Below are 124,322 nucleotides of genomic sequence, written 5' to 3'. Positions count from 1 at the left end.
GCAGCCTCACAGGCTAAAAAAAGAAACAGGGCTCCCCTCAACTCCCCTCAAGTGAAAAAAACTTGCTCTGCTCTCTGTCTTTTTAAATGAAACATCTGCCCTTCAGAGCTCTCTTCCCTCCTCTCCTTTGCCTTGAACAGGACCTTGAGCGTGCTTGTGGTATTTTCCATCTTTGTTTTTTTTTAAAAAGGGAAAGAGTGAAATTGCGTTACGAATGGATTCCATAAGGAATACGCAGCCAACGAGCCTGCCTTGTATTCTTTAGTCCTATATATAGTATAGTGTGCTACGGAAGAAACATATCTGGAAGCCACCTGCAGTGGATACTGGGTATTTGACTGGGTGTTTAATGTACAGTAGATCTGGGGTCGGGCAACATCTGGGAGGGTCTAAATCTCAGAATGATACACATGATCACTGCTACTGTTTGTTGTTTAAGAATATAATGTATTGAATCTGAGCTTAAAGTAGAATCAACTAAATTGAGTAATGGCTAAAAAAAGTGCTTTTAAAGGGATCACAGGGCCTCAAAGAGATGATGTATTAAAACAAATCATATAAAGGGTCACTCATAAGGAAAATGTAGCAGATAGCAAACAGGAAAAAAACAGGAAGCTGTGTTTTTTTGTAAATGAGTGTGAGTAATGTGTCCGGTAATTGTTTCTAAGGAAGCGGTGTGAATCAATCTTAAAATTCATCTTATAATAAATCTTATAATTCATTTCTGCCTTTGATTATGATCACAGGAATCAATTTTCCATCCAAGGAGGTTTTTCTTCCATGCAGAATTTGAAGGGATGTGGTTCGGTTGATGGTTGGCATACTCACATTCAGGTCATGTCAGCTTATAACTACAACAAACTCTTCCCTTGAGGCCTTTATTAAAGGTTAGGGTTAGAGTATATTTCTCATAAAGGTGTCACACAAGTGTCCAAGCATCACTTAATAGATTAAATATTCTTATGAATGTGTGGGGAAATAAATGAAAGGTACCATCCTATTTGTTAAATATTATCTATCCTGGGAAAAGCATTAGTGAGTGGCATGTTTGTGCTATTGCAGGCTCAGTGGTGAGAGATAGCACAGCCTGTCACCTGGGCGCATGCCAGCGATATGAAACCTTCAAACACTCCCTGAAATCCTCTGCACCTCAGGAAATCAAACAAATTGTTTAAACCACCATGACCACTTACAGCATTCTTTTTTTCCAAGTGGCGTGTCAGTGTCATAACTTTCATTCACATTCAAGAGCGCAAACATTTGTAGGGCTCAGCAATGGGCCACACCCTTCCCTAAACCAATAAGGTGGCACATCATTTACATACACAACTTTACAGAAAAACCACAACCACACACTGATACATCTTCACACACTCTTACCTGGTAGATCATGACTTTGAAGTTGCGTCTCTTGAGCAGCTCGGACTCGTTGTTCTCCAGCTTCTTGATCTGGCCTCCTTGCTTCTCCAGGGTGGCGTGCACGGTCTTGACGTTGACGCTGACCTTGCGCACTTTCTCCATCATCTTGTTCACGGAGTTGGACGTAGTGCTGTGGCTCTTCGACAGTTTGGTCAGCTCGCCCTGAATGCTGTTCACCGAGCGCTCCATATCCTGCTGCCTGGCCTCCAGCCCGCTCTGGGTCTGCTGGATCTGGTCCACCGCCCCGATGATCTTGTCGAGCAAAGTCAGAACCATCACCCCGTTCACCTGGGTGTCTTGCTTTCCAGCTTCGTCCTTGTCTTCGGCGGAATCCCCCTCTGTACCCATGATGGACAGCTCTTTCTTGACTGCGGCGAGGGCATCGTCTTCGTCATCTGAGGGGGGGGCGTTGACCTCATCGTCTGAGATCTCAGTCAGGGTTTGAGGCTCCATCAGGGCACTCGTGAATTCCAGTGCTTCCATAGTAGCCATGTCGGTGGATTTGAAGTGTACAGACAGCTAAGCTACCTTTCTGCTTCTTCTAGATGCCTTTTTCCACTTTCTCACCTGCTTCTCCCTTTCTTCTCTTGATCTCTACTCTTTTCTCCTCCTACTTCGTAACTGACTTATCTCTCTCCAGCATATAAGCACTCTGTTTCTCTGTCTGTCTGTCCTGTCCACTTCAAATCCCTGGAGTCAGTCCAGTGTGCAGGGGCAGCCAAGAGATACTGGATGTTACCACATGAGCGTTGGGATGTGAATGCCACACCAGGCAGAGAAACCCTCCAGTCAAGCTACAGCTGGCTGGGTTTCACTCCACCCCCCTTATTTTCCATTGGACTCTCCCCCTCTCTTCAAACTCCTCCCCACCCTAAATACACACACACACACACACACACACACACACACACACACACACACACACACACACACACACACACACACACACACACACACACACACACACACACACACACACACACACACACACACACACATTGGTTAGACTCTACCTCTAGCTGTAGGTCCAGCCCGTCAGTGATTCAACAACACACCCCTTTGGTGTAGCCTCGTCCCATCAGCATGGTTGGAATAGTTAGAGCGGAGTTGCACTGATCCGCATGTATACAAGCTCAGGCATAGCAGAAGGAGGAATGTCTGCATGATCTCTTCCTGTTTCCACTCCTTTCAACATTTCTATGCAGAGCATATTCAGTTGATGGAAGGTGGGATGGATTTATGATGGATGAAAGTAAACAGGAAGGAAAAGGTCATAAAGAAGTTAATTGGCAACACGATCATCTTGTGATGCCTTCTGGAAGAATTGCTGTTGAAGCTAACATTTCATGTGCTCCTTTCTCCAACACACAAAAGTATTTATGAACTTTGCTGCTAAAAGATTACTACTACCATTTCACACACAAATAATCACTTTTTCTCTCTGCCTTAAGCAGCAAATATGTTGGTCATGAGGCTGGCGCCATGACAACGCCATTCACTGATGAAGGCTGTGGCATGTGGTTGGTAGTTCCGAAAAAGTTTTTCAGTAGACCTTGAGTTAAAATTGTTTTGTCAAACTAATATTTCCAATGTAAAAATGTAAATAACTTGAATCTTAAGTTCTTCATTTAGCACTGTTTTGTCATTAATAAAATACTCCTATTTTTATCACAAGTCAATTGCATAAAATGTAATTGTATCCACACAAATCTGTTATGGTTGCAGTATCATCTACATTTCACATTAGGCATTAGTCGTTTTCCAAAGAGCAACTTCCATTCAGAACCCAGATTTGTACTCCATATAAGTCTATGTGGCATGCTCTGCTCTCTTCTACACACAAGCAAACATTTGGAAAAAACATTCTACTGCATACACAGGGCACCCTGGAACAAGTCAGCAAGCTATACAAGCTGTTTAGCTCTGCCCCAGTCATTTATGTACATTATGGGAGTTGCATGTTTCCAAAACTGCCTGCTGGCAGCCAGCCAGTGTCCTGGTTTAAACCCTGCTCCATGTGTAATGAAAGGGGGTAAAACGCTGCTGTGGCTGTTTGTAAGGGGAACATTCTACAGGATGTTGTTAGTACTGACTCAACGCTTGGCCAGTTGTGCAGTATTCCACCACATCTGGTAGACTTTATTCTCAGGAGCCCGAGGAGTGGTTTTGGTAGCACTTTATTCAAGGTAATACAAATTGAAGTATCATAAGCATCTTAGAGACACAAGTTGGAACAAGGATGATCATCTAATCAGAGTTTGATATAGTACAGACTATAAAAAAATGAAGGGGGCAATACATCTCTATAGCATGACTGATTATGGTGGAAAATAAAGGCTGATCAATATTCTTTTAATAGCACAAGCTCCAATGAGGATGTGTGATGTGAAAGGTGTTAATATTAGTAATGGACCCACAGAGGATACGCCCTATAGGCCCCCTCATGTCCTTTGAGCCTAGTTTTTTTTTGGTTTAGTGGCCCACATGATCCTTGTTTTTGATCAGTTTCTTGTAAACTCTAATATCATCGTTTTTGCCAATGTTCAGAGTAAGATTCAATAATTCCGTCCACCTCATTCATTTGTATGAAACCACCTTTATGACAGAGCTGAGGTCTTATAGCAGAAGGTTCTGGTAAAAAAGGCAGGGTCAACAATCAAAAAATCATCTCAACTTATGCCGGAACGCAATACATTAACATCCATCAAGGCACTGCTGTGGCCAGTCGACAAAACAAAACGTGCAAAACAACCATTCCTTATACATTACATGTCAAATGCAGACCGTATTTATATCAATCATAAAGAAGGCCCAGCAGAAGGATTTACTTTCAATATTTTCTGTGAATCAACCACTTTCTTGGATTAATCACGAGTCTAGCTTTTGAGATTTACCCAGATGGCTACTAAAGTGAGAAGAAAAGTCTAGCTTTGTGTTATTTGATTTTACATGTACAGTACATGTACATTTACAGAGTCAAATACCTTGTATGTGTACCTTTACACAGTCCATGCAAACATACCAGGCGAATAAAGCTTGATATTTCTACTGTTTTATAGCGAGATCTCAGGAGTAGGTGCAGGTCAAACCAACACTAAACAGAGAGGGAATATTGATTTACTCTGTTCCCATTATTGGATTAACAGCCAGAACTTCACCAAAGTGCATTTACCTCAACAAATATAGAAACAGAGGGTGGTGAAAACTGCACAGCACATCACCAGGCAGGGGCGGACTGGGACTACAAATCAGCCCGGGCATCTCGACCGGCACACTTCGGTACCAGTAGTAAATGGTCAATGGGGGGTGGGGGGGGTAGTTATCCGACCGGCCCACTTCGGTAACGTCCTGATGGCCAGTCCGCCACTGTCACCAGCTGCCATCCATGGAGGATCTTTACTCCCAGCGGCTCAGGAAGAAAGCCCTCAGGATTACAAAAGACCCCCATCACCCCAGCCACAAACTGTTCTGTCTGCTGCCGTCTGACAGGCGGTACGCAGCATCCGGACTAAAACCACCAGACTCAGGGACAGTTTCATCCCACAGGCCATAAGACTGTTAAACACCTGAACTAAGAACATTCATAACATTCATCTGGTTGTAACTTATACTTATATAGATCAATATTCCAGTTACTTGTATATAGACTATTCTGCACAATTTCTATTATATTATATTCTATTTCATTTACTTGCACTATTATCTGTTGTATTGTGTTGCACTGTTGGAGGAGGCGGTGACCTAAGAATGTAATTGTCATAACTACACTATGTAGCCTGCATATGACAATAAAAGCCTTGAATCTTGAAGTATGAGGGATCATCTAGATCAGGGGTTCCCAACCTTTTTTCCCAAGAGCCCCCTCCAACTGACTCCTGTTGGAAGTTGTGGCCACACACACACACACACACACACACACACACACACACACACACACACACACACACACACACACACACACACACACACACACAAACACACACACACACACACACACACACACACACACACACACACACACACACACACACACACACACACACACACACACACACACACACACCACACACACACACACACACACACACACACACACACACACACACACACACACACACACACACACACACACACACACACACACACACACACACACACTTGTGGTGGGCGCAACAGCGGTAATTCAAGTTTAAAAGTCTAAAAAATGCTACAACTACTGTCACAAACTGTATGAATGTGAAGTATTTTGTTAAAGGAGGATGAAAGCGTAATTAAGGAGCACTATTGGAGTGACTTTGATGGTTATTGGACTCAGGATTAATTCCTTTGGATTCCCGCTGTATGAAGAAATTAAAGGACGGCGCAAGTGGAAACAATTAACAAAGGGATTAAACTGTTTAAAACACATGCTCAAAGTAAGCCGGATTTTGCCGATGTGTTTATGTGGATTCAAAAGTCGTAAATAATCTACAAAATGGAGGAGACCGATCTGATCGGAGCAACTGTGACGAATAATCCAACTGAAACCGGCATGGTCAATGACTATGTTTTAAAAATGTGCTTATCCAGACAAGCCTGGTTTGGACACTTTACAGGCAGAAGAAACATTTATATTACATTACATTGCATTTAGCTGAGGCTCTTATCCAAAGCGACTTACAATAAGTGCATTCGACCAACAAGATACAAACTTGAAGAAAACAGAATCATATACGTACATCAGGTTTCATAGAGCTAACACATTTCAAGTGCTACTCAACTGGCTTTAGATAAGCCAGTCCTTTGTTAGTATATAAGTGCTTTGTTAGTAATTATATCGCTCGAAGTGGAGTCGAAAGAGATGAGTTTTCAGTCTGCGCCGGAAGATGTGCAAGCTATCTGCTGTCCTGATGTCAATGGGGAGCTCATTCCACCATTTTGGAGCCAGGATAGCAAACCCACATGTTTTTGCTGATGGGAACTTGGGTCCCCCTCGCAGTGCGGGTGCAGCGAGCCATTTGGCTGATGCAGAGCGGAGTGCAAGTGCTGGGTTGTACAGTTTTAAAGAGTCACTACCGGAGGCCCAATGAGTCGAGGAGTCGAGGAGGGGAAACTTGAGTATTGAGAAACCATGTGTACAGTGTGAATGAGTCATTAGAGGTTTCTCAATAGCCTACTCTAATCTCCCCTCCTCGACTCCTCGGTCCTCCGGTAGTGACCCGAAAATGGATTTCAGCGCGCCATGTTGAAGGACATCTCATTTCTCTAAATGCACATCGAGGACCGAGCATCGAGGAGGCTCTCTGGAGGAGCTCTCTGGAGGAGCTCTAACCGAGGCTCCTCCGCGGACGCATTTCCAGGAACGGTGGATGCGTTACGCACGGCCGGACTTATCTCAGCCAATGACAGCTCTGCATGCATCCCCTGGATATTATTTTAGAAACTGTGAGAACAGCTGTGAGGTCCGTGCAGAAAGCAGAGCAGTGTGTATAATATATATCACTCAGTATAACAGGCCTATAGAGAACCGCAGTGACGCGTCGTAAAACCCGGAAGTAAGTTAGCATTTGTACCACTTCCGGTTCCTTCGTCAAAAAGCAATGCATTTTCTCCATAGGGTTTTGGAAAATAGCTCGAAATAAGGTCTGTGGTTGACACAAATTTAAGAGATAAATCACGTTTTGTTCTACGACATTAAATACATCAGCAGTGACCCCACTGGTGATTTTTGAAGAGTTTACGTGTCTGAAAAACGATGGTTGTTACCGAGTGGCTGAACAGGACTACAGAAATTGTCGAGGCCGTTGTACGTCATTACGCCTAACACGTAAACACTCCCGCTAAATTTGTTTTCCCCTGTGTTCTGCTTGAAAGCAAGTACCTGCCTATCTTTAGTATCTGTATATCTATATCTGACCATTAGAATCTGTATTTTAGAAATTGTCGTTTTTAACACCGTAGTTTTACAAATTATAGAATAATTAATTACCCGTGTTTTCCAATTTTACTCGGCAGTTCGTTTCGTTAGCTAACGTTAGCTAAAGCTAGCGCTACGAGTTAGCTACGCAATGGTTTGTTGCTTTGCTCCGGGTTGCAGCCACAGGTCTTTGCATGAAACGTGCTCGTTCTATCGTTTCACGGCCAATGTTTTCTAAAGGAGAGTCTGGATTCGTGCCATGAGGTAAGCTGACGTTTTGTCCATGTCACGGTGAAATGTAAATGATGGGTAGTGAGTGTATCGCCGTTTTAGAGATGGCGCTGCTGAAAAGACCGCAACATAAGTAAAGATAATGAATACATCCTATTAAAACCTGTGTGGCTTATATGATAAGTCTAATTAATACAAGCAGCATAACGTTTCACCATGTAACTAAAGATTGTAGTCAGGGAAATCAGTTTGACATATTGAACTAATAACAAATCACCTCTGGCTGGCAGAGAACTCTCTGCTCCATAGCTTCTCTTGGACGTAAAATCACATGTACATTTTACATTTCAGGGCTCGACATTATAAATGGCCCGCTGGCCCGGAAGCACTATTTAGACACCCCGGGCCAGCATAACGTACTTTCCACTTGCCCGTTCGGGCCACTAAAAATATTGTTTAAAAATGTTTTTTCCTGTGGTATTGGTATTTTGACTAGCAATTTTGTTAAATTGTTTCGTTTATTAACGCTACAATATAGTGTTTCGTGAGTCGCTTGTAGTTGTTGGGTGAAAAGCAAACACCTGTTTGCTGTGGAGCGCAGCGCGAGCAGGCTCCCGTGAGCGGGAGCGCGCTCCTTCACTACAGACTATCGTGCCACCTAACCATTCGCCAAAAAAAAAATAATACCAGCGGTAACCGGCCAAGCGCCGGGCAAAAAACAATCTTCAAATAAAAGAAAGTCTCCGGAGGAGTTAAAGGAGAGTGACAGGGAGCATGAGAAGAAGAGGGAGAGAACGTTTCAGCCAGCTTGATCGATGGAGTTGGCTTCTATAGAGTGGTGCAGTGACGCATCCTAAAACCCTTTTATAATCTATCGACTAGATTTATGATTCGAAAATTATAAAAGTAGGGTAGACATGTGGAGATTATCCGGCTGAACAAAACGTGCATTTATCAAACAGGTTTGTTTTCCACAGACCTTATTTCCAGCTATTTTCCAAAACCCTGTGGAGAAATCCCATTGCTTTTCGTCGAGGGAACCAGCAGCTTACTTCCTGGTTTTAGGATGCGTCACTGGCTGCACCTCTCAATATGATGCCAATACAAACAAGGTCTTCTGTCGGCTCTGTACATCAATGCCGACCTATGCTGACACATAAGTGAAGAGTAGACAATATAAAGGTATTGGCGAAATGTCCCAGCAGTTTAGGATAATGAAGGATCTAATCTAATCTATAGCCATTACATTTCTAACTCCTAATGACAGGAAGGCAGAAAATGCATTATACAAATAATAATACTCATAATAATAGCAGACATTTTTTAACAATGATCACAATATCATTATTTTAATAAACCAAATATGAACAATTGAGGAAAATGAGGAAGAACTGATGATTCAAATGTTGTAGTACAAGTAGTAATGTAGTTAGTGCATACATTACTATTGCAACAAATGTGTTAATTTTCTTCATTATTAGTCGATTGTTTTTGGACGAATGCTCCGGCCAGTGGTTACAATGGTGGGGCCAGTGACAATACAATTCCACCGGCCCGGAGGGCCAGTGGCTTTTTACTCTTAATGTCTACCCCTGCATTTATATTCAATTTAATATTCCATCCCTCACATACTTTTGTATATATAATAACTTATATTTTGTTTTTCTTGTTATGCTGCTGCAACACAAACATTTCCCAAATTGGGATCAATACAGTAATATCTTATCTTAATTAATTAAGAAATATAACTATTATAATTAGTGTAGCAGCTGACACCTATTTTCAATATGGATTAATCTACCTTTATTTCTTTAGTTACATTTTCATCTATAAAAATGTCAAAATAGTGAAAATGTTCAAGAGACAAAGTGCAAGGTTATATCTTTAGATGTTTTGTTTTAGCCTATGTACTGTATGTCTTAATGCTCTTATATGTGACGGTGTGACTTCCATGAAACTAATATTTTATATCTTCCCAACAGACGAGCAGACAGGAAGCCTAACACTCTAACAACCACAACATTGCAAAGGCGAGTAAATGTAAATTAAAAACCATTCACAATTTTTTAATTTCTTCTCTCTTGCAGTGAGGTGAAGCTGACCTTGCACTTGGTGCCAGTAAGGATGTTCCTCACGCAGGCTGAATATTTCTCCCTCCTTACTGACACAGAAGCCCTTGATTTTCAATGCTTCACTAATTGTCATTTCCCTGGCTCTGTAGGGACACTTTACCTCCAGCACAGCGGAAGACCCTACCAGACCATCTGGAGATGCCCCCAACACTCCTGATTGGGAGAGCCACAAACCTGACTCATGGACCTGCATCTGGGTTGCAGTGGTGAATGCCCTGACGCCCTCACATTCATTCATAGTCCCCCACTGTACAGACAAAACACCATCAAGGGCCTGTTGTTGCCCTAGCACCCTGGCAATAAGGGAAGCAGTCACACGCTTTGACCTCAGGACAGCTCCAAAGTTGCTGGCAGTAAACCTTCCTTTCCTGAACAAATGCCAGTTTGGGTTGGTTCGCTGACCAGTGGTAGCCACCTGAATTGCCCTCTGTTGCTCCTCAGACAATGCCATGCTTGCCACAATTGCCTCAGGTCCCAACAGATTTGAGAATTTCAGGAACAGTAAGTGTTTCCATGCTGTAGGGTTCCTCTTCTGGCTCGGGGGAGAGAAGCCAAGAAATTCCTGAGAACCTGCCCCAGAGTCTGCCCCTCAGCCAGTCACGATCTTCGGAGGTGGGCTCTCTTGTCAGCGGGTTGAATGAGTTATTGGTTGGAGGAAATAGCTCCTCCACTGAATGTGTACGTTTAGCTGCCTTTGGCTTCTTCCACTGACGGGGTGTCAGTGCAGCGGAAATTGTGGATGGCAAAGATGGCTAATGCAGCAGCATGACTGCATTTCCATTCTCCACGTGGGCATTCACATTTTGTGGAGAGAACTCCCTCTTCTCCTGTAGATACCTGTGGTGGTGGGATTGTTTTATTATTTAAAATATATTTACATTTGTAATTAGGGATGCACGATATTAGGAATTATGACGTCATCCCGATAAACCCGATACCAGTATTAATATCCCCGATAATATACAATATATTTTTTGGGTAAAAAAAAAGAAAAAAATACTGCGGTGTGGGTGGATTGGGATAAGGGGCGCTTGTTTTTCACTCGGCTCCTCCCGTTTTGCCAGTACTGTGGTATTAGTGGTTTAGAAAGAGGGGAGTTTTTCACAAATCCAGCGCTCCCTAACTCATGACGTAAATGGTGTGCGGCCGTGAAGCCAGGACAGTAAACAAACATGTCGTCGGTGGTATGGGCGTTGGAGCTATGTGCAACTCAAGGCATATGCTCGAACCGGAGCTGCCTGGACGCTGCAATCATGTTGCGCACTATCCGTGCTGAGTGTGCTGACTGTTCGTACAATGTCCCACTGTCTGGCTTCCTGCATAAAGTCAAGTGCTCGGCGCAGTTGTGGCAAAATGTCGCTCCTCTGTTTTCATTTAAACAGCTCCGTATATCCGTTAGCGCAGCTAGCTAGCACCAGATGCTAACAACAACAATGCACGTAAGGTCTCTCTCTCGCTCGCTCGGGCCACACATACACACACCCTCCCGGTCCTCCAGATGGCCAGTCGGTGCCTGCCGGTGAGCGTGGAAGTGTGGTCTGCCACAAGCGGGCGGCAGGAGCGGGGCTGTCAGCATCAGCTTGTAGATAGGCCCTATTTTAAACTCGATGCGCTCTGAAACTACGGGGCGGCCGAGGACAAAAAATACACATGCGTTAATCGCGTTAAAATAATTAGTGGCGTAAAAAATGTTTTGTTATCGGTATCGGTCTTGAGAAGCAGGAAGTTATCGGTATCGGTATCGGTTTCAAAAAAACAATATCGTGCATCCCTATTTGTAATGCCTTCCCAATTATCCCTTTAATTGTTTATAGCCTACTGTATGTTTATTTCATGGATATTGCTGTGTTTTCTGGTGTGTAATATTTGTAATCTTGGGGCCTCTTCTCTTTAACATTTACAATCAGGGATCACCAACTACATTTGTCCAAGGGCCAAAATGTATCCAATAGACACTATCGCGGGCCAGCGATTTTTATATAGCCCAGAATTTTGAAGTGGGGGGGGGGTGCTAGTGGAGCACGCTCAGGTACTGTGGACCGCATAAAGCTTAGCAGACTCTTCACGCTAACAAAGGATCACTTCTAGGCAGGGTTGGGAGGGTTACTTTGTAAATGTAATCAGTTACTGAATACATGCTCTGAAAGTAATCAGAATACAGTTACAGTTACGTGTCTTAAAAATATATTCAGATTACTTTTAGAATACTTTTGGATTACTTTCTTTTTCCACAACAGATGGGTATGTTTTGGTGAACAGGAGACACTTATTTTTACTGTTTTAATGGCTTATCAAGAACTCAAACACAACATCTTGGTGTCATTCTGGACAGCTCCCTCATCTGCACCCCACATAAAAAACATCACCCAGACTGCATTCTTTGTACTGTCTTAAAACCTTTCCTTGGAATATGTTATGAATTGTAAGGTGTCCTTGGGTGCTTTGAAAGGCGCCCCTAAATAGAATGAATTATCATTATTATGTATTATCTGAAACGATGTAATAACTTTTTTAACTTTTTCCAGTCACTTGCCCCATGCATTCAGCAGCAGCAGGCCATTCACTTTGATTTGATCCCGTTATAAATGTCATCATCTCGACAATAAAGAAATGCTACATAAACGTTATCTTGCACATTTTATCGAACCATCTCCGTTTCTAACTTTCAATATATTTTAAAAGAGATCTCTCTCTCATCTGCGTGCGGGGGCGGGGCCTCACAGACACGCTGCATCTCTCTCTCGCTCACAGACATGCAGCGCTGTGCAGTGTGCACACAGTTCTGCCGGTAATGAATATTACATTTTGTGAGGAAACTTTTCCACCAATAATTCCAAAAAGTATTCCAAAATGTATTCACTTCAGGTTTACGAAAGTAACTGTAATCAGATTACTCGATTTTCAAATGTAACGCCAGCTGAATACAGTTAGCCTACTTGATTTTTGTATTCTGATTACGTAACGCGGTTACATGTATTCCGTTACATGCCAACCCTGCTTCTAGGCTACTGTCCCGCAGCTCCTGCCTCTCTGTTGGACTCTGTCGCAGCGGGGCTACTGCTGTGGTGCGGACCGCATTAACCAGACTCTTCACAACGAAGGGTCAATTCTTGTTCAAGGCAGGGAAGGTTTCGCAGTACGCAGTCTACTGACCCGCAGCTGCTGCCTCTCTGTTGGACTCCGGTACTGCACCTTACTCACGAGACGTTGTAAAACAAAAAAATGGGTGGGAGGCGAACGCAGTAACCACTCCGCCAACGCCACAGTCACCCCCGTCGTGCGGGCCGGATGAGAATGTCTGGTGGGCCGGATGTGGCCCGCGGGCCGCCAGTTGGTGATCACTGATCTACATGCTACCACTGGCTCAGATAATGAAAAACAACAAAATAAGTTACCATAGCTATGCAGATGACACACACATTTACGTAACCATTTCACCAGGAGACTGCTCCAATTCAAACACTGAGTAAGTGCATTGAACAAATCAATGACTGGATGTGTCAGAACTTTCTCCAATTAAACAAAAATACAACTGAGGTAATGGTTTTTGGAGCCAAGGCAGAACGTTTAAAAGTTGAAACTGAGCTTCAGTCTGCAATGCTCAAAACAACAGAGAGCCAGAAATCTAGGTGTAGTCGTGGACTCTGACCTGAGTTTCAACAGTCACATTAAAACAGTTACTAAATCAGCCTACTATCACCTAAAGAACATATCTAGGATTAAAAGACTAATGTCACAGCAGGATTTGGAAAAACTTGTCCATGCTTTTATCTTCAGTAGACTCGACTACTGCAATGGTGTCTTCACAGGTCTCACTAAAAAATCTATTAGGAAGCTGCAGCTGATTCAGAACGCTGCTGCTCGAGTCCTCACTAACACTAAGAAAGTGGATCACATCACTCCTGTTCTGAAGTCTTTACACTGGCTTCCTGTGTGTCAAAGAATAGATTTCAAAAATACTGCTGCTGGTTTATAAAGCTTTGAATGGTTTAGGCCCAAAATACATTTCTGACCTCCTGCTAAATTATGAACCATCCAGATCTCTCAGGTCTTCAGGGACTGGTCAGCTTTCTGTCCCCAGAGTCAGAACTAAACATGGTAAAGCAGCGTTCAGTTATTATGCTCCAAATATCTGGAACAAACTCCCAGAAACCTGCAGGTCCGCTGCAACTCTGACTACTTTTAAATCCAGGCTGAAGACTTTTCTTTTTGTCGCTGCTTTTAATTGAACTATTCATATCTTAAACTGCACTGTAACTTTTATCCATGTATTTTTTCTTTTAATGTTTATTTTATTAGCTTTTCTTTTTAATGACTAATTTTAAATGCCATTTTCTTAATGTCTTTCATTTTTTGTAAAGCACTTTGAATTGCCTTGTGTTGAAAAGTGCTATATAAATAAACTTGCCTTGCCTAATAAAGATGTCATGTGACACATAAAATGGATTTGTTGATGGGAATTAATGTGAATAAATTAACTCTAGGTTAACGGTACTCTTGCTATCACTACTCACCGACACTATAAACCTTGTCCCTCATGCTAGCCGACAACACCGGTAAGCACACCTTCATCTAGGCTGCACTGTTTTACGTGTCCTGACTTGTAGTGGTTCTCTCCTCTATCTACACTCTTCTTGTCATCTTTGTAAAACGATATCAGACTGGTCATTGACAGCTATGACTTCTAGTTAAATTCAGTGTTGCTAAAATGAAAAGCTTTGTTAAAATATGCAAGCACGCGGAAGTCAAAGTCAGCTTTATTGTCAACAATTCTACATGTGTTATACATCCAGAAATATCGTTTCCCACAGTGTGACATGTATACATAAAACAAAACAAAAAGGGCCTAGATAAACGTGGTATACATTAAACAAAACAAAAAGGGCCTAGATAACCGGGGTATACAGTTTAAAATGTTAATATATTTAAAGCGTTCAATGTGCAGTTTCAGTGCAAGTCAGTTGAAACGATCTTAAATTGGCGTGACGTTGAAGTCGTGCGACCCTGCTGCTGTACTGGCTTGTAGTTCGTTTATAGCATAACGTTAGCATTTCGCTTTTGGCGACTAGATTTATGATTCAAAAATTATAAAAGTAGGGTAGACATGTGGAGATTATCCGGCTGAACAAAACGTGATCCCTCTCTTAAATGTGTGTCAACCACAGTCAGTCCTTATTTCGAGCTATTTTCCAAAATCCTATGGAGAATTTGCATTGGTTTTTCACGAAGGAACCGGAAGAAATTTACTTCCGGGTTTTACGACGCGTCACTGCTGTTCTCTATTACTCTCTGTATTTGTATGCTGTAGTTTATCTACAAACACAGAGTCGATATTTTTCTAAGACCATTTAGTGCTTCACATAATAAAATACACAACGGCTGTAGCCTGATTATGCTTTAGGAGCTGTAGGTGCGTGTGGTAGGCTACAGTGTGTAGGTGTGTGTGTGTGTGTGTGTGTGTGTGTGTGTGTGTGTGTGTGTGTGTGTGTGTTGTGTGTGTGTGTGGTGTGTGTGTGTGTGTGTGTGTGAATGTGTTGTACAGTGCGTAGATGCGGCGGACAGACGGGTCTCAGTTGGTTTGGTGTCCTATGCTTACTTTTAATACTTGTAAATACAACTTTTGGCCCGTAATTTCAATTCCCCATTTCAGCCACCAGAGAGAGGGGGGGATATATCCAGTCTCTGATTGTGTTACGTTATTATGAGAGTGCTCTCGTACTTGTTTGATTCTGAGATTGTATATATTTAATATAAATATATGTGTGTATTTGTCCGCATCTGTAGCCTGTTATTGTCTCATTATACCGCACTGTCAATGAATTCAAAGTAAATATATAAGTCGTCATGAACACATCTGTCATCAGACAGAGGGCTGCTGTGCCTCCTGTCATCATTGATGGAAGTCTCTTTAAAATGACCGCTCAGAGGAGAGGAGTTCTCATTTCTCTAACCGCCTGCTGCTTCCCCTCCTCTCTCCTCGGTTCCCCTCCTCAGTCATCCGCTCGCATCTCCTGTGGGCGGGACTAAGTATCGAGGATAGGAGTCGAGGAGGGGAAATTAGAGTATTGAGAAACCTAGAGACATGGTCCATCATGGCTGGTAATCATAAATCACTCATCACTCAATCAAAGTCACGGATTTTAGAATGTGCTTCTGGTTTGGATTTTCAAAATAAAATAACCATGACAATAATTGGACTATCATGATAGATAGAATGGAGCAACAGAATGCCTCACGTTGGGTGATATTTAATATGGCAAAGGTATGATATGCATTTTAAATGCATATCATACTTTTTTTAGAAAGTTCAAAAAGTAGTATAAATATGTCATGATTTTATTATTTAAATCTTCTACATTGGGGTGTATTTCCGGCCGACTGTATCTAGCTTGACATATCGCCCTGGACCTCAGCATCCAGCTGCATCCTACACAGGTGATTCAATTGATATTTAAACGTCTCTAATGTAAAATAAGCTTATGTTGGCGTTTCAGACTTAGTGTCTGTAGGGGAATTATTAATTATAGTTCTAAACATTACATATGTTGACGTTTGGGTTGGCAGGACGGTGATAATATGTCACCGCCAACTGCTTTCTTCCTCTTCGTCGTTTTTTTTCTCGAGCCTAATGCTCACAAATGTTATATTTTTACGTTTACACAAATGTGTGTTTGTTACATTAACCGAGTGGTCCTCGTTCTGAAATATTAGGCTACTACAGATATGTAACGTTATTCTTAACCTGTTAAGAACCTACATCCTATTCTAGCGTTTGGACTATATCGGGTGTGACATGTATGTGTAGTAGAAAAAAGCATAAACGTTAAAATATTGATTATTATATGTTATGAATTGGGTGTTATTTGTGAAAGGAGGGATGAGAGCGGTTGACAGATGCTCTCCGGATGCAGCAGCAGCATCATCATCATCATGGCGTCCTTCAGTGAAGGGCAGAGCACAGCATCATGATGCTGCGACACCACAGAGTCTCTGCATGCTAACTATAGGGCTAACATTAAGCTCCTATTTAAATAAAAAAAGCCAGCGGTATTTATAGTGAAAATACTTGCAATTCGGCTATTCTGTTCATTTGGCTACGTCATTGCATTGTGTGTGAGCTGTTATTATAACGTTATCCATCCTTGGCCTAAGCGCCATTCCCTTTCGTTTGTAGCTTTAGCATCTTCCTGTTTATAGGCTTTCTACTATGAGTTATGCAAAAATACATCAGAATGTTCATGTTGTATAGTAATAACAATGCTTAAACTGTACTACTTAAGTACTTCATTGACCAACATTTATTATTCAATCTTTCAAAATCACAAATTCTAGTTTACAGTTTGCTGAATATCTTTTTGATATTGGTCAAAAGTTGGCCAAAACATGACATTTGAAGACGTGACCTTTGCCTCATTGTTTTGGGATATTTTAATAAATAGAGATCGGAGGAATCAGGAAATGTATGATTATACATACATTATATGCAGCCATATGTTTGCCCACTTTGTCCCGTTGGTAATCATGCCTTGATTACTTCGCAACACAATGTTGTATAGTAAATATAGTATAACAATATATTACTGTATGAGAAAGTTGTTGTTCTGTACAGTACCAATTTGTATTACTATACGATAAAAGTATTGTTTCTTTGTTTTTTGACTCAACCTTTTTCAAAATAATATTAAATATATTTTAATAATCTTTCTTTATTTTACATTACCTCCGACCCCAGGTGCAGTACTTCTTTGTTCTAGTGGTGGTGGAGTGAGCTTACCATCATGGGGGAACTGTTCAGGAGTGAGGAGATGACACTGGCCCAGCTCTTCCTCCAATCAGAGGCAGCCTACTGCTGCGTCAGTGAGCTGGGAGAACTGGGCATGGTCCAGTTCAGAGATGTGAGTATGAATAATCCATGCTATATGCCATCTTTCAGCTCCTCTGGAGGCAGAAATGATCTAATTCAATAATGTATAATGACTTAAAAAATAATAATGCTGTCATTATAAGTCATACATATCCATAACTATTGAGTCATGATATCCTAATTAATATTCCCTTATTTTTGTCCACCCACAGCTGAATCCTGATGTCAACGTGTTCCAGCGCAAGTTTGTGAATGAAGTGAGGAGATGTGAGGAGATGGACAGGAAACTGAGTAAGTCATGAGATTGATTCTGAACACTTTTCACAATTGCAGTTGTGCCAGTGAGGAAAACTAATCTGGAAAAAACATAAAGAACATTGTTTTTCATTGGTAAAATATTGAATCATGGATTCTCTCTGAACAGGGTTTGTGGAGAAAGAGATCAAGAAAGCTGCAATCCCAACTGTGGACACTGGAGAGAATCCAGAGGTGCCCTTTCCCAGGGACATGATCGACCTGGAGGTAAGCAGCCGGCCATCTGCAGTCAATATGAGATGCATTAATACATTCATTTCATCAACGTTCAATAGAAGGGATGAGAAAAACACACTTCATATGGCTTTGATTTTACCCCAAAAAAGCCGTCACATTCCAAAACAAACACAAAGTCGGCATCGCCTCCAATATGAAAAGACACGTTTTCCTCTTGTGGCTCTGTGTTGTAAAGAGTCCTGCTTATATGGCTCTTGACAGAGGTGTTTTCTACAGAACTGCTGATCCAAATAGCTCTATGGACAGCACTGAACTGCCTCTGATCCTCAGCAACACACACCACAAACATGAATGATATCAGTCTAATGGTTGGACACACAGACAGAGACTACAGTCATTAAAGCATGATGAAGTGGTTAGTTATTTAAGGTTACATTTTTATATACAGAATACACAATGTGCAGGATTCCACAGTAATGATGCACATTTGTTAAGAGCACAGTGTTTATGTTGTATTTACGCTGCTCATTGTGACTGGCAGGCCACCTTTGAGAAGCTTGAGAACGAACTGAAGGAAATCAACACCAACCAGGAGGCCCTGAAGAAGAACTTCCTGGAGCTGACGGAGCTCAAACACATCCTCCGCCGAACGCAGCAGTTCTTTGATGAGGTTTGCTTCTTCACCTTCTCAGACGTTCACACCACAACAGATCATTAATGTGTAACTAAGTTCTTCTTCATGTAACTGATAGATGGAGGATCCCAACCTGCTGGAGGAGTCTTCCTCCCTGATGGAGGGCAATGAGGGGGGTCGAGGGGCCCCACTCAGACTTGGGTAAGCATATTGACTGCATCATATTCTCTCATACACATCCACCACTTGTCTTGGCAAATATTGGAATAGTAATATAAACTGATCATAATTACATATTGTTTTTCGGTTACATCTGTGTCCTTTTGCATTATACAAACAAAACCTCCCATTTTTTACGATATCATTTTGTTTTATGATGTATTTTTTTTTATGTTGCTTATTAAAATACCTGGTAGCTTTACAAAAAGCAAACAGCCACACCTGACCAAGGAGGATTTGATTTGGGTTATGAACAGAAACATGGTCCTGCTCAAAAACAAAAGACTGACTAGGTACATTCTGTGGTTTGTTTTCTTTTGTGTTTTCTGCTCTGATTGCTTGTTTGTTGTGTCTGTTCAGGTTTGTGGCCGGAGTGATCAGCAGGGAGAGGATTCCAACCTTTGAGAGGATGCTGTGGAGGGTGTGCCGGGGAAACGTCTTCTTAAGGAAGGCAGAGATTGAGGATCCTCTGGAGGACCCCGCCACGGTCAGCACACTTAACATACATCATAGAGACAAGTAGAAATACATATTAAGAAGAAAAAGTACAAAGAAGCATACAAAAATCAGTCATACGCATTTATAACCGTTTTTATTTACATATACAACGGATCCAATATTTAATTTGTGGATGTTTTTTTAAAACTTGTTTTCTTTCCAACAGGGAGACCAAGTCGTCAAATCAGTGTTCATTATCTTCTTCCAAGGCGACCAGCTGAAGAACAGGGTGAAGAAGATCTGTGAGGGGTGGGTGTTATGAACTAAGAATCATTCACAATATTATACGAGATAGTATTATATAAAAGTAAAAATGACAATAAAAGTCAAGCTCAGAGATAAATGTTGGTACCATAGGTGGACAAATATGGTTAGAACTGTCATGGCCACGATAACAATGGGGTCCATACGAATGCTGTTCATCCAGATAGCAAACAGGTCATCATAGACCAGAGGAAGTAGTGGACAAAGCCTGGTCAACATTTTAAACATTGCCAAATGGTCAGCATTTCCTTGGCTCTAACATCTAGTGGCCATTAAAGGGATTTGCTCTCACTGACTGATTCTTTGGTTTACACTTGATGTCAGAACACCATCCAGGATTTCTGGCCATTAACAGGCACATTCTACACACGGTTATCTTGCCCACATTTACAACTTTTCATAACTACATTTATATTAAAAATTCTTCGGAGTTTGAAAGACATGAGTTTTTACCAGGCAGAGAGGGTTAAACAAACATAATAATTGTTATTGTTTATTGGAATCAAGGTTTTAGAGTCATATTCGGGACTCTGGGATTGATATAAACTGCCTCTTCTGCTTCCATGTTGACCATTATTTTGCATTTGTCACTATCAAGTTCCAAACTTGATTGAAATGCAGTGCTAACCCTCCGGAGTACCTTTTTATAAATATAATCTCCCTGCCGTCTGTTGTCTCCACTGCGCAATAATTGCACGCTTCCATGTTTGTTTCATCAAGTAACGTAAAAAAAGGAGCATGGTGGAAGCAGAAGTACAGCGTGTGTATTTCATATGTTGTGTATTTGTACAGGTTCCGTGCCTCTCTCTATCCGTGTCCAGAGACGTCACAGGAGAGGAAGGAGATGCTGGCCGGAGTCAACAGCCGCATCGACGACCTCCAGATGGTACGTTTGTCACAAGAAAGGATCTACCACTCATCACTACATTACATACACATTCAATAAACCATTATAAATAAAAATAGCGCAAAATGAGGGTCAGTTTATTTAATAATTATTTCAAAGGGTCTTTGTACGCTTTGTTACCCTGCTGCTGACTTAACAACAATAAATGATTCTGAAACTTTGCAAAACAGGATGTCTGTGTTCAGGCTCAGTTTTCCTTTAGAACATTTATTGTCAATCAAATAACAAAAGGCTTCATCATGCAGAGGGGTGTTTTCTTGTGCATTAGTTCTCATCTGTGAAAGAGCTTTGTTCTGCCTCACAGTGTTGTGGTTTCCTAAAGTGTGCCCTTACTGAGTCTGGAAAAAGCCTGGTTCTGCTTGAGAGGTCTGCTCTAGTCTGAGCCTGTCAATCAAATACAATGTATTCAACTCTACAGAATTAGTGCATTTTACTCAGGTTTACATACAAATATAATGATGTGCATTACAAATGACCTGAGCCTAAGAGAGGTATAGTAAAACCAATCTATTTTTACCATTCGTCAATATTTACAATACAAATACTGCACATTTCAGATGTTAAGCCCTCATTATGCTTGCATGACAAGACGCCATGCAACACCGCGATGAAACCCAACAGAGAGAGAAGAAATAACTTTAAATTGAAAAAAGAAAAAGGAAACCAATAATAATTAAATAAATTACATACCAAACTAATGATTCCTGTGCCATGGCAACCACTTACATTATTATAACACCTCAAATGAGTTGAATCTTCTACACTATCAAGCCCACACATCCCAATATCCAGTGTTGACAGGACCAGGATCTACACTCTAAAATAAATGGCTCCACCCTGCGTCTGTAGGTGCTGAACCAAACAGAGGACCACCGTCAGCGAGTGCTGCAGGCCGCCTCCAAGACCATGCGGGTGTGGTTCATCAAGGTGAGGAAGATGAAGGCCATCTACCACACGCTCAACCTGTGCAACATCGACGTCACCCAGAAGTGTCTGATTGCTGAGGTGTGGTGTCCCGTCTCGGACCTGGACTCCATCCAGTTCGCTCTCCGCAGAGGGACGGTGAGTTGGTTGTGTATTTATTTATTCACATCAATTCTTCATAATATTGTTGTATGTGTAGTGTAGGGGTCCCATATTTCTCTCTGCATGTCCTGCACACGTTGCATCATTAAAGCCGTAAGCTACAATCTTAAATGTATTCAGTTGTTATTGCCCATCTTATTCCTTTATTTTATTTTCTCCATGCTCTCTCTGCTTCTTGCTGTTGTGATCTATATTATACTAAGTGCTGCAATCTGGGTCTAAACATTTCGATTGTTCTTCACTTAACCTGTGGCAGGTCACAGAGCATTTATAGCAGCCACTCATGTCATTGTTCATCAAGGATGACTCTGGGCTTAAGGACTACTTTATTGGGCCCCCCATGGTTCACACCTTTACTGTACTCAGGATTTGCTGTTAGGCTGTGGGAACTAAAGTGATTATGAATACAGTTTAGTTCCCTGCCCACTCAAATGCAACAGGATCACACCAATACAGTACCAACATCATTAGTTGGTACAAAAGCTTGCCCATTGGAGAATATTGTGCATGAAAAAAATGTATACGATCTAATTACAAGTGGGAAAGCCACAACCAACCGAAAACAGGATTTGTTTCTGACATGCATTTAGTGAATTTAGTAAATGTAGGGCATGTCATGAGGTTGTATGGACCCCCTTGTCATCTGTTCTTACTGTTACAACATGTACCTGGGCTTTCTTTGATAGGAGAGGAGTGGCTCCACAGTGCCGTCCATTCTCAACAGGATGCAGACCAAGCAAACCCCGCCCACCTTCAACAAGACCAACAAGTTCACGTCAGGCTTCCAGAACATTGTGGACGCCTACGGCATCGGGAACTACCGGGAAATCAATCCAGGTTATACAGAAAATGCAGCCTTTTTTTTCTTGTTATTATATCATTTTCTATGGCAAAAGACTAACCAGCGAGAGAGAGAAGGGAGAATAGAAAAGAGAGAAGAGAGAGAGAGATAAATATATTTGCGAGTTGCATATGAACCTATGATATGAACTCAAGGCCGGCCCGTAACACTGGCGTTATAGATGTTCGCCTAGGGCGCCAGATCTGTGGAGGCGCTGCGCTGGCAGCTCTGGAAGGGAAAATCACATTTTTGACCGTTGTGGCTCATCCTAATTTTCGGCCTTGATGTAACAATATTCATAATTAAGTAAATGTAACACCCTTTTCACCCCGGTTACACGTTTCATTTGCCCTGTACGATGGGCGCTGTAAGTGATGAAAATGGGGGATGTTGGCTTATCTGGCGCCCGCAGCTCACAGCCAAAGTGCGAGTGAGCGAGGGAGAGAGAAGGGCGCACCGCCCGGTTCCGGCGCAGTTGTTATTAGCATCTGGTGCTAGCTGCTTTAACGGATATAAGAAGAAGATGTTTCTACAATGATGTGGAGGGAGAGTCCTCTCCAGTCAGACTGAGAGGCTGATACTACAGCTCAGTGAGGTAAATGACTGTGAGTGTTTAGATAGTTCACTTTAGTCTAAGTTCAAACGGTTTGGTCACAATTTATGTAAACACATATTTCCAAGGCACTCCTTTATAATTATTGGGATAAACAGGTTTGAAATCATTCGAATGCATACTATAGGACAGTAACCCAAAATACCCTTTAAAACTGGAGAGATCAAAACAAATGCATAAATAAATAAATGTTAAGGTAAAATAAGATATGAATGAACAACATAAATAAAATAAGTTACATTCATTTGTAATTGGCTATGGTAGGTTATTGGTTATGTTCACATACTTATTTGATTACATCCACTTGTCTAAGATGACATCAGAGACTTTCGACCCAAACCCAGCTGTTGACTTGTGGATGCAAGCAGCTAATCACAGACTCAACCAGAGAGGAAGTAATAGGCCTACATCATCAGCTACCATGTCTGACAGAGAGGAAGACAGTGAGGAGAACAGTCAGGAGGGTAGTGATGACAGCTTGTAGGATTACTGGTCGTGCTAATGTTGTCTTGTGTTCACCTCTGCATGTGTGTTCTGTGTTCACCTCTGCATCTGTGTTCTGTGTTCACCTCTGCATGTGTGTTCTGTGTTCACCTCTGCATCTGTGTTCTGTGTTCACCTCTGCATGTGTGTTCTGTGTTCACCTCTGCATGTGTGTTCAGTGCCGTGTGTCTGGCAAATAAAGTCAAGACCCCCTCAAAAGTTACGGTTTATTTCATTTTAAGGATGAGCACCAAGCAACATCTCCAGGTGCTCCTTTGAGAACCAGGGCAAACAAGTTATGTGCACCCCTGAATATAACAGTAACTCTCTATCTCTAAACATCTTGCTTTAATGCTGCATTGATTGAATATTAAGATTGCTATGAACTTTTATGTGGAATTAATACCTTTTACCAAGTACAAATCAAATGATACTAATTGATATTTGACTGAATGACCATTTGAGTGCTTTTGATTGAGCCTTGTGTGTGATTGTCGCCTGTCACAGCTCCATACACAATCATCACCTTCCCCTTCCTGTTTGCTGTGATGTTTGGGGACATGGGTCACGGCACACTGATGACCTGTGCTGCCCTCTACCTGGTGATCAGAGAGAGTCGCCTCGTCGCCCAGAAGAGTGACAACGAGGTACGATAACACATGACCTATCCAGTAATGAATAGCTCAGCAGTTCAAACTTACAGTACACATATTAAACGTAAACATATGAGATTTCTAAGTTGTTGTGTGTCTCTGTAGATCTTCAACATGGTGTTTGCTGGTCGCTACATCATCCTGCTGATGGGGCTCTTCTCCATGTACACTGGAATCATTTACAACGACTGCTTCTCCAAGTCACTCAACATGTTTGGCTCTGGATGGAGCGTCAGGCCAATGTTTAGCACTAAAGGAGCCAACTGGACGTAAGTCATACATCCCTGCTGCTTATACTGATTCTGTTTGAGAAGAGCACATCCTTCATTTCAAATTGTTTTCAGTTAATCTAGATTCTAGTATGTCTACAACAAATCAAAGAGGAAATCAACAACAATGGTGTAACATCTTGGCATGAAAATTGCACATCAAATGTTAAAGGAATATTTTTATCATTTTGTGAAATACTCATATTCACTTTCTTGCTGATAATGAGATGAGAAGATGGATATCAATTGAAATGTCTGTGTTTTCAGCACAGTGCTGGAGTCAGGACGTAGTTAGCCTAGCTTAGCATAAAGACAAGAAGAGAGGGCAACAGGTAACTTGTTTCTGTCTAATGTGAAGAAATATACCAACTTACGCCATCTAATGCTTACTCATTAACACATTGTATGATACTTGTAACAACAACTTTTGGAACAACAGCTGCAGGGCTTCTTGCTCGGCATGGTTTTGTTTGCCTGTACAGAAACCTTTACTAATGTCTGTGCTCACTGATCTGCCAACTAACCTGTGCTTAAATTATTCCATAGAAAACTGACCTAAATCAGTGTGAGAAAAAGTTTTTAGAGAGTACTTGTCCATGGACAAGTGAGTTTGGCAATTGACTTGTCCGAATACATTTTTCACTTGGGGCCACTGGAATCTTTTTCTTCGTCATCGTATTTTACATTTTCCCACGGTTTTTACGACACCGCTAACGTAAGTGAGCGGTAAGATTTTACTGCATCACACAAAGGGTTGGGTATCGTTTGGATTTGAACGATTCCGGTTCTGCTTTTCGATTCCGGTTATTTTCGGTTCTCGATTCCGGTTCTTTGAGAGGGTAAAAATAAGTCCCATGACAAACTGGGAGAAAAAAATAAATATATCTGTATTCCTATTTACAAATAACTTCATACTGTTGAATTTCTTACGGTTATTGAATACAATTATATAAAAATAATCTCTGCATTGTTTAGTTAGTTCTAAGTGGTGCAGTTTGAGAATGTACAATTGGCCCAGTCTCCTGATGTTACACTGCAACCTGCCTGTGAGACAGAGTCCAACCACACATGTCCAACACATAGGACATAACCTAATAATAATAATACATTATATTTATAGCCTATAGGCCTAGCGCTTTTCTACAACTCAAAGACGCTTGCACGCTTACACATGTCCTGTAATACACATGCTGCAGCTGCCCAGCTGCTCACTGTTTGTAAAAGTAAATAAATAGTATTTTCATTTCAATAATGTACTTTCTATACCCTGCTTCATAAACAATACTGACATCCCTGTGCTCCTCCGAGTCTGGGGGTCCGGGGATGTGAGGACAGCGCGAGGACACAGACAGGGAGGCTGCTTTACTTCATAAAGGAAATGGTGGTCAATATTAACAACACAGGAGCTAAAACGCTTAATAACCTTCATTACGTGTTAGAGAAAGAACATAAGAAAGTTTGACAAAGATGAGGCTGTTAAACGGGCAGCGGATCTGCTGTGTGTAGAAAGAGAGAGAGAGAGACGCTGAGCTGCACCGTGCAGCGATCAGCTGATACGGAGCATAGAGGGAGAGAGCTGCAGTCCGCGGCTCGGCCTTGCTTCCTGTCCTCACAACTCTTATTAATCCCCGGTACCGGACAATTGTTATTTGTTCCTACTCGGAACCGAGTTTTGCTTCCCAACCCAGCCACTGTGCTACACTTCCCGCCCCGCCCCGTCTAACTGTACAGAAAGCGGCGAGATGCATTTCCTTAGGAATCGACAAGCAGAACCGAAACTAACATTTCTAAACGAACAATGGCGGACACGTACAATTTGCGAATGAGTTCTGCCTTTTGTAAACTGAATGTATCAATAATTTGTCAATAAATCAGGCCGAAAAGACAAGTCAATTGAAAGATCTACTTGTCCGATAATGTAAATAACACGTCCCGGACGGTGGGACGTGTACTTTTTCGCACACTGCTAAATATTCTGATATTTTCATGAAATATAACAAATACTATGTTTTAAACCAGTCCTTCACCCCCCGCTATCTTATAACTTACCATTATATATATTGATTTTATTTAACTTCTATGCTGTTTGTGTTGGTATTCTAAAATGTGTTGCTGGTTCCTTAAAGCCACCAGCAAGTAAACAGTCTAATTTTTGTCAACATTTTTATTTATTTATTTCCTCCTGATCTGTCCTAGGTTTGAGACACTCGATGGAAATCGGGTGCTGCAGTTGGACCCGGCTGTTCCTGGTGTGTTCAACGGGCCTTACCCACTCGGAATCGACCCGGTAAAATCTTTACACTCACTTAAACAACAAAAATAAGTGGCTTGCCGTTTGTTTGTCTTGTTAGAATCACAGTGCAATCGGAGTATTGTGTGTGTATTTAAAGGCTGATACAGTTTCCTCCTCTGTGCCATAGAGCTCCATTGGAGATAAACCTTGAGCCACGCTGTTGCTCTGGCTGACAGTTCCTTCATTATCATGAACACACGCGCGTGCACACACACGTGCACACACACACACACACACACACACACACACACACACACACACACACACACACACACCACACACACACACACACACACACACACACACACACACACACACACACACACACACACACACACACACACACACACACACACACACACTTTCAGCTAGACTTCATTCCAACTTTAAAATGATCACAAGACCTTCAGCTAAGAAAATCTTATTCAGATTTTTTATATATTTTACAGTTTTTGACTTTCAACGTTTAAAGTGCTATTATGCTATATTGGAAAAATATATTGTAGGGCCATACCTATACAAAACATGTCTGTGAAGTTTTTTGCTTAAAATACCAAACAGTTCCTCCATTGTAGCCATGCCTCATACTGCTCAAACCCCTCTTTTGAAGCCCTGTTAGAGAAACGCGGATTTTGGGTCCTTAGCTTGAAAAAAAAAAAAAAGAGGAGGCGGAGCTAATGCCTGATCAGAATTCTACCGGAGATAAAGATAAATTCTCCTGTGATAAAACGCCATCCTGTTCTAAACCACATCAAAGATTATTTCTAAAACAGTATGGAGCTCAAATGCTTTTGCTCTTGCGGGTTTATCACAAGGTGAGTTCCTTTTTTTTTATTTCCTGCTTTTTAAACACATGTGCTCTAGTGTACAGGTTAGCTCTGAGTGTTAGCGAGGCTTGCTAATGTAAACAAAGACGAGATTACGTCCAAAACACGTCGGGCATTGTTTCTGATAGCAACTTTCTGTGGGTCCGCTGCCGATTTGATGTCAGATCGGCAGCAAATCTGTATCCGCTCGTTGTACACCCGTTTTTAAAAGATTTGGGTACGGAGGAAAAGAGAGGGTTTTATTTTCTGACGCTGCGTGAGTTCCCTGACGCACCGGGGAACACATATTTATGTATAAAAGACGTCCCCTTTAAGTTTTGGTACATTTTCAGGCCGTTTTCTTTTTTATAATGGGTGTCTATGGGACGACTCTTCAAATTCTCTTTTACCTACACCGTGTGGAAAATGCTACTCCTTCCACATTCTTTCTGCTAGAGCAGTGGTTCTCAACCTTTTTACACCAAATACCACCTGAGAAAATAGTTGGCTCTCCAAGTACCACCATATGACCAATGTTAAAATACAGTCTATGTACAGTTCATGCAGGACTCGGAGGCAAATGTATTCATAATAACATTATTTATTGTCAGCAATAGCTACTTGTACAAAGGGCAGTCTCTCTCCCCCTCACTCATCACTCACTCACCACAAGTGAGAACATAAAGAACAAAATAATAACTTATTCTCACACAACAAATGACAACTGTACAGTACTTCAATCATACATATACACACACTCAATTAAATGCAATAGCTTTAATAGCATGACCATAGTGACATATATTGCCAAAGCTCTAAGTTGCAACATCTATACACAAATACACACAAATAAACACATAAACAGTTATAAACAAACTGCTTAGAATTTGGTGTGTCAGCTCAGTTTGATTCTCTCAAACTGTGGCAGGCAGAGACAAACTGTCCTGCAACAATGCAGCTCTCTTTATGTTCCCCGAGTAGTATTTTTAGTTTTTCATTTTGAAATATTTGAGGCCACACATACACATCTGCCCCCCACACACATCTGCCACACACACACAGCTGCTGCCACACACACACACACACACACACACACACACACACACACACACACACACACACACACACACACACACACACACACACACACACACACACACACACACACACACACACACACACACACACACACACACACACACACACACACACACACACACACACACACACACACAACAAGTGAGAACAGAACCAAATAATAACAAATGACAACTGTACAGTACTTCATTCATACACACACTCTCACTCTCTCTCTGCCACATGTTGGTGTCCATTGACAAGTCACCTAAATCTAATGAGAAGGTTGCGCCTGTCTCTGTGAACACAGTCCTTTGATGTCTGGGGCAATCGAGGTGAGCTTCGGTCTCAGGTCTGGCTCAGCATTCAGCCTGCTTCTGTATTTGGTTTTAATAACAGCAAGGGAAGAGAAGCCTTTCTCGCACAGATATGTGGTCGCAAAAGGAAGGAGAAAGCGCACAGCTTTGTCAGACAGGGCGGGGTATTCTCTGTGTTGCTTTATCCAAAAGTCCACTAAAGACTGCTTTCTGAAAGCAGGCTTTAGTGTTTCATCACAAGACAACTGTATTAAACTCTCCTGCTCAGCCACAGTTAAGTTATTTGGCAGTCCAGAGGCTTCCATGCTGAACGGGCTTCTCATCCAGCTGTTGTCTTCGGTCATCACTGGGAAATACTGGCGGAACTGTTGTCTGAGCGAGACAAGGTGTGCAACCATGTGTCCCTCACTCCTTCATCAAGGGTCAGCTCGTTCTCAGACAGAAAACTCTCTAAAGCAGGGAAAGCTGAAACATCAACTGCCTTGACTTTGATTTCGAATAACTCCAACTTTTTCAGCATTGTGTTGATTTTGTCCTGCACATCAAACACATTGATGGAGAGTCCCTGTAGTCCCAAATTCAGGTCGTTTAAACGGGAGAAAATGTCTGACAAGTATGCCAACTGGCTGAGCCACACTGTATCATCAAACATATCTGATAAGGGGAAGTTTTTGTCCTGTAAGAAGACTTGGACTTCTCTGTGCAATTCAAAAAGCCTTGAAAGCACTTTCCCTCTTGATAGCCATCTTACTTCTGTATGGAGCAGAAGTTGGACATGCTCGCTGCCCATCTCATCACAGAGCACTTGGAATAGGCGAGACTGCATCGGTCGGGCCTTTATGAAGTTCACACTCTTCACAGCAGAGTCCAGCACAGACTTCAAGCCATCGGGCATCTTCTTCACCGCCAGCACCTCCCGGTGGATGCTGCAGTGTGTCCATCGCATCTCCGGTGCGACCTCTTTGATCCGAGCTGCTACTCCGCTGTGGCGGCCAGTCATAGCCCTCGCGCCGTCTGTGCAGACTCCAACACACTTTTTCCATTCAAGTCCATTCTCTTGCACAAACGCGTCTAGGAGCTGGAATATGTGCTCAGCTGTTGTTCTGGTCTCCAGTGGTTGACAGAACAGAAAGTCTTCCTGAGCTGCACCATCATGTTCATATCTGACATAAACCATCAAATTGGCCAAATCTGCAACATCAGTAGTCTCGTCCAGCTGGATGGAATAATAGCTACTACTTTTAATGCGCTCAATCAATGTATTTTTAACATCATCTGCCATCTCTAATATTCTCCGTGACACAGTGTCATTTGAAAGTGACACCAAATGTAACTGTTTGGCAGCCTTCTCGCCACATATGATTTCTGTCATTTCTTTTGCGAGTGGGAGACAAAGTTTTTTCGCCAATTGTGTGTGGCTTACCGGCTTTTGCAATGCGGAGGCTGGCACGATACGAGGCTTCCTGGGCCTTGGCTATGGGTGTACAGCTGGATTGAATCGTTGACTTGCACTTATTCAGTAGATCACATTTTCTTGTAAAGAATTCCGCTGGCTTGTCTTGCAGGTGGGCGTGTTTAGTTGTAAGGTGCCGTTGGAGGTGCGATGGTTTCATAGAATTATTACTTAACACTTCACCACAAATCACGCACTGTGGTCTGGGCTCATTATCTGTCCCACTGCAGCTGAATCCAAATTTAATGTAACCCTGGTGGTTGTATTTCCGAACTGGTTTGTGTCTCTTTTTTATGGACTCACTTGCGCTGCTGCTGATGGAGTCACTCGCAGCTACGTTAGCAGCGTTAGCAGCGTTAGCACTGGGCGGCGTTGTGGCTGCGCATATCACTGTTGCGTTGCTGGTGGAACCTGCGCTTGCGCTCGCTTGACCTCCTCATTCACTTGTTCCCTTTCGCTGGTTATGTTCTCCTCTGTACCTCTCTTCCGTATACCTCCCGTTTTGAGCCACGTTTTTAACATAATTCAGCTTTCTTCTTTCTTTCATAGCTTGCTTGCAACGTTCTAATCTTTCGCGGGGTAGTATGGTCGTCATAGCAACGCCAAAAATAAATAAAAACTTTTTTTTTCGTTTCTAAATCTAAAAACAACAATAGCCTATTACAGGGGTCGGCAACCTTTTTGATATGAAGTGCCATTTAAAAAAAAATTGTTATCAGCGTGCTCAATAAGATTGAGAATTATCAACGGGGGGGTTGAGGAGCTTGACGCTCGTCAACTATCAGCAGGAGGGCGGGGGAGCCTCGCTGCGGGGAAGTAGTGTGTGTGTGGACCTGTCAGCGCAACTTACATGATGCCGAATTTAACAAGGACATTTAAATAATTGGTTTAAACGGCATAATAATAAGGACGATCGTCCGTTCTGTGAATCTCCAGAGCACACATGTTGTGATATTAGGGTCATGCAGAGTGAGATGAGATCGCTGTCCCTTTAAGAGAGAGAGTGAGAGAGAGAGGGGTGTGGCTTGTGCATGTGGGTTTGTGGATGGTAGAGCGACAGTGAGAGAACGTGTGTATGTTTCTGGAAGTGAAACGAGGAAGCAGAAAAACAGAGGTCTGTGATGTATTTTGTGAAACAGAAGAACAGCCAGTGGCGAGCCGTGACTTTTATACCTAGGCCCTCTGACCCCACCCCCCTTCCCTCGAAAAAAAGAAGAAGAGATATTACGTCACAGCGTATACTTCAGCGGAATATCAAAACAGCGGCCCGGGGTGCAAAACGCATCAATGACAGCGACCCTCTACCACACAAAACAACACCATTTATATAAACACCTATCATGACAGCCAAGTAACAATTACAAATGAATTAAGTCGGCACGGCGGCCCGCATTGAAAATGACTTAGGCCTACCTTTGATGATCAAATCACTTAAACACAAAGTCCATCCTCCTGTCCTTTTGGATGAAGCACTTGCGGGTCATTCAGCTGATCCTTTGCCAATCCAGTTTATCATTGTAACTCAATCTTGAAAATGACTCGGTTACAGTGGCGAGCCGCGACTTTTCTACCTAGGCCCTCTGACCCCACCCCCCTCTTCCCTCGAAAAAAAAAAGAAAAAGTGTTTACGTCACAGCCTATAGTATACTTCAGCGGAATATCAAAACAGCGGCCCGGGGTGCAAAACGCATCAATGACAGCGACCCTCTACCACACAAAACAACACCATTTATATAAACACCTATCATGACAGGGCACCCACAGCCAAGTAACAATTACAAATGACTTAAGTCGGCACGGCGGCCCACATTGAAAATCACTTTGACTTACCTTTGATGATCAAATCACCTAAACACAAAGTCCATCCTCCTGTCTTTTTGGATGAAGAACTTGATGGCGTCGTCATGCAGGTGATCCTTTGCTTTTAAAGCAATCAGCAATTCCTTCTCGATCGAAATTAAGGCCAAGTCTGACAGTCGGACTTGCCCAGTCGTGGACCTCGAGTAGCTTTTTATGCGCTTCAGCGCAGAGAAGGACCTCTCCACAGAGGCAGTGGACACAGGTATTGTCAGGATGATGCATGAGAGGGTGTACACCTGTTTCATGCTTTCACTCAGTCCTTTTTTGAGGAGAAACTGATGAATGTCGGCCGGGCTTTTCCCCAAAATGTCAGACATGCCGTACTTCACGGCGAGTTCCGTGTGCAGTCGAGGCTGGTCGAAATATCCGCCATAGCTCTCCATCAAACTGTTCAAGGCAGCAGTTGGGAAATAGTTACAGTAATGCCCGAACTGTTGCGGGTCCAGAAGGGCCAGGAATTCCAGCTTTTTGTGGTCACTGAAGCGGTTGGAAATCTGGGTTAGCAGGCTGTCAATTACGCTGCAGTGGAGCTCCCTGTACCGTGCACGAACGTCTCCTTGAGCTCCACGGCCGCGCGGAGGACCAACCAAAGCCTGGGTTTCATCGTAGACGCTGTCAAAGTTCCCCTTCTCCTGTTCAATTTGTCGCTGTAGCTGATCCACTCTGGCCAGGCAGAACTGCATATCAAAACCTTTGTTCTGAAGTATTTCAAAAACAACATCCGAGTAGGAGAAGATAGCGTGGAAGGTTTTCAACCAAAAGCTGAAATCGAAGCTGGTAAGGAGGGTGATGTATCCATCAGAGCAATGAACAGTTTCGTCATCAAACTCTGTGTGATGGTCTACGATGTGCTCGAACACCTACGAGAGTAATGCTTAGTTTAGAAAAAACAACTTATAGACCTCCAGTAAACACTAAGATTAGCTTTTCATTTAATGTAATACTAGCATAGTTCTTTACCTTCATGTTTTTATGAGTGGGTAGTTTCCAACACTAAATCATTTATTTATTATTGTTAATATTTCCATTACGTTCATTGTTATTATTATCTTACCTCTCTCAATTCCCTGGTCTTATCTGCCACTGTGCACACCAAGCGAGAATGAAAGCACCAGCGAGTAGGAGCTGCCCGTGGAAGCCTATGCTGGCAAATATCATCCAGTAGCTTGGTGCGCTTTGCTGAGCGGCTGAAAAAGGTGGCCAAGCCAGAGAGGTGGGAGAAGAAGACCTTACACTCTCTTATCTTGGAAGCTCCCTTTGACAAAACGAGATTTAAGATGTGAGCATAGCAGTGAATGAAAAGGGCCTGTGGAATTGTTTCCTTAACTTTCGCTTGCACCCCATTCAATCCAGAGGCCATAACAGCTGCTCCATCGTAGCACTGCGCGACCACTTTGTCAATACAGCCACTCTCCCTCAGGAACTCCAGCAGCCGTATAGCTATGGCCTCTGCTCGTTTGTCCTCTGTCGCATCTTCGTACTTGAAGAAACGCTCTTTTATCCCATCGTCAGTGACATATAGAAGCACATATGACATCTGCGCCACGTTGCTAATGTCTGTCGTTTCATCCAACATGACCGCAACAAAAGGTGCCTTCCTCAGCTCCTCTTTCATGCTATCCGTCATTACACTAGCGACAGCGCTGATCAGGTCATTCTGAATCCTTGAAGATGTGCCGGTAAATACTGTTGATGTGGCGAGGTGTGTGTGCAGGTCGCTGTCATATTCTGCCACTAAATCCAGCAACTCTATGTAATTCCCCTTGTTTGATGAAGTTACACTCTCATCGTGACCTCGGAACGGCAACTCCTGCTTGCCCAAGTACACCACACAATTTATCAGGCGTTTTCAAAATTCCTCGGTTCCTCTTCACCTTTTCATTATGAAGGATGACACCCCGGCGTTGTTGCTCATCCAGCTGGAGCTCTATCCTGGTGTCCCCAAATGTTTTAAGCCGAATAGTAGCTCTGAGGTGACCTGAAGCATTCTGATGGCGATGTGCTGATTTGGATAAACTTCCTAAATCAGAATATCCATCTCTGGCCCATGACCCACTGTCCGCTCCAAAAAGCAAGCAATCCCAGCAGTACAGCTTGTGTTCCCTGGTTGATCCGGTCATCCAGTTGTATCTGGCGTAATTGCCGATATTAAAATGCCTCTCGAACCGTTTGGTTTTTTGAACCAAATTAAGCTGTGGTATTGGTCGCCCTTTGGTAATTAACTCCAATTTATCCGTGTAACTCATTCTTGAAAAAGACTCGGTTAGTAGTTTCGCAACGATGTCATCACTCTCACTAACGTGAGCCATCGTGAATGAACGTATGCTAATTCCGCCTAGCTTGACCCGTTGATATATCACATGCATAAACTTGGCAGCGCAGCGGGCGGAACTTGTCATAAAGTCCGCGATAATAAAGCCCTCCCATTTAGAGGGAAGATATGATTGGTCAATTGTACTGTCACTTGACATTACTCTCTCGTTGTTTTACTATAGCGGGCCCTCTGTGAATCGCATAGAGGGCCAGACGAGCTTTTTTCATGTAACCCTTCACATTCAAACAGAAACTGAACAGGCAGATTCGAAGGATTTATTTCTTTGGAAATTTTATTTTAAATACAATTAAATCAAGTTTTTTCGGTAAAAATATAACAAAAATAATATTTAAAAAATATATATTTAAAAAAAATAATATATTTTTTAAATGTTTTTAAATATTATTTTTTAGAATATCTTAGGCCCTCAGAGAGGGCCTAGAGGGCCCTGACGGCTCGCCACTGCTCGGTTAATCATTTCGCAACGATGTCATCACTATCACTGACATATGTGAGCCATCATGAACGAACTTATGCTAATCATACATCTATCGATCATAAATCTATCGTTTAGATTTATGATTCGAAAATAATAAAAGTAGGGTAGACATGTGGATATTATCCGGCTGAACAAAATGTGCATTTATCTAACAGGTTCGTTTTCCACAGATCTTATTTCGAGCTATTTTCCAAAATCCTATGGAGAAATCCCGTTGCCTTCTGTCGAGGGAATCCGAGCGAAGCTTATTTCCGGGTTTTAGGATGCGTCACTGCACCACTTGCATAGACCTCACAGCGGGCGGAACTTGTCATAAAGTCCACGAAAAATAAAGCCCGCCCATTTAGAGGGAAGATATGATTGGCCAATTGTACTGTCATTTGACATTACTCTCTCGTTGAGTTACTATAGCTGGCCCTCTGTGAATGTAGAGAGGGACCAACAAGCCCTCCCGTCTTCACTAACTCGCAGAGACGGCATTTAACCCTTCACATTCCAACAGAAACTGAACAGGCAGATTCGAAAGATTTATTTCTTTGGAAATATTATTTAAATACAATTAAATGAAGTTATTTTGGTAAAACTAATGAAAAATGTAACAACAAAATATAAAAAAATATATTTTTAAAAACATGTTTGTTTTTTTAATGTTTTCAAATATTATTTTTTAGAATATCTTAGGCCCTCACAGAGGTCCTAGAGGGCCCTGACGGCTCGCCACTGAGAACAGCTAAATAAATGCAACGCCCTCCCAAGAAGAGCTCGCCTCTCTCCAGTCATTTAAGCTAAAGTGGGTTATTGAACCTGAAGCTTGTTGCTTCTGCCCTCCTCGACTACGGTTTGGGAGCCGACAGGAAAGTTCAACACACAGATGGCCAGTCTATGGCCACTTTGTAGCATATTATTTCAATGAGAGATGAGCAGATCGCCACTGGGCTTTCAACTAAAGACACAGCCACGCAAAAACTGCGGCATTTGTACAGATCCTTATGGGTACTGCAATGAGTGAAGTGCTTTCCTCTGTGGTGAACGGGGCTGCGTTGCGTGCATGGCTTCCTTCTGCAGGTAACGGGGAGACGTTACCTGCAGAAGGAATTTTTAAAAAAATTAAAATTCGCGTACCACCAGTGGTACGCGTACCACAGGTTGAGAACCACTGTGCAAGAGACTTCATTCAAACTTTAAAATGATCGCAAGACATTCAACTATTAAAATCGTATTCAGATTTTTGATATCTTTTACACTTTTTGAGATATTTAACTTCGTTTGGAGCTTGGTAAAGAGGCCTTTTCAGATTTTGACATTAGTGTGTATTGCGCAGCTCGTTAAGGCTAGAGTGCGTGATGTCACAGCTAGAGTGGAGGAGAGATTGAAAATCATATTTTTTTAAAAACTTGCCATAATTCCCAAACCCTACACTCCTTGGACATCATTTTTCATGAAAAACGTAGGAAAACCTATCCTACGTTGAAAAAGAAAACAAATTAAACAAAATGCCTCTTGAAGGCATGAAGAGACAAAAACTTGTCAAAAAGTCCACCTAGCTCCCAATAGACTCCCATGTTAAATGTTGTCCGGATCTTTCTTCAGACCAGAAAGAAGTACACTTTAAACAAACTGCTCCCATCTCCACATTTTACACACAAAACCCCCCAAAAAACCATATATCAGTTCATTGGGGTTCCCTGATGCTCACGGTCTGGTCATTTTTTTATAGGAGCCATAGTTTTTGAACAGGTGGCAAAATTGTCAGATATACTCCTCAATGCATTCTTAATCGGACTCAGTGCTGCAGTTGGTAACCATGGTGTTGCTGGGCAGATTGGGGACACACACCTGAGTGACATCATCTAATCAGAGCAGACACGCCCACAGACAGACTGGATGTCTATACTACATATGTTCACACACACAGTCAGACAGACACACACACACACACACACACACACACACACACACTGAACATCTCTACCACACACACACACACACACACACACACACTGTAGTTTATTTATAATCAATATAACCCTCATACCACATTCACCATCCTGCTGCCCCTAATAGTCACTAGAACACTACATTTGGATCAATCCTCCACTATTTCCTTTTTTATTTATTGCCTTTTATATTGAGCTTTTTGATCAAATGAAACTATACCTTTCTGTGAGCTGAATGATTGAACAAAAATAATTACCACAAAGGAGAATAATATAGAGTTTATAAAATTGATTTCGTTTTTTGAAAGTGCACCCTTCTTCATGTAAAGAAAGATCAGAACAGTCTCAGCTTTGTTAGTTCTCAAACATTGTACCTTTTTATGTAATCACTGCAGATCTGGAACCTTGCCACCAACAAGCTGACCTTCCTCAACTCCTTCAAGATGAAGATGTCTGTGATCGTGGGCGTCACCCACATGCTGTTTGGAGTGTCTCTCAGTCTCTTCAACCACCTGTAAGTATTACACTCCACAGCAAGGCTGAAGATTGCCATTTGAACTATTAGTCTTACTCGGTTTTCATAGCAAAATCATTATGAGCTAAAGGGTCTGTACTAGGGCTGGGCGATTTGGCCTAAAATAAAATCGCGATTTTTTTTTCTAACTAATGGACAATTTTCGATTTAAACCTCGATTTTTTTCTGTTTTTTTCTAAACAAACCAGACCAAGGCAAAATGTAAATACATATTTTCTTTGCAAAAAATGCGTAAAAAGGAGGGTTTCTGCCCCATTACTTCTCTTCTTACTTCTATAAGAATAAAACACGGTGAGGTGTAAAATGTGTTTTAATATCATAAATGTTACGCATACCGTCAGTTTAAATGCTGTTTTATACTGAAAAACTAGAAGTTCTTGTGCACAACCAGTTTTATTCTGAAAATCCTTCATCTCCGGACGGTTAGCATTTAGCATGTGGCTAATATACCATTTACTATAGAGGTGAATTTAGTAGCGATATGACACGGAGTGTTGCACACCGAAACCTACTGATTTCAACACTACAACTATAGACGTGGAGATATTATTATTGCTGAATATTAAATGAAGGTACAGTTTATTTGAATACGTTTGTTTACAGACGTGGGTAGTAGTATGAGACAACATCCGGAACTACCGTAAATGAAACCAGCCGTGAAGTATTTCCTGTATTTTTGGAGTATTGATTACAGCATTTAAAATGTATTAAATGAAAAGTCATGAAAGAGATAAGGAGGAGAACAGGCGTGTTTAGTTATATATTTAATGTACAATGTCGGAGTCCTCTGTTATGCTCAACAACGAACATTGGAGACGTGGAGGGCCGGCCCCCAGCAGCGCCAACCGGCCCACAGCGAGCCAGCGGAGGAGATATATCAGCTGGAGAGGTGGAGCTCGCTCTCTTCCCTTCGCTCACGAGAGCTTTTTTAATTAAAGCACCATTTGAACCTTCTCAGAGACTCCATTTAGTCTCCTTTTAAAGCTTCTCTCCTGGACGCGAGAATAACGAACACAGCATAACAACAGCAGATCGGGCAGAGCTGCAGATCGGGTAGTCACAGGCAATGTGGCTGAGTTTTGGGCGCGTTCTGGAAAGTGAGAGAGTAAGCTACTACGGAGTCCCTTAAAGCAAAAACAAATCTGCGGAGTCTAGAAATGTTTTTAAATCGCGATTTTTCGGTTCAGCCATTTCACAAACCGTAGGAAAGTAAAAATGCAAATTAATCGTGAAAACCGAAAAAATCGCCCAGCCCTAGTCTGTACTCGATCTGATTGGCCACACTCAAAGGCGTAACACAAAGCCTATGAAAGGGACGTGATGTAATAATCATACTTGAAGATAATGTTGCACACTTCTGGACAGTGTTTTGCAAATTCAAACCCAGGGAAGTCAAACCGTCAAGCAAATGATAAAGATACATGGATTTTCAGAATTTCATTAATGAAGAAAATGTTTCAATATTTTAAAAAGTTAGTAACTGGTGGTTTCCGGTGGACAATGCCAGTCCTTTCTTATTTCTTCACGTTTACCAGCTGGTTGATTTTTTTTTTTTTCTTAAGACAATGATATCTCGACAGTTACTAAACAGATTTTTCCCATTCAAACTGCTAAAATCGCCTCTCTTGCAATGTTTATATGAAGAACATAGTACTATGGGAACATAGTGATATCCTCAGTTACACTATTCAATAAATGCTACAGCACTTTTTCAATCGCCGACATAGCAGCTCTATTATACCATTAGCTTTGTCTGTGTTGTTAACTGACTCACTGTGCTGCAGGTACTTCAAGAAGCCTCTGAACATCTTACTGGGCTTCATCCCTGAGATCGTCTTCATGGCCAGCCTGTTCGGATACCTCGCCCTGCTGGTGTTCTACAAGTGGACAGCCTACGATGCCTTCACCTCCAAGGACGCGCCCAGCCTGCTCATCCACTTCATCAACATGTGTCTCTTCAACTACAATGACCCCACTAACAAACCCCTCTACAGGGGGCAGGTACTCCCCCCTCATCCTCGCCTCTGCCTTTCCCAGCTTCATGACCCTCCCTAACTAATGTGGTGGAACATTGGTAGAGAGGTGGACATTATATATTTCACCTTTTCTTCTAGTGGTTGGGATGTTGTGTCTTGCAGTAGAATAGTTCTTTAGGAGTTATTATTGCCAACTTGAACTCAGATCATCCAGTTAAAGAGAAGTCATTCATTACAATTGTATCCTTTACTAGCTAAACCTACAGCTACACCTAGTTAAGTAAAGTTGTCTAACTTACTAGGTTTATAGAAAGCTTCATCCTCCAGTGCTTAAAATATGAAGCCAAGGCCAAAGTGCTAAAAACCAGCAGTTTACTGAATGGCTGGCTCCAAAAGCATCCCTTAAGACACCCATGTTAAAATGCCGACTTTACAGCTCAAATCTAAATGTTCAGAGACAGTTTCATAAAACGGTTTTGGTCTCAATAGTTAATGTTTCAGTTTGGGACAACAGTACGGGGTGAATATTTAACGTTTTTTTAACTTTTTAGCTGACTCTCTTTGCTGACACCTTATGTGCTCATCTCTTTTATCAATGTGGCGTTGGATACCAAAACAAAAGCTGACCAACCAAGGCTGTCTGTTCTTGATATAATTGTCTGGAAACAGTTTTGTTTCTGTAAATGTGAACATTCTTGCAGCAGAGTATGCTCTCCTTCCACCAGCTGGAGTTAGTTTAAAGGAGACATGTCATGCTTTTCCAGTTATTACCCGTCCCCTTGTGTGTTATGAAGGTTTTTATGCATGTAAACGGTGTGCAGAGTCAAAACCCTGAAAGTACACCCTGTAGCGAGTAAAACTCTAAAACAGAAAATACCTCCCCAAAACGCCTCGTTGGTGAAACGTCATTGTCCATTTTTTACTTCCTGGGTGCTGTGTCGTAGAAGCACCCAGTAGCCAGGCCCAGAACTATGATGCGATACGGTCATGTGGTACCCCGAACCAAATGGGCCAATCCGTGGAGCCGTTACGTTACGTCCGCGGAGCCGTTACGTTAAGCCCCTGCTGATTGGTCCAAATTGACCAATCCACGGACTTCCTCACACACTCAGTGCAGGCAGCTCTGCTGATTTCTCCTCCCTGGCTGCAGGCTGATAACAGACAGTTGGGATCGCGGCGAAATTCTCTCTGCAGACCCATTCTCACTGCAGACCCATTCTCTCTACAGACCCATTCTCTCCGCAGACCCATTCTCACTGCAGACCCATTCTCTCCGCAGACCCATTCTCACTGCAGACCCATTCTCACTGCAGACCCATTCTCTCTACAGACCCATTCTCTCTGCAGACCCGTTCTCTCTACAGACCCATTCTCACTGCAGACCCATTCTCTCTACAGACCCATTCTCTCTGCAGACCCATTCTCTCTGCAGACCCATTCTCTCTGCAGACCCGTTCTCTCTACAGACCCATTCTCTCTGCAGACCCATTCTCTCTACAGACCCATTCTCTCTGCAGACCCATTCTCTCTACAGACCCATTCTCTCTGCAGACCCATTCTCTCTACAGACCCATTCTCTCTGCAGACCCCATTCTTGGCTCTTACAGACCCGTTCTCTCTGCAGACCCATTCTCTCTGCAGACCCATTCTCTCTGCAGACCCATTCTCTCTACAGACCCATTCTCTCTGCAGACCCATTCTCTCTACAGACCCGTTCTCTCTGCAGACCCATTCTCTCTGCAGACCCATTCTCTCTACAGACCCATTCTCTCTACAGACCCATTCTCTCTGCAGACTCATTCTCTCTACAGACTCATTCTCTCTGCAGACCCATTCTCTCTGCAGACCCATTCTCTCTGCAGACTCATTCTCTCTGCAGACCCATTCTCTCTGCAGACCCATTCTCTCTGCAGACCCATTCTCTCTGCAGACCCATTCTCTCTGCAGACCCATTCTCTCTGCAGACCCATTCTCTCTGCAGGACCCATTCTCTCTGCAGACTCATTCTCTCTGCAGACCCATCTCTCTGCAGACCCATTCTCTCTGCAGACTCATTCTCTCTGCAGACCCATTCTCTCTGCAGACCCATCTCTTGCAGACCCATTCTCTCTGCAGACCCATTCTCTCTGCAGACCCATTCTCTCTGCAGACCCATTCTCTCTGCAGACCCATTCTCTCTGCAGACCCATTCTCTCTGCAGACCCATTCTCTCTGCAGACCCATTCTCTCTGCAGACTCATTCTCTCTGCAGACTCATTCTCTCTGCAGACCCATTCTCTCTGCAGACCCATTCTCTCTGCTGACCCATTCTCTCTGCAGACCCATTCTCTCTGCAGACTCATTCTCTCTGCAGACCCATTCTCTCTGCAGACCCATTCTCTCTGCAGACCCATTCTCTCTGCAGACCCGTTCTCTCTGCAGACCCGTTCTCTCTGCAGACTCATTCTCTCTACAGACCCATTCTCTCTGCAGACCCATTCTCTCTGCAGACCCATTCTCTCTGCAGACCCATTCTCACAGCGTTTATCAACCTTTTTCTTACTCAATATCAAGCCACACTTATTGTTTTTACTTCGGCTGTGACTTTGTGTGTGCTCAGGGTGAGTTTGGCTGTGTGTCGCTAAACAAGGAAATCACACCTCCACGGAGCTCAGCGCGATTCACAACGTCCCGACTGGTCCCGACCAATCGGAGCACACTGGGCTCACAGGGAGGGGGGGGCAAGAGCTGCAGCGAGCCGTTTAGTGGAGAGAGTGAATACACGTAGTTCACAGAGATGCTGTATGCGAAACCAATGTGAGTTTGGAAAATTGCACAATATAAATCTATTTTAGTAGACCTCAACAATGGAATTATGATCAGTGGAAATGGCCATGACACCTCTCCTTTAAGCCTTTAATCTTGGTTTCGCGTAAAATCTGTTATGTCCCCAGATCAGCTTTTTACTATTGTTAGATTAAAGCAACATATAACAAGAGAAAGCTTATATATGGTGGAGAACTAGACAAATAAAGATTGTGGTGTGTGTTTTCTGTCCCAGCAGTGTGAGGGAGTGTGAGGCCTCAGCAGGATCTGTTCAGGGAATCAGCTTCTTCTGATCACTGCTACACATCATCAACTCCCTGTTAACCTCTCTCTGTTTGAATCTGTAGATGATGATCCAGATTTTGTTGGTGCTGATTGCCCTTTCATGTGTACCCGGTATGCTGTTTCTGAAAACTTTGATGCTTCGGCGTCAGCACCTGTGGAAACTGGAACTGGTATGTGGATCTGACCCCACCTATTGCCTTACTGCCACCTTTGAACATTTATGACCTTTGATATAACCTTTTTTTTTTCACTCCTATTACGTCATTCATTTCAATGGACATTGTGTAACGTGGTTGGTGGTGTTGTCGTGAAAAATGCTTAAAGCCTGCCTTGGGAACGCTCATATTTTGGTGTTACATTTTGGTAGAAAGACTCACGGAGCGTCCACACTACAGCTTCAAAAAAAACTTGGCGCTGGGCGTATCTGAAGCTTGGGGATTTTATTCGAGCAACGCGACCAACAACCAATCACATGAATCTCCCGCCCCCGACATACAAAGCAAAAACCCCCGGGGATTTTATGCGAGCAATATATATATATATATAAACTCCCCAAACAGGCGCAAACCTACCAGTTTCACCCACTGTCTCTGCCACCTCCCTCCATGCCTGGTTCCTCCGGTTTGTATCCCGGTAGGTGAAGAGGGTCTGGTCATACAAAACCGGGTGATTTGCTACGGCGATAATTAGTTTCTCCTCCATCTTTTTTTGAAATATAGAAATGAACGGCGGGATATCTCTCCCAGCTTAGACGCGGTTTGATTGGCTACGGCTTGAGCTGTCAGATTTTCAGAAACGGGATTTGATTGGCTGACGCTGGCTACTCCGGCGTCTCCGGCGTCAGAAGTTGAACATTGTTCAACTTCTGACGCCGGAGACGGACCGCTATACTACCCACAATTCAGTTCGGCGAAAAGCGAGGCAACGTGACGTCACCCCATTCAAAGTGAATGGGCAGACGCGTTGGAAACCGTTTTTGAAGCTGTCGAAGCTGTAGTGTGGACGGGTCGTAAGGGCACCCTAACAGCTGATGAACTACCACTGATTTCTACCTGGTTATATGACCAGTTCTATTCCAAACAAATCCATATGCAACAAAAATGAACTTATTGAAATACCTGATATATCAATCTGATGCTCTCATGGCTTTCACTTGTTGTTTTAAACTTCAAAGAAATGTAGTCCCATAAGAACTAAGATTAATACCAATTATAAAACATTCACATTTGTTTTACCATGTTTATGAGAAGATGAAGAGCCCTACATTTAAACGTTTAAAGTTGTGCCAGATATAGTTTTTTAGACAAAGAAATATATTTTATTACATTTTAATACGTTTATTATAGTTTTAGAAGAAGAAAATGAAATGCAGTTAGCATCTAACAAGAAGTGCAAAAGAAGCAGTAAAGTGCATTGTGTAGTATAATATAAGAATATACATATGATAAGTATAGAAAAGCTCAAGTACATACAGTATTAACTGTATATATGGATTATAAAGACTATAAACGCAGCATAAAATGTGTATAGATATGAAATGCACTATAGAGCTGGTGTAAATATAGACAGTACAATATAGACACTATACTGTTTACAGAATATGAATACACTGTAGACAGTTATTGACACTTATCACACTATTCCTCTTCGTACATGCAGAGTATGTAGAGTCGTTTGGAAGCACCAATCTAATAAACCTCATTTACATGCATGCCGACCAATCAGACGATGCCTCATTGCCAGGCTGCTGTATGATTGGCCGGAGAGTTGACAGCATGGTGCCTTTTTAAAGTATTTAAAGTACAAACTCTACTTTAAAACATTCTATCTTAGACTGTGTTTGTTTAGGTTTAACTCCAGTGAAGCCTGTGAGCAGTGTCATGTTTCAAGTGGTGGATGTATTTCATTTTGGAATGAAAGCCTTCTCTCTGTACCGGGTGCCCTGTTTCTTAAATGAATGTGAGTAAATGAAGAAAGCGTTCATCCTAAGGCTTGCTTTAATCTAGACACAGCTCTTGTGGCTTTTGTATCTAGTCCAAGAAGAGGGAAGAAACCCCTGCAGAGAATCTAGAGCAGTCTTTAGAGCAAACAGGCGTTTCTTCATCACGCTCCGGACTCACCCAACAGGGCACGGAGAAGTTCGGAGCGGTGCGGGTGGGCAACGGGCCCACGGAGGACGAGGCTGGCATTATGGACCATGACCACCTCTCCCAGCACTCAGAGGAAGGAGATGAGGTGAGACAATGAAATATCCACACAAATCACTGATTCCAGTTCCATCTTCTTCCCAAGGGGTGATTTTAGGTTTTTAAATGAGATGGCTCAGGGAGCACTAAACCAATAGAGTTTTTTTCAAACTAAAGTGAGCATCATTGGCTTAAAAAAAAGTGCCATGTTTTTCATGCTCTTGAACAGTGCCACTGATCTTGGAATTGCCCCTGTTAGTCTAGCCCAGTGGAGTCTAACAGCCCCCCTTTAGACACGCCCCTGCCTCTTTTAGACTCTTAATTTAACTTACACCCAGGAGACCACTCTTTCTGTCCTGTGTGAAACCAAAAGTCAGTGTTTACTTGTTTTAAATTAGGAACGTAAGTACTTAACATACCTAACTACGTAACTACTGTAATTGACTTGAAACTATTTCCTTTTTCTTAAACTTAACCAAGTTGTTTCCTGTGTACAAAGAAGTATATTTTAAAAAGACATCGTATGTTTTGTAAGGAGAAGAAACTGACACTATGTACATAGCATCATAGTTTGAAGCTGCTGTTTTTGACGAATTGGAAGTGAGATTGATTTTCACGTTATCTTATTTTCTGGTGGTCAAAAAGACCTAAATGCTAGATATTTTCCAATGAATGACTCATATTGGACTCACTTACTAACATGCAGTATGCCTTATATTAAAATATATTAGATTCATTTCTAAAAGTAAGTATCAAGCCTATTATTAAAACATACCCTAAATAGAAATCTTCTGGCTCATTCTCCATCTCTTTGCTTTATTCCCTGTAGTGTTTTCTTATCACCGAGTGGTCTTTCCCCTTGAGTAGTAGGTGAGGGCAGCGTCAGCGTGCAGAGAGAAGGGCAGGGCAGGGATGGACTGGAGCAGATAACACATGGATTTTCCATTTCAGAAACATAAACAGAGAGGTGCTTTTCATGAGAACCAGAGAGTGGAATTTATGAAAATACCTCCCAGAATTTTTTTTCTATCTGTGACTCAGAGCTTTGGTGTCTCCCATGTCTCCAGTGTTTATGTTGCGATAACATATTGCATAACTGTAATGTTATAAGAATGCATTTTGTCATCATTGTTCCAAGCGTATGATATTCCATGTTGCCCTAACTTAAAAACAGGGTTATGGGGTTTATATTGTATGTTGTTTTCGGTCACTAAATACTACAGAAAATGTTAACACTGGTATATGAAAGGTATAGTTTCTTTTGTGTTTTCTCTAGATCTTTGTTTGAGTAACTGACTTGACCTGCTAATCAGTGGCAATGCTGGTTATTTGGGAATTTAAACATATTTTGCTGTTGTTGCACTGGTTCAAATCAGGTGTGGCGTGTGTTCCTAAAACTGACAGCTGAACCCAGTAGTATTCATGTGTTTAAAGTTAGGATTTTTCAATGTGAGTCTACATGTACTCACATGCCATATTTATATAACTTTATTTCATCTATAATTCACTGTTAGCTTACCAGGCAAATGCAATTCATTGGCTTCCATGCCTATCGCAATACTTTACACAATAGATCCAGATTATAGTAACTATCCGAAGGAGAAAGAGAGAAAAGTATTTTTAAATCACATTTTAAATTAAGCAAAAGGACTTGAGTCCAAAGCTTTATCCAACAATATGGCCCAAACCCGACTTTTAGGTCAATTCCTTTATGAAGACCTGTTAGACTTGGATGAGGTTCTCAAACTTGAGAACATGGAATGTAACCTTGTAGTTCGATACAGTTCCTGAATGCTGCCACTAACCTTTGACTTTTTCTTACTTTCAAGCCCTCAGAAGAAGAGCCGGTAAGAATGGTGTTTTGTTTCTTTTTAGCACGTCTGGATGCTGTCCTGCCTGATCTGTTCGTGTCTTTAGAGCCAAGTGGTGTGTTTTTTTGTTTGAACTCTGGTTTGCTGTCTAAACCTCTTCTACTCCTATACTGCATCTCCCGATACCAGGCATCATGTTTACGTGTTTGATTGTGAAGATTTCTATTTGTGTCTGTGTCAGTGCTCATTCTTGGAGTCTTTATTGTCAACATATTTTAAAGGTGTAACTACTGCGATGCAACAAGTCCATATTGTTATCGGTAGGATGATTTCTCTAAATGTCATTTGTTAAAACAAGGCAGAAAAGTGTAATAACTCTGCTCGTATCAAGAAAAGGACAAACGTTTTTAAATCCTCTATGTCCTCTATCGACACATGAGTCTAAAACCAACAAAAGGGTTGCTATTACATATTATTTATTAATAGTGTTGTCTTATGGTGGGATCATGTTTTACAATATTTATACCTTTTCAGATGGTCGGTGTATCTGTTTAGGTGATTATTAAGCGTGTTTACGTCGAAACAAGGACGAGTTTAATCATTCACAAGACAAGTGTTGGTTAAAACAACCTTCAGTCTGACACAAGAACAACAGTATCTCTACGTATATCCACATTTAGGTTTCTGTCTCCAGTAATATGGCCACCTTGTGAAATATTTTCTCATTTAACTTTGCATCTGAGTCTTCTTTTGTTTCTGCATCTGTCTGAATCAGTCTGAAAGTAGTTTGTGGATGCTAAAAAACTGAGTTTTTTTTATCATTCTGACTCAAGTCTAAAGACTAAATGATGGGACTGTTCAGCTGAACTTTCTGTTCACAAAATGTCTGATCGGAGTCCCTTACCCCGGTGCATTTTGCCATTACAGCATGTTAACCCGGGTTGTTTTCATTAGCCACTTATGTCGGAGACCCTTTGAATGGAAACAATGAGGGCTGCTTCCATGAACTTTATTTCACGGCTCCAAGGACAAAAAAGAAGCATGGAAAGAGGAAACCAGACCAGTGCAAAAGCCAAAGCCAACAAGAGCCGCTCAGATCATTAGAGTCCCATGTTCCCCCCCCCTGCCCGCCTCGTACAGGAAAGGCTTGCTCCAGGAAGCAGAGAACGGAGGAACTGTGCTGGCTTTACAACACACAAACAGCTGTGATCTAGCTGGGGGAAAACAGAAGGAACAAACTTAAACAAGCTCCTTTGCTCTTTGTCTTCTGTCCGATCAGAGCTACAGGCCTAGGCAGGGGTCAAAGGTCAAAGCAGAAACTAATTAAGATGATAACGCTCATTTCCATGGTTCATGCCCTGCTGGCAGCTCATTGTTGTCATTGGCAACATGCTGACTGGCACCACTGGGTAATAATCATATATCAGTGTAGTAGAGAGTAAAGTGTTTCTTTTAGACACCCCACAGTTGATAAGCTATGATGACTCATATGTATGATAAGATAACACACTGGAAATTGTTCAGCTATATTCTTTTTATGCAATATTTACTATTGCAGTCAGTACCTTAAAAAAACAACTGTGTTATATTTAAACTGACATGATCTTAAAATGTATCACCATTCTTTAAGTATGTGCAATACTTCATCTCAACAGCAGCCTACCTAATCAAAGCTCCTGTTGTGATCATAGTTCCTTAACGTTGGTTTCAAGTTGAAACTCAGTTGATGCTGTGGTGACCTGAAGGTTATCAGTTCAACCTTCGGGCTGTAAGGAAAAGTAAACAGGCAGTGTTTTCCCTCATTAGCACCAAGGAGATATCCCTGAGCAAGGCTGAAGTGAATACTGTAACAGTTATCAGCTCAATGCCACTGAATGTAGAAAAACAAACACGTGTCTGTTGCTATAACTACGCTGGGTGTGCTCACCATCTTGTCGTTCCACCACAGTTTGACTTTGGTGATGTAGCTGTTCACCAGGCCATCCACACCATTGAGTACTGTCTGGGATGCATCTCCAACACAGCCTCCTACCTGCGCCTCTGGGCCCTCAGCCTGGCTCATGCACGTGAGTAAAACATACACAAGCATGAAACATTTTATTTAAAAAAACGTAATTTAAATTGGCCATAGACATGTTTTCTGCTATAACTTATCACAACAACCTCACAAATCTAACGACAGTAGATGACACCTTCAGTGTTTAGATTGGTTCCCTATAATGGAATTCTGTCTGCCATCAGCTAAGACCCAGGGCCGGCCCTTGGCATAGGCAGTATAGGTGAATGCTAAGGGCGCATCAATCAATGGGTGGCGCTGGAAAAAAAAAGTTAGAAAAAAATATATATATTTGTTTTATTTCATAACAACACAATTTCCCGATTTTGGATCAACAAATACATCTTATTATCTTATACTAACAGAACTACGCCTATATTGCGTACAGTGCCCATAAACTATGGCACACCCCCCCCCCCCCCCCCCAAATCAAGTTGAACCGCCCCAGCCCCAGTAAAAACCAGAGGTTTATGTGAAATAGTTCTTTTTTTGACATAATGGTTTTAGTGTGCAATTATAGGTTTTAATTTTGTATTTGTGTTCATTTAAAATAAATCAAACTCCCAAAAAACGTATACAACTTTTATTAACATTGGAATTTACTGTGTAAGCGGCCGCGGGGGGGGAGAGCTCTAGAGAGCTCTCTCCTGAAAGACTGAGAGGCTCTGATAACCTGAGCTCAGTGAGGTAAAGGCACACCTTTATATGATCATTATAGTTATAAAAAAATAAGAGAATAGATTTTCATCTATTCTCTTACTATAAAATACTATATGACATTCAAAAAATGTTGTTATTAATAAACAACAATACAGTTTAAAAGGGGAGTGATTTGTAAAATATCCATAAATAAATAGAAAATCTGTTTACAGTTCTGTTTCATATGGGTGTTGAGAGATGTATCCATAGATCTCTTAACATTGCTCTCAAAGTGCACCAGACTGATGCTTTTAACTTCAATATTAAGCATGCCCCCGGACCCCCCAAGAGGAGGTTAGGTCCACCCCCCACTCAAAGGTGGGGTAGGTAAGTTTGAACAACCGGCTCGAGATACACTTTTTGTTATATTCCATGGAATGCTCTTAACATCCCGATAGCAATGAATATCTGAAGTGCTTTGACAAAAAATACATTAAAAAATGTCATTAGTGGAAGCCGTGGTACTGTAAAAAGCACGACCAATCATTTTCCCAGGCTAAAATGATTGGATGGCCTGCCTGCCTGTCAGCCTTCCATCTGTGCACAAACTTATCTCGTGCCCTCATTGGTCATGTGCGCGTTCGTGTGTGTTGGAGGAGGGGCTCTGTAAGGAAGTGGCACCTTTGTTCCGGCTGTGTATTTTCAAATTCCAGCGCACTCGAGCTGGTTTCTCCAAAATTACCTACCCCACCTTTAAGGCGAGACACAGCAGGCAAAAACATCGTTTTTCAAGTACTGGTCAATTTTGAGATTTTGTGCTCTTTTGATTCTATAACATGTTTTCTTTCAGGCTTTTTGAAGGAAAACGTACAAAATACACATTTAAGTGTTTATTTTACTATAGTTTGTCTATTTGCGTCTGTAGATTTCTCCTAAATTCACCAAAAGTTAGCATTCTAACGTAACATAAAGTACCGCGACCGCTGTGTGCACCATGTCAACAGAGGTATCGCTGGAAAGCTCCGTCTCTCCTGCACAATCTCATCTGATCCAAATATGGTCATTTCCTTTGTATCAGCAACCAATCGTGAAAGTACAAAGGGGTCTTAAACCAAGAAACGAAATCTCATTGGCTGGTGTCAATTTCTGACAACGTGATTCGTTCAGATGCGTCACGTGGTGTGCTAAAACACTTCCTGGTTAGCTTTCCGCTAGAAATTGAAATCTCAAAATGGCAAAAGAACGGCGAAAAAAACGTTCACAGAGAAGACGACAACAATTGTCACTTGCACGAAGCAAGGTTATACAAAAAACAAATGACCCCGAACATGAAATACCTTCACGGAGTGCGTCGATGCGCAAGCTGTCATCCAAAGAACAGGAAGGTTTAGCTAGCGCCTCACTGCAATCTTTAAAGGTCGTTTTCTCAAAATGAGTTTTTTCTCCTACTCTGAGTTCAAAATGTCAACTTCAATAGCACGTACATACACCAAACCTTCCAGTTATATTCCTATCAATATTATGAAGGCTTTTACAGAAGGGTTTTTTCATATATCATTCATAGCCTGAATTATACAACATTGTATACCTAAAAACATGGCAAAAATTGATATTTTAGGGCTGTTGACAGTATTTTCTGATTTATGGAGTGATACAAAGAGATATCCAATATCCCTTCTGTAAAAGCCTTAGATACTAATATGAATACAAAATGAAACAAGAATTTTGAACCTGGCTTTATCCAAAGTTCAGATTTCGATTCCTGAAATGTGTTAAAATATGCGCATATTTAATGATATAATGGATCATTTGCATATTTAAACATGCTATTTCAGAAAAACTTGTAATACAAAAAACAATTGCCTTATTGTAAGTAATTAACTGGAGAAATTTCTAGCTGATAACTTTAAGTTAAAAAATTACCCTATTCACCTGGGGTGTCTCGCCTTAAATCATGTTCAAATGGATAGGATACTAAATACATTTGAACACATCTTGTGTCCATATCTTTCTGTTTTGGTGGTCATGCCACAACCGTGCATGCATGCGCGAGTCATAGTGAGTGTCTGCATTTGGGGGGGGCGGGGGGGGCAGCTAAAATCTTGCCTAGGGCAGCAAATTGGAAATAAAGGCTCCATTTTCAGCACATAGGAAGTCTGTCAGATATTGTGAGCCAAAACAGGAAGAGGTTTAGCGCTTTTATTTTCCCAAGAAGCTATCAAGTAACTAAAGAGTATCAATGTAACTTATTTCCAGTTACTCTCCTCAGTAACTGAATTGGAAACAGTGGAACAATAAGTGTGGAAAACAAAATTCAGTGTTGCCAACCAGTAGCGTCGCCTGGCCTGGAAGCCCCGAATGTTTTTTCTGTAGCCCCGGACAATTCTCCCTCAATAATATAATACATTAACCGTGCTTTACGTGAACCTCATCATGACACAAGAGAGAACGGCAGAACTGTAATTTCCAGTGTTCAGTGAATGCAACAGAGGCAAGACACCAGACCAATCAGAGAGTTGCTTGCTTGTGTCATTCAAGCTCGGCTCTGTGTGTGTGTGGTAATAGCGCATTTAGTGTGATATAGGGAGAGAGCGAGAGAGAGGAGGGAGAGGGGGACCGGTGCCAGCAGGGACCGTGTTGTTAGCATCTGGTTAGCTAGCTGCACTAACGGACATAAGGAGCTGTTTGTTCCACAACAAGCTGGAGGAGAGTCCTCTCCTCTCAGACTGAGAGACTCAGGTGAGCTAAAGGACTGTTTAGATAGTTAACTTAAGTTATCTCCGTGGGTCTCAAACGATTTGGTCACAAATTATTCAAAAGATTATCTCCGCGGCACACCTTCATATGATCATTTCAGTTACAAAAAAAATAAGAGAATAAAGGAAAAACAGTTGTGAAATCTACTATATGGCAGTAAAACAAGAATAGAGTTTAAAAGGAGAGTGATTTGTAAAATATCCATAAAGAAAAAGGAAATCTGTTTACAGTTCTGTTTCATATGGGTGTTCCCGCCTGGAACACCACCACTAGTGTGCCCTTGAGTAAGGCACTTAGCCCTTAGTTACCCCAGGGAGAATGTCCCTGTAATTGGTAATTGTAAGTCGCTTTGGATAAAAGCGTCAGCTAAAATGAAATGTAATAAAAAATAACACTTTACCCCTGCCCAGAGCCATATAATAGAAGAGTTACGACAACGGAAGTCCAAAAACGGTTATCGTCACGTGGTCCATGTAGACGAGGATCGTTCCCCGGAAGTTCATGGCGGGCAATGTGAATGCATTGATAACAGGAGATAGAACTACGATTTTTGGTAATTATTAGTGAATAAAGGTTTTGATTTGCAATATTTATACAACAAATCGATATGTGTATGTATTTACATCAATATGTTTTAAAAAATAAAATAGAATTTGCTAATATTAAGTGATAATATTAGGATTAGTGTGAACAACTAGTTTACATGTTAGGCTAACAGTGCCTTGGTTAAAGAGCCTGTTGCTGTTTATTTATAGCTTTAAATTCTTTAAAACCAATATTATCTTCTTAAACTTGTATGGTAGTCAGGAGCATCACTTTCTAATGTTTATTGATATATTTAGAGGGAGGGGATCTAAAGTAATGCTTTAAAATTCAGATTAGATTAATGTCTACCATTTTCTTAAATTCATGGTAGTTTCAGTAATCCCATGGTAATTGAGGACACAAGTTATCTAAATGACTAATGTCATCTTTATGGCTTTCAGAAAGGACAGGAGACCGACAGGTGACTATCAAAGGACTAGCAGCAGCAGCATGATGATGATGTTAAATGTGTTGTTTTAGGAACATCCATTGCAAATACATGGAATTCAATAAACATTGAATATCATATCATGCAGTTTGTCTGTGCCTTTTCCTCCGTGTTGTCCTGGTTTGCTGTGCTGCCTCCTAGTCGCCACCATGGTTTGCTGTGCTGCCTGGGGATGCTCAAATCGCTCCGAGAAAGGAGTACGAATGTACGGCTTCCCCACTGACACAGAACGGAGGAAAAAATTGCTGGCTCAAGTCAGCAGGAGCAATTTCACGACCAACAGCAAAAAAATATGTGATGTAATTATATACAAACACTGCATTTGCACTTTTTCACAAAACAAAAACCACACCATTGGGAAAGCTTAATGTTTTGTTTAATACAAAAAAACAGGGAAAGGCTTGAAAAACACTGAGAGTTGAGACTCAGGGTGCAGGGTGAGGGTCTCAGTGCAGGTATTCAGGCTCCATTGAATCCCCCTCTGGTTCTTGTGCTGAAAGAGGGATAAACAGACAGGAGAAAGGGTTATACACACCTATATAGCACACCTATTGGATGGGAAATTGCCTTGGGGAGATAAGGTGTGGTCTTTGTTCCCAACTGAAGTTATGGAACTTTATTATTTGTGAGTTTAACAAAGTATGACAAATGGCATCAGTAACAGATGTGATATGAATTTCTATAAAGTTGTCTCACATTCTTGGTCATATTTTATATACAGTATGTAATGAGTATAACATGTCCAGTAAGTATAAAGTGTTTCCTAATACTGTGTATTCAACCACTATGGAATATGTATGTGGGCAGACAAGATTCAGACACAGTTGTTCTGTGTGTGTGAAGTAACCTCAAGTCACTCCGCAGGCACATTTTGATGCAGACCAGTTTGTCAAGACTAAAAAGGGCAAGACTAGGCTGAGAGCAGAGGCTATACCCACCAGCATCTTCGTGCATCGCCCTGTGGTCAAAAAGAGAAGGGCCCCTGCACCACGATTCACCCCGGGACCTGTATCTACAAAGCCCATAGCTCATGATCACAGCTATAGTGTGAAAGGTGACACAGGTATAATAAGTATGAACTCTTAGTAACAATTAATATTTGTTATTTTTAAGTGGTATAACATTTAAAATGTTCGAAAATGTACAGTGCCATGTCTTCTACTTACATTAGTCTCAAAGATTGAGGGAAGAAGGGATGAGGAGACTGAGAGAAAGGAAAGTGAGGGTGAAGAAAGAGAGGACATGGCTAGTGAGGAGAGACAGGGAGGGCGGACACCACCCACTCAGCCAGCAGCCAGTCAGCATACGAGGGAACCAGCAGCCAGTCAGCATACGAGGGAACCAGCAGCCAGTCAGTATACGAGGGAACCAGCAGCCAGTCAGCATACGAGGGAACCAGCAGCCAGTCAAACAGATCTATTACAACAATTAAAGAGAAAATTAAAGAGCCAAGAAGGAATCACCAAAAAAGCAAAGGCTGCACTAAGAAAAAATCAGGAAGGAAAATGCAGCTCTCAAGAAAACAATGAAAATTAGGGACAAGAAATATAAGAAAACGTTTTCAAAAGACCAACTTAAGGCATTAGGCAGACTCACCACAAAGGGGATGAAATGGAGCAATGAGACAATTAAGAAGGCAAAAACAAAAACAAGCAAGGTGTCCCATCATGTACCTGGAAGTTTGGGTTGGCAAAATGGAGTAAGAGAGGGACTTGAAAAACCTTGGTGGCTCTCTACTCATGTTGTTACAGTTGTCTTGGTTACAGCTCTCAATTTTTTTTGTTGCCATTTCCACATCTTTAGAAAATATGGAATAAAAAATTGAAGTGAAATCAACCTCTTCTCTGGAGAACAAACTTTGATTTCTCTGTCTTGTGAGTTTGCAGTCTTGCAGTTTTGCTCCTCCACCTGTAACATCACTGCCCCTCCACCTGCCATACAGTAGTATACTAACAAGATTACTTATATAATACAGTGATAGAATACATGTTTAGTATGCTTACTTATATAAAACAGTAGTATTAAACTTATCTTGTGTTTTCACTCTCACTTAAGTCCCTCTCTCTTTGCCATCAATCCAAAATCAGCTGAGCTGCAACATTATACACACAGGTAATAATCAACATAATCACAAGGACACAATATGGCTCTGCTAAAAACACTCACTCTTACACGCACCAAAGTTATATCTATCTAATATTTAACTCCCTCCACCCCCGCATACAATCCCGTTTAGAAGCCCCTCTTCTCTAATTCAACAACGTTGGACGAAATGACATTAAGAGAACGGAATTTACAATTAAAAGGCTGTTCAACGTCTGTTGCTAACTTGCTTCGGTATCCTAGCTTAATCTGTTATCTGTAAACGTTCCCTAAATCTACTAATTTAGGGATAATCCACTGACATCCTTTAATACACATGTTAATTTGAATCAGATGTACTGATAATATCCGCAATATAAATCTTTAAACTTCTTCTTACCTTTAAAAGTCCGTCACGAACGGTCTATTATGCTGCAACTCGACAGCTCTGCTAGCCTTGGCGCTAACTTCCGGGGAACGATTGAGAGGCTCCACGATCCGCCATTGCTGTAAAAAAAAGTGGTCCATTGGAGTGAACGGAGATGTCGTAACTCTTCTATTATATGGCTCTGCCCCTGCCTATATGCCGTGAGCTGATTATCGAGCCTTCATTGTAACAGTCGCGGGTGTACTGTGGGTGTGGGGAGTGTTGCAGTAGAACATTCCACTATAGCGCCACTGTGGCCTAAGCCCCGAATGTTTCAGGTCCAGGCGACGCCCCTGTTGCAAACTCTTTTCCAGTGGAAGTAGCTAGGACCAGCTCCAAACGTCACTAAGGCTGGAGCCACACGAGAACGGTAACGCAAACGAAGCAAAATCGTTATCAAAAAAGTATTCCGTCCACACGCAACAGGCACCAGAAACGTGTCCTTCCCATAGGTCCTTCCACACGAGACCGCTCGACCCGCTGGAGACGCTGTAGTACATATGCCGGGCCTGTAAGTGGCACTGTACTTCCGCCACAAAATACACCAAAAGCAGCAAAGATGGTTGCCCTTCTGTTTATTCTCCGCGGTGGATTTAGTGGTTAAAAAAGTTCTAGATAGAAACTCTTTCTATACATAAACTGACTTAGTAGTAGGGCTGTGCGATTATGGCAAAAATCATAATCACGATTATTTGGGTCAATAATTGATATCACGATTATTTTGACGATTATTCATTGACCATTTATTGAACTTTAAAACAAATAATATTTTACCAATAAACAAGATCAACAAATATGTTGGAGCGCACTTCCAAAACCATACTAAACATATATTATTAATATGATAAATAAAAATAAATTAGACCAAAATAAATGAAATCAAACATGTTGCAGTGCACTGTCACAACCTACTGAAAACTCCTTAACATATAGCCAACATTTTGGTAAAACATATTCAACATATTCCACTCAGTTAAACGATGAAGGCTGGCCAACCGTCATGGTCCAGAAGTAACAGGAAATAAATACAATAAATACAATTTAAGACCAAATAAAAATGTTTAGGCCACCATGGCAAATGCTGGTAGGGCTGCTCGTGTCATCTCTTAAACATTGTTCGCAAGAAACACCAGGCTGTTTACATGGTCTGGTTTCAGAGAAGAGCGCAGGCAGGTGACAATATTGCCACCTGTACTGAAGACCCTCAGCCACGCCCCGACACATGGGGTGACGCCGGCCAATCACAAAGCTTTGATGCGTTCAAGTGCATTATTCTGGCACAGGAAGATTATGTTACAGGACATTAACGATAAAACAGAATATTGTTGTTCTATTTTTAGACACATCTCGCGATCGACTGGTTGGGCACCCCTGGGCTAGACCATAGGTCTGTTGTGGTAGCAAAGTAGTCAGCTGAAGCCACATCTCTCTCAACTTCCCCACGGCATTTGTCATATAGCGCAGGCAGAACAGACCTGCTGAAATAATACCGAGACGGCATCGCGTAACGCTTGTCCAACGTGTTGACAAGTTGCTTAAAGCCCTGGTTGCTAACAGTGCTAACTGGGCACATATCTTTAGCGATGTGAAATGTAATGGCACCTGTAATATCTCTGTGTCTCTGCGAGCTCGTCGCGTAGGCCGTTGCTCTGTACAATGCGTCCAGAATCGATGACGGTGATGATGTGGTGGATGAAGTCGAGCGGGCATCTGCTTTTTGTTGTATTACTGCCCGGTCGTATTGCACTTTGTGGTTGTATTTCAGCTGATTAAAGACATTGGTTGTGTTAGCGTGTGGTGCCAACACAACCTGGTAACAAATCCTGCACTATACTTTGTTTTGCTCCACGTCGGACTCCTGAAAGCCAAAGTACTTCCAAATAGTGGAAATAGTTGTACCAGGGTCGGCTCTAGAACAAATCAAATGGGGGGGCAATCATTTACCAAGGGGGGGCACATACTGCCGTCAACAACCAACACACAAACACCAACGCAACTTCAATTTAAAAAAACATGCTGTAAAGTTTATTGTCTTTCACACACATTGCAGGGTGTAGTGCTATTGTATAGCGCACCTATGACTTGTGCATACATGCACGGTTGTGGCACGACCACCAAAACAGAAACATATGGACATAGGCCACCATATAAAAAGTGTGCAAATGTATTTAGTATCCTATCCATGTGAACATGTTTTAGGTGGGGGGTGGACCTAACCTCCTCTAGTGGGGTCCGGGGGCATGCTCCCCCGGGAAGATCTTTTTAAATATTGAAGTTAAAAGCATCAATCTGGTGCACTTTGAAAGCAACATTAAGAGATCTATGGATACATCTCTCAACACCCATATGAAACAGAACTGTACACAGATTTACTTTTTCTTTATGGATATTTTACTAATCACTTCCCTTTCAACTGTATTCTTGTGTTACTGTCCTATAGTATTTCATACCCGTTTTTCATTTATTCTCTTATTCTTTAATAACTATAATGATCATATAAAGGCAGCCTATTCCTCGCAAATACTTGTTTACATAAATGGTGACCAAACCGTTTGAGACCCACTGAGATAACTTACACCAAAGTGAACTATCTAAACACTGAGAGAGTCCTTACCTCACTGAGCTGACGTTATAAGATCCTCTCAGTCTGACAGGAGAGGACTCTCCTCCACCTTGGTGTAGAAACAGCTCTTTATATCCGTTAGCATAGCTAGCTAACCAGATGCTAACAACAATATTCCACGTTACCGCTCGCGCACTGACAAACTGCGCTCGTGCCACACACAGAGAGCCGAGCTTGAATGAAACACAGAGACCCATGTACTTGTACTGTACTGTATATCATATTATTTTCGATGGCTTTACTGTATAATCAGTGTAACAGATGAACAGATCGCCACTGGGCTTTCATCTAAACACACAGCCACGTAATGATTACAAAACAAAAGTCGGGGTCATTGGTCAAGCAACACACCAATCAGAGAGCAGCAGTGAGCACACCTCAGGCTGTGTTTCATATAAAGAATAAATAAAGAATACAAATGTGTATTCTTTATTTCTGATGTATTTCACACAAAAAACGTTTGGTGGAAACGTTTTAACTTATATGATTAAAAAAAAAAAACCGGCAAAGTGGCAATAAGGCTTGCCCACCCTGCGTTGGGGGGGCACAGTGACTCATTTGGGGGGGCATGGCCCGCGAATGACCACCCATGACGCCGACCCTGAGTTGTACCCTTCTTTTTAACGAGTTGCTGCACTTGATCTGACATATTCGCTCGCGCTGAACACTCACAACACATGTCACTCCCACGTGGCCGAGTGGGCATTTAGGGAGGGGCGAAAGCGCACCCAGCAAAATAATCGTATTTTGTCAATTATGCTGTTTTCATAATCGTCGCAAACCATAATCGTAATCGCGATTAAAATACGATTAATTGCACAGCCCTACTTAGTAGGTACATTGGTTCTAATACAGTGAATTCAAGGATGCTTGTTCTGTGTATTTGAGTGTATACCTTGTCGTGTGTGAGTGTGTGTGTGTGTGTGTGTTTGGCTGTAGATAAAAGCGTCAGCTGAATAACATCTAACGTAATGTGTGTGTGTGCAGAGCTGTCGGAGGTGCTGTGGACCATGGTGATGCACCTGGGTCTGTCTTCCCGCAGCGGAGCGGGGTTCTTCGGCCTGTCAATCATCTTTGCGGCCTTTGCCACGCTCACTGTTGCCATCCTGCTCATCATGGAGGGGCTGTCAGCGTTCCTGCACGCCCTGCGTCTGCACTGGTTAGTAACACACACAAATATTACAACATTGACACATTCCAGTATGACTTAACCCCACCACACAGCCTCCATTCATTCCATTAATTGCAAAGTATTCACGTAACATGCACAACTCTCACATGCCGTTAATGAATCCCATATTAAGAGAAACATACACTCAGCAAGCTGTCATTGTTCACCTCCTGATCCAAAGATCTCTGCTAAAGCTGCACTTCTTCACTTTAACATGCACACGAGGTATGTTTGAAAAGAAACATTCCTGACCCACAGTGGTTACAAACTGAGAGAACAGGCCTCCAGATAACCTCTCACTCTTCAGCTCCATCGCCTCCTTGCACCACCTCCACCCTGCTGATCTAGTGTAAACTGTACTGACATGCAGAAGTCATGGACTGCCCTGCAGCAGGGGCACACTTACTGTATGGGATTACTATTGCTTGATTCAGCAATGCAGTAATAAAACATGTGTATCAACAGGTATTACAAGGCATTCATCTTGTTGGAAGGTAGCAGCTGTATACTGTACATGAATCATGTAAATGAGTACTTTTTTAACAGTGTTTCAAGCTATGAGACGTAGTGCTGATAACTCTGAGGAGGAGATGTTTGTAAATGTTCAGTATCCTGAGGGGAACATCCCTTTCTGCACGGAGTACATCATTATCTAAATCCAGTGATTTATCAGCACTCAGTGACTGTTTTATACAAGCACTGAGGTTCTCTGTGAGATGGTTTTATTAAAAAAAAAAGTATTGCTATAGTCTGAGGGAGAAAAAAGATGGATCAAGGGTTACCTCTTGTGGTATGCAGGAAGTGTCTTTTGCCAATCGGACCTTTCGTATTCTCATTGTGATAGTTGTGCAAGTCAAATTTAAGAAATTAACCAGATTAGGATAAAGAATTATTGTATACGATACATATCACCATCATATTTCTTGTGTGTGTGTGTGTGTGTGTGTGTGTGTGTGTGTGTGTGTGTGTGTGTGTGTGTGTGTGTGTGTGTGTGTGTGTGTGTGTGTGTGTGTGTGTGTGTGTGTGTGTGTGTGTGTGTGTGTGTGTGTGTGTGTGTGTGTGTGTGTGTGTGTGTGTGTGTGTGTGTGTGTGTGTGTGTGTGGTGTGTGTGTGTGTGTGTGTGTGTGTGTGTGTGTGTGTGTGTGTGTGTGTGTGTGTGTGTGTGTGTGTGTGTGTGTGTGTGTGTGTGTACTACCTCTGAATCAGTTTTGAGTCATTTGCCAGGTGTTCAAATGTCTATGGACAGGTTTTGGCAATGAGATAGAAGAAGAAGACAGAAGTTGTGTATGTATAGGATATAATAATAATACATATTTGTTTATACAGTTTAGAGTATGCACACATTTAAGAAAATTAAAACAATTAAAAAGAGTTGCTCAGTGGCATATGAAGCCCAAAATGGAGCGATTGTAGATTAAAAAGTCACCTGTAAATGGGCCCATAGAGCGTGCACAGTGCGAGTTTTCCTTTAGCCCCGCCTTCGATCTCCTGCCCTCTGCTCAGTCAAATTAAATAGAAGGAAAACATCTCAGCTTTTAGTGCATTTTAGACCATAATGATTTAAATAAGGGCTATAAAAGTGTTGGAACTGGGTAGTAGATTAAGCTAAAAAATGATGCGCTGAGTTACAGATGTAACTTACAAAAAAATATTTGTTGGGCCCAAATGATGTCACAGAACGTAAGTGTACTATCGCCGTTTGGCCACTATGAACATTTGCTTCAACGGTAGGCTCTCTTCCTGGGGGATTGGTTTTCAGCCTTTATGCTAAGCTAGGTTAACCCAGCTGACATCCAGCTACAGTACATATCAAGTGAATACATGAGATTTTTACAACACAAAATGGTACAAAAATGCAGGTACAGTACTAGTGTATTTAAAAGATGATTAAAAACTGTATGGTTGATCACAGTTAGGGTTGCAAAGGGGCGGAAACTTTCTGGTAAATTTCCGGAAAGTTTCCATGGGAAGTTAAGCTGGGGGATTTTGGAAATATTCGATGCAAAATTAAACAAGAAACATGAAATTTCAACAGAATATTGAGATAATATTCAAAAAAAAAATTTCAAGTAGAACAGAACAAGTTTTAATTGTTTTATTGAACAATTATTTGTTTCATTGAAGAACGAAAACAGGAATGTTGAGTTAAAGGGGACCTATCATGCAAAATGCACTGTTGTACGTCTTTTATACATAATATGTGTCCCCGGTGTGTCAGGGAACTCATCAAGTGTCAGAAAACACAACCCTCTCTCTTTTCCTCTATACCCAAATCTCTAAAAAAGGGGCTGCAACGGATCTGATACAGACTGACCCAGATTTGAATGATTTTCTACGTCACAAAAGTGGTGCTCCGCTTAGTGGTAAATTCTCCACCGATCAGGGGAATGAGAGGTTGGGCCACTGCCGGCCATTGCCGCTCGAAAGCGCTGGAGACGCTGTAGTACATATGCCAGGCCTGTAAGTGGCGCTGTAGTCTGCCACAAAAGCAGCGAAGAAGACTTCCCTTGCATGGTTGCCATGGTTGCCCTTCTGTTTATTCTCCGCTGTGGCTCTTTTTCTCCCTCCCCGAGGCAAGCTTTTGCGCCTCCTGCTTTAAAACAAATGAATAATGACTATATAATCATAAGTAAGGGGTAATGTGCAGCGACGCGGTCATTATGGGGAAAAGAACACCAACAGGCTGATCAGGAGCCCGACGCGAAGCGGAGGGATCTAGATCGGCATGAAGGCACATTATGCAATGTGCACATTATCCCGCTTATTACATGGCCACATTCTCGACAAAGTAACGACATGACTCCCAATATTAATTGAAATGCTTTTATGGATTTAGAAAATGATTTTATTGATTTAAAAAATAGTTGTATTGATTTAAATTGACATGCATCCGCTAAGAAAAATAGTCCGTTGTTACTGTTTGAACTAACGTAGCAACGGCAGGAACTGCTTCGATAGCGTTTTTGAGGAGCTTTTTGATTACAGATTTGAAAACATCGTTGCTTGCTTTAAAAGTAGCACAATTCATTATGTCAAACCTTGGAAAGTATCTAGATATCCCTGCCATAATGCCAAAGGAACTGCACACTGAATATGTGTCGCCGTTTGATGTCTATGTCTGGACCGCTGCGTAAAAAGGAGGGTTTCTGCCCCGTTACTTCTCCTCTTACTTCTATAAGAATAAAACACGGAGGAGGGAGATCTCTTTTTCTCCCCCTCTTCTCCCCGCTGCAGCCTAGCAGCTGATCTCAGAGCACGCTCCCCTCTCCTGCAGGGGGGCGTGGTCAGCTGCAGCTCACAGAATCAGCCCCCTGCAAAAACAGCGCTGGAAAGAGCAAATAGAGCGAAATGAAGCATGGCTAAAATGCAGGATCTGTTTGGTATTTTGAAAAAAAAAACTATATTTATATACTTTATATAGGCATGGCCCTACAATATATTTTTCAAATAAAGCATGATATGTCCCCTTTAAATGTTACTCATCCCCCCCCAACCCCACTCATTAAAAAATGAACAAAAATGCACCCCCCATCCAAAAATCCCTTTCAAAATGTTAAATGTAAAGAGCCCTCCTCCCTCCAAAAAGTCCCATTAAACATGCAAATCTTCCTTTAAGCGATCCTCTACATTTTTGCTAAACCCTTTCAGTCAACGGGCTCTTCCTGGGCCTCATCAACATCACACTCTTCCTCTTCCTCTTCAGTGTCACTGTCCAGCCTTGTTGAGGATGGCTCTGTGTCCGGCTCAAAGAGCCTTAGGTTTGCCCGAATGTCAACCAGTTTTTCCACTCTCACATTGGTGAGCCTGTTGCGAACCTTTGTGTGGTCTCAATAGCCATGCAGTAAGCAGTGTGCTATGGCGTGGATATTCAAGTGTACTTGAATGGCATCTGTTTGTTTTAGTCAAGATTATGCTAAAATATAGTTTCCCCAACTATATTTAAGTTCCCTATGAAGAGCCAACCTTCAATTTAGAAAATTCCCAGTTTATTCCCGTTAATTCCCATGGAAAGTTTCCATCTTTGAAAATTCCCGGAATTTTGCAACCCTAATCACAGTACACAAGTTGATATTTTGGGACTGAATTAAAGGACTGATATTATCCAGTCCATTGAACATGTCAGGCATGTGGCAAAATAGCATTGAGATCAGGTGCACCCTGCTGCATTTCAGTTTGACAGATCCGTCTTATTAAAGCTATTAAGTGGAAGCAACAAATGTGTTTGCTGAACTTTGCTCTAATCCTCCTGGTCTGGTTCCTGCTCGCAGCACAGAGCCTCACGTCATGACTCTGAGACAGATAAACAAGGAGAGGGAAAGATATCCTGTGTGTTTTTGTTCGATGGTGTTAATGCTGTCAGTAGGGTTAAGTAGAACCTGTCCTCTGTCTGTCTGTCGTTCCTGTAAACGAGCGTTTACAGGAATATGAGCTCAGATTTCTTTTATCCACACTGTGTTGATCTCCCGAGAATTCTACAGTGTGTTGTATAATCCACCCTCTCTGCCTCACACATGGCTCGAGGCCATGTTGTACAAAGCTTTCTTGCAGGAAAGTGTTGAAGTAGCTGAGTGTAACCAGAAACAGTATAAATGCAGAATGTCTTAGACTAAAAAGCTAAGGCTGACTGGAGGCCAAACAGCACACCCCTGTCTGATTATCAGCAGCTGCTAATGTGGGAGGCAACAACAAGAACTCTCATAAAAAAATATATAGATATGTTTAGAAACCCTCAGCTCTATGGCAACATATGTCATGAGTTGGTGGATGCTAGCACACCACCAGAAAAAAATATATGGTTTCTATGACAATGTTCTCCAAAACTTTTGTACACTGTTTACCCTTCCTCTATTTGTATCCTCAGCACTCGTACGTTATGCTAGGATTTGGTCACAAATCGCTGTGCAGGGAAAAACTAAGAAAATATCAAAAATGTTTCCTTATTTCTTTACTACACAGCAACAACAGTATTTTCATGATCTCAAATATGTTAGCCCAGGTTGAAACCATGGAGAAGTGAAAAGATTGTGAGGGGTGTGGATCAAAGCATTGTTGGCTCTGGTCTGTCAATGGAATGTACTAGTAGAACATAGAAAGAACCTCATTCTTTGATACGGTGGCTGACCGTGCTACAAAACACAAGAAACGAGTTTTAAAACAATGCAATTCAAAAAACACATATCCCAAAACACATGCAAATGAAGAAACATCAACATTTACCAACTAGAGGAAACATGCACAGAGTTGATGAGATGGCTGCACAAAACGCTGCAAATTACTGTAAGTGTTTTGGCCCCTGTACTAAAATACTTAAAAATGTAATAATAGTTGTGTGTAGTGCTTATACTCAGGTAACATATTAACTGTATGTACAGCTGCACAATGAAAGCAGAATTTAAAGTTCAAAGCACATGAACAGAATGGACCTCAGTGCTTCGGCCAACACAACATGATTATATCTGATCTTTTCTCCCAGAAGTGAATGCGTTACTCTTCAGTGGCCCACATGAAGAGGCTGTGGTAACACCGGGCAGCTCTCAGTGTGTCTCTGTGTGAAAGTGGGGCCCTTTGTTAATAAAGCAGCAGTGTGTCGGCTCCACAGCTCTGCGCTAAGGTTAAAAACAGTAGTGGAGCATTTTTCACAGAGGTGAGTGAATGGAAATAGTCATGTTCAAAGTAAACAGCAGGCTGCTCTTCACACACCCACGCTGATGAGTTATCTGCACACACACACACACACACACACACACACACACACACACACACACACACACACACACACACACACACACACACACACACACACCGGAGTAAGTCGTAACAGTGAGTGTGTGTTACTGTAGGTACGAGCATTTTTTCCACCTCCAGCGCTGTGTGCGCAGGCAGATGAGAGGATCTCTCATTTCTTTCCTCTTTTTAAGTGCTGCCCTCTCACAGCTCGGGCGGCCAAATATTTGCCACAACTGGGAGACATTCCTGGGCACTCCCCTCGCTCTCACAGGCCAGGAACCAGCAGGAACTCAAAATGTTTTTTCCTCTTAAATGAAGACGTCAGAAGTCAGGGTTTAAGAATGACAGTATCCTAACTGTGGATGCAGGTACATTAAGTGTGTTTAGGAAAAATGTGAAGATACGTTACTCCACAGAAAGAAATATCAGCAAAAATGTTTTGCAAAAACACAGACTAGAAGATAAGTGTTTTACATTTGTCTGCAGATGCATCAAAACATTAGTGCAGTTCACTGTACAAAAACCTTCCTACAATCTGTAACTGGATAAAGCCGGATCACTTTGAGCTTGAGCTTGATTAACTCCGGCTTTCTTTCTTCATTTTTTATTTAAATGGATATGCTCTCAAAAAAGATCATTTCTAGTATTAGAATGTAAACTAGTCAAATCATTTCATTGTGGATTATAAATAACATAATCATCTGTGGGATGATGTTTTCATTTTAATATGATAACCACTTTATTTAAGAAACCTCAAAGTCAAAATGAACAGAACCCGTGCTGTGTTTCTTGACACCTGACACACTTTATCACATATGAATTGAATATAACGTTTCCTGAATGAGACTGCAGCACATCACCGATTAGTTTTAAGTAAAGGACAATGTGCAGCGAGGCGGTCGTTATTGGAAAAAGAAGACCCGACAGGCTGATCACGGGCCCGACGCGAAGCGGAGGGATGTTGATAATGCGGAAGTCACAGCTTGAATAATATCAACCTGAAAAGAATATAAAACTCTGTTTCACGGCGCACCAACGTCTGGAACTCCGACAACAAGGCAGCTCTGATTGATGTTTTCTGTGACTGATGTCCTTAAACACTACAGAGCCCATACCGTGTTCCTGTTAGTGTTTACTTCCTGCTGCTGTTGATTTATCTGATGTCCAGAGCTTTTAACATATGTTTCTTTCTCTATCTTGATCCTCCTTAGCAACGGTCATTATACTGCTTAACAGTAGTCTGTACTACTGTCATATTGACCTCTCAAATGTCCGGATTGACCAATCAGAATCGAGTATATAACTAAGCCATGTAATAATGGAAGAGATATGAGGGGGTCAGTGGCAGACTGCTCCGGCTCTCAGCGGCCATATTTGTTCACATGGCAATCTAAGCTTGTAAACGTGTCCCATCTACTGACTCTCAGAGCACTTCTTCACTGCTGTCATGCGTTTTATTCTCTACAAGCAACAAAAGGAGTTGAAGGATTTGTAAAAGTTAGCTTCCACTAGCTAAGCATCTGGTGTGTTCGCTGGTCTCTGGTGTGGAACATGGAGCCAGAAATATGTTCCTGCATGTGAAAAGAGTTCCACTTGGATTTCCCCGATGCTGCTCTGTACTGCAGCCACACCTTTATCCGACAAACCAGTGTAGTGATTGTAGTGACCACTTTATAAAAAGAAACTTTTATGAAAGGTTAATGACTATAACTGCACTACTTTATAGACAACATACAAACACAATGTTACAACTCTCATTGACTTGTGTGTCCTCTCTATTGAGTTGTTATCGAGCAATACATGTTGGTAATTCACAAATGGGTTTCTGACTTCCTAATAATCCATCCTGTCTGCTGTTAGATATATTTATAATGCATTAATCAAGAGATTTAATAGTGGTGTCTGCAGATGAACATTTCAATAAGTCATTGATACATTTATTTTTTTCCATCAATTTTTTGGTCTCAAACGGTCAATGGCATCGACACCCAGCAACCAAACATGTGTTCTCATTAATGGTATTTACTTATCAATTGAGTTTTAGGACATGATCTATTATTTATTTACCTTTCAAAAGTAATTATTTGCAAACTGTAAACCCCCATCATCCCTTTTAACTTGTGCAAGTACAAGTCTTACTGAATGGTAGCAGCATAACTAACAGGCTCAGTCTGACCTCAGACAACACATGGAAACAATACTCATGTTGGAGTGTACCATGTATTCTGCGGTACATCCTGTACTACTGTGAGTTTTTTATGTCCACACAAAAGCTTTGGTAGAATGACTTCCAGCCTGTGTGTGAGTTCACTGAGAAGCAAGGCTGACTATGGTTGTTTATTATAATCATATATCAGCCAGTCAGTGTCATGTGATGCTAATAAGACAGAGACCTACTGTATGCTGCGCAGAGGGTAATTCAGTTGTTGTGTGGGAGAATTTGACTTTGACTTGCTTTAATGGAATGTGCCCTGCCTTAAAGACATAAAAGCCAAATGCATTTTATCTTCCTTGGATGTCTTCACCCTGACAAGATGTATATCACTGAAGGTGCACAGCAGTCTTATTGGAATCATCCTGATAGCAGTGTTGATCCGATCCACCAATTTGGTCCAGAATAAAATGTCTCCCTTTTGGATAGCTTACCAAAAATGTGGTTTAGACATCCCTGTTCCCCTCAGGATTAATTGTTTTAACTTTTGATCTTCTGACCTTTCATCTGCAACATTTTGATTTGTTCAATACTTTAGTTTACTACCAAATATTTGCAAAATGAATGGCATTCCCATCAGCCTCAAAAATGTCACGCTACTAGAATTTTAAACTTGAATACAATTATAATAATTCAAAGACTATAGTCAATGCATCTTTGGACACCCCGCAAAAAGAAAAAAAAGGTTCTATAGGCGCATTAAAAAAACAGCCTGCACATAGTCCTGTACAGAAAGATTTACAGAACCAAAACAAAAACATTTGTAAAGACATTATAAGTATGTCAATAATTCAAAATGTGCATTAACTGCACCAAGTTACAGGACCTTCTCTCACTGACATTTCTAAATAAAAGTGCTATACATTTCTTTAACATATAATATATCATTGAAAATAAATTGCAGTATATCCAAATGTATCTTACAAGGTGTACTCTCACAGTCTGAACTGCTTGTTCTCCCTGAGGACTGCATGTACTAGAGGCTGTGTGTTTAAAGTCAAGCTCTCTGACTAATTCTTAGAAGTAAGTAGATGAAAACTGAAGCCTGTTGTCACTAACAACCTCCTCGGGTATTCCAAACCTGTCGCAAACATGTTGCTTTTAAGGCAGCTTGTGTGATGATTGCTGTATGCATGTGTAATATTGATGAAGCTGTAGTAGTAGTCTAAAATAATTAAGTATATCTGTTTCTCATATCCTCCTCCATGGTTTGCTAGGGAGAAGTGTAGAGATCAGTGGCTCCTTTTGCTTAATCTGTACAGACCCCTGGGTCTAAGCTGGGGTGTTTGCCCTCTCTGCATTTTGTCAGTCCCTTGTGTACTCTATCACATCTTCCTTTAGAGTCTCTAGTATGACCATACCATCAGTACACCAGTGGCCTTAGATAACTAGTTTGAAGCTCTCCATACATTGAGGTATTCTTCCCCTCACATGCCCAAACAGTTGCCAGGCACTTGTCTCATTTGGCTTAATGTGCCTTCTATAACAATACGTCACTGGCGTGTACTCATCCCCATACAGCTGCATTCACACACCACCAGGCCTGTATGGACAGACTGTGCTTCGTTGGTTGACATCATGGAAACAAGCACTGGTGATAATTATAAAAAATGCTTTGATGCGCAACTCCACACTATTTTAGACCAAAGAGGTTCTTAAAATGGTTGGCAGTCAGCAGAGAGGTTGTAGATGATCTGGAGTACTGATACAACATTGGGGGCGTGGCCTGTTCATTCCTATGAAAGCTGCAAAATTGGGCATGAAGCCATAACGGTCTGATTTTTAAGAACAAAAGAAACTGGATCATCTATGAGTCTGAGTCCATAGACAATACGCACTTGTGTTTTCATTAAGCCCTGCCTCCAATCCACAGTGTCCCTGCTCAGTCAAATGAATGGAGAGGAAAAATAACTCTGACTTTAAAGCCCCGGCCACACGAGGACGATAACGCAAACGGACCGCAATCATTATCAAAAAAGTATTCCGTCCACACGCAATAGGCACCAGAAACTTGTCCGTTCTAGAGATGGGCGAGTCCTGATTGATCCGGATCATTAACCCGGATCCTAGAAATGAGCTGGTCGTGACGAGTCTCCCCTCTCCATTAACCCGAGTCCTTTTAGTCCTACACCTTGTGTGACGTACAAATTAAAACTATAAATTGCGTCACTCGCTACTCTCCTTATAACTTGTAAAATAACATTACAACGTAGCCCAGTCCATCTGCCTATCCGTTAGCAAATAGGATAGCTTCCAGAAGTTATCGTTTAGCTCAGGGGACGCGGATCAGTGAAACTTCCTGCAGACTCGTGGGGACTCAGAGGAGCCGTAAGTTACGGCTCCTAACCGTAATAGAATAGCAGATCCAGAGATCAACATTTTTTATTCAAGCAAAAGACACTGTGCAAAAGACACTGTGTAGCGGAGGTTAATATGCTCGTGAAATGCAACAAGTTTTCGGTTTCACCGGTAGGATTTCTACGCTCTTGGTGATGCTAACTCATATGACTCAAATGACTCGTATGATCCGGATCTCTTCAATGACTGACTCAGAAGACCCTGAGTCCGTAAAAGGATCCGGATTTGCCATCTCTAGTCCGTTCACACGAGACCGCTCAAAAGCGCTGGAGAAGCTGTAGTACATATGCCAGGCCTGTAAGTGGCGCTGTACTTCTGCCACAAAAGCAGAGAAGAAGACTTCCCGTGCATGGTTGCCCTTCTGGTTATTCTCCGCTGTGGACGCTCTGGCTCTTTTTCTCCCTCCCCGAGGAAAGTGTTTGCTCCTGCTGCTCTCGGTAGTCCACCAGCAGATGACAAACACCCACCTCTCCGCCTCTTCCAAAAAACGTGGGGACCATGCGGCAGAGTTTCAGTTAGATTTTTTTCTTTTTTCGCCGGTCAACATGTCCGTTAAAGTTGAAATCTTCCGGACAAAATGTAGAAAAGTGCCGGTCCAAGGTCTTCTTTGTTATTTATTGAGCTTTAAAACAAATGAATAACGACTCTATATAATAATATAAGAATAAAAAACGGAGCCTCTCTTTTCCTCCCCCTCTTCTGAGAGCCCAGCAGCTGATCTCTGAGCAGGAGAGGTGGGGAGAGGCGGGGCTATTGCTTCAACATTATCAGGAAATGATCGTATAGGCGTAAACACGGAGCCGTTTGGCCCCCCGGAGCGTTTCGTTCGCAGATCTACCCACCTTGGGACCCGTTATCGTTTTCTGCGTTTCCGTGTCGGCCTCATGTGGCCAAACCGTCTATCTGATAGTGAACTGTAGCAGATGCGACCGTTATCGTCCTCGTGTGGCCGGGGCTTAAGAGCACTACGAACATTTACTTCTCAGCCCTCACTCCTTTGATCACCTGTCCCAGGAGTGAAGCTGTCTCTGTCTGTCTCTGCATTTTTCTCTGTTAAGCTTTAGTCCAGAGGATTGAGTCTGTTTTTACAGACAAATATAGTGTTCCACCATACCTTCAAATCATCCATGTAAACCACTGACCCCCCATTAAGTGTCTCTTTCAATTTACTTTGGAATTCTCCAGAGCGCTACAAAAGGCAAGCACTGCCAGAAACTGCTCGAAGCAATCATAGACAATGAAATCAGAACGTATATGCACCTTCCCAGATTTGTTCAGGGCTGGCATTATTGGTGCACACCACACATTACATTAAGTGAGGATCCATTGGTCTGACCAATTCCATCTGGACTTCATTGTGCTCCGAACTGTGTCTCCAGGAGCACATTTTGTCATATTGACATAGACTCATGAGCTGAAACAATAGCAGAGCTGCTGTCATGGCTGGTAATAATCCTGACATCTCCTTGAATGTAGATCTTGTAGGATCGCTAAGCTAGCTTCTGCAATTTAGAAACAGTCGGTGGGTTTTAGATTGAAGTTGTTGACATTAGAGCATTGGCCATGATCCAACATTTGGCAATATGGAATGTTATATGTCTACAAAGCAATGATAAATCCAAATATATCCATCATATCACATTTTTATATAGGTTCACAAGTTCATCGAACAATTGAACTATATTTAGCAGATAGGTAATATGCTTGATGGACAGGTGTGTGAGGGACACCAGTATCCTGATCACTGCATGGAGTTGTCTAATAACATGATATCTTTTCACTTCTCACTGTAAAAAACACTGTGCATTGACAGCTATATATACAGTCTATGATTGACAGTCAAACTTTATAGTAAAAAGGGTTATGGTATGCTTCTTAAATTCACAGTTGAGACATTTATTTTTTACAGTATATTTGATGATAAAAACGATATATTGTAAACCTGTTTCTGGTTATAAGCCATAGTAAATATGGTTGAACCACTCTTATTAAACCCCAGTTCTCACCACCCATCTTCTCCTCCTTTCTCAGGGTGGAGTTCCAGAACAAGTTCTACTGCGGCCAAGGCTTCAAGTTTTTCCCCTTCTCCTTCGAGAGCATCCTGGAGGGACGGTTTGACGAGTGACCGGCCTCAGCATGAGCCAACAGAATCCCCCCCACCCCTCCTCCTCTGTGAATGTGTTTTGTGTGCATGAACCAAAGTGCAGTCCGCTGTCACACTCTAGTGGTTATTTGTGAAACTGTTATTGTGTGTGAGCTATAGTGTGGTCCTTGTGAAGGGTTTTTCCAGCGCACATGTGCCAGCCTGTACCCATACAGGAGTGTCTATTGCTGGGGCACAGTACCCTCACTGTTCCCAGCTTTCAATCTATTCACCTCGCAGTAACAACATCTCCTCTGCCAACATCTATACCACTGAACCTCTGCTGTCAAACCCTGTCAAACTGCACCACAGTTTTGATAGAGCAGGTTTTCTCAGAGTGGTAAAATACTTCTAGCCTGTGTTTTGTGATGGTACCCAACGCATACTGCATGTGCAGCTTGGGATGGTAAGGCAGTGGAAAAACCCTGTAAAGATTAATCTTGTGAAAATGACTGGAAGTCCAGCTTTTACTCATCTGAATTCAGATAATCTATTTACCACCATTGTAGAAAATCCAGTGGTAAATTTGAAGTTTTAGTGTTGCTCTGTTTACAAATCATCAGACAGTCCATGGGAATAACAATGAATATAAGAATAACACAAGGTGGAAGGTCTGTCTAAACACTAAAGGTCAGATGAAAGGTATTTGAGAGAGAAATAAAAACTGCATTATTAAGTTTATAAGCCAACATCTTGCTTCATATTTGAGGTGCAGTTTTTCTGATCGGAGTAATAACTACAAATGACTGTCAAGTCCTATAAACTGGTATCATTCAATAATGTGCTACCCATGTTGTGTGGCCAAAATGATGACATAGCTCAACACTCAAGTGGGTTTTTGCCATGAAATGTCGTAAAAAGACACCCATATAAACCCAACTTTATAGAATCATAGTATGGATCAGATATATGTGTTGCTTTTACCATTAGTGTTGTATTGGCAGAAGATCAGGAATGTCTGCTGAGATGAAGACAGGGTGTCCTCTGATGATGTGTCAAGTCCCTCTGCTCATTCTGTGTTCTTGGTGTTGTAAACCAGTGGAAGAGCTGAAGTCATGCATTTAGACAAAAGGGAATTATTATTCAGAATGACTACCAGTTGCTTTAGAAACATTGCGACGATATTATCAAAGACTTGTGACACAACTTCTTTCATCTATTGTTTTTTAAATGTACAATACTTTTCAAACATATCTGAGCTTTTTGTTAAAGGACAGTGCAATACTTTGAACTAATTATATAAAGGCCAACATCTCTATTCTGTTCAAACTGAGGCACATTAGAATCATAGCAGCAATCAAGTTAGTCTAATGACAGTGTTTTCCATTTCCCTTATTTTATGATTACTTTTAAAGTTTTTACATTAAATGTTTTAATGTATTTACAATGCAACAACACATGCAACTGATGTTGGTCAGTGACAGTGATGTGGAAGGTAAAGTGTTTGTGAACAATAATAAACTGACCTGGGGATTCATCTTGTGTCCTGGGTTCTTTATGTATCTATCTATCTGGGCAAAGAGGTCAAATTCAACTGCTTAACTCTTTTGGTTTGTATTCAATTGATAGTTTCCAAAAGTGCAACAATGCAGCAATCATTTTGGACACAATCTCCACTGAGACCTGCAAACACAGAATTCAGACTTCATTCATTGAGCTATTCATTTGATCCTGGTTGCAAGCTTTTTGAATAATCTAAAAACGTTGTTTCTTTAAGAGTTGTGAAGAGGACTGAACATTGTTATGTGATACCTGCTGTATGTCATGATCGCATGGTGAACACACAGGGTGGACTGCTACTGAAGCACTGCGTCATCACGGCCGGCAGAGGGCGCTGAGTGCAACTGAGAAACAAACAGCAATCACAGAGCGGAGTGGAAGCTGCGTCAAGCTCAAGCTCACCATAGTTAGCTCAGTCAATACCGGACATTGTCAGAATAAAAGCATACTACTGCTTTCGACAAGATATTTCAATCGGTCTTATTGTTTTAGTTATGCAGTTACAGCTTTAAAACGATAATAACGATGGAGATGTTTTAATCGGACTCAGATATTTGATCAAAACACCCCTCTTCCCTCTCGCCGCTTTTTAGCCTTATTTTATTTTTTGAAAAACCGGAAACGCATAGTTATTATCGTTGGTTTAGCTTTCCGACAAGAGTTTAGTGGTTTGAGGAATGTTTGGTTTACTAGAAGTAAACGGGCTGGCACAGAAAGTAACTTTGTGCTGGTCTAAGTCTTCTTTATAACTTCTTGACACCAAAAAAGGCAGAAGAGGACCTACTAAACTGGTGTAGTTGTATTTAAAGTCACTTCGGAACAAAAAGGAGCAGCGAGCCCAGCAGTGGATCCGGTTGCATTTAGGTTATCATTCAACATCTTCACAACCGTTTTTCCAGTTAGCTGGTTGTGTTTCAGTAAAGCCAATGCTTTCGTCCTCGCCATTCTGGAAAAAATACGTCAAATGTGTCTTCTGATATTTCATGGTAAGTGCTGCTGTGAGGTGCGAATGTTTTTCTTTAAAGCTATTTTTTTCTTCCAAGCCGAACTCCACTTTAAAACCCTTCCATTAAGGAGCGGTGGTTACATGCTGACTTTTCGGAACAGTGGGACAAGAGGTTCGACCGTATATAAATAGAACTATACTAATCTTCGACATTTATATATGTTAATCATCAATCGGCATATATATTTAAAAACAAATGTATTTATAAAATGGTTTTGTATTAACACACTTCAATGCAAGTGTAACGTAAAGCATTACCACATGTAAACGTAGGCTACATGTTATAAAGATGAGCAATAGTTGGGGAAATATACTTATGCCGAATTCAACCTTGTGTCTTTTTGACTCTTTAAACCACTTTGCCATAGTTTAAACCTGTTTGACTCGCAGGTTACTAGAGCTAGCTCCAGTGTTGGCATTAACCAGAGTAAAGCATGGCTGCTGCTGCTGCTGCTGGACTCTCAGTGGAAGCAGGAGCTACCTTTAAAACCTGTTAGGTGTGGTGGAAATAATTGTTTCTGCATTTTCAGCATGTAGTCTTTATGAAGAGGTGTCAATGGTACATTTGCCCTTCAGGCAAACTTTGACTGATTATTTTAAATCTTTAACTGCTGTTTCTATCCATACGTGTCCTGGTTAGAATTGACTAATGTTAAAGCTTGTCCACAGTATGCATGTTCATTTTGAAAACCTTGTCCTCATCATTTAGGCAATTATCTCCAAAACTGAGAATTCTTTATGCATTTCTAAAGTAAACAGGATTTTCATGAGTAAATCTCATGTATCCAGTCATATGCTCAATAAAACCCTTAACACATGCATTTTCACCAAAACATTACAATTCAAAAATATATATATTTCTGCATAAACAATGCTTCTGCAAGCCTTATTTTTATGATCATATGCACAGTGGTGGGGTTTGTGGAACTTTAACTAACAAATATTATTGATTTTTGAATAATCTGTATATTATTTTTATACAAATGTTCTGTCTTTGGATTAGTATTTAAATTGATTGATTGAACCCTAGCTGTTTAAAGTAGCTCTGTAAAGCAGAGTTTTATACCCATTTTCAAATTATTACATTTTTCCTGTGTGGAACAAAATGAAAATACTCTAGCCACATGTTGCTTTTGTATCTCTACACCGTGGTATTACTACTTTTACTTCAGCAAAAGTTCTGAGTACCCGGTCCACTGCTGAATGCAGCTTGTGTCTGCTGAAGTCTTGTCTCATTGAATCTTAAGAGTGTGAATATGCCTCTTTAATACTTGTATCTTCCCCTTGTCCCTGTGCAGGCTTCCTCCTGACGGTGTGAGGATGGGTCAGGGTGGTGTCGGCAGTGGCTGCAGCCCTGGAGGCTGATGAAGACGCTCCATTGGCCAGTCAGGATGCATATAGCCTCAGTGGGTGTCAGCAAGTTCTGCTTCCTGTTCTCCCTGGCGTTCTGCGGCCTCCTGCTCCTGCTCATCCCGGCCCTCCAGCCCCAGGCCCGCCAGCTGGACCTGCCTCAGCCCCGGCCCCAAGTCCGCCCCGCTCCGGAGGACCTCCTGGCTCCAGGAGGGTCTGAACACTCAGAGGAGACTGACTCGGCAGGGTGGGGCAGACCCATCCAGACTAAAGGGATCACACATGAGATCCACAGTCCCAAAAGAGGGACGGACTCCAAAAAAGGAGTGCTGCCTGGGGGAAAGGGTGGTAGAGTTTCAGGGTCCAGGCCACGGGACCTGTTGGAGTTAAAGGACATTTTTATTGCAGTAAAGACTACCAGGAAGTACCACAAGTCCAGACTGGAGCTGCTGATCCAGACCTGGGTTTCCCGAGCTAAAGAACAGGTGAGGAGGGCTTCTTTATTCTTCCATATATCAGTTCATCACAATATGATTCCATTGAAAGATGAGGATCATATTGAATCATTTCCCAGGCCTACCGAATTCCAACAATGGAGTGCAGCGCTGTTAGACTATTGGAGTGGAAACAGACTTTCACAAAACACTAATAATTTGTTTTCATCAGCATGTCAACTTCTTCAAATGAAACAAATTGCATGACTGGCACAAACCAAAAGAGACACATTGTGATGATGTAATATCACACCTCTACCTGTAGTTGCAGCCCTGAGTCATGGATGGATAAAGTGAACTGAACACAGCGTTGCAGACGGGGCCTCGTTTATTCATATGAACGTTGGTCTGCGACTTATCCATACAGAATTGTCTTTCACGTCCATAGAGTGGTTCAGAAATGAGTACCAAAGTCTTGCGTGCTTCCATTTTCGTAGTGACATCTCTTTCCCAATGTAAGCCAATAGGAAAACGTTTCTTTGGGCCTAAATGACGTAACAGATTGACACGGAAGTGTATCCCCCTGAATACTGGGCTTTGCAAGTATACAACTTGGCATCATTTCCCAAAATAAATCACATTTATATGCAGCTCAGAGTCCAAAACCCCAAATCCATTTGCTAACTGCTGTGGTAGATAAGCAATACAACCACTCTATACTTGGGTGGGCCGCCCAGGTATAGTAACGGCAGTGGCGAAGCGTGTCTATCACAACTGGACCTTCTGTAGACACAAACTCCCCCCCCCCCCCACGCCGCAGCAGCAGCCACTGCAGCCGCTCTTGTCAGATTTAAATGCACAACAACGCGTACTACTCAAGACAGACATTAACGAACCATTCATCAAAAAGTGTGTGGGAACAAAATGCAACCAGCTCAACGAGATGCATAACCAGCAAATAAAAAGTAGTCTCACTCACCAATGGTCCTCACTTAAAGACGAAATCCATCCTCCTGTCCGTTTGGATGAATTTTTCGATCACCCGGTCATAAAGCTGATCACTGCTTTTCAGATCCAAAAGAAGTTGCCTTTCAATTGCCATGGAAGCTAATGCAGAGAGTCGGGATTGTCCTGTTCTGTTCCGTGCATATGCTTTTATCCGTTTGAGGGCGGAAAATGTCTTTTCCACAGATGCAGTGGTGACGGGGATCGTTACAACCAGACATATAAGTGCATATAGCTGATGCATGCTGTCACAAAGTTATTTTCGTTGGAAAAAGAAAAGGAGGTCAGATGGGTTCTTTCCCTGAAAATCTGTCATACAATACATCACAGACAGTTCTGTTTTCAGCCGAGACAAGTCAAAGTGCGGCCCGTAGCTCTCTGTGAGGCTTGCGAATGCAGTTTCAGGGAAGTTGCTGTTAAAGCTGGTGAACTGTTGAGGGTCCAGAAGAGAAAGGAATGACAGTTTTTCGTGATCTTTAAACTGATTTTGCACCTGATTTAAAATGTTCTCAAGAATGCCATTGTGCAGCTTCTTGTAGTGTGAGCGAGAATCTCCGTGGGCTCTCCGTCCAGTTGGCAGGCCGGTGTCCTGCACAGTCTCATCATATATTTGATCAAAACGATCCCTCTGCCCTTCAATGCAAATGAAAAACTCTTCCACCCTTGTCAGACAAAACTGCATGTCGAATGACTTGTTCTGTAAGATGTCGAAGAGCACATCTGCATGCGCAAATATCTCGTTAAAAGTTGAAAGGAAAAATCCAAATTCAAAGTTGCCCAGGTTTGATAGGTAGCCATCAGCACTGAGAATGGCAGCATCATCAAATTCCTCGTGGTGTTCAACTATGTAGTCAAACAGATCCTTAAGAGCATCCTTCTTTTCAAAGACAGTGCACACCAATCTTGATGCAAAATTCCACCTGGTTGGTGCCACTCGTGGCAGTCGCTTCTGGCATATTTCATCAAGCAGCTGCGTTCGTTTTGGCGATCTAGAAAAGAACGCAGCCAGGCCAGAAAGGTGTGAGAAGAAAATTCTGCATTCTTTAATTTTAACTACACCTTGAGATAAAACCAAATTAAGGGCATGTGCATAACAGTGTATGAAAAGTGCCTGTGGGAACTTTTCCTTGACCTTGGCTTGGACTCCGTTCAGCCCCGATGCCATAACGGCAGCACCGTCATAGCACTGGGCTACAAGTTTGCCCATGCATCCATGTTCCTCCAAGAAACCAAGGGCCATGGCTGCTACATCCTCTGCCCGTTTCTTCCCTGTCACATCCTCACATTTGACGAACCTCTCTTTTACGCCACTGTCTGTTACAAACCGAAGAACAAACGACAACTGTGCAGCATTGCTGACATCTGTTGTTTCATCCAGCATTAAAGCTACGAAGGGTGCTTTACTTATTTCTTCTTTGATGGTCTCACCCATCACTTCGGCCACAGCACTTATCAAGTCGTTCTGTATTTGACTCGAGGTTCCAATGAACACCTTAGAAGTGGACAAATGGTAGTGCAAGTCTGGATCATATTCTGCTATGAATGTAAGCAGCTCCAGGTAATTACCTCGATTGGCTGATTCTCTGCTCTCATCATGGCCCCTGAAAGGTAACTCCTGTTTCCCAAGGAAAATCACACAGTGGATCAGACGTTTCAAAATATCCCGATTTTTGTTCACCTTTTCGTTGTGAATGATCGTTTCTCTACGTCTCTGTTCGTCCAGCTGTAGATCAATCCTTGTGTCTCCAAAAGTCTTCATGCCCGTTGCCTTAAGATGTCCTGCTGTGTTTTGGTGTTTTTGTGCAGCCTTGGTTAAACAGCTCAGATTATCGTAGCCTTTCCAATTCCATGCCCCCTTTTCGGTCCCAAAAAGCAAGCACTCCCAGCAGTAGAGCCTTTTGTGACTAACTGAGCCCGTAAGCCACGGGTATTTTTCCCAGTTGCTAGCCTGGAAATGGCGAACATAGCCTTTAGCAACTTGATTCAGCTCCAGATTTTCAGGCGTTGGGCGCCCTTTTTTTACAATGTCCGTCTTTTCAGTGAATTGTCGTCTTGAAAAAGGAACCGACAATAATTCCGCAACAACATCTTCTTCACCTGTTGCCATGTCAACGTTAAAACAGAAAATGAATTATTACGTCCCATCTATATCCTGTGTCTCGCACCTGTCAGAACTAACGGGCCTTCTAGCTTACCCTGCACCGTGGGAAACTCCGAAAGAATACGCCCATTGGCTACAAATCAATATATGATTGGTTGATCAAACTGTCAATCAGAGTGTTCGCTCTCATTCAGTTCAACGACCAGGGCCTTCTATCAAGGATACAGAATACCCACAGACGCAGAAACAGATCTGATTGGTTGCATTTCTTTTCTAAAATGCGTAGTGCAAGGTCCGAGAAGGACAAACAAATCCACGTAACACTGTTTATTACAGATCAACAACACAGATACGATTCTCATTTATTAAATTGTATTTATATACACTGAACAAAAATATAAACGCAACACTTTTGTTTTTGCTCCCATTTTTCATGAGATGAACTCAAAGATCTAAAACATTTTCTATATACACAAAATAACTATTTCTCTCAAATATTGTTCACAAATCTGAAAAAATCTGTGATAGTGAGCACTTCTCCTTTGCCGAGATAATCCATCCCACCTCACAGGTGTGGCATATCAAGATGCTGATTAGACAGCATGATTATTGCAAAGGTGTGCCTTAGGCTGGCCACAATAAAAGGCCACTCTGAAACGTGCAGTTTTGCTTTATTGGGGGGGTCCGAAAACCAGTCAGTATCTGGTGTGAGGGGTAGGATTAGGGTTAGGGGTAGGGTTAGGGTTAGGGTAATGTTGTGAATCGAGTGGCCTGTGTTCGTCATCCATAACATACGCCTGCCCATACCATAACCCCACCACCACCATGGGCCACTCAATTCACAACATTACCCTAACCCTACCCCTAACCCTAACCCTAATCCTACCCCTACCCCTAACCCTAATCCTACCCCTACCCCTAACCCTAACCCTACCCCTAATCCTACCCCTCACACCAGATACTGACTGGTTTTCGGACCCCCCCAGACCCCCCCAATAAAGCAAAACTGCACGTTTTTAGAGTGGCCTTTTATTGTGGCCAGCCTAAGGCACACCTGTGCAATAATCATGCTGTTTAATCAGCATCTTGATATGCCACACCTGTGAGGTGGGATGGATTATCTCGGCAAAGGAGAAGTGCTCACTATCACAGATTTTTTCAGATTTGTGAACAATATTTGAGAGAAATGGTTATTTTGTGTATACCGAAAATGTTTTAGATCTTTGAGTTCATCTCATGAAAAATGGGAGCAAAAACAAAAGTGTTGCGTTTATATTTTTGTTCAGTGTAATTAAATCGATAAATGTCTTTTTTTTTATCTGAGTTATCAGGGTATTCTCTGAATACCTTGAAGGCCCTGACGGTTCGCCACTGAGTAACGGCCGCCCAGGTATATTTCGCGACCCATTTATTTTTATTTTTATTTTTTATAAGTTTATTTTTATTCATCCGTGACCACGACGCCATCCGCGATCGATTAACTTGTGGACAATGATCCCTCGCTCTACGCCTCCTGTACCCAGTCCCGGACTGGCCATTGGGAGGACCGGGGGGTTTCCTGATGGCCTGGCCTGCCTCACACTGGGTGACTGGCTGTCTACATGATGTGGTCTGCCTCACACAGGGTGACTGGCTGTCTACATGATGTGGTCTGCCTCACAGGGTGACTGGCTGTCTACATGATGTGGTCTGCCTCACACAGGGTGACTGGCTGTCTACATGATGTGGTCTGCCTCACACAGGGTGACTGGCTGTCTACATGATGTGGCCTGCCTCACACAGGGTGACTGGCTGTCTACATGATGTGGTCTGCCTCACACAGGGTGACTGGCTGTCTACATGATGTGGCCTGCCTCACACAGGGTGACTGGCTGTCTACATGATATGGCCTGCCTCACACAGGGTGACTGGTTGTCTACATGATGTGGTCTGCCTCACACAGGGTGACTGGCTGTCTACATGATGTGGTCTGCCTCACACAGGGTGACTGGCTGTCTACATGATGTGGTCTGCCTCACAGGGTGACTGGCTGTCTACATGATGTGGTCTGCCTCACACAGGGTGACTGGCTGTCTACATGATGTAGTCTGCCTCACACAGGGTGACTGGCTGTCTACATGATGTGGCCTGCCTCACACAGGGTGACTGGCTGTCTACATGATGTGGTCTGCCTCACACAGGGTGACTGGCTGTCTACATGATGTGGTCTGCCTCACACAGGGTGACTGGCTGTCTACATGATGTGGTCTGCCTCACACAGGGTGACTGGCTGTCTACATGAAGTGGTCTGCCTCACACAGGGTGACTGGCTGTCTACATGATGTGGTCTGCCTCACACAGGGTGACTGGCTGTCTACATGATGTGGTCTGCCTCACAGGGTGACTGGCTGTCTACATGATGTGGTCTGCCTCACACAGGGTGACTGGCTGTCTACATGATGTGGTCTGCCTCACACAGGGTGACTGGCTGTCTACATGATGTGGCCTGCCTCACACAGGGTGACTGGCTGTCTACATGATGTGGTCTGCCTCACACAGGGTGACTGGCTGTCTACATGATGTGGTCTGCCTCACACAGGGTGACTGGCTGTCTACATGATGTGGCCTGCCTCACACAGGGTGACTGGCTGTCTACATGATATGGCCTGCCTCACACAGGGTGACTGGCTGTCTACATGATGTGGTCTGCCTCACAGGGTGACTGGCTGTCTACATGATGTGGTCTGCCTCACACAGGGTGACTGGCTGTCTACATGATGTGGTCTGCCTCACACAGGGTGACTGGCTGTCTACATGATGTGGTCTGCCTCACACAGGGTGACTGGCTGTCTACATGATGTGGCCTGCCTCACACAGGGTGACTGGCTGTCTACATGATGTGGTCTGCCTCACACAGGGTGACTGGCTGTCTACATGATGTGGTCTGCCTCACACAGGGTGACTGGCTGTCTACATGATGTGGTCTGCCTCACACAGGGTGACTGGCTGTCTACATGATGTGGCCTGCCTCACACAGGGTGACTGGCTGTCTACATGATATGGCCTGCCTCACACAGGGTGACTGGCTGTCTACATGATGTGGTCTGCCTCACACAGGGAGACTGGTTGTCTACATGATGTGGTCTGCCTCACACAGGGTGACTGGCTGTCTACATGATGTGGCCTGCCTCACACAGGGTGACTGGCTGTCTACATTATGTGGTCTGCCTCACAGGGTGACTGGCTGTCTACATGATGTGGTCTGCCTCACATAGGGTGACTGGCTGTCTACATGATGTGGTCTGCCTCACACAGGGTGACTGGCTGTCTACATGATGTGGTCTGCCTCACACAGGGTGACTGGCTGTCTACATGATGTGGTCTGCCTCACACAGGGTGACTGGCTGTCTACATGATGTGGCCTGCCTCACACAGGGTGACTGGCTGTCTACATGATGTGGTCTGCCTCACACAGGGTGACTGACTGTCTACATGATGTGGTCTGCCTCACACAGGGTGACTGGCTGTCTACATGATGTGGTCTGCCTCACACAGGGTGACTGGCTGTCTACATGATGTGGTCTGCCTCACACAGGGTGACTGACTGTCTACATGATGTGGTCTGCCTCACACAGGGTGACTGGCTGTCTACATGATGTGGTCTGCCTCACAGGGTGACTGGCTGTCTACATGATGTGGTCTGCCTCTCACAGGGTGACTGGCTGTCTACATGATGTGGTCTGCCTCACACAGGGTGACTGGCTGTCTACATGATGTGGTCTGCCTCACACAGGGTGACTGGCTGTCTACATGATGTGGTCTGCCTCACAGGGTGACTGGCTGTCTACATGATGTGGCCTGCCTCACACAGGGTGACTGGCTGTCTACATGATGTGGCCTGCCTCACACAGGGTGACTGGCTGTCTACATTATGTGGTCTGCCTCACACAGGGTGACTGGCTGTCTACATGATGTGGTCTGCCTCACACAGGGTGACTGGCTGTCTACATGATGTGGTCTGCCTCACACAGGGTGACTGGCTGTCTACATGATGTGGTCTGCCTCACAGGGTGACTGGCTGTCTACATGATGTGGTCTGCCTCACACAGGGTGACTGGCTGTCTACATGATGTGGTCTGCCTCACACAGGGTGACTGGCTGTCTACATGATGTGGTCTGCCTCACACAGGGTGACTGGCTGTCTACATGATGTGGTCTGCCTCACACAGGGTGACTGGCTGTCTACATGATGTGGTCTGCCTCTCACAGGGTGACTGGCTGTCTACATGATGTGGTCTGCCTCACACAGGGTGACTGGCTGTCTACATGATGTGGTCTGCCTCACACAGGGTGACTGGCTGTCTACATGATGTGGTCTGCCTCACACAGGGTGACTGGCTGTCTACATGATGTGGTCTGCCTCACACAGGGTGACTGGCTGTCTACATGATGTGGTCTGCCTCACAGGGTGACTGGCTGTCTACATGATGTGGTCTGCCTCACAGGGTGACTGGCTGTCTACATGATGTGGTCTGCCTCACAGGGTGACTGGCTGTCTACATGATGTGGCCTGCCTCACACAGGGTGACTGGCTGTCTACATGATGTGGAGAAGTTTCAGAGTGGCCTTTTATTGTGGCCAGCCTAAGGCACACCTGTGCAATAATCATGCTGTCTAATCAGCATCTTGATATGCCACACCTGTGAGGTGGGATGGATTATCTCGGCAAAGGAGAAGTGCTCACTATCACAGATTGTTTCAGATTTGTGAACAATATTTGAGAGAAATGGTTATTTTGTGTATATAGAAAATGTTTTAGATCTTTGAGTTCATCTCATGAAAAATGGGAGCAAAAACAAAAGTGTTGCATCTATATTTTTGTTCAGTGTAGATACCTGGCTGCTAAATCCTAAGAACTATTACAGGATTTGTATTTTGGAAAGTATTTTTCTTTTACTTTTATTTTTTTTACATTATATTTTTATTATATCATAACTTAGTACTTTTTTCTTAACATAGGTAACATTAATAATAATTCCTTACATTTATTATAGCGCTTTTCCAGATGCTCAAAGCGCTTTACTAAGCTGTCTGTGGCTCTTTCCTGCTGTAACGATGCGAATGTCCCCTCTGTGGGACTAACAAAGGTATTCTGATTAAAGATGTCCGCTGCATACTGACAACAGGTCATAACATTCGGACACATCTTCATGCAGCTCACAATCTGTAAAACAATGCTTGCATGAGAACTATTAGGATCTTATGTGAAGTGGTGACGTTTGTAGAGCTGCAACTAATAATAATGATTCATTATCAATGTATCTGTTCAGAGAGCTTTATAAAAACAACCTGAAAACACTGAGGCCAGATGTTGCTTTTGTATTTTCACACTGGCGTATTACTTAACTTAAAGTACTTGCATACAATTCTGAGCACATCTTTGAATAAATAAGCACATTCCTGCAGCACAGAGTGGATGGTGGTGACGGAGCAGCAGGGCTCCAGCACCACCATCAGCAGCAGCTCTGCAGTTTACAGGCTGTCAGGGCTGATGGGTCTGACGGAGGCCTGACGGAGGCCTGTGAACACCCGGTGTCTGCGGTCTGCTGGTGTTCAGGGTGATGCCTTGTCACATTCAGAGATGCATCGGTGATGTCCTTAGTTTGACATTTAGTGGAACCATAACTCTCATAACACCCTCATCTGCCTTGGGTCAGAATCACTATCTATTTAACCAAGGTGTTTATAAGTAGCTGTGCCAACAGAATGTTCTGCAATTCCTTGTCGATGTGCTAATGGAGCTGCAGTGATGCAAGAACAACCTCAGACTTGATCTGACAGTATTATCGTATTCAAGCTAAATGCAACAGTGACATTTAAAACAGACTAAATGAAGCATGTGACTTGACAAATAATGCTCTCCTCATCACTCCTCACTGTAATACATGAAACCAACACAAATGTCATGTTTAATTCCAGTTTCCTGAGTTGTTTGAGGGTAGACTGGCGCTGTTTAAATGATGTCTTATTGTTGTGCCCTCTTCTTTTGCAACGGATTGCTGGTTCTCTGACTGGAGAGTTCACACCCTCTGCTTTATATGTCCATAACTAACTCATAATAACCACATAACGTTTGGGAATTTGATAAGCATTCCTTCTCTTTAGCAGATTTTCTTGAATTTTGATTCAAATTTGCGATATATTTGTGTGGAAACCTGACGATTGAAAGGCTAGTTTTAATGCTTTTAGTCTGTGAACAAACGCTAAGTCGAATGTGAATAAATACCTTTTGGCTTTGGTTTAAAGTAGTCCCAAGTATTCCATACATTACATTGCATTTAGCTGAGGCTTTTATCCAGAGCGACTTACAATAAGTACATTCGACCAACAAGACACAACCTTGAAGAAAACAGAATCATATAAGTACATCAGGTTTCATAGAGCCAAACATTTCAAGTGCTACTCAACTGGCTTTAGGTAATCCAGTCCTTTATTAGTATATAAGTGCTTTGTTAGTAATTCTATCGCTCGAACTGGAGTCGAAAGAGATTAGTTTTTAGTCCGGAAGATGTGCAAGCTATCTGCTGTCCTGATGTCAATGGGGAGCTCATTCCACCATCTTGGAGCCAGGATAGCAAACCCATGTGTTTTTGCTGATGGGAACTTGGGTCCCCCTCGCAGCGAGGGTGCAACGAGTCGTTTGGCTGATGCAGAGCGTAGTGCACGCGCTGGGGTGTACGGTTTAACCATGTCCTGGATGTAGGAAGGGCCAGATCCATTCGCAGCATGGTAAGCAAGTACCAGTGTCTTGAAGTGGATTCTAGCAGTTACCGGAAGCCAGTGAAGGCAGCGGAGGAGCGGAGTGGTGTGGGAGAATTTAGGAAGGTTGAAGACCAGACGAGCCGCTGCATTCTGGGTGAGCTGCAGAGGTCGGATGGCACATGCAGGTAGACCAGCCAGGAGGGAGTTGCAGTAGTCTAGGCGTGAGATGACGAGAGCCTGGACCAGAACCTGCGTGGCTTTCTGGGTCAGGAGGGGCTTTGGGGGGTTCGGGGAGGGAGGAGAAGATAGAGAATAGTTTTTTGGAATAGGAAGAATGGATCTTATCTTGAAAGTGCTTTTTGCCTGAGAGATGGAAGCAGAGAAAGAGGAGAGCCTGATAGGTTAGGAGGTTGTCAGGGTATTTGGATTTCCACCGTTTCCGCTCTGCTGCCCGAAGGATGGTTCTGTTCTATGGTTCATGCATATGACAGAAAGCACAGTGAGCAGCTCTGTCTTGAGAGCTATTCAAATCAGCTGGTAAGTCCCTGCACAAAGAGCCTCAGTGTGGAGGGAAGGAGGTTCAGCAGCACTCTGCCTCACTTCACGTCAGAGAAGAGTGTGTGCTGCAGTATGAACAGCTCCACTGTGAGTCTGCTCTCTGTTAGCTGTCAGCTGTAACTAACGTACTGCTGGGCCTGTAGCCCTTTTATTTGACTGCCCTCAGGTCAGTAAAGTCTGCCCCCCTTGTGATTACAGCTGCTTGTACATTTAAAAGCGGCTGTAATGTAAATCTGTCAGTGTGGCTCTTCCAGAAGATGTCATCACATAAAGACATGGATGATGGTTATTTATTAGAAGCCCAAGGTCAAGTTCAACAAGCCTCTTGAGTGTGTCATTAGAAGGAGAGGGGGGGTCAAAGCCAGCCTGCAGGGTCTGAAATAGCACGTTTCAGACACAAAGGCTTTACATAGGGAGTAAGACACCACGTAAACAAATGAAGCAATACAATTCATACAACACAATGAAGGGAGTCAACATTGGGAAAGCAGTAGATTCTTGGAGAGGTGCAGAAGCATTATATTATAATGCAGCAGAAAGGTCGGGGCAGACCTCAGGTGTTCTGGAAGCTTCTTCCTAATGTGCAAAGTATACAAAACTCAAATCTGCCTCTACATTTCTGGTTCTGACCTTGAAACCTGTCCCAGATGAGCAGCGAGTTAGACATGGACTTAGGTTCCAAATATGTTATTGCTTTGCATGTTAATAATAGTATTTTATAATCAATGATTTGAGATGTTGGAAGTCAATGCCTCACAGAGCCACACAGAGGTCTGTGTGCTACATTTCACTAGTATTGAGTGGTATTAGAGTGACATGAAGTGAAGCTCATTGATGAAATGGTCCAAACTTTACAGTTGATCTTTCTGTCGTTTGTTTGTCTAGTTGAACTTGGGTTTTATTTGCACAACAGAACCTTAAGAAAAAGAAACAAATAGGCTTCCACATGTGTTCAGCTGGGATTGTCTGTTTGTTTGTTTATCAGCAGGATTACGGAAAAACTACAGCCCCGATTTTCATAAACCTCTGTGGAAGGGTGTAGAATGGACCTAGGAAGAACATTACATTTTGAAACCGATAACAATCATGGGCCGGAATCACATACTATGTTTTTGTTTACATTAACATGTATGATTTATGCTGCTTTCATGTTGTTTGAATAATCAACAAATGAATTTACCATTTGAGAACAACAACTCACAGACAGACATCCATGTTGGTTCCACATTCCCATTTAAAGCTCAAGAACATTCCATAGTCAGAAAGACACCACAGTGATATTACATGTGCTCTTTCTCTACTTCTCTCTTATTTTCAATGTGTCTTGCACTATTGTGTCTACAAGCAAACTATGGAGCACTTCATAGTGTCCCAGTATAAGACAATAGATCAGTTTCACGCTGTGTCTTTGTGTGTTTCAGACCTACATCTTCACTGATGGTGAAGACAAGGAGCTCCGCATGAGAACAGGTGGGAAGCCGGACAGTTCTCGTATAATAATAATAAGAGCCAAATGTAACACCTTTGTCTGTCTAATGTGTACAACAACTTGTACTGAAATAATGAAAACATACAAAAAACAAACGTGGAATATACAGTTGTATGTCAACAGCAGCATGTAACTGAACTGCTGTCCCCCTCCAGGAGTGAACATCATCAACACTAACTGCTCAGCCGCTCACACCCGCCAGGCTCTGTGCTGCAAGATGTCCGTGGAGTACGATAAATTCATAGAGTCTCAGAAAAAGTGAGTGAAAGTGATCTGATTTGAACAGACAAGCGTTTTTTTTGTCTCTAATATCTTAAAAACTGCTGTTGTACGATAGATAGCATCACTATCTTGCATTTCTCCATTTTCTACAATGCCATTTCCAGCGTTAAGAGATTTGCAAAAGAAACTGTTGCTATCGTCCTATAGGGACAATCAGCCTAACACTTCCTTTGAACCAATCTAACATGATATTTCTAGGATTTCACAAGACGTACAGTATTCACCGTGCAATGTTGACTGTGTGTGTTGCAGGTGGTTCTGCCACGTGGATGATGATAACTACGTGATCCTGCCCAGCCTGCTGCAGCTGCTCTCCACCTACCACCACAGCCAGGATGTGTACCTGGGCCGGCCCAGTCTGGACCATCCCATTGAGGCAGCAGAGAGGGTCAAGAGTGACGGATCGGTCAGTCTGCTCACACTTCATCAGGAGATCCACAAGAGACAGATCAAGTCTTCAACATTACATTGCATTTAGCTGACGCTTTTATCCAAAGCGACTTACAATAAGTGCGTTCGACCAACAAAATACAAACTTGAAGAAAACAGAATCATATAAGTACATCAGGTTTCATAGAGCAAAACATTTCAAGTGCTACTCAACTGGCTTTAGGTAAGCCAGTCCTTTATTAGTATATAAGTGCTTTGTTAATAGTTCTATCGCTCGAAGTGGAGTCGAAAGAGATGAGTTTTCAGTCTGCGCCGGAAGGTGTGTAAGCTATCTGCCGTCCTGATGTCAATGGGGAGCTCATTCCACCATTTTGGAGCCAGGACAGCAAACCCACGTGTTTTTGCTGATGGGAACTTGGGTCCCCCTCGCAGCGAGGGTGCAGCGAGTCGTTTGGCTGATGCAGAGCGGAGTGCACGTGCTGGGGTGTATAGTTTAACCATGTCCTGGATGTATGAAGGGCCAGATCCATTCGCAGCATGGTAAGCAAGTACCAGTGTCTTGAAGTGGATTCTAGCAGTTACCGGAAGCCAGTGAAGGGAGCGGAGGAGCGGAGTGGTGTGGGAGAATTTAGGAAGGTTGAAGACCAGACGAGCCGCTGCATTCTGGGTGAGCTGCAGAGGTCGGATGGCACATGCAGGTAGACCAGCCAGGAGGGAGTTGCAGTAGTCTAGGCGTGAGATGACGAGAGCCTGGACCAGAACCTGCGTCGCTTTCTGTGTCAGCTGGGGACGTATCCTCCTGATGTTGTAAAGCGTGTATCTGCAGCAACGGGTTGTAGCAGCGATGTTTGCAGTGAAGGACAGGTTGTTATCTAGGGTCACACCCAGATTCCTTGCAGTCTGAGTCGGGGAAACAACTGAGGTGCCGATGTTGATTGTTAGGTCAAGAGTGGGACAATCTTTTCCCGGAAGGAAGAGCAGCTCAGTCTTGTCAAGGTTGAGCTTGAGGTGGTGAGCAGACATCCACTGAGAGATGTCAGCTAGACAAGCAGAGATGCGTGCGACGACCTGGGTCTCTGAGCGGGGAAAGGACAGAATTAATTGGGTGTCGTCAGCGTAGCAGTGGTAAGAAAAACCATGCGGGCTAATGACTGATCCGAGCGAGTTTGTGTACAAGGAGAAGAGGAGGGGACCAAGAACAGAGCCCTGAGGAGCAAACTGTGTGATGCTGCCTTTCAAACTGTTCCACCTCTAACAGCTGACTGTCTCTGTCTCATTTCAGGTGTCGGTTAAGTTCTGGTTTGCAACAGGTGGAGCAGGTTTCTGTATCAGCAGAGGCCTGGCACTGAAAATGAGCCCATGGGCCAGGTAGGTCATGGAGTCACCGAGTGTTTAGGAACAGCCCTGTGTGTTAGCTCTCATGTAGCTGAAGAAGGAATGTGACTCGCCTGAGCTCCAGTAAGCTAGACGGTGTTGATGGAGACACAAACAATAACAGTGACAGTTATGTTGAGAGGACAATTGTTTCTTTAGGCAATAAAGGCTTTATGTAACATATCTAGTGGTGTAATGTAACTAAGTACATTTACACAAGTACTGTACTTAAGAAAAGAAAGGAAGTACTTTACTTGAGTATTTTCACATTCTGCTACTTTATAATTGTACACATTTTGTAAGCAAATGTTGTACTTTTTACTGAACTATATTAATTTTACATATTTAGTTACTAGTTACTTTGCAGATGTATTTGCAGTTACTTAATATTTAAATCAACACATTATTATATATTATTATGGTTAGGCGACCCAGTAGTACGTCAAGTATTTCATATAAACCCTACTTACAAGTGCAACATTAAAGTGATGAACACATGAATGCACCAATATTTATTTTAAATGTTGTGCTTAAAATTGTCATTTTGCATAAGGAGTACTTTTATTTTCGACACTGCTAATACTTTTTTACTTATACTTAAGTAACATTTTAAATGCAGGACTTGTACTTGTAACGGAGTTGCTACTAGTTGCTAATTGCTACTTTTCCTTAAGTAAATAATCTGAGCACCTCTGAACATATCGGCACTGGCCCAAATAAACATTTCAGGGATATGAAGGGCCAAAAGGTATGCTCTATATGATCTGCTTGTGATGTGAACTGTTTCAGACTGATCTCTGTCCCCTGGTTTCAGTTTGGGGAACTTCATCAGCACAGCAGAGAAGATCCGGCTGCCAGACGACTGCACCATCGGCTACATCATCGAGGCGCTGCTGGAGGTGATGCTGACACACACACACCTCTTCCACTCACACCTGGAGAGCCTGCAGAAGCTGCCCACCGACACCGTGCTGGAGCAGGTCAGTGGACACTGCGCTCTATCAAAGTTTCTCTGCCAAATCTAGCATTTTCTCCTGAATATCGGTCATCCTTTTCATCAAATAAAAATGCTTTATTGTAACATATTGTTATTGAATGACATATAAAGATTGAATACTTGTTTTTCCTGAGCTTTTATCGTTTGCTCACTTCACTTAGGTTGACGGTATATTTATTCTGTTTTGAAACAGGTGACTCTTAGCTTCGGAGGCTTTGAGAACAGAAGGAATGTGGTCAGCATTGTTGGGGGCTTTTCACTGTCGGAAGACCCCACAAGGTAAGCATTTTAACAACAAGGACTGATATTAATGATATGGCCCTTTGCTCCTCCACACACTGCACATTTTAAACTAAACCTCTATAGACTGGTGCAGACATTAGCTATTTGTAAAGGCCAAGAAGGTGAGCATTGCAAGGGCTCCCTCGACAAAAAGCAATGGGATTTTTCACTGGATTTTGGAATATTGCAGAAAATAAGCTTTGAGGCAAACACACGTTTAAGATACTTGCACGGTTTGTTCAGCAGGATAATCTCCACATATTTACACCACTTTAATAATTGTTGAAGTAGTTCTTTAAATGAACTACAGGACGGTCACATGGCTGCATATCAACACCGCTAAGCTAAAGGCGGCTAATGTTCGGCGCGATGATGTTTAGTGGTCTCCTTTCAGACACTTGTTAGCAAACAGTTTTTTGTATCAAATGTAAAAGCTTCGGACAAATCGACAGTGGGGTTTTTGCTGATGTATTTTATGACTCGTAGAACAAAACATGAAAATCTCTCCACCTTGTGTTAACCACAGACCTTATTTCAGGCATCGAACCAAAAACAAGTTTAAAAAACTGATTTTGAGATGAGTGAGTGGTAGTGGTCAAATACTAATAATAATCAATACTATACTATTATACACTAAAATGAGATCTAATTCATTAGACTGTTAGACCTGACATTGTCCTGAGGCAGTCTTCAGTTGTTATATTTGTAAGAGCTGTTTATGACTAACCAGTCTGTCTAGTTTGGGTTATTGTAGCCCTAACTGCAGCATGTAGACTGGATGTTCCTGTCACATGTGAGACAGTGGTTATGAGGAGCTCCTCTAACAGACAGACAGACTCTGCTCTCCTGGCAAGTCTTTTCCCCAGATTGGCTGGGGATTTGCTCTATTTCAGCCACAGTGCATAGAGAGGTCACTGGTGGCAGCCAGCCTTCAGTTCCTGTCTGAGTGTGTGACGAGGCGGAGGTCAGCGCTCTGTGTAAGATGGAGCTTGAATGTATGCAAGCCCATTTCTGCCACATAAAATGTAAATGTTTATCCTGTAAATTATTTCATAATTCAAAAATGATGACTTATCTCATTAGTATGACTTACTATTTTATTATTGGGATGGAAACTCATTTAATGAGTTACTGGATGCATTTTTTATTTTCTGTTGGGGAAACGGGCTTCCATATAATGGTGTCCCTTTACTGGAACTAGACCAAACCAAACAAGAGACCAAAAATAATCAAAATAATAAAGGGTCATATTTTTTATTTTAATTTATTGTGATATTTTGTGTTTTAAGTGTGTACCAGTAAGAGATATTATTTAGGGTGACAAAATAAATCTGATTTGAATAAAAGAACAATGCAGTTTGATATTTTGTATTTCTGCTGAATTGCTTAATGATACTCATTTCCTTCACAGAAATACCTTTACCCAAACTGATATTACTAAGACCCCATTTACACGGGAACGTTTGCGTTTACACACCAAATTCGTTTTCAAAAAAGTCTTCCGTTCCGCATTCGGCTCATTTAACGTGTCCGTTCACACGAGACCACTGGAAACGCTGTAGTACATATGCCGGGCCTGTAAGTGGCGCTGTACTTTCGCCACAAAATACACCAAAAGCAGCGAAGAAGACCCCCGAGCATGGTTGCTATGGTTGTCCTTCTGTTTATGCCCCGCGGTGGATTTAGCAACATGTAGTTCATGTAATTCTCCATGTCCACTTGTTGCTGATGGTTGTAGTAGAGGAGCTGTAGATGTTGCACTAACATCTGTAGCATGGTCAGTAGCAGTAGTTGAGTGTGAGATAAAAGTAGCAGATACATTACAACCCGTTTCGTTCTCGTGTAAACACCGCCTAAGGCCTTTGTGCTAATTGGAAGTTTGCTCTTGTGAGAAAAGTGAATCTTTCCCTGCTTCTCTTCCCTTCCTGCAGGTTTAAGACAGTGCACTGCCTTCTGTATCCAGATACTCACTGGTGTCCAAAACTCCAACATCACCCCAGAACCTGAAAGCTTCTGTTTCCATCCTGCAGCACGGACTCCTGCTACACATGTATCCCACTGCCTTCCCCTGCCGTGTTTGGATCTATGTGACAGTTCTGAAACTCATGTAACAGTATATGAAGGATTGTACAGTATTATATAGAGCCCCTGCTCTTTATCTGAGGGCACGGAGTGTTCAATGAAACCAAAGGCCTTCACCCACAAACCACTGACTTTAGTGTGAGTTAACACATACTGTTGACATTTTAACCTAAAGTCAATGTAAATCAATCTAGTTTCTTTAGAATTAAATATTGTTGAGGTACTTTTAAAGGAGGCTGATGTATTGAGATGATCATAATGGTTTGGTCTCAAACATGAACTGAACTGATGTTAGATATGACAGAAAGGACAGAAGCCCTCTGAAGAAGCTTCATATTCCACATGGCCAGGCACACGTTTTTTTTGTAACTGTTACAGTTGGATGCCTTCATATTTTCAGCCAAATAGCTCCATCATTATGGTTTTGCACTACTTTGACCTTGTCACTTCCTGTTTGTTACTGTCTGTAGTTACAGTGTAAATATGAATGATCATTATGTATTCTGTCTTTGCATAGGTTGTAGTTTTAGCTCTGCATGCGCTCTTTAAGGCAGAGATGATTAGTTTGATGGAGTTAGTGGAGCCAAAGATATTTCTACTACAGCGGTTACATTTGGTTTGGACATTCATGGTCCAAAGTGGGTGCTACTAATGATTTAATTGACCCCTGACCTTTTGTTGTGCAGTGTCAGCAAGTCAAAGGCCCTTTCTCATTTCATCAAATCCCCCTCCTCGACTCCTCGGTCCTCCGGTAGTGACCCGGAAATGAATTTTAGCGCGCCATGTTGAAGGACATCTAATTTCTCTAAATGCACTTCGAGGATCGAGTGTCGAGGAGGCTCTCTGGAGGAGCTCTAACCGAGGATACACTGATGGGTCCTCCACGGCTCCTTCGTGGATGCATTTCCGGGAACAGAGATGTTTCAAAGCGTCGTGACGCACGGCCGGACTTATCTCAGCCAATGACAGCTCTGCATGCATCCCCTGGATATTATTGTATTAACTGCTCTCATGCAAGGCGATGTTTACAGAGAGAACAGCTGTGAGGTTCGTGCAGAAAGCAGAGCAGTGTGTATAATATATATCACTCAGTATAACAGGCCTACTCTCTTTATTTGCTGTAGTTTAGTAGATATCTACAAACAAAGAGTCGATATTTTTCTAAAACCATTTAGTGCTTCACATAATAAAATATACAACGGCTGTAGCCTGATTATGCTTTAGGAGCTGTAGGTGCGTGTGGTACAGTGTGTAGGTGTGTGTGTGTGGTACAGTGTGTGCGTAGATGCAGCAGACAGACAGGTCTCCGTTGGTTTGGTGTCCTCTGCTTACTTTTAATACTTGTAAATAAAACTTTTGGCCCGTAATTTATTTCCCTAATTGTAGCGACCAGAGAGGGGGGGGGGAATATATATCCAGTCTCTGATAGTGTTACGTTATCATGAGAGTGCTCTGTTTGATTCTGAAATGGTATATATTTATATATATATATATGTGTGTGTGTGTCCGCATCTGTAGTCTGTTATTGTCTCATTATACCGCACTGTGAATGAATTCAAAGTAAATATATAAGTCGTCATGAACACATCTGTCATCAGACAGAGGGCTGCTGTGCCTCCTGTCATCATTAATGGACGTCTCTTTAAAATGACCGCTCAGAGGAGAGGAGTTCTCATTTCTCTAACCGCCTGCTGCTTCCCCTCCTCTCTCCTCGGCTCCCCTCCTCGACTCCTCCGTTCGCATCTCCTGTGGGCGGGACTAAGTCTCGAGGATAGGAGTCGAGGAGGGGAGTTAGAGAAATGAGAAAGGGCCAAAGTTTCTCAGTCACTGGGGTCCACACACATACAATCATACATACATAAAAGAAAACAGCTAATCATTTCATGTAGTTAACAATCCATTATGACGCGAAAACAAAGATCAATTGTTACTCTTAGTCTGAATATTTGAAAAATACCTGCTAAACTTGAGAATGTTAGCCTTTCATCTCAAGCCAAGTTGTCCCTGAATGCAGCCTCAGACTAGATGCGTAGTCATTTTACATTACAATACATGTTTCTTTTGAATCCCGTGAAAAAGTTATTAATTGTCTTATTAGCCGCAGCCATTCTTTACTCCACAATAAATCCTTGCCGACATCACCTCTCTGACTTTGACTACTGTTACTCATTTCGGACTTCAGGTTTTTCCTCTTAGATGACTTGTATTTTGACAAACTGATTGTCCAGAATCCAAACTTTGATTTTCCAGTCCTCAACAAATCCCAAAGCCCTGTTCTACTAGTTTGACCTGCATGTTTGGCAAACTGCAATTACTCTTTGGCTCCACCCACTCCAGAGACAATATTTCTGCTTTTTAAAAGTATTTTTCTAAAACACTCGACTACCTTTTTTGCACACACGACTAGAATCCAAAATCCGGAGCATGTGTTCCACTGCAGGTCGGTGGAGAGAGTGTTTTATAAACCCTTTACCGCTGATATATTATTGTGTTGTTTCAATAACAATAAAAACCTTTCTGCATCGTCAAATTGTTATTGTGGAATTACGGAGTGTATGTATACATCTGGTTAGTTTGGATAATTGAACAGAACAAACCGATTGGCAGTATTCTAGTTAATGACATAATAAAATGGCTGATTTATATGAGCTGATTATTACCCACAACCTCCTGGGACGTTCCTCCCTAAACCTCTGTTCAGACAGCAGATGAGTTAATGTGGAAAACACTGGAGTACATGTCTGATTTCATGAAGATGATTTAGTGCTGACTGAGGGACTCCTATATCACAAACTGAATGGATGACGAGACTAAGGGTGTGTGTGTTTACTGGTGATGCTCTTCTGTGTGCTCGCTGCCAGAGGAGGGACCAGGGTCCTTTCTCATTTCACTCATTTCCCCTCCTCGAATATATCCAGTCTCTGATTGTGTTACGTTATTATGAGAGTGCTCTCATACTTGTTTGATTCTGAAATTGTATATATTTATATAAATATATTTGTGTGTGTGTGACGTGTGTCCGCATCTGCAGCCTGTTATTGTCTCGTCGTCATGGGGTCCTTCTCACTTCGGTTAAATGGATTCCTTGCTTCCCTCACTTGCGTCGTTTCCCTGCGACTAGTCCCTCCCATCAGGGAAGCATGGAGGGACGCAAGGAAACCACGAGAAGCAGGGAAATGAGTTTTAAGAGCAATGGGACGTCCTTTCCTCCGGAGTGTCACGTGAAGCGACGTCCGTTTGTGATGACGCTGCACAGCTGATCGTCTGACACAACCCAGTCTCATGGCAGTTCGTGTTCACCAACACGATTTTTAATCTATTGATTCGTGTTCACCAACACGATTTGCCCCTTTTTTTCGTGTTGCACACCACGATTTTAAAAGCAATGTATTTCTACTTTCTGCAGCACGTCTTTTTCTCCGGTCGGGTCGAGGAAGACCGGAAGCTGTGTGGTTCATAAAAACATGTTCTTACTCAATATCAAGCCACAGTTATTGCTTTTATTTGAAATCGTATAATTTCGGACTTTTGTTGCCGTCTGTGAGGAAAATAAATGGGGCTCACTGAGCCTCAGGATACTGAAATATGTATTTTATTAAATATTTTTTTCCTTCTAATTTGTTATTCTTTTCAAAATAACACACTGTTATTTACTCACCAATAACACACAATTATCCTTGCTTTTATTTATTGGTTTAATTCCATAATCTCGGGCTTTTTTGGCGTCCGTCAGGAACTGAATTTCAAAATAAAAATAACCGGAAACAGACGTAGGCATTTCGAGCGATTACCCAAGATCCTCAGCTATGGTTTTAAACCAAGCGGTAAACTGTGGGGTAGAGCCGGTACTGACACCGGGAAGCCAATACGGAAGTGCCACACACTGCAGTTCATATATTGGCCGATAGGCGATGGCTGCAGAAAGGAGCAATTTCCATAGACCCCCATGTTAAAATGCCCAACTTTACAGCAGACAAAAACATGTTTCTGCCCCTGGCTCCATACATTTTATTATCGATATAGTTAGATTCCACCTTCATGATTATGGATCTGTGAGTGAATTGTTTTCTAACGCGACCCTTTTATTTATAATAGGTCTTGAAGTTTGTGCATAAATTAGGGCGTGGTCACATTGAGTGACGGCTCTGTCAAGTGCCTGCCGCTGTTAGCTTCTTGTCTCTCTGCTAGCTGCTCCGTGAAGCTAGCTACAGGGACTCTGCCTGCTCAGCTCATCCAGGAAACACAACTTGTAGCCGGCCGTGGTTGTTTGTTCTTCATGCTTATATATCGGACTATTGTGACTCGCTCTGCGGTTAAAACAGACGGTGCATGAATGCGGTTTTGCGGTAAGTGAAATTCTAGTGCTTTATTTATGTGTTAATGATTTTAATCAGCTACGTAATGAATGGTAAGGCTTGGGTTAGCATGTAAGCTAGTGGTAGCTACATCGGTGCTAACGATTGTAATCGTAGCCTCCAAGTTAAAATCATAGACTGTATATATAAAGGTTACAACGAAATAGACAAGTGTTAAGTGGGATAATACTGTTGAACAAACGGCTTCTGTTTGAGGTTGATAAAATAAGGTTACATCCTTGCAAGATTTCTTTTCAGCACTGTAGCCAGGCTGACAGAAAGCCACAGCTCGATTGAGCCTTCTATTCCCATAGCACTCAGTAGTAATGATTTTATGTGCTTTTTTAACGATAAAATTGTTACTCTTAGAAACAAAAATTAATGACCTCTTGCCTTTGACCAGTATAGTGTTATCAACAGCTCCCGGAAACGTAAGTTCTAATATTACACTAGATAGTAAACTAGAATGCTTTTCAGCCATAAACCTTGAACAATTAAATTCAATGATTCTCTCTTCTAAACCATCAACGTGTATGTTAGACTTATTTATTAAATATTATGAATATGTCTTTATTATCAGGCTATGTTCCACAATCATTCAAAGTAGCAGTGATAAAACCGCTTCTTAAAAAGCACAACCTCGATCCAGAGGTTTTAGCGTAATGTGGTCCCTTTTCCTAACTCTGGTTAGTACACGAGCCGCAGCATTTTGAATCAGCTGAAGCCTTACACTGGCTCCCTATAGAACACAGGATAGAATTTAAAATTCTTCTTCTCGCCTACAAAGCCCTTAATGGGCAGGCGCCATCTTACCTTAAAGAACTCATTATACCCTACTGTCCTACTAGGGCATTGCGTTGCAAGAATGCAGGGTTGTTGGTTGTTCCTAGAGTCTCTAAAAGTACAATGGGAGCCAGAGCCTTTTCTTATCAAGCTCCACATTTGTGGAATCAGCTTCCAGTTTGTGTTCGGGCGGCAGACACCCTATCCGTTTTTAAGAGTGCGCTTAAGACCTTCCTTTTTGATAAAGCTTATAGTTAGGGCTGATTAGATTCAGCCCCTAGTTTTGCTGATATAGGCTTAGTTTGTCGGGGGACATCTTACTTCTTCCTTCTCTCTGTCTATACCTGTGTACTCAAATGTTCCGATTAACCCAGCTTCCCCAAATGTCTTTCTTTTTGGTGTCTATTGGCGCGTTTCCACTGCAGCGGGTAGCCCCGTTTAAGCGTCCTTAACCATCCTCAAGCGGCCAGGCCGGTTTTTGGTGGCGTTTCCATATAGCCTAGTACCGGCCAGCGGGTACTTTTTCCCTCTTTTTCCGGCCTCATAAAATCGTGGTTCCCTCAGACCAGGGCCAGGGCTGAACTAGTGACGTCAACACTCTCGACTGCTGATTGGTCAGAGAGAATCGTCACAAGATTGCGTGCGAGTTCATCCCTAGCGTCGCATATATATCTAGAAGCAAGCTTGCAGCATTTTTATACACAGCATTTTGTAAACGGAGGAGCTACAAAAATGGCTACTTCTAAGAAAAGCACACCGTGGTCGACCGAGGAGGTGACGACGTTCCTTCATCTCATTGGGGATGATAAAATCCAGCGGGAGCTCGACGGAACAACGAGAAATGTGAACAAAAACAAAGCTGATCGCCCCGCCTACACTGCGTTGCTACCCCAGGTCCTAAACTGTAATGGAAATGCGCCACGGCCTGGGCCGGCCAGCGAGGCAGCCCGAGGCCAGAGCGAGGACGCTTAGGGACGCTTAAACGGGGCTACCCCGCTGCAGTGGAAACGCGCCATATATACGCCGGGATCCGGAGTCATGGATGATCCTGTTGCTGCGGGCCTGTGTCCTGGATCGCGAGCCCTGGATCTTGAGTCGTGGCTGTGGTCCTGGATCATAAGTCCTGGATGGATATCCTTGTGGATTCATCTTCCTATTATACACACATGCATTTCCAAACATTTGGACTACCTATGTTGCAAATGTATTATCTTTTCAATTTACACACGGCATCTATTGCACGTCTGTCCGTCCTGGGAGAGGGATCCCTCCTCTGTTGCTCTCCCTGAGGTTTCTCCCATTTTTCCCTTTAAACTGTGGGTTTTCTCTGGAAGTTTTTCCTTGTACGATGTGAGGGTCTAAGGACAGAGGGTGTCGTATTGTCATACTGATATTCTGTACACACTGTAAAGTCCACTGAGACAAATGTAACATTTGTGATATTGGGCTATATAAATAAACATTGATTGATTGATTGATTGATTGTAACTTAGAGATATTTTATTATGTAGGTAGAACTGTATGCATCTAAGGTTAATTTAAATTGGCTATGCTCAAGTATGTAGACAATTCAATGATTCTCTCTTCTAAACCATCAACGTGTATGTTAGACCCAATTCCAACTAAGCTGTTGAAGGAAGTTTTTCCATTAATTAGCACTTATTTATTAAATATTATGAATATGTCTTTATTATCAGGCTATGTTCCACAATCATTCAAAGTAGCAGTGATAAAACCGCTTCTTAAAAAGCACAACCTCGATCCAGAGGTTTTAGCCAATTATAGACCTATTTCCAATCTTCCGTTCCTCTCAAAAATTATTGAGAAAGCGGTCGCAAAACAGTTGTGTGATTACTTAAAAAACAATGATTTATTTGAAGATTTTCAGTCTGGCTTTAGAACACATCATAGCACAGAGACAGCTCTGGTTAAAGTCACAAATTACATTCTAATAGCCTCTGACAAGGGACGTGTCTCTATTCTTGTTTTGCTCGATCTCAGTGCTGCATTTGATACTATCGACCATGATATCCTATTGCAAAGACTAGAGCACTTAGTTGACATACAGGGAACTGCTTTAGACTGGTTTAGGTCCTATCTATCTGAACGCTCTCAGTTTGTACGTGTCAATGATGAATCTTCCACGCAAACCAAAGTTAGCCATGGAGTGCCACAGGGCTCAGTGCTCGGACCTATTTTGTTCACATTATATATGCTTCCGTTAGGCAATATTATAAGGAATCATTCTGTACATTTTCATTGTTATGCGGATGATACTCAACTATATTTATCAATCAAGCCTGATGAAATTAATCATCTAAATAAAATTCAAGACTGCCTTAAGGACTTAAAAACGTGGATGACCTTAAACTTTTTGATGTTAAACACGACCAAAACTGAAGTTATTGTACTTGGCCCGAAGAATCTACGAAACAAATTATCTAAGGATATATTAACCATGGATGGCATTAATTTGGCCTCCAGTGAGACTGTAAGGAATCTTGGTGTTATATTTGATCAGGATTTATCCTTTAACGCCCACATAAAATCAATTTCAAGGACCGCCTACTTCCATCTACGTAACATTGCAAAAATCAGGCATATCTTGCCTCAAAACGATGCAGAGAAACTAGTCCATGCATTTGTTACTTCAAGGCTGGATTATTGTAACTCTTTATTATCAGGGTGTACCAAGAAGTCAGTCAAGTCGCTTCAGCTGATTCAAAATGCTGCAGCTCGTGTACTAACCAGAGTTAGGAAAAGGGACCACATTACTCCTGTTCTGGCTGCCTTACACTGGCTCCCTATAGAACACAGGATAGAATTTAAAATTCTTCTTCTCGCCTACAAAGCCCTTAATGGGCAGGCGCCATCTTACCTTAAAGAACTCATTATACCCTACTGTCCTACTAGGGCATTGCGTTCCAAGAATGCAGGGTTGTTGGTTGTTCCTAGAGTCTCTAAAAGTACAATGGGAGCCAGAGCCTTTTCTTATCAAGCTCCACATTTGTGGAATCAGCTTCCAGTTTGTGTTCGGGCGGCAGACACCCTATCCGTTTTTAAGAGTGCGCTTAAGACCTTCCTTTTTGATAAAGCTTATAGTTAGGGCTGATTAGATTCAGCCCCTAGTTTTGCTGATATAGGCTTAGTTTGTCGGGGGACATCTTACTTCTTCCTTCTCTCTGTCTATACCTGTGTACTCTCATGTTCCGATTAACCCAGCTTCCCCAAATGTCTTTCTTTTTGGTGTCTGTATACGCCGGGATCCGGAGTCATGGATGATCCTGCGCTCCTCTGTCCTGGATCTTGAGTCGTGGCTGTGGTCCTGGATCATAGGTCCTGGATGGATATCCTCGTGGATTCATCTTCCTATTATACACACATGCATTTCCAAACATTTGGACTACCTATGTTGCAAATGTATTATCTTTTCAATTTACACACGGCATCTATTGCACATCTGTCCGTCCTGGGAGAGGGATCCCTCCTCTGTTGCTCTCCCTGAGGTTTCTCCCATTTTTCCCTTTAAACTGTGGGTTTTCTTCGGAAGTTTTTCCTTGTATGATGTGAGGGTCTAAGGACAGAGGGTGTCGTATTGTCATACTGATATTTTGTACAAACTGTAAAGTCCACTGAGACAAATGTAACATTTGTGATATTGGGCTATATAAATAAACATTGATTGATTGATTGAAGCTAATGTCGAAGTAGTGTATGTGAAATCAACCTCACAATAAGATGTGTGTATATTACAATTATTAATGTCATATTTCAAGATGATTACTTAGATATTACAATATGGTTGGTTGAGCTGGAGTTCATTATTGAGCTTACACGTTAACGTCACAGTCATCTGAAGAAGAAACCCAAACCTTGTTGTTTTTATTAATTTCATTACCAAATGGGTATCAAATAAACAGTAGGCATTGGTAACACAACTTCCAAAATTACAGTAAAATAAAAAGGCCCCTGACTCGGACAATACACAATCCAACATGTTCAACAGAAGAGAATCAGTTATATTGTTTGTACACATGGTACTTTACATATATATCTGTTTGTTTAAGGTGTCCAGGTGATGCAGACAGGCTGGACCAGAGAGTGAGAGACATAACTGGACTCCTCACAGCAGTGAACTTCAGCACAGGTACAAAGACTCTTTTTTCATACTGTACAAAGAATCAAGAAAGATATTGGTTTAAATCAGTGGTTCTCAAACTTTTTCTGTCAGGCCCCCCCTTTGGAGAAAAAAAAAAAAGTCGGGCCCCCCAACACACATAGTCAGGCTCAGTGGCGGCGCCAGAGACTTCTTTTGGGGGTGCTGTGGGGTAGCTTGACGTTTCATAGAGGGTGCTCAAACATTTAGGGTTTCCCATTAATGTACCGGTCGCTACAGTGGAATTTTCTACTGCAACACTCTCCACACGCACATACACAGTGTACCCGCAACTGTTACAACGAAGGCTCGATAATCAGCTCACGGCATATAGGTGTAAGCAGGGGTAAAGTGCTATTTTTATAGGTGGTGTGTGGACACATTGAGAGCAAAATGAAGAGATCTATGGATACCTCTCAACACCCATATGAAACAGAACTGTAAACAGATGTACTTTTTCTTTATGGATATTTTACAAATCACTCTTTTAAACTTTATTCTTTTTTTAATATCATATAGTATTTCATACCTGTTTTTCATTTATTCTCTTATTTTTGTATAACTATAAGGATCATATAAACGTGTGCCTCGGAAATAATAGTTTACATTAATGGTGACCAAAACGTTTGAGACCACTGAGATAACACTGACAGAGTCCTTTAGCTCACTGAGTCTCTCAGTCTGACAGGAGAGGACTCTCCTCCACCTTGTTGTTGAAAAAACTCCTTATATCCGTTAGCGTAGCTCGCTAGCACCAGAAACTAAGAACAACGATCTCCGGTACCGGTGCGCTCTCTCTCTCTCTCGCGCGCACACAAAATGGCTCGTTCCACACACACAGAGACCCAGACGTAATAGTACTGTACTGTATCATATTATTTTCGAATCAATAATTTTTCAAATTATGATTTTTCTTTTTTTTTTAATCTTTTTTTTTTTTTTATATAACCATTTTTCCTCCTGGTCTTTCGCGCCCCCCCTGGCACGCCCCACACTTTGAGAACCACTGGTTTAAATGAATGAAGTATTGACTTGAATACACTGATATACATTCCATTAAACAATACTAAATACTAGATCACCTACACATCAGTTAAGTTGAGGGTTTTTTCCATGCAAAAAGTTACATTTAGATGATAACAAGCAATATGACTTTGTCAGCTTTCTAATTTGATGTATTGAAGGCAAAGATATTTAACACATAGTGAGAACTGCTACTATTTATCTCTCAATATTGTCTGTAAAAAACGTGGTAAAAGTTATTGTTTCAGTGAGACAACAGAGCAAGCTTCTACAGTTGCACTACGTTTTGATAACAGTTAAATATTATTTTGATAATAACATATATTTCAATGTTGATGAACTTCATACTGTTCATTCATAATCTGATTGTCTTTGTAGCTCATTGTTGAAATAAAAAAAAAACATTACAATTACAAAATAATTATATCTACAGCCCCTAAACACACAAACACACCGCTTTCATAAATAACACACTTGTTCTGCAATAATGTTTTATGTTTCCTGTCATTTTTGTTAGGAAAGGACATGCCTGAAAGACAGGACATTTTCTCCTTCTCTGAGGGTCAAGAAGAACATCCAAGAGGAACATTAAAAGCTGATGTTATGAGATTTTAAGACCAGTACAGGACATTCACTAAGAAACTACTTTTATTGTGAAAACAGTCAGCTGATCGAATGCAGCTATTTCCACATCGACACTCCATCAGCTGATTATTTATATTTGCCTCACTTTATGAGCTTCACAACATGTACCTTGTTTTGCAACGTCACAAATAAATGGGGCCAATCTTCAGTCAGATGTGAATGTGTAATCTAACATTTTCAGTAAGAATAATGGACAAAAGGAGAGCAAATACAAATACAATTTATTGAAATGTGAACCAAAAGTTAATCAAATGTTTTAAATAAAAAGCACATGGACAGAAGGTGTAAACCTATTAAATGTATTAAACACATTTAGTCAAATAAAGTGACAGACTAGGCCTGTGCAGTTGGTATCAGCTTTGCCCAGCATGGGCTCCTCCATCAGCCCTGGTCCTCCTCGCAGAGGAAAGACCCTCAGTCCTCTCCAAACCAACAGACAGGACGTCCATCACACGGAGGTTTCTCCCTGAAGTCTCTGCAGCTCTCTGGACACCATGCTGTCTCAATCCGTCCACACTGAATATGAGATTGGGAAAATGAAAATAATAAATGCTTTAGACAATAAGAAACATAAAGTTGACTGTTGAGTTGCTCAGTTTTTTTAGATTGTCAATAGGCTACTATTACTGTATAACTAATATCTCAGGTTAAGAGGCACATTCAAATAAAGATTGGTCTTTAAATACATTTTGTCTTTTGAATTGTTTGTCTAAAGTCAAGGATCTAGAACTGGTACTTAGTTTTAATGATAGTCTGGTTATTATGCTGTTTGGAGAAGGCCTCACAGGTAAGAGCACTAACTAGCTACCATCACATGTACCTTAGCTTGACTTAAATGTATTAAACGTATAGTTAAGTGATATCAAAATATAAATAACTAATGTCATGCAAATATATTAATATTTGCTTGATTCCAGTGTTGAATTTAGTACAATTGCATACAAACGTTAAGGGGTTTTAAGATTCCGAAGTATTATGCTAAAAGCTCAATAACTTAGATTATTATTTATAGTTTTGCTGAATAGTTTCATGTCCGCTTACCTTAGAAACGTAAAATGCGACGGCAGCGTGCAGATGGGGGAGCATGTTAGCTTAGCTTGGTAGCTTCAGCTAGCTCTGGAACTTCCAGCTCGGTGGCAGCAGGTCCCGCCTCGGCTCCGCCTCTTTGCCCTTATTTGGAGCAGGCTGGAGAAGGCGGGAGTTGAACTCTGGCGTCACTGTCGAGCCGTTAGTGGCCGACTCCGCCTACTAAGGGCTTCACGGCAACTCTGCAGAATCCTATGGGTGACGTCACGGACCCTACGTCCATTTATATATACAGTCTATGTTTTAAACTCACTTATTGGATGTTTTAGCCGCAATGCATGCTGGGATTTGGTGTTTATATGATATGAAATCCGGAAAACATTTTAAAATAATACTTAATTCCGAGCGCTCTTGCTTTTCTCTTTGAAAGTCATCACATAACGGCATTATAATACACGGTTCGGCTGCATTGTATATTACAGATCTGCCGTAGTTCTTTATTGATGAGAAGACCTTTGGAAAAACTGAGAAAATGCCGCCGAAACTGAATACTTGACGTGGATCATAAATATATTCAACAATTAAACAACATCTTCAATTTCTCTTCACACAATACGTCTCCTTGCAGTATCAACACTAATTCGGCTGACTTTTACATTTGATCTAATTCACAGATAGGTTATATTTACACCATAACGGTGCACAGCTGATATAAAAGGACTGTAGTTTGAATGTAAGAATGTAAATACTGAGTCTGAAATAGTATAGCAATATGCTGTAAAATTATGTGAAAGCATGCATAAAACTACACATTTTCAGATGTTGTACGAAAACAAAAGTGTCCTACACTAATAATACAAAGTTATTATGGCTGTGTGTACCTTGTGTGCACCGCCTAGTGGTTAAAGCACGTTATTGAATTATTGTGTTTTATTTGATTAAACAAATATTAAGAGTACATACTTTCATAGGGGGAAAGTATAAATATAGAATATAAAAAATCAAGAAGATACTATAAGTGATCTCTACAATAAAACAGTTTAGTGCAGAATGTACAAAGATATTAATAGGAGGAGGTGCAAAACAGAAAAACGAATTAACCTTTATTTAAACATTAAATAACAGATTAAGGTCTTCTTTTAAATAAGAAAAAAACTTTGGGGGTATCTATCTACAGATAAATATTAAGCCTGACAAAGTACTTAACGTCTAATATATTGCTTTCCTGCAATGTTAACTATGTTGAAGCACTTATTTTAACTGATATTATACATATGAATTATACTCTTATGTAGATAGAATAAGAAATGTGCAGAATATGACAGTTTAATGGTGGAGGTACACACATATTGATAGATGTCTTGTAATGCACTGTTGAGGAACCTGTGACCCAAGTGTTTCATTCATTGCATAACTACACCGTAGTTGTGTATATGATATGTCAATACACCTTTGAAAATCTTGAAAGGGATGTGCAAAATAGCCATAATATACAGTCTTTAATTAACTATTAGTAGAGAATAACGAGTAATGAATATACTTTATTACTCGTTTCCATTCACTGGCAACTTCTAATTGTGGGGAAAACGAAAACGTTCAGTAGAGACGTCGCATAGAACATTTTGCGAAACACAATAGCCAGCATGTGTAGTTCTGGGGGGGCGTTCGATTCCAGTTTTGGATAGTCTGGCGTGGTTTCGTTCCATTTCACACAGCTGTTTGACGCTCTGCGTAAACTTACGGGGACTGTAGTCCTAAATGATAGCTGGGGATTATGGGTAGTGTAGTGTCTTCGGCCATCCTAAACTCAGAAATGTTGACAATCGCAATGATGCTCGAAATGTCCCTTATAGGCCTACGTCTGTTTCCGGTTATTTTTATTTTGAAATTCAGTTCCTGACGGACGCCAAAAAAGTCCAAGATTATGGAATTAAACCAATAAATAAAAGCAAGGATAATTGTGTATTATTGGTGAGTAAATAACAGTGTGTTATTTTGAAAAGAATATCGAATTAGAAGGAAAAAAATATTTAAAAATAAAGATTTCAGTATTCTGAGGCTCTGAGCCCCATTTATTTTCCTCACAGATGGCAACAAAAGTCCGAAATTATACGATTTCAAATAAAAGCAATAACTGTGGCTTGATATTGAGTAAGAACATGTTTTTATTAACCACACGGCTTCCGGTCTTCCTCGACCCGACCGGAGAAAAAGACGTGCTGCAGGCAGTAGAAATACATTGCTTTTAAAATCGTGCTGTGCAACACGAAAAAAAGGGGCAAATCGTGTTGGTGAACACGAATCAATAGATTAAAAATCGTGTTGGTGAACACGAAATGCCGTGAGACTGGGTTGTCTGACAGCAGCTCTGTCCCCGTTATTTCCACACACACCCCCGCCTCTGTTACAAACATTTGTATCATCTGTTGCAGACCCAAATACATTAAATAAAATAAGAACTCATTCTCAAAAAAGATAAACGCCATTCTTAAAATGTATAAACGAACAATAGTTAGATTAATATTGATTAGAGTGCACAATAGAAATAAAATAATTGAGAGAAGAAAAAGATATATGTTATCTATCAAAACCCAGTTAGATTAACATTCATTGGATTGCACACTTTGTTTGTTTGTGTGGATATGTAGCACATTAACATTGTAATAGCACTTAATGACTGACTGAATGGAAATGACAATAAATGAAAATGTAAAACGAAAAAAGCGATCATGAAAATGTTTCCAAAAAATGAATTAAATGATTTTTGACCACTTTGTTGTTCAGATATATCACATATTTGTAACTAAATGATACATGAATTGAAACAAAACACGGTATAAAACTAAGGAGTGACTCCCGTGAGGTTCATGTGTTTCTTCACTCCGCTGGGAAACTGCTCTCATGTCAAGAAGCATCAGATCAGTGCATGCGCTGCCTCGTCCAATCAGTGAGCGATACACAGTAAGGGGGCGGGGCGAGTGTCTGAGAATTTCATCGAAGGATGGTCTGGTGGTTCCTCAGACCGCGGTGAATTTAGTTTTAGGTTGGATATTCGACGGACATTCGCGGACCCGCCAGCAGCGTCAGTTTAACGGGGAGATCTTCTCCGCGAAACGAGGCTTTCACTTAGGGACCATCAACAAATTACTTTTACAATTAGACAAGAAAAATGTTCTTTTTAATAAATCGACAGCTTCTCGATCGTGTGAATGTGAAGCAAATTCACTCTAGAGCATACATTTATTGAACACACCTCTTTTTTTGCATTTTAATACTTTAAATACGTTGTATTAATATTTTTGATGGAAACATTTGCTTATTTCTTCAATAACTTCCAGGTCATGTGACCGATTCACTCAAAATCAGTGCTGGGTCAAATAACTACACTGGCTGAATAGGACACACCTCTTTTTATTGCATTTTAACACTCTAAATATTTTTATATTAATATTTTGATGGAAAAATGAGCTTATTTCTTCAATACCTTCCAGGGGCCTCATTTATAACGCCATGCGTAGGATTCACGTGGGAAGGTTGCTTACGTAGTAGAAATCCAAAAAATAGGTACAGAAATGTTCCGACATTTTCCGATTCACCAAACATTGCGTACCGGCGAGGAAAGTGCGTACAGCACTTCCTACGCCGGTTTCCCTTTATAAATCACAATCAACTCGAAATGCGGTGCAGCTTTTGCGGGCTTCACGTAACGCCCATATTTGCCTATAAATAGTCAAAGAAACGCCCATTCATTCATTCATTCTGACTGACTTTATGAAGAAGATCGCAGGAAATGACGACAGAACAGCTAAAAAAGATATCTCACACCGTGTCAGATTTTGGTTCTTTTGGGGAGGTCGAGATAAATCATATTGTTTGGTGGATGCAGTTTGAACCAGAGTAGCAGCATGGAGGTCGGATCGTCACCAAAATAAATAAATAAGTGGTCCGAAAAAGGTTAATGACGAAATAAATACACATAGCCTTCCTCAGGCAGTGTGTTTGTACCGGGGACAGGAGACACCCCTTGATGAGAAACTGTAAGAAATGATCGGGGAATCCCTCCGGTGTGGAGTCATGACGACTGGATCTGAATTATGTTTTCGTATTTGGTGGTTTGTGTCCCAGCTGTCGATCAGCTGTGCGCAGCGTCTCCACTGCAGCAACTCTATATCCACCAGTTAAAGGAAATACAACTAATGTGTTGTGTTATATTAGCTGTACAATTGACCACATACGGTGTTCTTAGTTTCCATACCTCCTGTGTTTTATGAGCGACTTATCAAGTCTTAGCAAACGGCATAAAACATGATTAAACATGGTAGTATATAAAACCATGCTCGTACAACCTATAGAAATGCAAAACCGCATCATTTATGAGAAAACATTTCATAACATTAACACAACATATTCGAGGTGGTTTTAAATAACATATCCGTATTTATTTATTTCTCCAAGTTATGTTCTTGTGTGCACTGAGGAGTCTCAAACAGGCGTTTGTTTAATCATTTTAAGATTGGCTTTAATCAATGTTTGAAAATGAATTCTTCATATATGATAAATGAGAGGTAACATTTTATTTATGGTATTATTTCCACATATTTCTCTCCATTCTTCCTTCTGCCAACGGTGTCGCAGTTTCTCGTCTCTCCCGTTGTTGTGCTTAGTGCGTACGCATGGGTTAGAGTTTGTGTGGAGGACCGCACATTTTCCCGTCAAGTTAGTATTTTATAAATCGCAAACATTGCGTAGAAACTGGCGTACGCCATCTTTTGAGCGTATATCCCTTTATAAATGAGGCCCCAGGTCATGTGACCGATTCGCTCAAAATCAATGTTGGGTCAAAGAACTACACTGGCTGAATAGGACACACCTCTTTTTATTGTATTTTAACACTCTAAATATTTTATATTAATATTTTGATGGAAAAATTTGTCATGTGACCCAGTGATTAATGATCAGAAAGTAATACAAACAAGGCTACACAGGACACATGTTTTACTAATCATTTTTTTAATTTAAGTATTCCATTAATGTGTGTTGCATGTTTTAAATGTATTGTATTTAGTTGTTTAAAATTAAATGTGTTTTAGGTTGACTTTTGAATCTGTCCAGTGTAAGAGAATATTTTCATCTGATCTGTTTATAGAGTCTTTTATGGTTCCTTAGAGTCTGTGATACTGCAAACATCTGCTTGTAGTCAGTCAGAGACTTCTCTGTAGGTTGAGGTCACAGGTCAAACGCTTCTCCTATGTCCGTGGGGGGTTGACCTGGCAGCATCTCTTTGAGACAAGCAGACCATTGTCTCGCATCGGCTATTGATTATACGCGGGCTTTCTGGAAGCCCGCCTCTCCTCGTGTTGGTTAGATGTTTTGTGTCTTTTGGTTCAGAGATTACCTTGGTGGAGCACAAGGACAGTGTGAAACTAGGATGATTTCCCGGCCGTATGTAATTGTCTGTCTCTCAATAAAAATCAGTGTATTGACAGGTGAATCCAGTTTCCCTCATTTGATGATGCGCTCAACATTGCTGCAAAGAAGTTTTTACTTCACAATTGGCGTCGCGAACGGTTACCAACAAATCGTCGAGCTGGTGAGTGTAATTTCAAATCTATATTTTGACATTGCCTCGCCAGACTCTGTGATTGACGGTATAAAATTACCTGTGGAACAGATAGATGCAATATTTTTGGTTTCCTCTGTGTGTGTGCACGGCAAACATTCGGAGAGACCTTAAAGAGGGCATCAGTAATGTGGAACTTCGGTTTAAAAGCAATGTAAAGATTTGTACTGAAACGAATCGCCGAATTCTGGAGATTTCGGAACGGTTTTAACTATTGTTAAATCAACTCGCCTCGAAATCACCCGTTGCTGCTGCAGGAAGAGGGTGTGGGTAATAGCCCCCCACCCCCCCCCCCCCCCCCCCTGTGGGGAGCAGCACACGAAAACAAAGCATATGTCGTATTCTTTTAAATAAATCGCACCATTATTAGTTTTGGAACTAAACAGAACTCTTATTAACGGGACACGTGATACGAAATATTACGTCACGCTGTGTTCATAAACTGAGGGGTTGTTGAATTTGGCTGTTGTTAAAATAAAGGGTACTGAATTCATTAAAAGTCTCTGCCTCTCCGGATCGGGGAGGGCAGAGCACCACTAAATTAGCATAGTGGTTGTTGATTGAGAATAATGTGGTTATTACCTTCAGCAGATTCCGTTCTTAGAATTAATTAAATTAATTAATATCTCTGCTCTCGGTCGGTTTTGAGGCAGTTTTACCACTACATTTGCATAGTGGTTTTGATTGAGAATAAGGTAGTTTATTGCTCATCAACTGAATTAATGTTTAACAACACAGACTTGTATTTTCTGTTAATCACACCATAAGCTCAAGAACTAAATTGAGCTATTAAATGGGAAGGGTGGTGGCAGAATATTACATTCACACTGTGTTTAATAAACTTACGGATTATTGAATTGGATTTTGTTTAAAAAAAAATAATAAATAAATAAAAAAAAAAAAAAAACAATAAGTAAAAATAAGTACTGATATTTCCCTACCCCCGCTGAAGTTTCCCTAATTCGGATTAAAATTAAACTGGATGAGTTTAGCTGTCACCTGATATTTGTTGCGGGTTCATGTTTGTTTGTATAATTGTTTCGTGTTTGTTTGTATATGCCGTCTTGTGCATGTTTTTTAACAACTAATAATTAATCAGTCCACAGCCAAGGTAAAATGAATCTAAATTTCCGCAAAAGGAAAATAAATAGCAAAAAAGCCTCTGTTTTACACCCGGGAACCTCAGAGGCATCACTGCGGGTCATCTGTCTGCTCAAATAGGTCAATGTTGTATTATTTGTTTCATTTATTCTTAATCTATGTATTGTATGGTAATAATGAAAATAAAATAACCTAATGTATTGAACACATTCCGAAACAAAGCAGATAAGACAAGACTTAGACACAATGGTGATTGAACCTTTTTGCACGATTGATGCAAATGAAAACTTTGTCATTATCTGTTTCCAACTGGCCACTGGAATCAGATAATGGATATGAGTTGAAGTTCAATTACAGTTTTAAATATAGTTCAACATTCTTTATTTAACTGTTTGAAATTATTTCTAGTCAAAATCCCCTCCTTTTCTCTACTCTGCTTGGTGCTGCAGAAGAAGAAAATAAAATAAAACGCAAGACACGAGGTCAGAGACAGGCGTGACCTCTGGAAGGAGAAGATAATTTGAAGCAGACCACAGCACTGCCTTGGGGGTTTTATGAGCTTGAGCACAAAGGAAGATCTAATTTCAGCAGTCAGTTCTTTTTTTTGGCAGAACTTTTGAGCATTTTGAAAATGTCTTTTCTTGCCTCTGTGCAAGGCTTAGTCTTTCTATCTGTATAGCCACTGGTGTAAAGTAACTAAGTTCATAAACTCCACAAGTCCTATACTTGGGCACAATTTTGAGATACTGGTACTTTATTTGAGTATCTAAAATGTTTTGCTGCTTTATTTTTCTACTCCACTACAGTTCAGTGGTACATGGTGTACTTTTACTCCACTACATGTATTTAATACCTTTAGTTACTTTACAGATGTGGATGAATGATGTGAAATATAACCAAGTGTTGAATCAGATTTTAGTTCCACCTGGAGTAAATCCACCAGCTACCCTGCAGTATACAAAGTCATTCAAACTAGCTGCACCTTTACCAGCTTTGAGAACACTTTAATGATCAATCATTATAAAACATATCATATATATTATTCTGAAATAAACCAATCTGCACAACGACTACTTTTACTGTCGCTATTTTCACTATATTTTGATGACAATACTTTTATACTTTTACTTGAGTAACATTTTGAATGCAGTACTTTTACTGTAACTAGTATTCCTACACTCTGGTACTTCTACTTGTACTCAAGAACAAGATCTGAGTACCCTAAGCTAACGTTAGCCAGAAACCTTCCATTTTGACACAAAGAACAATGGGGTAATTTCAAAGTAATTCGAAGTAATTCACACAGTCTCTTCCCTATGGGAGGAGCAGCAGGTTCAGCTTCATTTAAATATGTCGTGCAGTAATAGATGGATTATTTTTTTCATCTCAAGAGAGAATGCGTATTTTATGTTAGTATTTCAAAAATCTCCTGGGGGAGAATCCCCCAGACCCCCTGCGGGGGTGGGTTTTCAGCATGTGAACTCTTTCACTTGTGAGGAAATGGCAGGATTGGCTCCAGGTCGCTTTTTATTTACTACAAGACAAATGTTTTTATTTTTATTTTAATTTCATACAGTTCAATTTGGATTGAGACAGGGAAATATTCTAAACCTCACGCGTGCGTTTCACTGACAAGGGGGCGATATAGCGTGTATGTAATTACATTTCAAATACTGATTTGAGCCCCACCACTGTATGGGTTAGCCCTACCATAGATTATCTAACACAAATACTCGGGAGCCGATAAGTCAATAAGTTGCTTATCGCGACAGGCACACAATAAAACAGTGGAAACAAACATGTGTTTGACTTTCATTATTTAATGAAACTGTGTGCCCTTTATAGTCTGTGTCCAATATTGTGTATTTGTATATATATATTATATATATATATCCTAAGTATATGCTAAGGTCCCGCTACGGACACGATAGCAGTCGCTTCGTGCGCATGTGTGTAATTAAACCCATGATATCAGAATCTCACTCCAGCCAGGTACCCAAAGTTAGCAACCCTGTCCATACCCCAATTATATTTTATTGATGACAAGTTTGCATCCCTGCCTGTTATCGTTTTCATCACGGAGCTGGAAAAATGGTGTATTGATTACTGATCTGTGCAAGTCCAATTTGTTAACTGACTTTGGTTCTAATGTTAATGTTAATTTGATTTCAACCCATAAGTAATTATTTAAATTAACTCAACATTCCACATGATGGATTAGTGTTCCACATTTTTCCCACTAATTTGTTTATGATTAGGCCAATGGTAAAGAGAGACTTGATGACCCTGTGTCCTTTTTGTTAGCACGTGGTTCCATTTTGTCTAATGGCGTTGGACAGCTTCACTAAGAGTCACCCAGTTCTACCCTGCTACAGTCCAGCTGAGTGCAGTCACAGAGATGCTATGGCTGCTCTACATGACATTAATGGTTTGGTCCGAGAATGGACACCATTTCCTGCTCCCAGAGAGAATGACGCTCCCTCACACTGAACAATACAGCCATTGACACTGTCTCACGTGGGTCTGCTCCCCCCCACCGAGCCATGAACCGGAAGCTAGAAGTCTGCTCTGAACACTTGGAACTGTCACACCAGCACCAACCCTTGGGTCAGTTAGATGAGACTAACGGCTTCACTTAGGGCATATGGGTCAGAAAATATGACTCTCGTTACCACGGAGTGGGTTGTTTGTTTTTTAAGGCTATTCATACTGCTATGCAGAGTGAAGAGCCCCTACTATTTTAACAAATAGGCCTGTCAGGGGCCTCTTACTGTCTACTTCTGCATGTATTCACATTATATGGACCATGTTTACACCTGTTGAAACTAGGGCTGCACGGAACTCAGGCTACAATACAACCATTTTGTTCTGCTCTAACGATTCAATTTATAAATTCTACATCAAAATAGTTCGGTTTTATTGTTTCCAATGATAACGTCACCTTAAGTGGAGGAATGCAAACCTGTTTTAAAATGTAAGGTTTTGAATTTCTTTGACATTTCTCAGTAATGACACCCTCAGACGCCCACTATCATTTATGCCAGTGGTTCCCAAATTTTGTTGTGCCCAAGGCACACCAAAGGACAAGTAAAAAAAAAATAATCTCAAGGCACACCTATTGTGAAAAGATAGCCCTTATAACACGTGTTATCACTCATATTATGTAAAGTATCTGTAAATGTGCATAATTATTTACTAATGCCAAATAAAATGTGACAAAGACAACTATATTACGAAATATTTCCGAAATTAATTTGAAACTTTATCAAATTAGGCTTCATCAAAGCAGCAACACACTCATTTACACCAGTGTGCCGCGGCACACCGTTTGGTAACGGTGGTAACTCAGATGCTTACATGGACTTGTATGTTTTTTCCTTCATATCTAACAGAAATAAGAGAGAGAAAGAGATGGGGAAAGTGAGTAAAGAGGGATAGGAAGGAGGAAGAGATATTTGCGAGTTGCATACTGACTCTGAGTTTTCTCGATTAATAGCTTATATAGACAATACCATGCTTAGATAGACTCCTGAGTTATTATTTCATATGTGACAATATGTAAGAAAAGGGAGGGAAAGAGTCAATTATATTGAGAAATTGAGCAATTGATTTCATATTGGGAACATTCATTTCTCAAACCTATGTTTTATGGAAGAGGAAATGTACTTCTGATAAACTAATCCTTGATCAAACGGTAAATGGTGAATTAATATAACATCTATAATCATTGAGAAAGGGTTATTCCACAGGGACTAGCTCACATTTAACTTCATACTAACATTTCTCTGCTTTGGACTGATGAGTATATGATTCTTGCATGTTAAATGACTAACACAAACCTTACATTTATAATGTGCATGTCTCAGGAAGGCTCCCAAATCATTCTGAGGGGGCCTATCCTATTTTTGTAATTGAATGATAATGTGCTAATCCATTACCTTGAGTTGTCTGCACTCAGGAAAACATCCCTATCAAGTGTTAACCCAATAACTAGGACAGCTCTGAAGGCCAAGGGTCAGAGAGAGAGGATCACACTCTGCGGCTGCAGAGAGCAACTTATCCACGGGCAAGGAGGTCGTTCGAGATGAGAGGATTCTAATCTTCAACTTTCTGATGAGATGGGATGCTTCTTCATCTTTGTGCTCGGTGGGCTCAGGCAGACAACTCTGCAGGACGAGCGATGGCTTCAGAGGCTTCATACAAGGTTCATGTTTCATTGGAGGAGCAGATGTTTTCATAACCTCTCCCATCACGGGGGGGGCATCTGGATGTGCCACTTGGAATAGGCAGGTGCACTGCTCTCAAGCAGATAGCAGAAGGAATACAGCAGATGAGCCTCTGTTTCACTGGGAGATCATAAAGTGCTCACTGAATTGAGCCACAAAAGCAGAGCAATTGGGGGGGATTGAGATATGGCGCTCTGATGAAGAAGAGTTTTGAGCCAATCAGCACCTCAGTGCTAATCTACAGATAATTGAGTTATGGCGCTCTGATGAAGAGAGTTTTGAGCCAATCAGCACCTCAGTGCTAATCTACAGTATCAGGATGCCTTTACACACCAGACATTCTGTGTCATAAAGAGAGGAGGAACATGTCTTCTTGCTCTCGTACAAAGATAACATTTGAATTGAATGACAGATGATTACAGATGTACAATTAATGATTGTTTTTGTATTCCCAATGAACAGATATGTGTTAAATAGTGGTGATAAATATATTTTATCAGATTACACTTTCACACTAAACTAATTAATTAATTGATATTTTCAGATTTATAAGGTATTGAACAATAAGATATTTCTAATATTATAACAGACAATGTTACTATCCTTAATCATTACCAGGTAAGAACAGATGTTTTGATATTGATCTCAGTTGATGCTCTGAATAAAGAACAGATGTTTTGATTTTTTCCTTTTCAGGTCGTTATACAATAAAATGTTTGATTCTTCAGATTGTTAAACATTTTGAGAATTGTTAGTTTTCCCTTCAGATTTTGAAATGACATAATGATTGATAGTTGAAGTAATGTAATTAATTAAATATCATGCCTTACTCTTGAATAAGCGTAATGAAGTAAACGTAAAGTAATGTTAAAGATTGAGGACACTGTAACTTTACAGATTACAGATTGATCGATTCATCACTGTGAATTTATACCTTAACTAGGAATCTTAGCTGGATCTCTCATGATTCTGATTTATACCTCAATTGGATTTATTATAAATCCTAAATTCTAATTGTGTTTTAATAAGTAATTGCCTTGAAGTAAATCTTTGAGATGTAAGCTGATTTAGAATTTGTGTTTGATGAATGAGATTAACTGAGTGATAAATGATAAAATCTTATTTTTGAAACATATATTTTGCTATAATATTTTGTACCCCATGTGTTTATTATTGTGCCTTTTGACAAAAAATGCCAAGCACTGAAGAGAGATGATTTTTATTATGATTGACTGTGTTCAATCATGGTGATTGAAGTGTTTTTCAATCTTGTTCTATTTTTAATGTAATGAATGTATCTGAGCCCACCCAACTCTGAGGACGCCTATTGATTTTAAGTATTGACTGAAATATTCTTAGACTAATGTTAATTGGTTATCAATAGATTGATAAAAAGAGTGAATCTGTAAGAGAATATTTTCATCTGATCTGTTTATAGAGTCTTTTATGGTTCCTTAGAGTCTGTGATACTGCAAACATCTGCTTGTAGTCAGTCAGAGACTCCTCTGTGATGTTGAGGTCACAGGTCAAACGCTTCTCCTATGTCCGTGGGGGGTTGACCTGGCAGCATCTCTTTGAGACAAGCAGACCATTGTCTCGCATCGGCTATTGATTATACGCGGGCTTTCTGGAAGCCCGCCTCTCCTCGTGTTGGTTAGATGTTTTGTGTCTTTTGGTTCAGAGATTACCTTGGTGGAGCACAAGGACAGTGTGAAACTAGGATGATTTCCCGGCCGTATGTAATTGTCTGTCTCTCAATAAATATCAGTGTATTGACAGGTGAATCCAGTTTCCCTCATTTGATGATGCGCTCAACATTGCTGCAAAGAAGTTTTTACTTCACATCCAGGGACTACAGATGAAAAATAGCCTCTTGGCTAACTCTGGCACAGTTACAGAAATGTTAATTAATGTGCACTGTCCCTGTTAAATAAATGAATACATAAATGTAGACATGACAATTCCACATTTTCTTCACAACAGCTCACCCAGTCTGTGATGGGAGATCCAGATCCTGGAGGCCTTAAGGCAGCACACATAGCACAATAAGTGTGCTCATCAAAGACTGAAACAAGATAACAATACATGTATGTCAGCTTCTATATACACATACATATACATACATACATATATATATATATACATACAGACACCCATATATATATATATATATTCATATTTATTTACCTGATGCCTCAAGGATTTCGAGAGCCAGTTCTCTCCTCTCCCGTTTCATGTATTTCTTCGAACACTCGAAATTCACATTCGGGATCAGAGGGAAGGACTCCATGACTGCCTTTGCCATCTAAACAAACAACACTTATGTTATGGAGGGTTTTTCTTCTTTATTGTATAGTAATACAGATACAGACACAAACATGAGACACATTATAGAAGACATCCACCCTTGACTAGAATGCCTCCCAAAACCTTTGAGTATTGATATAGACCGGTCCTATTATTGGAATTTTGAGATATTTGTTTTGTCAATTAAACTTTCTGTGTTCAAGTGAATACTACATTAGTATTTAACTGTTAATTTAAGTTCAGCAATGTTGTGTCATAATCCAATTGTTGTCAGTTGTGAAAAATACAATAAACAACAACATGATATCGGCAATATACTGTATATTGTCCATTGGCCAACCTGCCTGCTAAATATGGGGATCAGCATCGGCCTTTAAAAAACCTTTATCGGTCAACAACTACTTTTGACAGCTTTTTTAATCCGCCCTTGCATTAAACTGTCTTTCACATTAAAAACTCTGCTTGTTAACTGGATGAAAACAGAATCTCTTCAGCTCACCTTCACAACAACGACACCACAGCTACATCCATCCGTTTGAAGTGGGTGGCCCATAACGCCTCCCTTCCACTTAACATCCACCCAGTCTGTTATGCTGTGGCGTGTCCTCCTCATCCTGAAGTACTCCCTGAGAAAGGATAATGTTAACACACTTTACATTTCTAATTATGTGGCTCCTAAAGATAATGTAACAGAAATTCATACTGTTTGTATTCACCATATGACCATTTATTTATATAAGAGGCAGCCACAGGTCAGCTATAGATATCACTGTCTGAACACAGACTGTATCAGACTGTTTAAAATGCTTTCAATGCTGTTTGTGAGTATGAATGTAACTAAATGTGACACATTTTTTACGTTTAAATATAGTTTTTACTTGAATTTTCAAATATCTATTGAATTTTGATTTACTGTATTCTTTTGGCAGCATGTTCGGAGTCATCAAGCTCTTTGATGCTTTGAGCTGGATCCACCAGGAATACGGTGCTGGTTTTGCATGAATGTACTGTGAGAGAACAAAACAAGTAAAAGCACTTTTCATCAAAAAAATTTTTGGTTCACTATGTAAGTCTTGTGCTTTAACAGAAATAATACAATGACAAAATAATTACAAACCAGCAACTTCCAGTGGTTGTTGTTGACAAGTACAAAGGACAGGACAGCTTCATAGTTGTCAAAGTTGACCTATAATGGCATCAAATAAAGGATTAAAACAAACTTGAAGGCTAAGGTAAAAATAACAACAACATTAGTCTGACAATGATGTTCTTGTGCCATTCATTTGTTGTGCTTGAAACAAGTGTTGGTATGGGAATTCAATAGTAAGTAGATTTATCAGCTGATTTAACTAATGAGTATAGTTTCAGAGAGGATAAAGTAAAATAATCTCAGCTAATTTCCTATTTAAGACCTCAGCCAATGCTTCACTCCATGTACCTAATGTGTGAGTGTGAGCCCACAAATCAAATCCACACCTACTTCCCCCTACAGCATCACCATGCACAAACACACACCAACACATAAACATACACAGACCACACACATTACCTTCGGTAAACTGTGAGATATTAGCTGAGTTCTGTCCCCGAACAAAATGACACTGCTGTGTAGTGATTTAGCAAGTACATTTTGTTCAGAACGGCGAATTTGTCGGCAGCAACATGAAACACGCCTTCAATTACCTGGCAAAAAAGATCATAACAATTTGCCAATTAATGCATATTCCCAGTTATACTGAACTTTCATTTCCTGCAACTTTGAGAATCTTGTGACTGACTAAAGTATCTAGACATTTTGGGGAGAAATCGTTAAATGCTAGATAAAGAAAATAACACAGTGTAGAGTGAAACTTCAGACACTTGAAACATGTAGTACCTCCTCTGTCAACCACTGGTCGGGTCGAAGTGAGCATAGCTCACAGTGGCGGATAAGCAAGATGCGTCCTTTCATCTGTGAGGGGAGCACTGCCACGACCACCTCTGTGTCCTTTTTTTTCCACAGCCAGGTCAACTGCAAGTTAGGATTGAGGGGAAATAGATGCAGTCTGTTTAACCCTCCGGTATCACTCTGGACATTTTTGTCCCGAATGACTAATTAGGGTAGTGCACTTGAATGACACCAGAGGGTTAACAATCTTGAATTTTGGGTGAAGGCCTTGTTTTTGTATATGCACCATCAAAGCTACATGCACAAAATATAATTAAACTGTCCATGTTTATGCATTTAACCTCAGTCCCTTTTAGAGTTTTCACTAAATGACATTAAACAGGCTGCTCAGGAACAGAAACTGTAATTGCAGTTTCAAGTCTGATTTGGAAATATAGTTTCTGTTATAAGTTTGTAAGCTGTATTTACATTTTCATCATCTTCATATTCTCCCCCTACAACATGCACCTAATCATCTTGGGTTATAATACTTCATGTCCTTTGTCCTTCACCTCACTCTTTACCAATTTAGTCCATGCTTTACTTTCTGACAATATTTACTTATTCCATTGTTACAATTAAAATGCTGGAGAACAATTTACACACTTTGAGAAACTCACATTTCCCTGTGCGTCTTGTTCCTGTTGGTCCACTTTTCTTTTCTTCACCTTTGTGGCAGGTGGGCTCTTGGGGTTGGGTAGTGTTTTGGTGGATTGAAGTACTTGGACTTGGACTTGGTGACCAGCAGAACTTTCCCGCTTGTTCCACTGTTCCTCGTGGTCATCATCTGGCCTGCTAGGATGCCCAAAGTTTTTGTCCAGAATATGCATTGGCAGATTGTGTTGCTCAATGTGCTCTATATCTTCCTTGTATTGAGGCATACATTTTGGAGACAAACTCAGCTGGTCTCAGGTACTTTTTTTTTAAAAGGATGGAGTGTTTGACCAACCCAAACCAGAGCTCAACATGGCAGTTGGTATCCCTGGTTTTATGACTTCCATCTTTTTTATGTCGCGACAGATCCCCAAGCAACAAACCACTCCACAATGGGAAGATCCCCATGTAGTTTTTGAACAGTGCATCAATGACACCAGGACAGAGGTAGTGGTTTTTTACCTGAACAGCATCGTCAGAGAGAATGTCACACTCTGCTTGGTCCCGCCTGACTTGAAAAGCTTGTGTAAAAGGGGACTTTCCAATAATGCTATGAGCATTTGTTTCCATTTTGCTTTCCTCCTCTCCCATTACATGTCCACTTTCCTCCAGTTTCAAGTCCCGAGTTTGCAAAATGCACTCGTCGAGGTACATTTTGCTCTGTTTCACCGAATGAATGCACTCCTCTGCATCAAAAAGCACACACATATGATAAAAACATTAAGGGCTTCCTGCATACTTGTGCAGTTCAGGATGTACGCAAAACAGAATGTTGCATATTCCTGTGTGCCTCTGTCTACAGTTTTTTCCCAAATGCTTGTGACACAGCCTTCATGATATGAGCAGAGCACAGACAGCACAGTGAAGTTAGGAATCAGTTCAGTTTGTCCAGACACTATCTCAAATGCTCTGTCAAGGTACACTGACATATTTCCCTGTTAAAAGACAGAAGCACACTGTTTATCAGAGCCCAGGCCCGGACTGGCCATCGGGAGGACCGGGAGGTTTCCCGATGGCCTGGCCTGGCCTGGCCTGTTAAGTGGCCTTTTAACGCTGCGCAAATGTGGGTCTGACTCTGCCTCACAGAGGGTGACTGGCTGTCTACATGATGTGGCCTGCCGACATGGCCACTTTCATACAGATCATACACTAATGCCCTCGATTGGTCTCGTGTCATTCAAGCTCGGAGGGTGTGTATGTGTGGCGCGAGCAAGCGAGAGAGAAAGCGCGTGCACTGGTTACGTGTATTGTTTTTGTTAGCATCCGGTGCTAGCTAGCGGCTAACGGAATGAGCTGTCGACAAGGTGGAGGAGAGTCCTCTCCGTCAGACTGAGAGACTGATAACTACAGCTCAGTGAGGTAAAGGACTCTGAGTGTTTAGATAGTTAACTTAGTCTAAGTTCTCTGTGGGTCTCAAACGGTTTGGTCACCATTATGTAAACACATATTTCCATTTGAAGGGGGAGTGGTTAGTAAATATGCATGAATAATACAAAAAAAAAAAGTTAACTAGGTGAAAAAAGGTAGGATAAACTTTAAAAACGTATGAGAGCTAAAACTAGTCTTTGCTGCTGCCTCAAAGAGGAGCAGGGGGAGACGGGTGAGGCTGGTTCAGGAGCCAGACACACTCACAACTATAATGAACCAAAAACAAATAAATAAACAAGTTTCAATGTTTTTCATATTGGATATGGTATTTTTATTGGTTATGGCCATGTTCTTATGATTTTATGATTATTTAAATGTATACAGTTCTGTTTCATATGTTAGTCTCTTATTTCCCCCTCAAAGTGCACCAGATTGATGCATTTAAGTCCCATTTAAAAAAAAAAAATCTTCCGCGGGGAGCATGCCCCCACCCCCCTAGAGGATTTGAGGTCACCTCCACTTAAATATGTTCACAGATAGGTTCCTAAATAGATTTGCACTTTTAAAAAAAATAGTAACCCATGTCCATATGTTTATTCTGGGGTAGTTTTAAAGTTTATGGCTATCACTATGGGCAGCAATGCTGTAAATATTGACAAATAAATCCAGGAAAATTACACAAAATAAACTGGTAGTGTGTATACGCCTGGTTGGGTGTATAATTCCCGGCCTGACTTATTGTCCCAGTCCGGCCCGTCAGAGCCCAACTATAATCTGTCTCAACCTGTGCTATCTTTCTTTTTGTTAGTAAGACACTTTCTTTTAAATCCATGAGCCAATGGGAAAGATGGAATGGAATGGCTGTTGTGATCAGTTCTGTGACAGGCAGGAGGCTTATCCTTACCCATTCCGGGCAAAACCAAAGCATAATACAAGACCCGCTTATTTTGATCAGGAATTTTCTGTATCACGCTGCCTGTGGCATCAAGGTAGAAAGTCGTAGGTGTTGGCTTTTTTCAAGTGCTCAGTCAATATCTTTATCCAACATCTGTGTATAAATGTACAGCAAACGGATCAATTTGTAGGTGCTGAAGATAGCCTTTTGATGATGCATGACTGCGCTCTCTTTGATTATTTTTTGATCAACATGAGTTCAAGCATCATGTCATCGTGGAGCCCTTGCACTTTTCTTCACTTCAGAGGATATTTTCTTTAACACGTCTTTGGTGAGGCTTCTGCTTAGTTACCAGCCATTTTCTGTACTGGTGTCGTCTTAACATAGTGTAATAAGTGCTGACACCACCACTGGTTAAGGGTTTGGAAATTGTTCCTCTTTGTTATTTTGCTGGTCTAATCGCCTTTGATTTTATGGTATAACTTCACCAATGCGCATGACTTTAAAAATAAAAATGTTATCCGTTGATTTGGCCTGTTCTTTTTGAGAAACTGTAGACAGCGTTGCATCCATTAAATGTGCATTTGCAAAGGCACAGAACATGGCGACTCTTTTTTATCGCTATCATTGTCTTAACATGCTGGTATTTGAAAGCAAGTGTGGCAGACATGGTTTATTTTTCAAAATTATTGATATAATGTATCAGTCCAGGGGGGACGGAATTTGTTTTGCCATGTTTAGGTTTAATTTTTCCATTGTTTT

The 124,322-nt window shown here is 41.6% G+C and overlaps 3 protein-coding genes across 6 annotated transcripts; 2 read left to right on the top strand and 1 right to left on the bottom strand.

The window, feature by feature from the left end:
* Window positions 1-1,244: 1,244 nt before the first annotated feature.
* Window positions 1,245-2,189, bottom strand: LOC117537666 (caveolae-associated protein 1-like). Its single transcript, XM_034202971.1, has 2 exons — window positions 1,375-2,189; window positions 1,245-1,292 (listed from the first exon to the last, which is right to left on the bottom strand). The coding sequence occupies exons 1-2, from the start codon at window positions 1,909-1,911 to the stop codon at window positions 1,245-1,247; spliced, it is 585 nt and encodes a 194-aa protein (XP_034058862.1). The 5' UTR covers window positions 1,912-2,189.
* Window positions 2,190-16,019: 13,830 nt separating this feature from the next.
* LOC117537669 (V-type proton ATPase 116 kDa subunit a-like) lies at window positions 16,020-73,360 on the top strand. 4 transcript variants are annotated; one of them, XM_034202976.1, is made up of 22 exons: window positions 16,020-16,113; window positions 17,411-17,573; window positions 17,755-17,833; window positions 17,967-18,064; window positions 18,576-18,704; window positions 18,787-18,869; window positions 19,248-19,374; window positions 19,552-19,634; window positions 20,442-20,535; window positions 21,406-21,618; window positions 22,329-22,479; window positions 24,087-24,226; window positions 24,338-24,501; window positions 26,698-26,788; window positions 37,453-37,571; window positions 39,377-39,593; window positions 42,721-42,828; window positions 44,786-44,893; window positions 46,674-46,691; window positions 48,604-48,721; window positions 59,260-59,431; window positions 71,772-73,360. In XM_034202976.1, the coding sequence occupies exons 2-22, from the start codon at window positions 17,457-17,459 to the stop codon at window positions 71,863-71,865; spliced, it is 2,523 nt and encodes an 840-aa protein (XP_034058867.1). In that variant the 5' UTR covers window positions 16,020-16,113; window positions 17,411-17,456; the 3' UTR covers window positions 71,866-73,360. The 4 variants fall into 4 exon arrangements, with proteins under 4 accessions (XP_034058867.1, XP_034058864.1, XP_034058868.1 ...); XM_034202973.1 differs by having other exon boundaries at window positions 44,693-44,893; XM_034202977.1 differs by lacking the exon at window positions 46,674-46,691.
* Window positions 73,361-74,039: 679 nt separating this feature from the next.
* rfng (RFNG O-fucosylpeptide 3-beta-N-acetylglucosaminyltransferase) lies at window positions 74,040-94,666 on the top strand. Its single transcript, XM_034202979.1, has 9 exons — window positions 74,040-74,369; window positions 75,688-76,224; window positions 88,000-88,048; window positions 88,223-88,325; window positions 88,602-88,755; window positions 90,022-90,107; window positions 90,928-91,093; window positions 91,304-91,389; window positions 93,324-94,666. Exons 2-9 carry the CDS (start codon window positions 75,754-75,756, stop codon window positions 93,397-93,399), a joined length of 1,191 nt encoding a protein of 396 aa, XP_034058870.1. The 5' UTR covers window positions 74,040-74,369; window positions 75,688-75,753; the 3' UTR covers window positions 93,400-94,666.
* The last annotated feature ends 29,656 nt before the right edge of the window (window positions 94,667-124,322 follow it).

Source organism: Gymnodraco acuticeps, unplaced genomic scaffold (genome assembly GCF_902827175.1).
Source record: "Gymnodraco acuticeps unplaced genomic scaffold, fGymAcu1.1, whole genome shotgun sequence".
Classification (NCBI taxonomy): Eukaryota; Metazoa; Chordata; class Actinopteri; order Perciformes; family Bathydraconidae; genus Gymnodraco; species Gymnodraco acuticeps.
The sequence above is the reverse complement of the archived record's forward strand: the minus strand, read 5'-3'. Positions and strand labels throughout refer to the sequence as shown.

What these genes read in the sequence shown, in the direction of transcription:
- LOC117537666 (XM_034202971.1), bottom strand. Translation starts at nt 1,911, where the DNA reads ATGGCTACTATGGAAGCACTGGAATTCACGAGTGCCCTGATGGAGCCT. An exon ending in TCATGATCTACCAGGTAAGA is followed by an intron (nt 1,293 to 1,374) that starts GTGTGTGAAGAT and finishes TTATTGGTTTAG; the next exon opens with GGAAGGGTGTGGCCCATTGC.
- rfng (XM_034202979.1), top strand. Translation starts at nt 75,754, where the DNA reads ATGAAGACGCTCCATTGGCCAGTCAGGATGCATATAGCCTCAGTGGGT. An exon ending in TTTCCCGAGCTAAAGAACAG is followed by an intron (nt 76,225 to 87,999) that starts GTGAGGAGGGCT and finishes TGTGTGTTTCAG; the next exon opens with ACCTACATCTTCACTGATGG. An exon ending in CTGTCGGAAGACCCCACAAG is followed by an intron (nt 91,390 to 93,323) that starts GTAAGCATTTTA and finishes CCCTTCCTGCAG; the next exon opens with GTTTAAGACAGTGCACTGCC.
- LOC117537669 (XM_034202973.1), top strand. Translation starts at nt 17,457, where the DNA reads ATGGGGGAACTGTTCAGGAGTGAGGAGATGACACTGGCCCAGCTCTTC. An exon ending in TCGCTCTCCGCAGAGGGACG is followed by an intron (nt 21,619 to 22,328) that starts GTGAGTTGGTTG and finishes TTTCTTTGATAG; the next exon opens with GAGAGGAGTGGCTCCACAGT. An exon ending in ACTAAAGGAGCCAACTGGAC is followed by an intron (nt 24,502 to 26,697) that starts GTAAGTCATACA and finishes GATCTGTCCTAG; the next exon opens with GTTTGAGACACTCGATGGAA.